The sequence below is a fragment of the Rhinolophus ferrumequinum genome, chromosome 22, assembly GCF_004115265.2.
Source record: "Rhinolophus ferrumequinum isolate MPI-CBG mRhiFer1 chromosome 22, mRhiFer1_v1.p, whole genome shotgun sequence".
Taxonomy (NCBI): domain Eukaryota; kingdom Metazoa; phylum Chordata; class Mammalia; order Chiroptera; family Rhinolophidae; genus Rhinolophus; species Rhinolophus ferrumequinum.
In genome coordinates, this window is record NC_046305.1 from 49997069 (window position 1) to 50114913 (window position 117845).

Below are 117845 nucleotides of genomic sequence, written 5' to 3' on the forward strand. Positions count from 1 at the left end.
CTCTGTAAATACTCCTTATTACGTTGTTTTTAGAAGTTTCCTTTTTTTTATATCGAGTCAAAAAGAGCTCTCACTCCTGCCCACAGGTTCTGATGGCTCCCTCTGAGATGAACTGAGTCTACTCTGTAGCTATATAGCAGTCCTTCAAATACTGTGGGGCTGATGTATCCCCCATAAGCCTCAGTCCTGAAGGTGGTCTGCCTGTGCCAAGGCTTCAGGACTTCTCTCCCTGGACCCAGTCGATTTGTCAATGTCCCTCTTAAAATCAAGGACCTTGAGGGGAAACTTTGTTTTTCTTAACCTTTTTTAAAATTTTTTCGGGGTTTTCTTTGTTGTAATGCCAGGTGAGAGAATTGTTCTATATCTTGAGTGTCGGGTGGCTCTGCAGTTCACTGTCTACAAGTACAGAATTTCACCAACCTGTACCCCTAGACTAGGTGAATTATAGTGTATGTAAATAATGCTATCATTTTTTAAATGAAGGAGCCCCAGTAGTAAAATCTATTCTTGAGCCTTCTGAAATTTAAAAAAAAAGTTGAATGACAGAAGAAAAAAATAAATAAATAGATAACCCTTACAGTGAAGCTTCCACTCCAGCCCCAGTCGAGAGGATTCTCAGACTCGCCCTCCATCCCAGCACAGATGGAACCGCCACCAGCCTTCAGACTGGACATAGAGAGGCCTTCGAAATGCAAAACACAGTGTTGATTCAAAATTACATGGAAATGAGCGATTTTTTTTAAAATGACAAAAACCCTACCCCGGTGAAACACTGAACGGAAGGCGATTTGCCCCCCCACTAAAATTTGGATTTAAAAATCTCATGCCTGTAAGTGGATTTGATCTGATTAACGCAAAGCAGAGTAAGTCTTTTTATAGATGACTCAGATCTAGACATTAAGGAGAAGGGGAAATAAGATTACCTAGCCTGGTAAATCTTCATAGCCATTATTCTGTTATAATGGGGATATCGGCTCAGCATGACCCCAGGAGACGATATCCCCATTATACAGATAAGAACACTGAAATTCATCTGACTAGTTATCGTGTCCAAGGTCATCTGGCTCAGAAAGATTCAGGAGCCTGTCCCTCTCCTTAGGCAGTGTTGTTCCACCCACCATTCAGGGAGGGAGTGTGTTTTTTTTTCCCTGGAGGTATTCAAGCAAAGGCTGAGGATCTGTGTCACGTTACAGAAGGATGTTCTGCCTTGTTAGGAATAGGGGATTTTGGGGGGTCCCTTACAATTCTAAGATTCTGTGATCCTAAATACCTTGGGTCCTAAGGCAAGCCCGTGAAGGTGGATGGTGTAAGTCCTGGTGAGGGTCTAGAAAGCATGTAAAGCTATGAGCATGGATTTTGGCATCAAACAGATAATGTATTGAATCCTAAATCTGCCATTAATAGTTTTGTAGTTTTGTGGGAATTTTTTTACTGTGAGCTCAAGTTTATTTGGGCTTTATCTCTGGGAACCCTTGGCAGGCTGGGTGGAGGGTTTTCTTTGGGTTTTGTCAGCCAGCACCTCTCTATAACCCTAGAATAATGAGAAGACACTAACACCCTGGGGCCAATTTATGTTAATTACTTGTCTTAGTGTTTCTAGATCATGCAAATAATTAATGTCAGTTACAACCCCAGCCCCCCCTAAAGGGCAGATCTGTGGTTGGAAATTTGCAGGAGAGAATTCCTTTTTTTCCCATAGTCCAGGTCAACAGATTGTTTCCTCATTATCCCTGATCTGTTTTTCCCATAAACATATCCTCTTTTATCATACTGATATATGTTTATTATTTTCTGTCTCTCCCCCACCAGAATATAAATTCCCCAGGGTCAGAGATCTGTATTTGTTTTGTCACGGTATCCCAAGTGTCTGGCATATAAGCCTAGCTTATAGTAAGCTTTCAAAAATGTTACTGAATCAATAAGTGAATAAATGAATCTCCTTTTGCCAACAGGATTGGTTTTCAGCTCATGCTTTCACTGAGAACGTAGCTTTTGAGGATTTCAGTTCTGTGGAGGGTCTCAATTCTGAGGTCTTACCTCCTGTCCCAAAGTGACCGTGTGAAAACAAACTGCTAGGTTACTGGTTTCAGCTTTCACTTCACTTCTGGACCTTATAGATTTCTTTCCTTTCTTTCAAGTTCAACTATCTATTTGGAAAAAAAAACTGTTTGATATATTTTACCCAGTTTTTCTATGAACTTTGAAGAGGGAGGGTTTTCAGATGACCTAGTCTGCCATGTTTGCGGAAGTGGTTCTACCATTTGCCTCTCAAAACTCTGGCTTTTTCTTCTGTAAAATATAGATAATACTAACAACCTCATAAGATTTCTTGGAGACTTAAGTAAGAAGACATTTTTACATCACCCAGAGCCAGGTAAATGCTCAGTACATAATCGTGTTACTAATGTTTTTGCAAGAATAAGCCTTCTTAATTTATGGGCACACATTGTACAGACAGGCTCCTGGAAATAAACAGGCTAGAAGTACAGTGGGCAACTCGGGAGCTCAGGATGTTTGGGGCATTGTGGTAGTGTTCTTGCCCACTCACAACACAGCGTTTTGTGCAAGTGGTCAGACACAGAAAACTGGAAACACTTGCCAATTCTCCCCAATATTTTCCCCACCGTGTCACACAGAGAAATTGATAATAATTGTACAGTTCACTAGGGTAAATAGCTGAGGCTTTTCAAGGCTGGAGTGACCGAAGGCCAGCTGCCGCAGGCTCTGCCCAGACCCCCCAAAGATTGAGGGGAATAGTACTTGAGCATACACTTAGAAAACTATAAAACATTGTTGAGAGCCACTCAAGAAAACTTAAGTAAATGAAGATGAGTGATACCATATCCGTGGATTGAAACTTCAACACTGTAAAGACATCAGTCCTCTCCACATTGATCTACAGATGAATGTATCGCCAATCAAACTCCCCACTGGGTTTTTTCTGTGATTTTTTTTGTTGTTGTTATTTGTTTGTTTTTTGGTGGAATTTGACAAGCTAGTTCTGAAAAGTAAGAATAAGGAAGGAGTTGCTCTGCTGGGTAACAGGACAGTAGAGTGACAGTAATTACTACAATATGGCATGGGCATGAGATAGACAAATGGACCGATGGAATAGACTAGACAGCCCCACAACAGACCCGTTCAAATAAAACGGTTGACTTCTGACAAAAAACAGAGGGAAAGGTTGGTGTTTTTTCAATAAATTGTTCTGGTGTATTCCTTTTAGGTGTGTTTTACTTCATTCAATAATTACCTTTGTGAGAGTATCCACGTTGCTGCGTGCAGTTGTTTTCATTCTGGGATTCTGTTTACATAATGTCCAAATACCAGGCAGAACTTGGGAGATGCCTGCTTAGGTGGTAACACGCTGTCCTGACTTCTGGGGTGCTGGCAAGATTCTAGCTCTTGAGCTGAGATGTGGTTACACGGGTGTTTATGACTGAGCTATGTAGTTTAGTTTTATGCCCTTTTCTGTACATATATTGTATCTGATAATTGAGGGTAATAAATATTTTAAAAGCTATGATATGTGTATAGCATACTGGGGTCAATAGAAGAAGCTCTCTGATGCTGGAAGTGACATACCTGGGGGTTTCAGCTGTGCTCAGCCCTACCTGGCTTATTCAAAATTGGAAGAGATCAATATCTTGGCACTGGCGTACCTTGGCACCCTGGTCAGGAATCTTTGATCCAGTATTTGTCTTTTTGTGACTGGCTTATTTCATTTAGCAAATGTCTTCCAGGCGCATCCATGTTGTAGCCTGTGTAAGAATTTCCTTCCTTTATAAGGCAAAATAATATTCCGTTGTATGGACACCACATTTGATTTATCCATTCATCTAGCCATGAATCGGATCCTTCCACCTTTTGGCTATTGTGAATAATGCTGCTGTGAACATGGCTGTACAATATCTGTTCGAATCCCTGCTTTCAATTCTTTGAGATATGTCCCCAGAAGTGGAATTGCTGGGGAATTCCATATGGAATTGCTGGGGAAATCCATATGGAATTCCAGTGGAATTGCATATGGTAATTTTATGTTTGGAGGGGGCTGAGGAATTTCCATACTGTTTTCTACAGAGTCTGCCCCATTTTACATTCCCACCAACAACACACAAGAGTTCCAATTTCTCCACAGCCTCACCAACACTTATTATTTTCTGTTTTGTTTTGTTTTGTTTTTATGATGGTCACCCTACTGGCTGTGAGGTGACATCTCATTGTAGTTTTGATTTGCATTTCCCTAAAGATGAATAATGTTGAGCATCTTTTCATGGGCCCGTTGACCTTTCGTATGTCTTCTTTAGCGAAATGTTTCTTCGAGTCCTTTGCCCATTTTTAAATCAGGTTGTTTGATTTTTTTGTTGTTGAGTTGTACCACCTCAATTTTTTGACTAGGAAATAAAGAACTAGAGAGGTGAAGTGACTTGGCCAGGGTCACTCAAGTTCATAGCAGAGCCATGGCTAAAACCCTGTGCCTTTACTTCCAAGGTCAGTGCCCTTTCTACTACACCAGTCTTCCAGGCTGGGTACAAGATTCCAGCCTCCACCCTTCATGTTTGACATCCCAAAATTTTTATTCCTATTTCAGATCTGATTGTCCCAGTATTACCTTGTCTTTTGAGTAGCTCATTAACTTACTTGGAGCCGGGCATTTTAAGCTCCAGTGGTTTTCTGTCCCTGTCCTGAGCCCATGTTTATGACAATTCCCCCTTTCATTCCCCATGTTGCTCTGGCCTCATCCACCACCTGAAGAAAAAGTCTGCGTGCCGTTGGAGAAATTTATTAAGCCGGGGTCCATATGCAGACCTGAGATACATGTGCTACAGCCATGCAAGGAGATGGGCATGAGAAAGGGCAAAGCCACTCTTCTCTGTTGCTTCACGAGTGTGGCCCCACATGACTGCAGAGCTAGTTTTTTTTTTTTTTTCCAAAAACGAGGTGGCAGGTCAGGGGGGCCTGAGGGCCCTTGCAGGGCTGTGAATTATTAACACTTGCAAGCTTTAGTCTCCCTCTTCGCAGCTCAGGGAGGAGAATACACAATCCTTTTCCATTAAAAACAAAAAAAACTGAGGCTTAGAGCAAGAACAGGCCATATCCTGGGTTCTGCATGTACCAAAGTCTGGGCCCTCTCAGAGAAGGGATTAGGGTCTCCATTTGCCTCTTCCTAAGAGACACAAAAACGAGGATTGTGACGTTGGGAAGATTGGACCCCATCTTAAAGAGCTAGCTTCTCAGGGCCTCCAGAGAGACCAGCTTGGGGACAGAACAGCAAGGAAAGTGTCCGGGATCTCAAGGCCACAGCCTGAGCCTGACTCCACCCCTCACAGAGGGACCATCCATCCAAGGGTGAAGGGCCAGTGAGAGAGAATCAAGACAAGGAGAAGCTAATGGGTCCAAGTTTGTGGCATGATTTAAAAGGCACCCCTATCTCAAAGTGCTGCCTCTACCAGAATGGTTCCAGGGCCCCCCAACATTCTAGTTTAGAAAGCAACCTAATCCTTGCTCACCCTGTTTTTCCCATTGCTTAGAATTCTAGTACGCCAGGGTGAAAAAAATGCAACGCTTGCCTTCGTTTTCCACTGAAGAAGGTACGTTTTCTTCTCGGAGGCCCAAGTGAGGTTGAGGACGGTCCCACAGGATCTGCCTGAAGATGGAATGTAGCCTCTGTGCTTGCCACCCGTCAGCCCGCTATAGGAATGTCTGCAATCCCGCCCTCGGTAAAGTATCCATTGATAAACTCTCCCTTCTCCCCATAGATCGTACTGAAACTATCCTGGAGGGCAAAGTGCTTGATTCCTGATTCAAAGAAGTAGGCATCCATCACTTTTAGTCTCCACAAGAGGCTAAGACTGCTCTGTGCCAGCACTTAGAGGCCTGGGCGGGGTGGGGAGGAAAGTATCTACAGACCCGGGGCAGGAGTGTCTGATGTTGCGTCATGACCCACATGATCAGAAAGCCACTTCTTTGTGGTAACAATGAAGTCAAGAAGTGAATCCTGAACGTGACTCGTGTGTGTAAGTGCATACGGAGGCTTTCATTCCCGCTTTCCTCTTGTCAGCCATCCTTCAGAACGCTCCAATTTTATGGTGTGATTTTGGTGGAATTAAATATGAACACCAAAAAAAAAAAAAAAGGCCTGGGATTCCTGCTGCTGTGGGAAGGTTGAGGAAGTGCAGAGGCCACAAAGTACAGGAGGCTCCTTCCCTCCACTCCTTTGGCCAAAGACAGAGCTTGGCAGGGTCGTTGGCAAGGAGCCAGCACTGGCGGCTCTCAGGAGGCGATAAGCAGGGGAGAATGGGGATCTGCAGCTACGGGGCCCTGTGCTGTGTGACTCTGGTGTCCAGGAAGCAGTGTGGCCTTGAGGTGGGAAGAGGAGACTTCTCCCTATTTGTTCGCACAGCACAGTGGCTTTGTGGTGGCGATGAGGGAGCATCCCAATCCAGAGGACCAACAAAGCTGCGACCACAACCCTTCCTGTCATGTCCTAGAGAAACTCAGGTTATCCCCACACAAATCAGTGTGTGGAACAGGTGACAGTGTTGAGGCTGCTGAGCCAGGGGCCCCACAGGCCTGGTTACCGCCAGCCAAGTCCTGGCTACAAAGGAGCCTGGTATCTTCTATGACCAGGAGGAGCTTGGGCAGACACATTTTCTCTGCCGCCTGTTTAGAAAGACAGAACTTAAGGAGTCATTCGCTACCGACTGGAAATGAGGATGGAGGCTGAGAGAGGCATTCTACCCAGGGCCTGCCCTGTAATCTTGATACTCAACCCCCTGAGGCAGCCACCCCATCTCCACAATAAAACAGCCCTGACTCCCTCTTCGTATACTACCAAGGACTCTGGGCAAAAGGCCAATAGGGACAGACGCTGGGAGAGGGCACTGAAACGCCTGCACAGGTTTGCTGTAAATGCCCTCTGGCCCTGAGGCTTGGTTTCCTTCCAGAAAACTGCTCACTCTGCCAGAGGGGTCAAGGTCAAGGCAGAGAAGAGTAGTCAATCCCTTTTCTTTGTCAGTCTCTGACATGCTTCGTACAGTCTGCTGGGCCACTGACCATCCCATCAGTCACGAAGCAGTTATAAGCCCCAAATCGAACCAAAGATCAGAGGTGCTCTCCCCAACTAACACCCACAAACTTACACACAGTAAGAGCCATGTGTGGATGCAGCCAGGAGAGCTTCAAGAGCAAATGTGAGCAAATAATGAAACTTCCCTATATGCAGACATGGTCTCTGGCATCTTCATTGCCTGAAAGGCCAATATGATTGAGTGAAATGTGGAAATGAGTCACGAAAGAAATGTTACTCTCATAGGCTGCAGTGAACAGATGAAGCTCTGACTATGCTGAGGCCAGTTTGTCACTTGACAAGGGAATTGGACAAACTAGACTCTTCTCAGGGAAGAGTAACAAGGATGAAAGAAATATTGAAACTGTGCCGTAAGGCAATGACTACATACCTATCAACAATCACTTTAAATGTAAATGGGTAGCTGAATGGATAAGAAAACAAGACCCATACATATGCTGTCTACAAGAGACCCACCTCAGATTGAAAGACATATACAGACTGAAAGTAAAGGGATGGAAAAAGATATCTCATGTGAATGGAAATGAAAAAAAATCTGGAGTAGCAATACTTATATCAGACAAAATAGACTTTAAAACAAAGGTTACAACAAAAGGCAAAGAAGGACATTTCATAATGATAAAGGGATCAATCCAATAAGAGGATATAATCCTTGTAAACATTTATGCACCCAACATAGGAGCACCTAAATACATAAAGCAAATATTAACCAACGTAAAGGGAAAGATTGACAGTAATACAGTTATAGTAGGGGACTTTAACATGCCACTGACATCAAGGGATAGATCTTTCAGACAGAAAATCAACAAGGAAACAGTGGCCTTAAATGATACATTAAACCAGATGGATTTAATTGACATTTTTAGAGCATTTCACCCCAAAGGAGCAGAATATACACACTTTTCAAGTGCACATGGAACACTTTCGAAAATAGACCACATGTTAGGGCAAAAAACAAATCTCAATAAATTTAAGAAGACTGAAATTATATCAAGCATCTATAATATGGCATGGGCATAAGATAAACAACAAAAAAATTTTTTTCTTGTAATTCATTTCCAGTTTCTTACCAACCACAATGGTATGAAACTAGAAATCAATTGCAAGAAAAAAACTGAAAAACACACAAACACATGGAGGCTACATAACATGCTACTAAACAATGAATGGGTTAACAATGAGACTAAGGAAGAAATCAAAAGATACCCTAAGACAAAGGAAAATGAAAATACAATGACCCAAAAATCTACAGGACACAGCAAAAGCAGTCCTAAGAGGGAAATTCATAGCAATACCGGCCTATCTCAAGAAACAAGAAAAATCTCTAATAAACAATCTACCCTTACACCTAGAGGGACTAGGAAAAAAAAAAAAAAAAACAAAGCCCAAAGGGAATAGAAGGAAAGAAATAATACAGACCAGAGCAAATATAAATGAAATAGAGTCTAAAAAAACAATACAAAAGATCAATGAAACCAAGATCTGGTTTTTTGAAAAGACAAACAAAATTGATAAAACTTTAACCAGACTCATCAGGAGAAAAGAGAGAGGACCCAAATAAATAAAATCAGAAATGAAAGAGGAGAACTGAATAACTGAAACCACAGAAATACAAAGGATTATAAGAAAATACTACGAACAATTATATGCCAACAAATGGGACAATCTGGAAAAAATGGATAAGTTCCTAGATACATACAACCTTCCAAGACTGAATCAAAAAGAAACAGAAAATCTGAACAGACTGATTACTACAAAATTGAATAAGTAATCAAAAAAACGCCCAACAAACAAAAGTTCTGGACCAGATGGCTTCACAGGTGAATTTTACCAAATATTCAAATAAGACTTAACACTTATCCGTCTCAAACTATTCCAAAATATTCAAGAAGGAGAAAGGCTGCCAAGTTCATTTTACGAGGCCACCATTAAGTGGATTCCAAAACCAGACAAAGACATTACAAAAACAAAAAACAAACAAAACAAAACTATAGGCCAGTATCCCTGATGACAGATGCAAAAATCCTCAACAAAATATTAGCAACCCGAATTCAGCAATACATTAAAAAGATCATATGCCATGATCAAGTGGGATTTATTCTTGGGATGCAAGAGTGGTTCAATATCCACAAATCAATTAATGTGATACACCACGTAAACAAGTGTGTTTATATGGAACCACAAAAGACCCCAAGTAGCCACAGCAATCTTGAGAAAGAAGAACAAAGTTGGAGGTATCACACTACTCAATATGAAACTACACTACAAGGCTATAGTAATCAAAACGGCGTGGTACTGGCATAAAAACAGACCCATAAATCAATGGAACAAAATAGAGGGCCCAGGAATAAACCCACACCTATATAGTCAATTAATCTCTGACAAAGGAGGACGCAAGAATGTACAATGGGGTAAAGACAGTCTCATTAAGAAATGGTGTTGGGAAAACTGGACAAATACATACAAAAAAATAAAATTAGACCACCTTCCTACACCATGCACAAGAATAAACTCAAAATGGATTACAGACTTAAATATAAGACCTGAAATGATAAAACTCCTAAAAGAAAACATAGGCAGGAAACTCTCTGACATTGCTCTTAGTCATATTTTTTTCTGATATATCTTTTCAGGCAAGGGAAACAAAAGAAAAAAATAAATAAATAGGACTACATCAAGCTAAAGAGTTTTTGCATCACAAAGGAAATCATCAACAAAATGAGAAGACAACCTACTGAATGAGAGAAGATATTCACCTAATGATACATCTGATAATGGGGTAATATCCAAAATTTATAAAGAACTCATACAACTCAGTACCAAAAAAAACAAACAATCCAATTAAAAAATGGGCACAGGACTTGAACAGACATTTCTCCAAAGGACCTACAGGTGGTCAGTAGACATGTGAAAAGATGACTAATGTCGCTAATAATCAGAGAAATGCAAAATAGAACCACAATGATACCTCACACCTGTCAGAATGGCTATTATCAATAAATCAACAAATAACAAGTGTTGGTGAGGATGTGGAGAAAAGAACCCTCGTGCACTGTTGGTGGGAATGCAGATTGATGCAGCCACTATGCAAAACAGTATGGAGGTTCCTCAAAAGATTAAAAATAGAGGGTGTCCGGTTAGCTCAATTGGTTAGAGCGTGGTGCTCTTATAACAAGGTTGCTGGTTCGATCCCAATATGGGCCACTGTGAGCCGTGCCCTCCATAACTAGACTGAAACAACTACTTGACTTGGAGCTGATGGGTCCTGGAAAAGCACACTTGTATAAATAAAAGTTTAAAAAACATTTAAAAAGATCTACCTTATGACCCAGCAATTCCACTTCTAAGTATTTATCCAAAAAATTCAAAACTCTAATTTGGAAAGATATATGCACCCTTATGTTCACTGCAGCGTTATTTATAGTGGCCAAGATATGGAAGCAACCGAAGCACCCATCAATAGACAACTGGATAAAGAAGAAGTGGTACATATATACAATGGAATATTACTCAGCCGTAAAAAAGAATGAAATCTTACTATTTGTGACAACATGCATGGACCTAGAAGATATTATGCTAAATGAAATAAGTCAGAGAAAGACAAATACCATATGATTTCACTTATATGTGGAATCTAAAGAACAGAATAAATGAACAAACAAAACAGAAACAGACTCATAGATACAGAGAACAAATTGATGGTTGCCAGAGGGGAGGTAGGTTGGGGGGCCAGGTGAAAAAGGTGAAGGGATTAAGAAGTACAAATTGGTAGTTACAAAACAGTCTCAGGGATGCAAAGTACAGCATAGAGAATATAGTCAGTAGTATGGTAATAACTATGCATACTGCCAGGTAGGGATTAATCCGAGGGATCACTGCATAAATTACCTAAATGTCTAACCACTATGCTGTACACCTGAAACTAATATCAAATATTGAATGTCAACTGTGATTGAAAAATAAACACATAAAAAATAAATTGGAAAAAAAAAGAAGTTGTGCCATAAGGGATAGTTGAAGGAATTGGGAATATTTAGCACAGGAAATATTAGATAGGAGGATTAAGTTTCTTCAGATATTTGATGGAGGTAAAAAGGAAAACTCAGTAATAACAGCCAGCATGTATCGAGTACTTACTATGTGCCAAGCACCATGTTAATTATTTTCCATACAGTTTCTCATTTACTCTAAACATCAGTCCTATGATGTAAGTGCTATTATTCTTCCCATTCTACAGATGAGGAAAATTCAGAAAAGTTGAGTGACTTGCCCAAGGTCACCTAAGTGGTGGATGAAGCAGGCATCCTGACTCTCGTGGCTACGACTTAACCAAGAGCCAGAGACAAATTCTGTGTGGAACCCTCTGCAGAATTAGGAGCACTGGTTGGAAGTTAAAGGGACGCAGGTGTGAAGGCAACACGAGGAAGAATGTTTCAACAGCTGGAGGTGCTCGCCAAAGAATATTGGTGGTGGTGGTGGGGGGTGTGTTTTGGGTGGTAATGAATTGCACACCACTGGAGAGGAAAGCAAAGAACACAAGAGGCATTGCATAGAACAGTTTGCAGCAGCACCTGGGAACTTGTGAGGAATACAAAGCCTTGGACCCCGCCGCAAACCTACTGAATCAGAAACTCCGTGGCTGGGCCCCACCATCTGTCTTTTCACGGTCACCTGGTGATCCTCATACACGCTCAAGTGTGAGAACGACTGGCTTAGAAGTGCCTGCACCCTGCCCGATGGCTGTTTTAGTCCTTTCCATTTCTGAGACCTCACAGTTCTACAGAAGTAAGATAAAAATGTGATTTACTATCCCACCAGATTTTCCTGTAATGGTGAGCACTTACTAGTAAGATCTTGAAAACTATGCATCAGTTGCTAAATTGTGTAATTGGACTCAGGTCCTTTAGACATCCAAAGGCTGACAGGATGGTTATTTGGGAAGCTGTAGGTGAGTGGCGGCCTCTCCAGCGCCCCCACCAGGAGGCAGACCACATGCTAGCCATCCAAGTCACTTCAGAGGTTCCCACTGAATCCAACAGGCACCAGCCCCCCAAAGTCGGACACTGGTTTCCCTGTACGTCCCTTACACTCTGTTTTTGTCGTTCCTATATCTGAAAAACACTTATTCCTGCCTTTTGAAATCCTACCTTCTTTAAAAGCTCCCTTCAAATGTCCCTTTGTCCCCTAAAGTACCTAACAGTGTCTGGCACACGGGGAGTCCCCCTTTCTTTCCTCTTGCCTTCCTCCCTCCCTTTCTGGGTTTGCTCTCACTTCTGGGGTGCGTAAACACTTAGCGCATTCCATCTCATCTCGCGGGGATGGGGCCCCCCTCAACAAAGCGTGCTCTGCCTGAGAGTTCACTCATGTCAACCCCGCACTGCCTAACATGCAACGCAGTTCAGTGAGGCTTGATCAGAAGCAGCCTTTTCAGAAAACTATATATACACCAGTTTGCAGGATGGACAGATACCACGTGACTGATACGAAGGAAGTGAGTCCTCTGTGGTTCCATTTCAAGACCTGAGGTCTTTGCAGAACTTTGAGGGTTTGCAATAACCAGTGTAAACACATGTGCGTCTGCGGGTGCTCAAGAGGCCCCATTTTCATGCACCTACAGCCCTTGTTTCGACTCCTCTTCATGTTCATAACCATCATTGCCGGATAGGCCCTGAACGAAACGCCCACAGAGCCAACCTTCCACATATCCCACACAGACAAGCATGGCCAAATCTCCATTATAGGGAACAGAGAAGTCAAAAATTTGACCGCTACAGTAGGGACAGCAAAGGATACTGGGTTATCAGATCCCAAGCCCAGCTTAGCAGTTGATATCTGTGGGGTCAGGTCTCCTGGTAGACCGGTCCTGTGACCAGGATGGTGGTGACAGACATGTAGGTGGGATGAAGCTCCCCCTTCCCAACGTGGGTTTCCATGGGCTCCTGGAATCAACTCCTTCTGTTGTGAAAGCTGAACAGGTGATGGAATAAGGAGATGTCCCTGTTGTCTGTGTCACCTGACAACACTTGCAATGATGGCTTTGGTGCAGCCACCTCCAAGGACCTCAAAGCCCACCCAGAGCACCTCACTGTCTTAAGGACCACAGAGTACAACCAAACAGGAGTTTCCTGTCCACACAAGGGTCAGAGCAATTCTAGATTAGTCACGAGAAATTTTCCCCAACCTCACTTCTTATGATACCCCTTGGGCTCCCGGGTAGCTCGGCACTGGTTGGCCATCATGACAGGTGCCTGCTCCGGAACCCGGGGGCTTCCCTGTGTGCTGGGTACCCTCTGGCACAGGGCCTGGCCTGGCCTTGCCGAGAATCAAAAGCTCTTTCCACCAACGTGCACAACCCTAGAATTTAGAAAGAAGCATTGTGGTCTCCCCAGCCATCATCAACCAAGGAGGAACAGAATAGAAATGGTAAGGAGGTCGTAGGTGGGGGAAATAAGGTAAGTCATCCATCTCTCACCCCTACGTACAGGACCATTTTGGCTGCCCCCGTTCCTCCCCTCCCCTGCCCTCCCTGCCATGGTCCGCTTCAGCCTGGAGCAGCTCCATTCTGTCCTACTCCTAAGCAAAACCTTCTCTCTGGGAAAGACTTGGCACTTTTATTTATACTTGAAGGCACTCTGTCCTTATATCTTCTTGTTATTCTATTACCAGTCTTGTCCTTACTATGAATTATGAAGTGAAAAATCTGTGTCCCACAAGGTGAAGAAAACAGTTTCAAAGGGTGGGTTTCTTTCCCTCAGCCTTCTCAGCGTCTTCGTCTATTTCTAACACAAGAAAAAGGGAAAGGAAAAGGAGAAAGCAGCAGAGGAGGCGAAGGAGAGAAAGGAGAAAAACACTCACAGTGGGTGGGGAGGAGAGAAAGGCAGGAAGACCCCTGACGGCTAGAAAAACCCATTCTGTGGTTTTCAAAGACCATATATACCCGTAGTGAAGGCAGAACAATGACGGAAGTGGGAGATGGGGTTTTCACAAGACTGAAGAACAAGTCAAGGGCTGAGAACTTCTTCAAAGTGCTGTCACCAGAGCCCCCCCGCCTAAGAGCAGGAGAGAACTACTTTCCTGAGGTAAAGAGCCCCCCTGGGGACCTGGGGTCTGGGAGCAGGGATGGAATAGTTGACGAAACTGCTCAGGCAAAGACAGGCTTCCAGGGAGGTCCCTGAGAAACCCTGTTTCTTCAAATGCCTTTACCCTCAGGAGCTTGGGAAAGAGAAGTGTCACTTGGCCAATTGGGCCAGCATGCTAGCTCTTCTCCAGCAGACTCTCAGGGATATGGGCGCCCTGACACTTTCCTCAAATGGGAAAGAAAGACACAGTGTGTTCATGGGAGGGAAATCCAGGTGAGCGCCTTGAAAGAACTGTACCTGACAGACCTTAAGTCCCTCGTGCTGTTCTAAATCCTCCAGGCTACTTTCTTTTTTTCAGTGCTCACTGGGGGACGAATGACATAGGGTCATTCTTGTCAGTAAAAAGGAGATAGTTAGTAGAGGATAGTTTCCATGCTTTGGATTGCCTTTCCTCTGGAACCCTCAGTGACTGGCCTGGGACAAGCCACTGGGCTCCATGGCACTTGGAGCTGGCCCTGGGAGGCACCTCTGAGGGCAGTTCACATCCCAGATAGATGCTGCGGGGGCAGGGGAGGGGGGTTGATGCAAACAAGGGACGCTTCAGGCCACTGGCATGTTTTTGACAGAGTAAACCTGGGAACTCCAAGGTGAAAATAATGGTTTGAAGATAGTTTTCTCCCAGGTCCAGAACCTAGGAGTCAGGAGACCTGCTTGCCTCAGTTTCCCTAGTTGTAAAATGAGGAGCCCGATCTGCAGAGATTCTTAACTGGGGGGGCCGTGTATTTATTCATGCGATTTGTGAATCTGGGGAAAACATTCCATCTTTATTTTCACCAGTCTCTAGGTGAAAATTAGCATTTGCTTCAATTATGAATGTAGGCAACAAACCACGATAGAATCTGCCATCAATAGAAATCACAGGTATTTTCAAATCTCATGACAACTTATTGTAGATTTCTCAAAATGTCACGTACGGTCACCACTACTGTGCAATTACGACAGCTCTGAGGCTCATGCTAGATCTAAAGCAGCATGTATCCCACTCCATCGGACACATTCTTCTAACGTTTGGGCAACTGTTTTGATATAATGTGATTCCTTTGTTAGCCTGTGTATTGTATGTTATTCATTTTAAATGTCACTCTGAGAAGAGGACCCGGAGACTTCAGCAGACAGCCAGAAGGGTCCGAGGCCCATTCATGTGAAGGGGCAGAGCCAGAAGCCTGAGAAAGCAGACAAGTGCTCCCAGGGCATCCGGACACTAACCCTGGTATACTTGCAGTCTGGTTCTATTTTAAAGAGTCAGGTTTGTGGCAGTTGGTGAGATCCCTTTTCTGGGCCTGGGACATCTTTTTCAGTTTTGTGGAAGATCTGAAAAGAGAGGTGTTTGTGGAGCTGAGTGTTAACCTTGCAGCTCCTCTGAGAGGCCAGATCTGGGTTTTGGTGGCAGAGAGAATGTAGCCTCTTCTTTACATTCTTGTCCCCACCAGTGACAGTCCACATTCCCCAGAAAACTCTGGGGACAGCTTCGGGTGTCATTTAATCCACACAATATTTGCATGAGAGAACTTTAAACACGAGAGGAATGTGAGGCTGAGCAAGGTTAGATACGGGCTTGAGATCACACGAAGCTTGGATGTGAACCCTGGACCCCATGTGCCTCCCACTTCCAAAGGTTGGGGAGAGGGGACATTTACTGCCAGCTGCCACCTCTCCACGCTGAGCGTCCATAGGCCCTGGGCAGCCAGCGGGGAAGCCCTGGGGAAGGCTGGAAGGTGACGATGCTAACCTAATCTGCACCCTCCTGCGCGCCCTCTCTGGTTTAGGAGACCTGCTCCTGGCACATGGCCCCACAAACTCCCCAGACTTCCCTCCCCCACTACCTCTTCCCACTATTGACGGCCAATTGCAGCTCCAGTACATGCCGTGTCATTAGGACCCACCAGACCTGATCTTGCACACACGCGCGCACGTGCACACACACACACCTCTCCACTACTGCTTTAAGTTTTCCCAGGCTAGCCTCGCAAGCCCGACTCCACGCCACGCGTGGTTCAAGGGGCCACGCGTGGCTCAAGGGGAAGTGCAGGGAGGACTGGAAGGCAGCGCCCTCTAGCGGTCAAAGTGCAGAACCAGCGGCGCCTGCTCTGCGGGACACCAAGGTCACCTATTCCAAGAGGATCCTTTCCCCATGGCCCCCAGCCCTCCTGAAAGGCCCACAACAGACTTACATGCTCTGCTCCAGCTAGGCCCTAGGCACAGAGACACGTCAGTGCCTACGACGCCATCCTGTCTGCCACTCTCTCCTTGTCTCAGTTCCTACCCCGCCTCCCTCCCATCCCGCTGCACTAGTCCCTCAGGAAACATGCCTAGAGAAGGGACTGGACCTTCTCAACATGTCACCACTAGCTAGTGCTGAGTCAGGACTCCCCAAATCTCCCCAGCTCACTCTCACCACTGTATCCATCAGGCACCAGCGCCCCAATGTCGACAAACATCACTGGGGACTAACTCCATTGCCACCTTGCAGCCTTTCCAAGACCTCGCATTCAGAATTCTCCTTCCCGACTCCTTGGTATACTTATGACCTTATTATTGTTATCACGGTCCTGGCGTTGCAGCCGTGTGAGAAGAGGGACAACGGAAACGAAACTGGGAGAGAAAGACCCGGAGAAGTTGGGAGTTAGAATCCTTGCACCCCCACTTAGAAGCTGTGATTTCAAACTAGTCACAATGCTTCTGTAAGCCTCCATATGCTTAGTACAAATGACCATTTTTAAATAACCATAATAGCTCAGTGTTCTATAAGAACTAAACATAATCATGTATGTGTCTATGCATGATTTACTTGGGACATTGTAAATTGCCTCAAATATGAGGAACCGTAAAACTCATCATGGCGAACATTTACTGAGCCCTTATTCTGCTCCAGGCACCATATGGGAAGTACTCGTATGCCATGTAAGCAGCTTCCATTGGTGGCCTCCTTTAACCCACACAACCTTGGGAACAGAGTATTATCACCATTTCATAGGTCAATAAGCTGATTTTCAGAGGTTAAGAAACTTGCCCAACATTAGACAGCTAGTACCTGTCAGAGTCAGATCACAAACCTGCCCTGACTCTAGAGGCTGCATTTATCCACTGAGATAGTCTGCCTCTGCTGTTTGCCATCTCTCTGTGCCCTCTGGTGCCTGACACGTCATCGTTGCTGGGCGTGTGCCAAAGATAGCCATTTATTAAGAGTTTAGCTTAGTTCCTGTTCCAGGAGCCTAAGAAACTTGCCCATCACACAACTAGTAAGTTTTGAGACGGGGACTTGGACACAAGCAGTCTATGCTTTTAACCACAACCCTACGCTGAGTGAGTCAACGCAACCCCTCTTTATCTTCCTCTCGACTCAGATGAGGCTCTGTAGCTAGGACAAAAGCATGTCACTCGACTTTCAATGTCTCAAGAGTCAGCAGGACATTCTGGTGGAGTCACGGTGGTGCAGCGTGAAGGTGTGACATATAACACAGGACAGGGAGCAAGAGGTCAAGGCCAGAGCAACAGCACAGGGCCCAGACCACGGGGAGGCTGCTGGGGTTTATTAGGATTGTGACAAATTTATAGCTAAATTTACAGTTGTCTCCATTTCGATTTTCTTTTATGTTCCTTAATAGCACTTTATAGTTTTTATGCGATAGGTCCTAATAGAAATCTTATTACATTTTAAATTCCTGGGCATTTTATGGGAGTATTTTTTTATTGCTATACTGAGTGGGATTTTTTTCTTCTATACTTTCTGACTAGCAATTGTATTTAGGAAAATGAATGATTTTATGTATTCATGTTATAAGTGAATGTCTTACAAAGTTTTATTTTTGTTGTATGTTTATACATTAATATATTATTTTATATAAATTATAGTTACATAATTGTCCATACTATGGAAATGTCATAATTACTCAACCATTCTCTAACCAATGGGTCTCCACTTTTTTCTAATTTTTTGGTATTCTAAACACTGCTGCAGTGAATATCCTCATACATATATATTCCAGCATACTCATGCTTTTATTTCTATAAGATAAAGCCAAAGGTACAGGATATATTTTTATTCAGAGTGAATGATTGTACATATTTGCTCAGACCCTTACCAGAATTGGATTTATCTATCTTTTTCATGTTTATTCATCTGTTGGGTGGTAATTCTGAACTCTGAATTTAAAAATTTGTACTTCCCTGACTACTAGCAAGACTGAACAACTTTTCATTGCATTTCCTTTTTTGTGAACGGCCTATTCAGATACTCTACCTTTCATTGTTTCTCAGAGTCTTAATTAATTCTCCTGGAATCTCCAGATGTAAGTTACATCATGTATAAATAACAGTAATTTTGCCTCAAGATTTCCAATATTTATATCCCTGACTTTATTCTCTAATTGTCTAAATTCAATGACTAACATTTCCAGAAAAAAAAAAAATAATAATAGAGGTAATAGGAAGTATTTTTGCCTTGCCCCCAATTTTAATAGAAATTGTATTTTACCATTAAATATGATGCTAGAATGTTCTTTGATATATATTTTTCTCTATTATGTTGAACAATATTTTTTCATTACCATTTTATTTAGGGTTTTAGTGGGAATAAATATTTGATCAGAATATTGACTTTCTTTTTTGATCTAGTAACCTATTAATTAATCCTAATATTGAATTATCCAAGAATTTCTGAAATAAATCCCACTCCATTTATCATGGTATATTTTTAATATCCTGCTGGATTAGTTTGTTCATGTTTTATTTAGGATTTTCACTTGCATATTCATGTGAGATTGGTCCGTAGTCCTCTTTATTAAGGTTTTGATATTAGTAAAAAGAAATGAGATTTCCTTCTTTTCCTACTACGCTATCAATTTGAATAGCATCAGAATATCTTGAAGAATTTACTTATAAACTGTCCAAAGCAGTTCTTTCTAGGAAAATAGTACCAAATAATTTTCTCAATTTTTTTCCATGGTTACTGGGTATTTTAGGTTTCCTCTCTTTGTCACGTTTGGTCATTTGTATTCTCATAGAAAGTTATTTATTTCAACCAGCTTTTCTAACTCTTTAGAGTAATACAAAAGCTGGTAGGTAGTAAACTTCCTCAGATCTCTGTTCTCAGTTTTATATACATGTTATAGTAGCATCATATATACATGACTTTTTCTTTATGTGTTATATTTACCTTTTAAAATATATCATTTGATATATATAAAAATAGGTAACATACATCTAAAAACATAAAGCAGAACAATGTAATTAACACAGATGAGCCCATTGCTCAACCACAGAACTAGGACACAACCAAAAACCCTTCTACCTGTGTATTCCTCCCCTGCACCATTTCACTGACAAAGTGAGAATGACAGGCAAAGATGATGCAACTCATGGAAAACAGGGTTTTAAAAATGTATCTTTTTGGTTTCGACCTGTATGCTAATTGCATTATGGCAGAGAATGTGGTCTTTATGATACTGATTCTTTGAGACTTGCTTTATTAGCTAGTAGTACATGATCAATTGAATAATTTTTCCACGTGTGTTTGAAAAGAATATGAATTCTCTAATGGTTATATGGAGAGATCTCTGTATGTCCACTGTATTAACTTGTTTATTATTATTTAAATCTTCTATATCTTGTTTGTTTGTCTGCTTGATTTATCCATAATTGAGGCAGGGGTGTGGAAACGTAGCTATTATTGTGGATCTTCTTGTGGTTTCCTACAGTTCTTTCAAATTTTGCTTCACATAGTTTGAGATTATGTTATTAAGTGCATACACAATTCTAATTGTATTTTCCTGGTGGACTGAATCTTTTTTATCACTATATAGTAACTCTTTCTATTTCTAAAAATGTTTGTCTTTTTTGTCTGACATTAATATATGCCACTTTCTTTTTTGCTCTGTTTTATATTTAACTCATATGTTTTCAGTCCTTTTCTTTCAACCTTTTTATGTCCTTGTGCTTTAAATGCTCCTTTTGCATATAGCATATGGCTACATTTCATTAAATCCTATCTTATGATCTGTCTTTTAATTGGTTAGTTTAGCCTGGTATATTTATAGAATCATTAACATATTTACATTGGGAGTATTCTTTTTCTTTCGTTTTTGAAATACGAAATAAAGAATTATCCATGAATGCAGAGGAAATTTAAAGAACCAAAAAGATTCCTATTCTCAATTCCATGAATATAAATTATGGATACAGCAGATAATTTTCTAAAAAAAAGAAGAAAAAAAAACATGCAAGAAAACTGGTTCAGTAAAGAGAGAATACTAAATAGAATAATTACCAAACAGGAAATAGAGAAAATGTATCAAGGCCTAACTTCTCCCTGCCAAAGCATTAAGCTCACAGTATCACTAGAGAATTCTACTAAATCTTTAAAAAACACATTATTTCAATGCTACTGGAAATTGTTCTGCAGCTTAAAAAAGAAAAGTTTCCATATTCTTTTTGTGAAGTAAGCATAACATTTATTCCAAAACCCAACTAAAGTAATACCAAAACTAAAAAAGAAATCAATCTTATCTGAGAATATTGGAGCAAAAATCTTAAATAAAGTACTATGAAACAGAGTCCAGCAGCATATTAAAAGGATAACATACCAAGAACAAATGGTGTTTTTGGTTTTGTTCTTTAGGAATGCATGAATGCACCAATTTCAGGAAATCTATTAACATAGACCACCATACTAATATACCTACAAATAAAAATCATATGACCATTTTACTTGACGTTTAAAAGGCAATTAATAAAGCATTTCACATTCATCCTTGATATTTTTAAAACTCCTAATAAAATAGAAATAAATGTATACTCTTTAATATAATAAAACATATTTCATTCCCAAAGCTAGCACATGCTTAATAAGAAAACAATTAAAGCATACCCATTAAACTCAGAAAAAAGACAGGGATTCATTGTCACCACTGCTACTTAATAATTTCTGGAGATTTTCATCAACACAATTAGATAGGAGAAAGAAATCAGAGATATAACAATAGAAAAGGAAGTAATTATTATTTACAAATAATATAATTGCATGACTGGAAAATCCAAGAGAATCAACTGAAAAATTATTACAAACAATTATAGAATTGAGTAAGAGAAGGTAGCTGGGTATGAAATTAACATATAATAATCAGCAGTCTTTCACATAGGAACAACAATGAAGAGTTAAAGAATATAATGAATGATATAAAAGAAAAATGACAAAGAGAAACAAAAAGATAAAATGGGAAAAAGACGACATTTTCAATAGTGGCAAAAATATAAAATATTCAGAAATAATAACAAACGGACAAGACCTTTATGAATAAAACCTAAATATGGCTGAGAGACACACACATCAAAACACAAGACTTAAAAAATGGAGTGGAATATCATGTTCTTAGATCAACAATTTCCCTATTGATGAAAATTCGGTGTTTCCTTGGAGTGGTTTTTGTTCAGTTTGGGTTGGTTCTTTTATATATATATATATATATATATATATATATATATATACACACACACACACACACACACACACACACACACACACACATTCATATATGTATATATATATGGTGTATATATATATGTATATACACACACACACATACATTCATATATGTGTGAGTGTATATATATATATATGGTGTATATATATATATGTATACACACACACACATATATATGTGTGTGTGTGTGTATATATATATATATATATATATATATATATATATAGTAATTTTTCTTAGCCAGGATTAGAAAATACAAATATAAAAGGTAAAATAATAAAAATATTGGAAGAAAATTATAACCTCAGCCTGAGGGAAACTTTCTTAATATAGGAAACAGATGATTTAAAAGATAGATTGTATTTAATTGCATACAAATGTAAATTTTCCTTATGGAAAAAAACAAAGTAAAGAGACAAACAACCCATTGGGAGGAAATATTTGTTTTAAAAAAATGGTAGAGGGGCAGCCATCTGGCTCAGTTGGTTAGAGTGTGAGCAGGGTTGCTGGTTCGATTCCCACATGGGCCAGTGAGCTGCGCGCTCCACAACTAGAGTGAAGACAACGAGCTGCCGCTGAACACCTGGAAGGGTGGCTGGATGGCTCAGTTAGTTAGAGCACGAGCTCTCAACAACAAGGTTGCCGGTTCGATTCCCGCATGGGATGGTGGGCTGCGCCCCCTGCAACTAAGATTGAAAACAGCGACTGGACTTCGAGCTGAGCTGCACCCTCCACAACTAGATTAAAGGACAACGACTTGGAGCTCATGGGCCCTGGAAATATTTCCCAATAAAATTAAAAAAAAATTTTTTTTTAAGTACTCTTAAAAGAAAATGGTAGATAGGTTAATATCTCTAATACAGAGAAAGATTCTACAAGTTAATTGAAAAAAAACATACAAAGAATATGAACAGGCAATTCGCAGAAGAGGAAATGTTAATGACCAATAAACATTAAGAGCTCTTCACCCTCACTAGTCATGGAAATGCAAAATAAAAGTGACATCTAATTTTTCATCCCTCGGGTTGGCAAAATGAAAGACAGATAAATATCCAGTACTAGCAAGCTCATGGAGAAATGTACATCATCAAGCATTCTTGTTGAACATCTTAACCTTGACCACCTTTGTAGAGAGTAATTTGATAATACATAGTGGAAAAAAAATTTTTTTTAATATTCATATTCTTTGATCCAGCAATCCAATTTAACTTAGAAAAATATCTGAAAACACAGCCTTCAGTGTCTCTGTCTCTTCTCTCTACCCCTCTCTTCTCTCCTGATTTAGTGTCTCGCTTCCCAGCCAACTGGACTCTCAGCCCTCTTCCACCTCCATCAGACTCTAGCCAACCGAAGCTAGTGCCTGGAACAGGGAGACGGTCATGGGTCCCTGGAAGACCTTGTTTAGGACTCCCCCTGTGCTTTCAGGAAAGTGAGACCAAGGACATCACAGAGCCAGTATTTGCTTCGAGTTCTTGGAGCTGCTGACGACGTGCAGGACGCTGATGGCACCTGGTAGAGGCTGCTTTGGCCTGGCCATTCTGCTGGCAATTGTGGACATCCAGCTTGGTGGTGAGGACAGCCCATCCCAGGTCCCCAGAGCAGAGACAGCCAGCAGGGAGAATCCTGCACTCATGAGGAGTCCAGTCGAGTCCCATGCTTTTTTTCTGGTGGGGAAGAAAAGGACCCACTCTTCTTGACACTAAGGAAAGGGTGGAAAATGTGGTTTTTCTTTTTTGTCAGAATACTATTGCCCACCTCATCAGACATTCTGCCTCTGCTGTGTGTTGCAAAGAGCCTAGTAATTTCGCCCTCAATCTAAGATTCCTACAAACTTTTATACACTCTAAGTTTATGAAATTCAGGTACCACAATATTTGTCAACTCTGGCAACCCATTTAACTACTCTGTGCCTCAGTTTGTTCATCTATAAAATGGGAAGAATACCTGTCTCTAGGGCTATAACGAGGATTTGTAGTTAAAGTGCTTTATAGAAGTTGCAGATGGAGAATAGAAATAAAATACAAACCATTCCTGAATAGCTGCGATTGCAGTTCACCCTCAGATATGGGTATACCTCACAGACAATTCTTCTAAAAGGGTCGTATTTAATGTCCAAGGGGTAGCCCCCATCTCTGCCTCAACATTTACACGTAAGTGAATCATTTACCATGTATACCTGACCTCCCGTGGCCAATTCTTCCTTTCCCGTTCCAGAATGCATGACCATCCACAGCTCCTTTTCCCAGGAAGGAAAGCGACTCAGCTTTATCTGTACTCTGTGGCATAAGAAAGAAGAGGCGGAGGGGGTTATCATGTTTTTTTGCAAGGACAAGTTTGGGGACTGCTCCCCTGAGAACAGCGTGGAGCAACTGAGACTGAAACGGCATCCTGGGACAGACGGTATCAGTGAAACGTCATCTCAGTTGTTGTTCACCATTGACCAGGCCATGCCGTCGGACAGTGGGACCTACCAGTGTTGTGCCAGAAGCCAGAAGCCAGATATCCGCCTCCAGGGCCATTTCATCTCCGTTTTAGTCACAGGTGAGCTCCTGATGTCCTTAATACCACTAGGCACGACATAAGCAGGGTCGACAGCTGGAGACAGCAGTTGTATGTCAGGTCCTGGATAGGCAGTTAGTTCCTTGGGGAAGTGTGCTATTACTCAATCCTATTCCATTATTCCCACTGGTAAATGCTTTCCTCAAAGCATGTATAGGAAGCTAACCTCATTTTGTCCTTAATTTTAAAAAATCTTACTGAGGTAGCCATCTCATTTTTTATTGACACTGAGTTACAAGGAGGTAAAGCAACTTGTCCAAGGTCACTCACTGACCAGTGCCAGTAAAAGCAGATAGAGGTCTGGAATTTTGGCCTCCTGATTCCCCGTTCAGAGCTCTCTGTGAAGTTTGGCTATATTTCTAAATACAGGTACTGAGCCTTCAGGCTGGGATGGAGGGATGGATTTGAGATAAAATGGATGGTTGTCTTAGGGCATTTAGTTGTAAGAAAACAGAAACCCATTCAAACTGCCATAGATTATAGGGGAAAAAATAATAAAGCAAGTATGGTGGGCCCCCAGGAGCTTGTTTCTGGAATCAGAAACCAGAAAGCCACCAGAACCCTACACAGTTACTGTCTGGGGCAGCAAAGCTTCCCTCCCACCTCCGCGTATCTCCTTCGTTTTGTGCATGCGCCCCTGCAGTTACTACTCTGGCACAGCCTACACATGGCCACTCCAGCCTCAGATTTACTTACGTGACATCCTCATATGCCCAGCAGTGGCTCTGTGTTCCTATCTGCCCAAAGGAGCAAGCCTTCAAAACTGAAAATTTTGTCCCACCCGGAATTCTGTGCCCAAACTACCAATCAAATAAATGTAAGGAGAGAATCAAGACACTGGCAGACATGCAATGACTCAAAAAAACACTTGTCTTCCATGGGATCTTTCTGAAGAAGTTACCAGAGATGTGCTTCAGCAGCACTAGAAAGTGAATCAGAGGAGTGGACAAAATGGGATCCAGGAGGCAAGGAATCTAACGGAGGAAAGGGGATAAGAAAATTCTAGAATGAAAAAGGGTCCCAAAGAGCAATTCATCTAGAGGAGAGCAGGAGAAGAGAGGCCTCTGAAAGGAAATCTCTAGGGGGTAAAAATAGAATTGATAGATCATCTTTCTGAAGATCTATGACAAATATGACAAAGGATTGAAGACATGGGTATGGAATAGTCTGCCGGTTTAAAAAAAAAAAATCAGGTAACCATTATCTCCAGGGAAAATACTAAATTTTACCAAAGAAAACACAATCATAGCACACAATGTATGTAACAAGTACATTTACAGAATCCAAATTATGTAAACGATAATTTAACTAAAATTTGTAATAACGATTTCTGAAAAGGTGCAGAGAAGGGAAGTGCCTAGAGGCTTAAGAGAACCACACCCTCGTCTTCTATAAGGGAAAGTTAGTAAATGTCTAAAGGTTATCATCAAGAAGTCGTAATATGAGCCTATTATTTGGGAATATAGTGAAACATCTCAGAGAATCGACAGTGACGGTTTCTGGGGAATGAGCTAGGAGGAAAAAAGGACACTGCTATTATCACTTTTCAAATACTATCGTACTTTTTAAGATATAAATTACACACACACACAAACTAAAAACCTGGCCTAGAGCCTTTTATTATCTCCTATGGTTAGTAGTGCACCCAAATTTTCTGCTTCAGTTTGGTTTAGATTTTCCTCTTGCTTGCTGGTGTCTGTCTTCCCATCTGACCCAGCTACAGCTTTCGCACTTCCATTCTCTCCTTTGTGAAATTCCCAACTCCATTGGCTTTTGTGACTCTGTGCGCCCCTGGTCTTTCTACCTTTCTGGCTATTCTTTTCCCTCCTTTGCCTCTACTTCCTCCAAGCAGCTCTCAACCATAATTCATTCCCCAAGACTCACTCCTCACGCCTTCCATCTTTTCTGTTTCTCCCCAGTTCTCCCCAGTTGTTGATTTAAACCTGCATCCCCTCATGACTGATCCACAAAATATCTCCTCCAGCTTTAACCTCTTTCCTAAGTTTCAGTTCAACATTTCCACTGACGACTGGACTCCAAGCTCCTGAACGCCCTACCATCTCCTCAAACCCAAACCCTGTTCATGATTTTGTCAAAACTTTGGTACCTCCTTTTCTTCCTCCCCTATCCAATCAGTTACCAGGTATTACTAGTTCTTTCCCACATTCATTCCTCTCTTTCCAAAGGTGTCCAGGTCACCATCTCACACTTATTCCAGTAGTCTCCTCACTGGCAATCTCCTCGAGATCCAACCGCATCTTACTCATTTGTCTTCCACACGTATCTCAGGGCCTGGCACTGAGCTGTTGCCTAATAAATGGTTCATTAACTCTAAAGACGGTCTCTGCTTCCTATCCATACTCCCACCAGACATCTTTCTGAAATGCTAATTTGTACATGACACACTATTATCCAGTTTTAATGTCTTTTCACCGTCTATGAGACAGTCCAAACTACTTCCTCCTGGCACTGGAGCTCCATATAAAATTTCCTATTTAATATTTTCATTCACCTAACAAATTCATATTATTGTGCACCCCAGGCAGGGTGCTAAATCTTGGAGAACAGAATGGGGGTACAACAAAGCCCTTGCTCTCTAAAATCTAGTATTCATGTCCTCCTAGTATTTCTACTTGTCGTGGTTCTCCCTAAGACACAACGCCTTTTTCGTCCTCTCAGCATATGTAAGAGTCAGCACGTAAGCACGCTCACCAAATGTGTGTCTACCAATTACTGCGTGTCAGGCATTGTGCTACGTGATATGTTATTTCATCATATCTTCATGGCCTTTTGAGAAAGCTACCACTCTTATGTGATAACTTAGGCTCAAAGGTAATTTTAACTTCAGCTAATGAATGGTGGATAAAAGTCCAGATCTAGTCCAAAGCCCAGATTTAAACAGGCTGAAACTGCTTGACCCACTCCAGAAGATGGTTTTCAAATGAGACCTGGGAACACCAAAGTCCAAGGTGACTGTTACTGTTTCTCTGGCTTGACTTTAGAGCTCCTTCTAAAGCAGGCCTCTTTGCACTCCCAGTGTGACACAGTAGATGCTATATTTACTCATTGCTGCTCAAGTACAGCATAACCCACAAATGTTAAAAAAAAATACTTATTTGGGCAATGAATTATACTGACAGGTATATTTGGAGATCAAAAGATGTTCTGAGGTGATGCAAAAGGGGATACTACTTCTGAAACCCTTCTCTGATCCAATGATTCTCTTTTGAACCAGACACAGGGAACTACACGGTGATGGGACCAAAACAAACAGGACACCACGAGTTCAGCCATAGTAAAGGTACTTTCAATTCAGGCTTCCGGCAAGAAAAGCTCTGGGTGATACCGATGACCAGCCTGGTGGCCCTTCGAGGTATGTTCGGATAAACCCTAAGCACCCCAAGCAATGCGGGTGCTATACCTGTGACATCTTGGTTATTCTCCGAGGCTGGAAAGGAGGCCGAGTGGGAGAGGGAAATGCTCCTCGAGCCCTGGCTGCCCACAGGAAACAAGTGATCCAAAGGGACTAAAGATTCCATACTAGCTAGGCAAAGATGGATGAATCACTTTCCACTGGGAAGGTCAGACCTATGAGGAAAGGCCTGTGGGAGAGGCAGGTAAATACAGCTGCCTCTACTTGTTGGATGAACAGAGGGCTACAAGTTGAGGCCATGATGTGACAATGAACAGGGCAAGACAGACTGGGTCTGATGGGTTTTGAACAATGCAGCTCTTCAGCAAAGGCTGATGGCCAGACTGAGTCTATTACACACTTCTAGCTGAGTCAGTCCTCTGACTGATGCTGATTCTTGCCTGTCCTTGGCATTCGGAATTCCATTTTATTTAGGCTTTCCTCAAATCAATAACCACCATTTGGAGTGCTACCAGAAGGTAAGCTCTATAAATGCTGGGACTTTTTCTCTTGCTTACGCCAACAAATAGCAGCAGGCACATGTAGGCTCTTCATAAATTTGTTTAAAAGAATGTGTATGATGGCTCAGGCTTTGCATATGATGGTTCGACCACCTCATACAACCCTTTCAGGCACAAGTTCCCTGATTACTTACCAGAAAACAGGTCCAAGGAGATTAAATGTTGCCCCAGTTCACGGGAATTAACGTTAGGTCCTTCTCACTCTAAAATCTGGTGTCCTCAGCAATCACCTGCTATAATCTATAAGCTTCTCTCCACCCCTTCACCACCCTCCCCATTTTGAGACAGCTTCCTCTCATCGTTCCAGCCCCTTACACTATCAAAAGAAAACAGACCCTTATCGGTGGTCCATGGCAAAGCCCTAGCAAACGTAGCCTACGCCACTTTTCAAGAGGAAACTGGTGAACATCAAGCAGTCTGACGTTTGAGACATGCTTCTTCATTGAGTCTCAATTCCCTCCGATGGTTAGACTACTGTTAGTAAAATAAATCTTATTTCTTCATATAGAATAAAAACTGCAAAAAGAGGACATTAAGCCTGGCCATACAATCTACTACCCCTGACTCCCAATTTATGCTAGAGCAAAAAAATCTCTAAGCAGCTTCCCCCTCTCCAGTCAGGTGAAGAGAATGCAATTTTGAGAATTCATTCCTTTCCTTTATTGTCCTTCCCCAACTCAAGACTTTGCAGAATTATGGAAGAGGTAGTGTTCAGCAGAAAAGTACACACATTTTCCCAGATGGGGGTCGCGTTAAATCAAGTCATCGTGCTCACAGTGGCGGAAAGGCTGGGGGAGTTTCTGGATCTGTGCCTCCCTCAGCTGATGAGTAATTTCAGTGAGTATTCTTGTCCGATCACGGTGCCAAGCATTCAGTGCTATACATGGAAAAACTACCCTGAATTTTTTATGGCATTTGTTTCTTCTTTGATTGTCCTACCTTGCAGCAAGGAGATCAAAAGTTGGCTCCTTCCCCACTTCCACCAGGATCAGTCAGATTTGCGGAAAGATTACAACTGCAACGTCAGCAGGAAGACACAGCACATACCTTGTTTCTTCCTTTTCCACGCCCTCTCTAGTCTTGAGCACCTATAAACACACATCCCAGGACCAATGATATGAGGTGTTATTGCTATTCTAAGTTGTGTGGCAGTAATACAAACTTTCCTTTTTCTTTCTACAGCTCTATAAGCCTCCTGCCAGAAGAAACTTTTTAGAAAGTTAACAGCTCGACAAACCCGACTCTCTTTAGCTTCGTATCTTTCATATTACAATATGCACAGAGCTCCACTCCGCCCCCGCCCCCGCCAAAGGACACGGGAAGAGATGCAAAATTTGCCAAGAGTCTGTGGAACATAAAGTGGGGCAAAGGTGTATTCCGTGACCTCCCCTCCTCACTACGAGAGCAATAGTGCCTTCCTTCCCAGCTCAGTCCCCAGTAAACGACTGGTGTACAGCTCTCGCTAAAACATTGGACAAGTGTGTGTGCTTGTGCCCTGAAGAACTTTTCCTGCCTCCCCTCCAACACCGTAAATCAGACAAGCAAGTCAAACAAAGTGAGAACACCAATTTTTTTTGGAAGAAATTTTTATTTAACACTGTAAAGGGGAGAGAGAGGAAACAAGCAAAGGCGTGGTGTGAAAATGAGGAAACGAAGAGACAACGTGGCGTTCGACGGCATCCACACAGCACAGCTGGAGGAAGGTGTGTGCAGATGAGGAACACCACAGACCCAGCTGTCTAGCTTCAACTCAGTACTTGTCAACGTCTCTGGTCAGATAAATGCCCAAAGCGATACTGGCAGCCTTTTTTCTCCTAAATTCACAAATCCCGTTTCTCTTTGAACAGATGACCTCTTGTCACAGTTAAGCAGAGAGGAGGGGGCAGGCTATTTCTGATAGGGAGAACTACATGAATGAAGAGGCGGGAGCGCAGACAATTTAACTGGAGCTAAATGGCAAGCCAGCGAAAGGGAACAGACACCTTACCTGTGATCCTTGGCCAGGACCTGCCAAACGTGGGAGCTAAGGTTTGTGGGAACACAGAGAGAGAAAGCTGAAAAAGATGGGTAGGACCCTTATCAGTGATGGTCTTGAACCTCAAACTCAAAGGATTTTGGATTGTGTGTCTTATGGAGTTAAAAAGAGTAGGCATGGAGTCAAAAGACCTGGATTCAAATTCTGGTTTGGCAACATACTGGCTGTGTGTCCTTGGGCAAGTGAAGTTTTGAGATATGTCTTACAAATATGTATGTACAATTCAACTGGATGTAGGTTCCAATGTGGCTAATAAACACAAACAGCTTTAAAAGCATTACTGAAATCATAGCTGCTTTTTCTTACGTATTTTTTCACCAAGATGCTAAAAATACAACTATCATCTTGTTGGGAGGAAGTCTAATAATTTTGGGATCTTAAAAACGGTACATCTGATCAGAAATGGTAAAAAACCACAAGCCGACATCCCATGATTCACAGATCCAAGTGTCCTAGTTCAAAGACTAAAGGCAGGGCCGGCCCCGTGGCTCAGGTGGTTAGAGCTCCATGCTCCTAACGCCGAAGGCTGCCGGTTCGATTCCCACATGGGCCAGTGGGCTCTCAACCACAAGGTTGTCAGCTCGAGTCCCGCAAGGGATGATGGGCAGCGCCCCCTGCAACTAAGACTAAACACGGCACCCTCCACAACCAAGATTGAAAGGACAATAACTTGACTTGGAAAAAAGTCCTGGAAGTACACACTGTTCCCCAAAACAGTCCTGTTCCCCTTCCCAATTAAATTTTTTTTTTAAAAAAAGAGTAAAGGCGACATTTAGACTCCACTCCCGTGGATACTTTCTAAATGTAATCTGGCAAAACCACGTTTGTACGTATCATGCCCATAATTCCACCTGTCTGGCAGGTATGAGAGATCAAAACCTCCATGTCCTTTGGGTCAGACAAGGGCTCTATTTTGATCCTGGCAAGTATCCCCAGTTGTACACTCTGCATTCGGATTTTAGAGCCCCGGAGCAGCCCTGTGGTTTCCAGCCTGAGTGCTGAGAAACTGGCATCATTACAATTTCCTCCCACAGGATAGCCACTTGGGATGTGTACCCCCTTAAAGCTTTCTTTCCCCCAACTGCCTGCAGCTTATGTGACACTCATTTTGGAAACTCACCAAGGGCACTCTCCTGCTAGTGGCCCAACTCCCAAATCTCCACTGGGTTATTCTTGCAAATAGCACTCTAACCCTCCCACCTCTCTACCACAGGCCAAAGAGGGTTTCCCACTAACATCCAACCATCTACTTACCAGCTCTGCTCCTTTTCCTCCCCAAATCTGTCTTCCTTCCCAGATGGCATGGCTAGCCTAGATCAGCTGTAACATCCAACTCTGACGTGGCCCTCACCTCCAAAAACCCCTGAGGCTGTTTCGTTGTTTAGAACAGACACAGACTATGATTCCCTCCTCATTAAACTGATATATTTAATTAGTATTCCTTGAGGAAACAGCACCTGGACACCAGGGAGAAAATGAAGCATGCAAGTCATGAGAGAAGTCAATTTGGTAGCAATAATTTATCAAGAAAATTGAAGGGAAAAAAAAACCAGTAATTGTATTTGAGTTCAATTTACTGTAATACAGAAGCAAAGGGTTATGAAAGCCATTTATTCTTGAAAAGCCTCAGAAATGACAAGGCTTTTTTCTCTACTGAACCCTTCACCACACCATGTACAGGGTAGCCAACTGTGTCCCGTAACCGAGAACGACAGAAACAGGGGGGCCTGAGGTATGTGCAGTGAGAACCAGACTGAGGCTACAACCCTCTGCGGTATACTACTCACGTTACCTCTGTGCCCATTCCATTCTTTCTTCCTCTAGAGTGACACGTGCATCTGTGTGCCTCTGTCAATATATACATGTACACACCCACACACACATACAAAAGTGCAATACAAAGACACAAACATGGAATTTTTCTAACAGCTACTTAAAGTGAGACTTGTTGGGGATGGGGGTGTTCCCCCAAAATCTTCCTTCTAACTTGAGAGCTAATTATTGGACCAGAGACAGTAGTGCTCAAGGAAAACATCTAACGGGCACTTGCTCAATCATTATGCAGCAATGATTTTAGTTGTAACTAAATTTCAGTTCTAACTAAAATTTAGAATAAGCTAAGGAAGCTGTTGATTTATAGCCATTTCCACATTCTCCACCTAGAATAATTCCTTTCTCTTAGAAATTAAAATATTACTGTAAGGGAAGAGTCAAGGATCTATACCAACGGGGACAAAATGTCATTCTGGATTCTCCAAGTTTCTCAACTCTTCAGAGAACTGCCAATAGGAACTTTGAGGGATAAGTAATTTTTTGTGCCAGAATGAGTCCTTCTCCCTGTTCCCAACGCATTAGCTTGGAAACTTTAAAGATGTTGGTAATCTATCAGCTAAAAGTTCCCTTCTCTGCCCTTCCTGCTCAACTGACCAGTTCTGTCCAGCCAGAACCAACCCAATGAAGATGAGTTAAGACTAACCCGCCTGGAAACTACCTGAGAAGCAAGCAAGCAGTTGCCCTGTACAACCTCGCAACTTTCAAGTCTACCAATTTCTAGAAAGCCTCTCCTATTTATGTGCTAAAGATAGTTTTCTTCCCCCTTATTTCAAATTACAACAGACAAGACAAAGAAGACATTCATGAATTAAAAAATCCGTTTAGTTCTGCATGGGACTCAAAGGGTAGGCCATTTAACATGTGAAGGCCTCAAGACTCTACCGGTCCAAGATCTGAAATTGCAACAGTTGTCTCTTCTCTTCGACAATCAGGGAGAGCTAAATCAACTCTCTTGACTCCTATGAAGGCTCCAGATTCCTGAGTCTGTAAGCCTTCCTGCTATCAAGGAATGAAACACCTGAAAAGTCCAGGTTACGTACCCCTCTGAGGCGGGCACTATATCTAAACTATGTTTTGAATCATTTAAGAGCAAGGCATTCCTAAAAATAAACTCTTAACTCCAGCCACATTCTGGTGTTAGGCCAATGAATCCGCAATGTTTCTTCCGAGAATGGGAGGCATCTCACACTTCCAGGTGAATTTAGGTTGAAGAGGAAAAAAGGTGTGATGCACAAAGCAACCTGGTCCACGTCCCATATATATTACTCCCACTGTTTAACCCTCCCAGCAAGCCAGACATTACCATACACACGCTGTTCACCTGGCAGAAAAGTGGGAGGAGGAGTATTCCGCTGTGTGCATCATTTCTAGTTTTCTTGTGATGGCTAATTTTATGTGTCAACCTGACTCGGCCATGGGATGCACAGATAGTCGGTCAAACACTATCCCTGGATGTATCCATGAGGCTATTTTTTATAAGATTACTATCTAAATCAGTGGACTGAATAGAACACATTGCCTTCCCTAATGTGGGGGGCGGGGGGCCTCATCCAATCAGTTGAGGGCCTGCACAGAATAACAAGCCAACACTCTGGCCCCGGCAAGGAGAATTTCTCCCCCTGACCACATGGGTGGGGACGTCAGTCCTTTACTGTCTCTGGACTCACACTGAAACATCAGATCCTCTTGGGTTTTGAACTTGCTGGCTTTGGGGGCTGGAGCTTACACCACCAACTTGCCTATGCTCAGGCCTTTGGAGTCAGGCTGGAACCACCCCACCGACCCCCCCCTGGCTCGCTGGCTGCAGACCTGGGGACTTCTTGGCCTCCATAATCACGTGAACCAACTTCTTGTAAGTCTCTGCTGCACTAGAGAGCCCCGACTAACACTCCTTAACCTAAATGAACCTGGAAGTCCGAGGGGCGCCAATTCCAGGAAGAAGCACCACAGCTTCCTTACGTGGCAGGGGTCTGGGAAACGGCCAAATGAGCCTCACTGTCCTCTATCAGAGCAAAAAGGGAAGATTGCAGGTAACTGAGACGGATGCTACCTGCTATTCTGTGCACTGAAAAGGTAAATCCCTACCCAGCAGTGTGTTTCATCCTTTAGTGAAGCCACTCCAATCCTTTCTAGTTCTCCAATTATGAGTAAAAACACAACTGCCTATCCTGGCACCTGCACACATTAACAGGCAGACAAATTTTTCCAGGCTGTCATAATTTTTCTGAGACAGTTGAATAGTGGCCATTAAACAGTCATAATATACCTCACCCCACCCCACCCACATCTCTTCACCCTCCTCCCCCCCACCCCGTTCAAAACCAATGTGTATTTTGGGGCTACATTTCAATAGCCTTAGTAAATAGCTCACATTCTCCAAAGAAACAATCTCTACAGAGGTATGACATGAGAGGCATATGAAAAAACAACTTTTATTCCCCCTGGGCCCAACCTAAATCATACCTTATGGTCACAACTTTTACAGGCAGGCTATTAATTCAGCAAGCCACTCTCCCACTTTCTTTCTTCCCTCCCCCACTCCTTTATCATCTATCAAAGTACAAAGATATCTCTGACCCCCTTTTCTTACCCCCCCCCCAATCAGTGTATAATGTATGATAGTCAACAAAAACTGAAAAAGACTCCTAGCCAAGAAAGAGACTGACCAAAAAGTGGCTTTCCTGTTCTGATCATTCCAAAGGGCTGATGATCAGACGGGCTGATGTGACCATATAAACGGCATTTCCTCGGTCCCCCTATTGGGTGCACCAACAGTGTTTACGTGTCTCCATCATTTCCTTTTGAGACTTTGAGGTTGCAAGGACATTTCTGATTTTCAAATGCTCCAAAGAGCACATGCATGTACACAGGACACTGTCAGGCTAAAAAAAACAAGCCATAGCTCTCGTGGGCCAAGCTGTTTTGGGCATGATTGCAATCATCAGTTTGACTCCAAGTATAGCCAGAACCAAGCCAACAGAAAGGTTTCAGAGATGATTAAAGGGCTTAAAAAATTAAAATGAGACAATGTAAAATCTCAATCCCTTAAGACCAATGAATTACTAAAAACAGTGAAATGGCTATAGAAGAAGCAGTAATAAAATAATTCTCTCTGTGAAACAAATTATTTTAAGGACAAAAGACAGTAAACAACGAGCTGGGGCGCGTTAAAAAACTTCAGAACCAAAGACTTCAAACATTTGTCTTTCTGTGCCTGTCTGCTGCTCCCCTCATTCCCAAAAGGATCCAGAATCAGATTCCTACCAACAGAAGACTCCTAAGACGTGTCACGGTGGTTTCTGACGAAACAGCATCTTGTGAAGCAGACAGTAAAAATTCAAATGAGAAAACCAAAGGGTACAATATGCCACTTTCCCCTTCCCACTGTAATTTTTCTTTGATTTGCTCTCTGACGGTTTAAGACAAAACAAAATCATTAGTTAGATTCATGAATTAACCTGACCTCAAGTCACAGCTAATGTGGCCAAGAATATATGCTTTTGTACAATTAAAACAGGAGGACTTCACATCAGCAGCACTTCAGGGCTCTAGTTCCACTGTATTTACCGAAAAACACACTAATGGACGGTCAGTGGAGGCGGGACAGGAGGTGAAAGCATCCATTACAACGTAACATGACAGATAGCAGGACCCTAGCTAGACTTAAGGAACTGATTCTATTCTGGTGGTGGGAAACCCACATAACGAAGTTTCACACTTAATAGAATTACCACTCTGAATTCAGGAACGAGAGGCATTTGGTTGTAGATACAATTCCATCTATAGATGCTAACTTTAAATTTAGAGAAGAAAAACACTCATTGCATTAATATTATGGGTTGGGGTTTCTTATACAATTCCTAAATCCACCTACTATCTTTTTGTTGTGATACAATTTACAGCTGCAGTAAGAAGACCACCACAGCCCTGGCTCAGATGCGGTCTTTAGCTTCAGAAAGTCCATCGATCATGTAGCTGGCTGTCACTGCTAAATCTGTTGCTTGCAGAGGCCTCAGAGTTCTGGGTTTGCCAAGTAGAGTCCTCACCATTTAAGCTCTTCCTACATATAGGACATGTGTCATGCTGAAACAGAAAGATATCGGTCTCCACGTCAACAACCTGACCTGAGAAGCTGGAGGTACTAAACACATCAGAAACCCTGAGAGTCAGCGGACAGAAAAACAAAAAGGGCATGATTCTCACACAGCGCACACTGGGTTCCAACGTGCAACACCAGGACGCCTCCCAAACAGAACTTTAAGCAGAACTGACAGTTCTAGGCCAGCAGCGAAACAACAGCTAACACATACACCAAACAGAACAGAATCAGTGACCTGAGATGGCCTAGAGCAGGGGTCAGCAAACTTTTTCTGTAAATAAGACAGGTAGTAAATATTTTAGGCTCTGCAGGCTCTATACCACCTGTGTCGCAACTACTCAATTCTGCTGATGTAGCACGAAAGTAGCCACGGACAGTTTGTAAACAAATGAGCATCGCTGTGTGCCAATAAAACCTCATTTACAAAAACAGATGGCAGCCCACAGTGACCCGTGGTCTGTAGTTTGCTAACCCCTTTCAGAAGTCCAAAGAGGCAGTGATCTAAAACAAAGTAATGGTGCTACAGGAGTTAGCTAGGGACTAAGATCCGATCTGCACGGCTCTCCATGAACTGTGCCCTTACTCTCAATCACTCCCCCCCGCCCCTGCCGGAAGATGTGACAGGCACAGATGCCCCACCACAGATGAGAGCTGTCCGTACTCACCAGCTCTAACCAGGGCACAATACAACTGCTGTGAAAGAAGTGGTTGCAGGGTAGCTGCCGGACTTCCTCTTCTACTGTGTAATCTTCTTTGCACACTGAACACTCTAAACCCATATCTGTTGGAGGAGGAAATGCCTTTTTGTTACTTCAAGTGGTAGCAGACGGATATGAAAAGGAGGGCTGGTGGATGGGCCTATTCTGATAAGACCTAGATGGGAAGTACAAGGCCTACTTTCCGACGTAAAGAGTCGGGAGAAATAAACCGGGGCTTAGATTATCTGTTCAATGAAACAGGAGCAGCAGCGTCCCAAATGTGTGATAGCCCTCTGGCAGCTGGCACTTAGAGACACAGTGGTAATGTTACCACAATCGAGGGCCTCACTCAGCAAGCCCACGATTTCCCACACTACCGTCCTTCGGCGCGGCTGCCTAATGCCCTCGGCACACGGCGGTAATTAAAGGCTGCACCAGGAGGTGGTGCTCCAGGACTGCAGTGCCCGGGGCAGCGCAGGCTCCGAGCCCTCCTTCTCAGAGGAAATGGCTACCAACTCCACGGGGAGTCCCCCAGATCTGGCTAATAACACGAGCTGTCCATCTCCCCAGGGGCGGGGCTGCTGCAAGCCCCCCCCCCCCCCCCCCCCCCCGCAGGCATTGCAGTAAGACTAACCATTGAAGTGGACTCACCCCTTCCTCTCCCTCCCCACCACCTCTGCCCTCATTCTAGCGGTTCACTTCTTACTTCTTACGCTGAGTCAACTTAACAGCCTCCCAGGTAGTACCCTGACGTCAGGCCTTCAACCCAACAAATACACCCTACACTTCGGGACCAGCGCCATAGAAATTCCCAGCTCACCTTCACTTGGCACCTCAAAACCGCAATCATCACCTCCTTACCCAAAGCAGGGCCTGCTCACAATCCCCTCACCTCTGATGATGGCGGCACCCTCTGTAGTTACAAAGCTGAAAAACCTGAGAATCATCTTTGACCCTCTCCCTTTCTTCATCCCAGTATGCAATCAGCGATGAAAGCCCTTCTTCAAAATGCTCTTTCCTTTCTGTTAGCACTGCCAGCATCACCTGGACCCCCCCTGGATGCTGCAGCAGCCCCTTCAATTCCTGTTCCTGCTTCCTCCCCCTTCCAATCTACTTTAGACGCCACCTCCAAACAAATTTGCTCTGAAGGCCACTGAAATGCCCTCATTCCTCCGTTTGGGAACCTACAAAACTTACCGACTACCTAAAATATCCATTCCTAACTACTCTGCCAGTGTCAACGTCCTCTAACAAAGCCCCACCCCCGCAACCCCCCCTTCCTATCCAGTCATACCTCCCATTACTCCCTAAACCAGATTCTATTTCAGGTCTAATGAGGTCACTCTCCTCATACCTGATTCAAACACTATGTCCATGCTGACATTTTTACATCGGTTCACTTTTCCTTAAATAGAATGACGGCCCATCCTGTCTTTAAAATCTTTTCTACTCTAAACTGGAATGTGTGGGGAAAGAAAACTCCCAATCCAAAAGAATGCCCTTTATCACTGAATTCCTCTAGTGCTTATAAATAAAATATCTACGTCTAATGTACTTAACTGTATCTGGCACAGAAGATGTGAAACAAATTCCCAGGCTCTCATTTTTTCCTCTTCCTCTTTCTCCCAAGTCAGTAGCATTTGCTCAACAATATTTTTTCACTGTTATCTAATCACTGGTGACTCCTGCTTCCCCTAGTAAGTTCTTCAAGAAATCAAGTCTTATGTATTTTTGTACTTTTAAATTTCCTGCATGGCATTTAGAAAAGGGACATAGTAATTGCTCAGGAAATACCTGTCGACCAACCCCAAAGAGGGGAGGTACCTTCCATAGCTGGCACCCAGGCAGGAATTTTAGGAGAGCTGTAGCTTCACTTGAAAATCCTTAGCATAGAAAGATGCTAGAATTTTGAACACAGATCAGAAGATGACAGAATAATTACGAAAATGAACCTACCAACTTGTTCCTGAGTTACTGTCACTGTTGGAAGAGACGTGATCTTTTCCTTGTCAGCTGGGGGAGGCCCTGTGTTTTCCAGTTGTCCTAAAAGCTACAAAAACAGAAAAAGAAATAGTAGACATCTCACTATTCCTGAGGAGTGAGCTGTTCCAGCTGAGAACAAAGAGTGTAGATATTAGAAATGTTTGTTGCTCTTACTTCTGCAAGGCTCTGGGAGGCACAGGTTTCACCTTTCCTGCTGCCAGAACCCTGAGAATTGCTTTATAATTTCAGAGGGACATGAGTGTAACTCTACAGACAGACCCATCATTGCAAGGTGCACCTCTGGGCATAAAGCAACTTCAGAGGCAGTAAAAGGGTTGTGATGTCATGAATAAAACTACAGCTTAACCAAACGTGATACTTAACTTGTCCCAAAACTTCACTCTGCTGGAAGGAAGAAAAGGGTGGGAGTATGGAAAATAGCATAAGGTAAGCCAAGAAATAGGTAAATTACTGCCTATAAGACTTGGATATAAACCATATGCTTTCTATTCTCAGCAATCCAAAAGAGAAATGAAAACCAATTAAATTAAAATAATAAACATAAACAAGTGGAAGCCATTACACACGTTTGGCAAGGGAATACCTTCGTCTCTGCTTCCTTCCCCTACTTTGCCCCATCTAGCAGAAATCCCTGCTTCAGCAAGTGAGACCCTCCTTTTCTGTGAAGTAGTTGTTAAAAGGATCATCACAGGACTGAATGAGAGGCCCAAACTACAAAATACTGTTTTGTCTTTCCTTCCTATGGACGCGAAGCCATCTTCTGGAAAGCCCCTCGGATCTAGAAGCTACATGGATGCCGAGCTAAACCCGTACACCGTTTATCCCTTTAGTAAAGTGCAAACCCACCAGCTCAAAACATTAGGGAAAGCAGAGTGACTCCCATTTCAGAAAGCAGCAGAAGGAGAGCAGGGAGCCTGTGGCACGAGACCCACTGACAGACACCCTCCGAAGGCAGCTCCTCACCTGGGTTACAATGGCATCGAGCCCTGTCTGACCCCAGGCATAGTCTCCCGGGTTGGAGTGCAGCATCCCGCTCCTGTACATGAAATGAGACACAGCATTAGATGGAGTGAGCAGCCCTACCTCGCAGCACAGAAAACCAACTGGCAGAGGGATCCTGTTCTCTCTCAGCCCCGGAAAAATCACTGGTTCTCTCGAATCAAGTGGCAAAGAATTTCTCAATATTTTCAAGGTCAAACAGATTACCCAGAGGTAGTCCCTCATTCTCTAGGAGTTTTTACTACACTGAATGGAAACTAAAATGTGAAGCTGCCTAAAATACATGACACACAGGAGCCAAAAGACTGACTCACTGGTTAGAAAAGTTTGTCTTCTCTGCGCCCACTGACACTGATGGATGGAACTGCTTTTTAAGGCGAGTTTTCCCTTTGTGACTGACTGCCCAGATCGAGCAGGCTTCCCTTATGCGAAGAGGCTGACATGGTCCTGGACAAACAGGACCTTTCAAGCAGAGAAGCAGCCGTGGCAGTCTCTCGGAAGCACAGCTTACAGCAATTGCAAGAGACTTGCCAGCACCTCTATTTGAGCGGCTGGTACACTGCCCTGGTTGACAGATGTCCACACTCTTTGGGGGAGAACGTGTAGAGAAACTAGAGGCTGAGAAACAGGGTAACTATGTGGATGAACTGAGGTCCTTCTGAGCAAGACGCCTTCTGGGGTAAAGTCAGAAGTGGTGAAATAATTGTCCAGAGGAAAGGCAATTCCATCTTTAACGCCCACTGTACAGAAGTGTCACTGAATTATACACGCTTTTCTTTCTTCTGACAAACCTTCTTACTTTGAATAAAGGAAGTCAAGGTATGTTTTCAATTTCAGAAATTCTTAAGGAATAAAATCTTCCCATAAAATGAGGAGAAACCTGTAAATTAGAAAGCAAGCCTGACAGAGACCATCTCATTTCACACCTCAACACAACCCAGAATCAGACACATCCAGTGCCCAGACATCCTGGGCCCTCGTGAGCCTGAACAAAAAAACAAGTTCTGATTAAGACAGGGCTCAGCAAATGGCAGTCTAATAGCCGGCCAACCACATCCATGTACTCACCTACACAGCTCTCTCTTTCTCACTATAGCATGGATACTATAGTACCTAAAATAATACTACTTCAGCAGAGTAAGACAGAAGGCAAGTAGTTACTTACCAGGAAAAAGGGTGTGGGGACCCAGGAACTGCAGAATTTGCAAAAAATCCTGCAAAGAACTGTTGTATTATTCTGTCGGAGGAGAAAAAAATTAGGTAAGACAACAAACTAATGTAAGTGTAACTATCCATAGCTGACCAATCACCAAGTCCTTCCCCAAGCCCCAGTGGTTTTTCACTGACTATTACAAAATAAGATAGCACCAGAAATCAGTCTGCTACCTGGTCCAGTGTTACTTTGCTATTATGGCTATCTTCCTGACCTGTGTTGCCTTATATATCAATAGATTTTTGTGAATTAGGCTGGAAAGGGATCTGATTGTACGGTACAGTTTTCAAACTGTGTTCTCTGGATCCCTGGCAGCAATATGAGGAGACTGAAAAGGATGCTAAGTCAGTGGGATTCTGGGCCCATCTCCCTGTCACAAGGGTAGTTCCATTTTTATGTTTCACACATTGGGTTTCTCCTTAAGATAGTATTTAATGGGCCCTTAAAGAATTTTTTTTTGAGAATTCCATAGTACAAACACCTATCAACATGTATATCAGGCGTTTCAGATACTTATAACACAAATACACACTTGAAACTTGTCGTTCTGAATGCTACAAGATGGCACACCTATCCAGTACTTCATCCTAATGAGTTTGTCTTTGTTACTCAGAGATAATGGGGTAATGTCTCAGCAAAAGAAAATCACTGAAGGAAATTTTCCCCTAGGTCTCCTGTTTTCTGAATGATATGCACTCCCCCCTACACACACACATACACACACACACACACACACCCCTTTACTGAGTTATAAATGACATGATAGGTACTTTTAACCCCCGAATTCCCACTTTTTAGGCTGATCAATGTAACAATGGCAATAGTCAATTAGACCCTCCCTATTCCTAAGGCTCACCAATAGCTAACTACACTATTTGTTTCTTTTAAAACATATCCAAAAATTATTTTACACTCCTCTCTTAAGTGTAGGCTGGACTTGGAGACTTTTTATTTTATTGAGGCGTAATTGACATACGAGTTTCAGGTCTACAACATAATGACTTCATGTTTGTATATTGCAAATGATCACCACAATACGACTAGTTACCATTCATCACCAGGTATAGTTACAAAATTTTCTTGTGATGAGAATGTTTAAGATCTACTCTTTTAGCAACTTTCACATATACGATACAGTATTATTAACTATAATACTATGATTAACTATAATAAACTATAATCTCATTGTGGTTCTGATTTGCACTTCCCTGATGATGGAGTCGCCATGCTGTACGTTACATCCCCATTATTTATTTGATAACTGGAAGTTTATACCTTTTGACCCTATTCACCCATTTTCCCCACCCGCTCTGGCAAACACTAACCTGTTCTATTAACTTGGTTTTTTGTTTAAGAATTCACATGGAGATCATCTAGTATCTGTCTCTCTGTGTCTTATTTCACTTACCATAATACCCTCAAGGTCAATCCATGTTGTCACAAATGACAAGATTTCATTTTTTATTTTTATGGCTGAATATTCCATTGTGTGTATATGCTATTTCGTTTATCCATTCATCCATGGATAAGACACTTGGGTTCTGTCCGTATCTTGGCTACTGTAAATAATGCTGCAATGAACACGGGGCGGGATGGGGGTGAGGGGGAGGCACGCATTTTTTTGAATCACTGTTTTTGTTTTCTTCAGATAAATACCCAGAAGCGGAATTGCTGGATCATATGGTAGTTCTATTTTTAATTTTTAAAATAACCTGCATACTACTTTCCATAGTGGTTGTACCAATTTACAGTTCCACCAACAATGCACAAGGGTTCATTCCCTTTTTCTCTACATCCTTGCCAACATTTATTTCCTGTATTTTTCATACAGCCATTCTGACAGGTGTGAGATGGTATCTCCTTGTGGTTTTTATTTGCATTTCCCGGACGATTAGAGATGTAGAGCATCTTTTCTATGTAACTGTTGGCCAATGCATGTCTTCTTTGGAAAATGTCTATTCAGATCTTTGCTATTGAGTTATACAAGTTCTTTCTATATTTTGGATATTAACCCTTTATCAGATACAACTTGTAAATTATTTTCTATTCAGTAGGTTGTCTTTTCATTTTGTTGATGGTTTTCTTTGGTATGCAGGAGCTTTTTAGTTTGATGTAGTCCCACTTGTTTATTTTTGCTTGTATTGCCTTTGCTTTTGGAATCTAAAAAAGTCATCACCGACACCAATGTCAAGAAGCTTACCGCCTGTTTCCTTCTATGAGCTTTATGGTTTCAGGTCTTACATTCAAGTCTTTAATCCTTTTCGGGTGAATTGTGTCTCGTTTAAGATAGGGATCCAGTTTTATTCTTTTGCACATAGCTGTCCAGTTTTCCAACACCATTTATTGAAGAGACTGTCCTTTTCCCATTGTATATTCTCAGCTTCTTTGTCATAAATCAATTGACCGTAGACGAGTATGCTCATTTCTGGGCTATTCCATGCCAATGACAAATGTGTCTGCCAATTTGTATGCCAATATCACACTGATTTGATTACTATAGCTTTGTAACATCGTTTGAAATCAGGGAACATGATGCCTCCAGCTTTGTTCTTTCTCAAGATCACTTTGACTATTAGGGGTCTTTTATGTTTCCATAAAAATTTTAGGACTGTTCATTTCTTTGAAAAATGCCACTGAAATTTTGATAGGGATTGCACTGAATTCCTCAATAAAAATCACTTATAAGCAGACACAACTGTCTTAGTTTATTTTATTAGGTAAGAATTTAATAAACATTACTTCTATTAGCAGTAACGGTGGAGCTGGAGAGTACTATACCTTCTCCAAGGCGCAGGCCGAGAAACACCAACAGTGTGGTGAGACTTTTGGCCCTTGCCAAGGCCACGGCTCTTGCAGCCTGCAGATGGCAGCCCTGCCATCTCCCTGTGCATGTGGACTGGTTTGGTGATCCACTGAGTATCAGAACTTCTTCTGAGAGCTCTGTGAAATGGATCCATGAGGGTAACCTCAAAGAATTTTTATATGAAATCTTCACCAACCCAGTAAGAAGTTAGGACTCTTCAGAGCCCGACAGTGGCATCCAGCTCACTCCTCAGCAACAGACTGAAGGCTTCGAGCACTTTCGCTGGTTAACAGCACGATAGACAGGTTTGTCACAGGTTGCATCCATCCTCAAGGAACTGGGCATTTGCGGCCCCCATGGTGCACACAAATCTGATATATGACATAACCTTGTGTCCCTGTGGAGCGCAGAGCACAGGCAGTACTGCCAGCAGCATGCCGAGAAGAACGCACATTAGATCGGACTGCTTCTTCCTCCACAGCTCCTGGATGTCCTTGGAAGCGCCCACCTTGGCTTACTCATGGCTGCTGCCAGACAGGCACTACCACATTCATAACGATTCTATACACAGAAGCCAGCCTCTGATATTTCATTTTGTCTCCCAAAATAGTCACAGCCACACATGTATAAATTAAAACACCTATTTTTCATATATTACTATCTTTTTATTTCCCCTTTATACTATATACGTGTGTGTATATGTATATGTGTATATATGTATGTATACATATATACACATATACATATACACACACACGTATATAGTTTTTAAAATGACATTTTATGGATTATATAATCAATGAATTTCAAATCAGGATAGTTAAGAGAGGGCATTGTATTTGTTATAATGGGGAGATATTGGGTCTGATATTGCCAAGAATCATCTGAGTTATATGAAACAATACATTCTAATTTTTTCAAGTTATATTAAACTGGACTCCTACTGCTTATAACCAAGAGTTCTGTCTAGTACCACCAAAACACACTAGATAAAGAAGTACTAGAGAAAATATAGCAATAAATGTTTAAATCTTGGAACAAAGAGGCTTTTTAAACATGGTGTGAAATCTAAAAGATTGAAAGATCTGATATCTTAAAAATTAAAAACATCTATACAAGTTACCAAGGACAATACAAAAGAAAGACTAGAAATTTATATTTACAGTATATACAAAAGATTAAATCTTTACTACACAGAGATGACTCCTACAATTTTTTTTAACTCTGTAATAGGAAAACTGGGCAAAAGATATTAATAACTCATAGAAGAACAAATATAAATATCCAATAGTTATATAAAAATAAGCTTAGGTCAAGGGAAAAAATCGGAGACACAGATTAAGACAAAAGATCGTGTTTTTGTCTATCAGATTAGGAAAGATAAAGACTGATAACATCTAATTTGGTAAGGATGTACAGTGCACTTTTAAATACCACAAGTGAGAATAGTTACAGCCTTTCAGAAGGGCAATTTGACAATATCAATTTTTAAATGGTAGACCCTTTCACCTAGCATCTTCTCTCTTAGAATTTCATCCTACAAAAACATTTCCACAGCTGTTCATCCTCAGGTGAGATAAAGCAGTTGACAGCAGACAAGTACCAATACCTAAAACAATTTAGAAAATTCATTTGAAGGCAGAGTAGAGCTGCTAAGGCAATGACAAGTAGAGGGGTTTAGACTCTACAGAGAGGGGATAACCTTGGAAGAAGGAACCAACTTCCGTGACTGCATTTGCTGAGGCTGGGCAAGAGCAGAGGGCTGAGAAGCCTGTGCAAAGCTTCGGTGAGGGACACAGCGAATTCACATCTTTTGGCAAAGACTCGGGAGGCCTCAAGCACAAAGCAATTTTCCCTTCAGAACATTTACCAAATCCGAGACAATACAGGGCAGCAAATAAAAAACTTAAGTGGAAACCTTTGAAAACTAGAGCCGAACTTTGCAGGATTCTCAGGAGACCAAAATGAGAGTTCAGGACCCACCGGAGGAAGGGTCCTACAGAATATATCAGGCTCTGAACTGAAACCTCCGGAGGCCAGGGATGAGTCCCAGGTAGGCCATCCTCCTCAGGGCTGCAACCCAGTCTTGACTTAACACAGTCCCTGAAAGAACCAAAGTGATCATCCACCATTCTACATGTGCAGGAAGAAAAGAGCAAACCCTCTCTAGAGAAAAGTAACATTGTCTAGAGCCTCTAGTATTTTCTTATACAATCTATAGTCAACCAAAAATCACTAGACACGCCAGATGATAAAACCAATGACCAAAAATCAAAAAGAAAAGATAGACAACAGAAATAGAATCAGGTGGTCCAGATACTGGTTACAGAAAAAGGGCTTTAGCTATACGTTCACTAAAAATGGAGCATTTCACCCAAGAATCTGAATCCATATGGCAAACAAATTGAAATTTTACAATGAAAAATATTACATCTGCAATAAAGAATTCATTCAATAGGTTTAACAAAAGATAAAAGATTAATTATACTGAAAGTGGGTCAACAGCATATACCCAAACTGAAGTAGTGAGAAAAGAATGGAAAATATGGAAACACACTTTCACAGACATACAAAAATATACAAACAAGAAGGACTGTCAGTTCAGTATGGCTTAACTTATAATGATGAAAAGAAAATATACAAGGTCCCCAATGTCCATCATTGGGGAATTATCTAAATTAATTATTCTACTATTTGTAAAATGGAATTCTAGTTTTATGTTTAAATGTGACAGATCTGGCAGCTCTGTAAGTAATGACATGGAAAGATGGACAAGATGCACTGTTACGTGAAGAAAATTAGATACTATCCCTATCCTCACAAAACTATGAGAAAAATCACAAGTACAAACAGGTACATAAACTGGATTTTTTATTTTCCATATAAACATAGCAAAAAAATTTTAGTAATTTGTACACATCTCTAATGGTTGGCTATTTTTTCCCTAAATGTGTACCTAGAATGAAAATGTTAGGGCGATGTTTTTGAAGGTAGCTGTACTACCATGAGGTGATTTTACATAATAGGGACATTTAAAAAACAAATTCAATGGTTATACATTTAATTCAAAAGCTGCCACATTTCTTACGTCAAAGTCAGAGACCGAGAACATGGTATCGCTGAGGATTTGCAGAGCTGGAGAACCCAAAGAACCTCAAAATCTCCCCACAATATTCAATGGCTGGAAGAAATTAACAGTAACTCATCCTCATTCGCCACCCCCCCACTCTTAACTCGGGCAATCACTGGAATCCAATTTAATACTACCTGGGGGACAAACTGAAAATTCCGAGCAGCAAAAGTTACATTCAAGAGAAAATGCATAAATTCACTAACATATTATATCTTTAAACTGTGGAGAATGTTTTCTTTCTCTCAGTTGGTCAGTAAATATTTCAGGATGTACTACATACCAGGTATTATGTTAGGCTCTGGAGGAATAATGGTCCCTGCCTTCTTGGAACTTACAGTTTGGTGGGGAAGAGAGAGAGACATTAAATAATCACACAAAAAATTAAACTGCTTCTGTGACTAAGGCTAAAAAGCAGTACACAGAGTTCTGTGAGGATATACTCAGGGACCAAGTAGGAGTATCAGGAAAAGCTTCCCAGAGGAGGTAATACCCAAGGAACTGATATCCAAGGGATAGGTCTGAATTAACCTAAGGAACGGGGTTGGGTCAGGTGGGGGGGGGGGGGGCAGAACATTCCAGCAACCCAGAGAAAACCAAAATGTGCAAAAGCCTGCGGATAAAGGGAACAGAGATTCCGTGGGACACTTAAAAGGCCAGTACAGTTAGAAGGGAGAGAGCAAGGGGAGAAGAGGTATGGAATAAAATTGGGAGAAGCAGGCAGGAACCTACTTTAGGAACGAAATGCAGTTCAATCTTAATTTTTTTTCAGTTTGTTTTTTAGAATTCAGTAATTTTGCTTTCAGTTTAAATGTATTTTTACGGTTACTTTCTACTAATGGCAAATGTTTTTCTGCTGACATTAACTGTAAGAATTAAAAGATGTATTCAGCTGCAAATAACAGGCATCTGACTAAAAATGACTTAAACTGCAAGGACATTTATTTACCTTAATTAACAAATAGTCTGGAGGCAAACAGTCCCAAGTTTGGTTTAGCAACTCAATGAAAGACCACTCTTTCCATCTTTCCCTTCTGCCATCCTCAGCATGTCAGCCATGTCCCCCACACATGGTTGCGAGATGGCTGCAGCAGCTCCAAGAATCACATCCTTACACAGGAAGTAAAGAGCTAGGACTGTCCTCAGGAGAAGAAAAGAGAAGAAAATTTTTCTCAGAAGTCCTTCCAGCAGACTCTTTAGGTCCCATTGGTGAGAATGGGTTACATGCCTATGGCCTACCTGTCAGAGCCTTGGAAAGTAATTCTGACAGTTTCTGATCCTAAGCAGAAGGTGGTCTCCACTTGGCAAGAAAGATGAGTGAAAAAAAACAGCTAATGAATATATAGTCAATGTTTACAAATAAGCTAAAAAACAGGTAGGTCTATTTAATAAAAACATCAAATAATATTGATAGAGAGGGAAAAATTCATCAAAATAGTACTTAATGTCTAAAACAGGGAAAACACTAATTTAGAGCCAAAATCACTGAGTTACGAACACCCCCCCAAAAAAAGGTGGGGGTGGGTGCCCATGGTTTTATAAGTGATAAGATCAAAATCCTCAGAAAATTGCTAAAACATGGTTTAATGTAAAATAAATGTTAATCCTACGTTACAATTAATCTAAAATAGCATGTCACTTATTTTCCCTATCTTTCTGCATGAGACCTTAAGGCAGGAAGTATGAGGGAAAGACCAAGAGAATCACCGAGATCCAACCCTAACCTGGTTGCAACACTGAACTAACCTGCTGCCAACTACCTAGAGACTTGTTAAGTGTAAGAAAAACATTCTTGTTGAAGCCACCATTAAATCAGGTTATATGTTACTTGCATGTTACTAAGGTAACATAAAGACGATTATCTGTAAAGGACATGTGAGAACAGGAAGCTTAATCTTTCTCCCACTCTGTTAGTCAAAGGGACAATGTAGTGATAGAGGAGACCCCAGTTTCCTATGGAATAAAAAGGCAAAGCAACCAAGGAGTACTGACTGATTCAAGCTACTATGTTCACATTGATATTTTTAGTCTGAAAGGAATTTTTGAGCAGAAGATTTTAAAATTTGACTCCTGCTTACTTTAACTGTACCCAGCTCAAGGGCTCTATTGAAAGAGTGGATATAGCCCCGTGCCTAAACAATTCTAGGCATTTGATAGATGTTAAGTTACCTTCTCCTCTTAGATTTCAGACAGGATATACGGTAAGCCTGCCCGAGGGCATTCACATTGCATTTTTAAGCATTCGTACAAGAGCAGGAACAAATTAGGGTAATTCTCCCATTCAGCAACTAAAAAAAATCTTGACAGGAAACAAGGCTGCAGAGGCTGGGAGGATTCAAAATCATGGAGGGATTTGTCTATGAAGTTTTGGACCCTGTGACAATGGACTTTAAGCAGGAAAGTGAGGATACAGATTTGAAAAACTAGGTAGACAATCCTGCAAGGGTAATGTGGGAGTAAATTTGGAAGAAAAGAGTTTAGTTTCCATCTTGGTGAGTTGGGAGTATCTGTGGACCATCCAGATGGAAATGTCTAACAAGAGGTTGTCTATTCAAGTCTTAAATTAGGGGAAAAGGTTAAAATAGAAACTTAGATCTATGAGTCTTCAGTACACAGGCAATTATTAGAACTGTGAGAGAACCTGAGAATGGCCAGACCTTACAGAGCAGGGGTTCTCAACCAGGGACAACATGTGCTCCTCAAGGGACATCTGGCAATATCTGGAGACATTTTCGGTTGTGTTACCTTGGCGGGGAGGTCAGTCTGGTGAGGAAGTGGTTACTGCATATAGCAGAGAGAGGGCCAAGGATGCCGCTAAACATCCTACAATGTACAGACAGCCCCAACAACAAAATATTACCCCAAATGTCAATAGTCCTAAAGTTAAGAACTCTGTCGTAGAATAAGGGGAAAAGCAAAATGAAGGAAACACTTTGGGAAAACAAATACTTAGGGAGAATCCACAAGAAGGAAAAGTCAGAAGAGGTGAATCAAGAAAATGTTAATGTCATGAAAGTCAGAAGTACAAAATTTCAAGAGGGAACAAAAAGACCAAAAATGTTGAATTCAGTGAACTGGACCCATACAATAAAGATTTCAAAGTATCTACTGAGTCACCGTTGATTTTAGTGACAGGAGGGCCAGGAATAATGACAGATGAGGGAGTACAGAAAGTAAACGTAGACTCCTCGTAAGAAATTTTATTGAAAAGGGAAGGAAATGAGATTGGGTAATAACTAAAGCAGTGATTCTCAACTCTGGCTACAATCAGAATAACCTCAGGGGCTTTTAAAAATTACCAATGCCTGAATCTCACACAGAATGATTAAATCAGAATGGGGCGGGGGTAATCAAGATTTTAAAAAATATCCTCAGTGATACTAATGTACACCAGAATTGATACCCACAGAACTAAAGTGGGGGGTGGGAGTAGGGATGGGGTGGGAAGGGGGAGACAAGGCAGGAGGCAGTAAAGGGAGAAAAAAAGAACAGGGAGAAGAAAATGGATGAAACGAAATCCCAGAAGAAATAGGTCAAAGAAATGGGTCAGAAACATGGGCTGATGGAGTTGCTTTAAAAAAAGAAAGAAAAAAAAAGAAAGGACACCTCATCTGAGGAGACCAGAAGAATACTGCTGTAGAGAAGCTGGGCACAGGGATTTGGGGAGTTCATACCTAAGTCCCCAATTTTCATAATGAAGAATAGAAGCCAGCTGCTGAGAATCAGTTACTGGACCGGTAATTTGGAGAGTAAAATACGGTGAAAATTCAAAATATTTCTGAGGGGAATGCAAATTTAAAAACGAATCAAGGGCCAGCCTGGTGGCTCAGGTGGTTGGAGTGCCAGGCTCCTAACGCCAGGGTCGCCAGTTCGATTCCGACCTGGGCCAGTGAGCTGCACCCTCTATAGCTAAGATTTTGAACAACAGCTCTTCCTGGAGCTGGGCTGTGTGAGCAGCCGGTCAGCGTGAGCTGCTGTCATTGCTGCGTGCTGCCAGGAGCGGCCAGTGGCCAGAGTGAGTGGCCAGCAGCCATCGTGAGAGGGAAGGCGGGCAGCCGACCGACAACTGGTGACCGACTGCCTCAGCTGGAGGGGAGCACAAGGCTCGTAACAGCAGCATGGGCCAGGGAGCTGTGTCCTACACAACTAGACTGAGAAACAACGGCTTGAACCAGAGGGCGGGGGCCAGAAGAAAGGGAATAAATAAATAAATACGAAGCAAAAGCATTGACAGTCTGATGGAGAATAAATGCGCTTTACCAGTTGCAGGGGCACCAAAGGGCTCATTTAAATGATTTTCCTCGGGCAGTACTGAGCCATGAACCCCAGGTACAGGAGCAAGGAGAAGCAGACCACAGCACTAATCCAAAACTGGCAGTACGGTGGGTGGGAGGGAAAAAAAGTGCACGGGAGGTAATAGTTTAGAAGAACCGTAGCAGAGGCGTTCAACAATCGGAGAAAGGAAAGGAATCTACAGGCGATTTAACTGGCACAGGACACAGTGGATTCACCTCTGAGCGCGCAAGTTATTAAAACGCTCTAAGATTACATTGGCTTTTGGCCTAGACAATCCCATTAAATTGGACTGCCATACCCTATAATTGTCCTAAGGAATGTCTGAAACTAACTGAAATTCACAAAACGTAAGATAAACTAATGAACAAACAGATGGATAGATATGTGACAAAACAATTAGGGTAAAATATTAATAGTAAAGTCTAGAAGGCGTGTGTGGGAGGAAGTGTAGGCATTAGAACAAAACTACCCAATAGGACTTTGAGATGAGAGAACTGTTCTATAACCTAGCTATCTCTGGCTACTGAGCCCTGGAAATGTGGCTAGTGTGACCGGAACTTTATTAACTTTATTAACTTTTATTTTATACTGATATAACTTCATGTGGCCGGTGGCTGCTCTATCGGATAATGCGGTTCTAGATTCCTATCCCTGGGCTCAAGTCCTGGGTCCCCCACCCATCCGGCTTACTTTAATTCCCTGAGTTTCAGTTTCCTCTTACATAAATGGCAATAGCAATAGCACCCACTAATTCATACGGGTGAAATGAGACAAGCAGATAAAGCATGCAGCACAACCCTATGCATAGGGCAAACACTTAGAAAAACTTGTCCATTATCCCTACTAAGTGGGATCCATGAGATCAAGGGTCACCATTGTCACCCCAGTGTCAGTACAAATGCCCTGGCATCAAAGACACTCAGTAAACAGTTGTTGCATGAATGTTTTTGCAGCCACAACAACCTTTACCCCTAACAAATTTCATGTTAAGTCCATTGCTCCAATCTATTGGGGTCTTTTTGAATCCTAATGGCACCCAATATACTTGACCATTCCCTTTCAGTATCTTCTGAATCTTGATAGATAAACATCACCTATATACTAATCTGAGACAGTAATTAAAAAACCGGAAGACCTACATCATTAGTTTTATCATCTTTTAGATTATCATCATTGGTTAACTGGCATTAGTTAAGCAGACATTCAATTTAGCTTCATTTTCATTCAGTCTATATATCTCCATCTTGTCCACAAAGTAATAAATATGAGAACCTTATAAAGACTAGATGATGCCACTGTCCTTCATTGAAATACCTTGAAAGAGACCATAAATCACTGTGCTCACCCTTCGATGGCCGGGGATCTATCGGGACGAGCACTTCCTTGAGATCTGTACCTCCGAGTCATTGGCAGCCTTGGAGGCCGACTTGGTCCCCAGAAGTCACTGTGAGTTTGGTGACCTCTCTCATTGGCTCTATTATCTTGGTCCAGTGGATTGCTACTTAGAAATGGTCTGAAATCTTGTATAATCATCGTGTGGTCCAAATTGCGCCAGAACTAGTAGAAACCAGAAACAAACCACATATTACATTTTCAAGAACAGGGGAAAGAAGAAATATTGAAAAAGAGAGGAATACAACTTAACATTTTGAAATTCAACAGCTCTAAAATATAGGTTTCCCCAATTTTATGGAGGAGAAAAAGAGAAGTCTTTCAAGTGGATGCACAAGGGAAAGAAAACCTACTAGACGGCGACACTTAGTTTCCTTCATATAGAAACAACAGGCCAATGGCTGAACCCCTTCCTTACCACTGAGCTCATATCTACCAGTTTCCCCTTTTGAAATAAAAACAGGAGCCAAAGGTGATCATGGACTTCTGTCCTAAGCATAATCAATCATTAAGATCAACATTATAACTTTGTGTTTTGTCACAAATGACATCCACATTTTCACTACCGTGTTTCCCCGAAAATAAGACCTAGCCGGACCATCAGCTCTAAGGCGCCTTTTGGAGCAAAAATTAATATAAGACCCAGTCTTATGTTATACTATATAATTCTCGATCTTATATTGTTATAAAATAAGTCTGGGTCTCATATTATACTATATAAGACTCGATCTTATATTGTAGTAAAATAAGACCGGGTCTTATATTAATTTTTGCTCCAAAAGACACATTAGAGCTGATGGTCCCGGCTAGGTCTTATTTTCGGAGAAAACACGGTATGTAATCATCTAAGATTTAAATAAAATGGATGTATTTATTATACACTTGTAAAAAAGCATCATCACCACAAAGTGCAGATGTCTAGGAAATACTTTTGATCTAGGAGCTTCATCAGAAAAGGGCAGTGTCAAACCAGTGCAGGAATGTCTGAGAAGACATTCTGATGTACATACTTTTATTTAATCACTAAAAGGGCATTGTTGGGGGTGGGGAGAAGTGGCAGTTGGTGTGTGCTTGTTGGGTTTGGCCAAGAAATCACTAAAGAGTGAATGGAAAAAATAGATTTTATTTTGCACACCGGGTATTTCAAGATAGATCTGGATATATCTACTATTGCAAGAGTAGAACACTACTCATTTCACTCCATCCAACCAAGTATATAACCCTGGTCTTCTTGTTCTGTTTTAAAGTTTCAAATGAAACAGAAACTTATTATGTATATAATAATAGGGACACAAAACAGCTCAGCACATGACCTTATGTCTTAAAACACACAGCCGCTCCCCTCCAGACTCCTCCTTTCTTCCAGAGACCCACATTAGCAAACAACCTCCTCGAGAAACACTCTGAGAAAGGGTAAGCAGCCCAGCTGCAGGTTAAGCTGAGCTGATTCCAGATCCCACTCTATTCTCGATCTACCAGCCAGTAACTTGTAAAAACAATTCTCGAAATTCAGGAGTTTGTTTACAGTTGTCAATAATGTTATTTTTTTCCCCAGTTTACAATTTGCTTCATAATTTAAGATGTTTTGTCCCTTTTTAATTAAAAATACACAATAGAATATAAAATATAAAGTGCAATAGCCTCTATTCACTCAGATGTGACCAACCCCAACCCTTACTTAATTCCACCCCCCTCCTGAGAGGTTAACTTGGTGTGATGCCAGATCTTTAAGTATCTGTGTGTATATACACACACTAGATTTTGTAACACACACACACATACTCTTTCTCTCTCATTCATTCAACAAATACTTACTGAGCATGTACTATGCTATGTCTCAAGCACTTTCTGGAAACTGCTAGGATACAGCAGTGAACAAAATGTTAGAAAACAAAACAACCTCTGCCCTACTAGATTTCATCTGCAAGTGGGAAGAGACAGACACGCGCCTCCCTCCAAGAAAAGGAAAAGGAAAGTGTGTATGTTAGACAGGGAGAGATGTTATGGAGGAAAAACGGCTTGCATTGACTTGGAACACACATAGTCATATCATTCCTTCCAACAGTAGCACAGCATGAGTGTTTTATATTTTATATAGTCATTAACATTTTTATTATAACATGTAGTATTTGATACATGCAAGTAACATAATAAATGCGGTATAAGAAAACAAATGCCCACGTAACCATCTTAGCTCACATCACCAAAGCCACTGAATCCGTGTGTCCCTCCCTCGCCTCCCCGACCCCCCGAGGTAACCATACCCTCAATTGCTTATCATTCCCTTGCCTTTCTTTACAGCGTTACTCCAAACGTATACACCCCTAAATAAAATGTGCCTGATACGTTGTGGAAGTGCCTTATGAGAGCAGCTGCTTTTTGGGCTCCACATGTAGACGCATTTATTTTCACACACACTTTATGCCACACCTTAAAAAATCTTTTCTCCTCCCAATAGACACATGGATTGTTTTTGGTTTTTGGCTATTACAAACAGCCAGTGTGAACATTCCTGTATGTCTCCCGCGCAGGCATAGAAGAGTTTCTCTATTAGTGGTCTGTACAACCTTAATGTGGTCTACACATCTTCACCTTGACCAGGTAATGCCCAAACTGTTTTCCACAGTGGTTGTACCAATTTACACATCCATCAAGAGGTGTCTACCAAATCCTGGCAAGCACTCAATAGGATTTTTTGTTTGTTTGTTCGGCTTTTACCAATCTGCTGCATAGAAAATTGTATCTCATTATAAGGTTTGGTATTGGTTTTGGTGGATAAGAATTCATAGGAGGGTTTGTTTAAAGTGTGTATTATTTGGCCCTACTCCAGAAAGTAAATTCAGTACATCTGCAGTGAGCCTAAAAGACTCCCTTCAACATTTCATTTGGCAGTCTATTAGTAACAAACTCCCTCAGCTCTTGTTTATCTGGGAGTGTTTTAATTTCTCCTTTGTTCTCGAAGGACACTTTTGCGAACTGAAAATTCTTGGTTGGCAGTTTTTTTCCTTTCAGCACTTTAAATACGTCATCCCACTGCCTTCTATCCTTTGGTATTTACCCAACCTTGAATTCTTAGAACAAATTACAATTTGGCTTATGACACATTGGTGGATTCCATTTCTAGTGTTTTTGATGAAATCCTGCATCTATATTCTTGAGTGAATTGGCCTGTAATTCTCTGTATGGTCCTTGTCTGGTTTAGGGATCAGGTTATACTAGCCCCATAAAATGTATCGGGAAGCATTCCTTCTCTTTCATAAGAACACCTTATAGTATAGAAATAGAATTACTGGATATAGCATTTTAAATTTCACTAGACAGTACCAAACTACCCTCCAAAGGGCTATACCAATTTATACTCCTACCAGTGTACAAGAGCTTAAGTCTCCCATACTTTTGACAACACTGTTCATTTTTCTTAAATTCTAATATCCAATCTGAAGAGCAAAAATAATATGCACACTAAAAACAATAAGAAGTCTCAAAATACTAGTGAGGTAAAAATAAGTAAAACTGGCACTTTTTCATTTTAACTGCCAGTTTTACTTATCAGACTCATTTCCCTTTGCTTGCTAGCGACAGCCTCCATTTGTTAGAAATTACTTTCTTCTAGCCTGAAAAGTGGTCTACAACACAGTTCTTCTTGACCTGAAATTCCAAAGTAAATACGACATTTAAAAATCCAAAACTACACTTGCCTTCAATGAGTGAGAAAGTGTGAGCAGCCCCTTCTATGTTCTCCATCATCTATTTCACTTAGGTTATAAACATAGGAAGAAAGGCTATTTATTCCCTTATGATGTCAAGTTCCACATTTGCTTCCGAAAAAGAACTCTCAAAGCAGTCATTCTTTTCATTATGTTAAAACTGAATATTTGAAAATTTTGACTAGAAGAAAAGCCAAGCACCAAGTTCATCATATCAATAATCTGTACTGATAATGACATAACTCATTATCACATCTAATGTTAAGTAAAAATTCTGAAGGAACGCAGGCTGACAAGTAGCTTCAACATCAGTATGAGGCATTTTGTTACTTGTTTAAAAACTGCAATTTAGTGCAAATGAGTATTAACAGTTCATGAATTTGTCCCAAAACAACTGCACCAGACCATAGGACACAGGATAAAAAAACACATCTCACAAATTTATACCAAATCAACATTCAGGATAAGAATAGCTTCAGGTCATTTGCCTCTGAGCAGACTTAGACAAGCATGAGAGAAAAAAATAGCTCACACAACAAAACTGGGTATTCAGGACATGACTTACATAAGTACAAACAATTAGAGAACACTATTAGCAAGTTTTGGTGGAACATTCAAAAGAATCGCAGAGACAGTTATCTGGTTAAGTTTTGTCTTGAAGAACTGAAAATGTTACTCTGAATGGAGGAATGAGACTATGCTTCTGAAAATATGTGGGCTAAAATATTTACATATTTCAATATGTAACTTGATGGACAGTATCTTCCATTTAGCAGAATATGCTATAAGCGGACCATGATCACATCAGCACCTCTTAAAATGTTATGGTTCCGCAAAAAGTTAAAATTACCATATGACCCAGCGATTTCACTCTTAGTTATACACCCAAGAGAACTGAAAACATATGTTCACACAAACATTTGCACACAAATATTCATTCAAGCATTATTCATAACAGCTAAAAAGCGTAAACAACCCAAATGTCCATCAACTGATGAGTGAATAAAAATATAGCATAACCATATAACTCCATTATATGGTTATGCTACCCTACAGCAGCCCTACAAAAGAATGAAATATATGCTACAACATGGATGAACCTTAAAAACATTACGGTAAGTAAAAGAAGTCAGTCACAAAGGTCATGTATTTTATGATTCCATTTTTATTAAATGTCCTAAACAGGCAAATCCAGACAGATAGAAAATAAATAGGGGAAACTGGAGAGGAAAAAAGGAGTCACCAATGGGTACAGGGTTTCTTTCTGGGGTGACGAAATCTAGAATTAACAGTGGTGATGCTTGTACAACTTTGTGAACATATTAAAACTGCTGAATTGTACACTTTAAAAGAGTCAATTACATGGTATGTGAATTATATCTCAAAAAAATATTATGGTCTACAAAGATGAGTCAATTCAGGAGGAATTGTTGAAAACATATCAAGAAACATACCCATCACCTCCCTCATACCCTCTCCCTGCCCCCAAGCAACCCCTGACCTTTCCATGGTTCGCATTTTTTAAAAATTTATATTTTCTAGAATTTTATGTAAAAGGAATCATATTTGTACTCTAGCTTCTTTTACTCAGCTTAATTGAGATTTATCCATATTTTTACATGTATCAATGGTGTATGCTGAGGAGTATTCCACATATTTTATACTGCTTAGTATTCCATAGTACAAATATACCATAATTTATCATCCACCTATTGATGGACATTTGGGTTGTTTCTAGTTTTGAGCTATTATAGATAAATAATATTTGGGCTATAAACATTTGTACATATATATGCATATGTGTGAATATATGCGTTCTTTTCTCCTGAGGGGAATAGCTGGATCATATGGTAGATGTATTTTTATCTTTTTAAAAAACAGCTGGCCTGTTTTCTAAATTTGTTGTACCATTTTTACATTTAATTTCAGGTGCTCCACGGCCTCATGAACAGTTAGTATGGTCATTCTTTTACATTTCAGCTATTCTAAGAGTTGTGTAGTAGTATTTCATTGAGGTTTTAATTTGCCTTTCCCTAATGACTAATGAAGTCGAGAATTTTTTTGCATGCTTATTTGCCATCTGTCCTATCTTCTTTGGTGAAGTAGATAATTCAAATCTTTTGCCATTTTCTAAAAATGGGTTGTTTTCTTACTCCATGTTAACAGTTCTTTATACAGTCTAGATACAAGTCCTGTATCAGATGATCTGAAAAAAATTTTTGTTAGTCTGTGGCTTGTCTTTTCATTCTTACGAAGAGCAGAAGTTTTAATTTTGATGAAGTCCAATTTACCAATTTTTGTTTCTATGCATCATAATTTGGTGTCTAAGATATCTTTGCGTAATCCAAGGTCACAAAGGTTTTCTCCTGTTTTCTTCCAATTTTATATAAAGTTCTACATTTAGGTCTATTATCCATCTTGAGTTAATTCCTGTATATGGTTTAAAGGACGCATCCAAGCTCATATTTTTGTACTGTGTATATCCAACTGTTTCCACACTTATTGATTTAAAATGCTATCCTTTTTTCTCCTATATTGTCTTTGTACTTTTGTCAAAATCAGTTGTCCATAGTGTGTGTGGGATCTTTTTCTAGACTCTCTTCTGTTCTCTTGATCTATCTTAATGGCAATACCAGTTTTCGTTAGTGTAGCTTTATAATAAATGTTGAAATCAGGTAGTATTAGTCCTCTTTTTTCTTTTTCAAAGTTGTTTTAACTATTCTACATATGAATTTTAGAATCTACTTATAAATTTCTGCAAAAAACCTGAGTGGGATTTTGACTGAAATTATATTGAATCTATAAATGATATCCTAACAATATTAAGTCTTCTGTTCCACAAGCAGGATATATTTCTCATTTGGGTGATCTTTAATTTCTCTAAGAAATATTTTGTAGTTCTCAAATATCTTTTCTGAAATTTAAAGTATTTATTTTTATGCTACTGTAAATGTTATTTAAAAATTTTTTAATTTGTTGCCAATATGTAGAAATACAATTGATTTTGTGTATGTTTTTCTTATATTCTGCAACCTTGCTTATATATTCATTAGTTCTATTAGCTTTTTTATAGAATCCACCAGATTTTCTACATAAAAGATAACGTCTACTGTGAACAGACAGTTTTAGTTCTCCCTTTCCAATCTGGGTGCCACTTGTATGTCTGTCTCTATCTTTTTATCTTACCTTATTACACTGGCTACAACCTCCAGTACAATGTTAAACACAAGTAGTGAGGGAGGACATCTGGTCTTGGTCCTGATCTGAACTGGAAAAAACTCAGTCTTTCACCATTAATTATGACGTTGTCAATTTTTATTGGATATTCTTTGTCTGATTAAGGCAGTTCCCAACTACTTCTAGTTTGCTGGGTTTTTATTTAAAATATTGATGTTAAATTTTGTCAAATACTTTGTTTGCATCTATTGAGATGATCATATGGTTTTTATTTTTCATGTTACTATGGTGAATTACATTAGTTGATTTTCAAATGTTGAACTAACATTGCAATGTTGAACTAACCTTGCATTCCTAGAATAAATCCCACTTATGACGTATAACCCATCATATATATTGTTGAGTTCTTATTAAAATTGTGTTTAGAATTTTCACATCTATGTTTCTAAGGGGATACTGGTCCATAGTTTTCCTTTCTTGTAATATCTGTCAGGTTTTAAGGATCTAAATTACTTTGATTTTTTGGAATTTTATTTTGAAAAGTCTTTGAACAAAATTTCTTTACAAGTCCACCAACATAATTAAACCAATTTTTTAGTCAATAAATAAATTTCTAAAACATTATATAATTTTTATTGTTTTTATTGTATCGTTCATACTCTAAGTATCCCATTTTGGAAGATGAATTATATGGCTATTATGTGGTTACCATGGCTGTAGAAGCATTATACCTTTAAACTGCCATCGGCGGCAGTTAAATGGCTAGATTAGTTGCTCCAAACACCTTTTTATCTTATTTTGATCTGCATGTGGACATAAGAGAAGAGGTAAATGGAAGATTAAATAAAACTATTACAAACCTAAAAGCTAAGAGGACAATTTAAAAGACCTGTACTTTAAAAGGTCTGTCTCTAGGAAATAGATTTGTTCAAGAAATTAAGGAAAAATTAGAATAGTTTTTTTTTAAAAGGAGTAATAAGCATTAGAATGAGTGTCCCGAACAGTGGAAAATGAAAGAAAAAGGTGCTCACCCTTAAATCAGTTCAAGGGTAGCTGGAATATAAGGCTCAAAGGCAAATGGAAATTAAGAAGTTTATAATATGCTGGTTGGGCAAGAAAGGGCCCTCAAAAGAAAATCTCAAAACTAAAGTTACCCACCATGGAAAATTCCTGAATTTTACAAAAACATAAAGCATTCAAATGCCATTCATAAAGAAATAATATGATGTGCATGCACACGTGCGCACACCCCCCCAATACTGTAAGCGCTATGCCCTGAGCAATCTCTTGAAAGGCACCTCTTCCCAAATGAGTTTAAATTTACAGGCCATGGACTCTGGGCAACTGGCACTCACTGAACAGAAAACTGGCAAAGCTGACTGACCACAAGGATATTTTCCATTTTACCCTTCCTTCTTCCTTCAGTTACCAGTGAGTTTCCCGTTATGGTCTTAGCTTCACAACAGTATTATGGCATGTGAACTTAGTGTGTACTGAATTATGGAAACATAATTATTCTTTGAATTGCTGAAGACTTCAGGAGTTTTATATGACATTTCCAAATTGATTGGATATGAAGCAGGTACTGTGAAATGAGCTCTTTTAACTCTTCATACTAAAACGTGAGACACATGGAAGATTTGGTTGAATTAATTCAACCTTTAGATTCAATCCAAGCTCCAACTACTCAAACAATCCAAACTCTACCTGGCCTCTGAGTACAAGCCCTATGGCTGAGACTGAGAAGAACAGCAAACAGGTAAAGGATGGTTTATACCTAAGGAAGGATAGTTTGAAATCTTTCACTTCTTTTTTCTAGGTTGAATCATTTAAAATTGTGATTTTCATGCGTCAAAATCGGTAGAATTTTATTTAGTTCACTTTAACTTTATATTGTTCTCGATTATTTCAGAGCTTTCTCCACCGGTCTCAGGAGTACATGCAAAGGAGCATGATTTGATATCGGAGAGGGTCTTCATGAAGGTAAAAGCAAAACTGTCCTCCCTGATTTCGGATCTCCCCCAACCACCACAGAAACTACTTCCAGGTTACTACTCCTAGCTAACTACAGGCTTAAATGACTAAACCCACAGGTGAAGAGGAGAAAAGAATCAGATCTCGCATTTCCACCTCCGCCCTCTTCATTGATCCTCATTACTCTTCCATACCAGAGAAGTGATGTTTCTGATTGGTAAGTGGCAAGAGCCTACCTTCTGCTGAATTCACATTTCTCCAATGGATTGAGTTCATGTATTAGGAAGTCGCACAAATGCCAGAGAAGTGGTTCTGAGTCAGAGCGCCGCTCTACAGCCTCTAATTCTCAGGTGGGTCATCCTGTAAAGACTTAGACTATCCATTTGGCCACAGATCAACTGTCTTGTCAAATTTCGCCGAATAAAAACTAACCTTTAATGTCCATCTGTCTGGCTTCTATATTTCTCCATATGTTCTAGACTCAGGGGTATTAGGAAGAAGTACAACCAATGGCCAACCAGCACATAAAACCAGACATGTTTAACACAGGACAATGGTTTAGTAACTATAGTACAGACATGAAAGAATTTGAAGTCATAAAATACATAATTCTTGTAAACTATGGAGACGAGAAAGAAGACCTGATATAGTTCTAAGTAAATTTTAAAAAACAGAAATACAATATGGTACACACTATGCTTGCATCTGGAAACAGTTATGCAGCATGCATGTGAGAAATGAAAAGTATTATGCAAAAAAATAAAGCTAAAATATGGTAATGATGGGAGATTTTTCATTTAAGAAAAAAATTTTCTTTATGTTGTTATAATATCTTTCAGTATCTACCCTGTGCCTCAGGACAAAACCCGAAAGAAAATTTAGGGAGAAAGGAAGAATAGTGAGACTCCAGATATTCTTTAATACCATGATAATGCTACGTTTGTACCAAAACTAATTTTATTTAAATAAATATCAATCAGACTGTTCAGAGCACCCTGCCCTTTAGTGCATATCGGGAGCTCTATTTCTAGGAAGCCATCTATCTATTTTCTGCTAATCGGAGACAGCAGACACAGCCACTCTTGTACTGAAGTGATCCTTTAGGGGAAGCTGAGACTCTCAGATCAGATGTCTCATAGGCACGACGCCACGGTCAGAAGCTCTCCAGTAATCAATGAAACCCTCGGGTAGCCATGGACTCAATTCCCCAGGTTATCATCAGGGACCTCAGTAGAGCAATGTCATCTCTCTCCACAAGCTGCTGGCAACATTTTTAGATTCACTCTCCTGTAGCCCTCACACATTAACTGGCAACCGACCTCCTCCCACCCTTCCATCTTCACACTCTTATCTCCAAAAAAAAGAAAAAATCAATACTAATTCTGTTAGGAAATGTTGCTTGGACTAAGACTCTTCTGATATATCTAGTATTTTAAGAATTCAACTATTACTAAATGCTAATTACAGAAAATAACCTCTTCACTGTACCAGTAGCTCTGGCTGAAGAAAAATAGAGCAAAATTGAGCATAAGCCCTTCGCTGAAATTACCAACCAAAAGAAAAATAACTTTGGTTTCTATATATAATTTTCTTTCTAAGCTTTCTTCCTCCAGGGACAGGAGTATAAAACCTTATTGCTTATGAGCACAATCTTGAAATAAGTTTTTTTTACTTCGTTGCTTATCTAAACTCCACCCACTATTCAAGGCTCTAGTACTCGAAGCCTTTTTCACCTTTTCCATGAAGCTTTACCCTCTCCGTGAAGTCTTCATAATGGCTAAAATGTATCAAGCATTCCTATATGTCAGGCACATTGGCCTTCACACCTGGCATATATTAACTCACCGAACCCGCACAACAACTCTATGAGGTAGGGATCATTTCCCCCCATTTACAGATGAGGAAATAGAGACACAGAGAAATTCTGAGTCATTTTGTCCAGGTTATACAGCCATTAAGTGGCAGACCCAAGATTTGAGCTCAGGCCATCTGGTTCCAGGTACATCACTCGGTCATCTGATCTCTCCCCTTGAAGACTTCAGTCTTTCCAAAGACTGCAGCCCACCTAATCTAATCTCTCCCTACAGTGGTTGTTACACAGACCCCACACTGAGTTTATTATATTCTCTGTACTCTTTGCTGTTTTCCTATTTGTTTCATATGTTTTCACTTGTTCCCTAAATAAATGATAAGTCCCCTGCAGGCAAGGCAACCATGATGTTTGTTTCCTGCCCCTACTTCTGGCAGATGCTGTGTATACTAAAGTACTCAACACAGACTACTTAGCTGACTTTTTTTTAAAACCCTGGCAACTTCTGTGTTATAAAAACAGGCAATTTTTTTCTATTTTTTAAAATAGAAAGTTTAAAAAAGAGAAAACTGAAATATTTATGCATGATGACAAGGAAATTCTATAGAGGGAAAGCTGGGCATTATCACGCCCTTGCGACAAACCCTAAAGAACATGAAGTCACAGGTATGACTCAGCAAAATTACTTTAACACCTCAAGTATGATAGCTCATGCCATCAATGTCAGATTTAGCATTGCTAAAGTTAGGAAACTGACTGCACATGTTTATTTTTCTTCTTAGTGCATCTCCTCCTGGTGAGTCATAGCTATAAAACTGACAGACCAATGTATTTCCATTTCCAAAAGGAGAACTAACACTTAAGAAAAATCAGGTGAAGCTGCTTCTGCATATGCATAATCAGTAAGTGACCATTTGTGTTATCAGGAATAGCACACACAAGGAGAAAAAAACATACTAAAATCAGAAAGACTTCCAGGCCTCACAAGCAGAATCAATTTTAAATGTTTTTCAATCCATCAAAATGAGGAAATGAAAATGGGAGCTCAAAGACGTGATCTGTCTGGACTCCCTTTTATCCACCCATGTACCAAGGCAGTTCAGAGTTAACCAAAAAACTTAATAGTGGCTATTAAGTACGTAAAAGAAAATGCCCTTAATAAAACAGGACTAGTTCCCAAAGATTTCAATTTTCTTGACCATAAATCTAACAACATACAAATCTGAGGAGCTATAGGTCTTAAGATAATTTTCAGAAGATAAAGAAGAGAGGCTTAGGGTGTTAAGAGCTTCTTAATTGAATACCACTTTTCAAATATAATGCTAAAACAGTTTTAATTTACCCACAAATAAATATCAAAATTTTGCTAGCTTAAGGCATTTGAGCTACCTCCGGAAGAGGCTCTGATCCTGAAACAACAAAAAAAAAATTGATTATGCAATTTAACTTTTTTTCCCCTTTAGCATCTCTTAACTTTCTAGAACCAAGTAAGTTCTGTGACAATAGCAGCAAAACAAACCAGTGTTTTTTGTAGGCTGAGCTGGAAGGCTAGTCTCTAAATGATTAAAAGCAAAGAGTACATAATGCCACTAAATGGTACACTTAAAAATGGTCAAAAAAACCAGGAAATTTTAAGTCAATAAATAAAGTGAAAAAAGAAAATTACTCTGAATTTAGTCTAAAATGGTATTCAAAGATGCCCACTAATGTCTTATTTTAAAATCACAGTTAAGACGCCCCCACCCCCAAATACAGATGCTGCATTATATAAAGAATTGGAAATTAATTATAGGTCCCATCTTGAGATCTGGAAGACAAGTGAATATCTTATCCTTAATCTGGCCCCCTCTAATCCCAATTATACTAAATTGCCATGCTCATTAGAGGTGATCTCTAGAAACCAGTACCTCTGGGTAAAGTTGAAGACTGTGCCTTACTGTGACTTCTAAAACAACTTCTCCTGGCCTGTCTTTTCCTTGGCTATCATGCCACTAAAGCAGAATCTGCAACACTGCTATTTAAAAAACAACACAAGCCTTTTATTTTCACAACATATACACAATAAAGAATCAGAAAACAGAATTGAAAACACCACCAGGTTTAAAACAGCACAGCCAGAGGCTATTACTCTCTCCTAATCGAGGGTTTACCAAAAGTGCTATGCCAACGCCCCAGCTACTAAAAACACAAATCTTTTTAAAGGCTACTCTTTCCCACATTTTCCTTATCCATTCTGTTGTTTTGCTGCACTGGGAAGTGAAAAATATGTCATGATTTTCACATCCACCCACTCACTAAAGCATCCCTACAGCCAAAGGAAAACTTACCTCTGCAAAATGTGTTGATGTGCTATTGTCCATCCGGCCTCCGCCACCACCTAAAAAACTAAAGAGAAAAAGGAATGAGTAGTGATTCTATTCCCAGAAGCAAGCCTCCCTCCCAGAAGCCTAAATATAGAATGGTACAATGAGAACAAAACCCAATAAGGAAAAATAACTCATCCCAATATGACACCTCCAAAGGAAATTATGAAGAACTGGCATGTGGATTAATCTATGAAAAATATTATAACAAACTACAACACAAAGGAAAAATCAAGTGAAATATTGGGGAGAGGGGTCACCCCAGAAGGAAGGACCCACGGCCAGCAATACAATTCAAATTTGACTTAGCAAAAGAAGAAAAACAAAACATTTATTCTCCAAGAGGCTAAGTAACAAAACAAGATTCTCCAAATAATGTTTCACTAAAAAAACCATTCAACTACCAGATGAACATATTTAAGACTACGATAGTTAATATTTCTTGGGAATAGTTAAATGCGGTATTGTGCGGGGACTGGTACTATATTTAGTTAGCACTTTATAAAAGGGCTCATTGCTTTTTCTTGATAGTTTATCCCATTCTTTGTTCTATACATCCTTCCGAGGCCTTCTCAAATGCTACTCCCTCCACGAAGTCTTTGCTGAACTCACCAACCAAATGAGACCCCTCCACACCCTTTGACTCTGAACTTTAACTTGTATTATAAATACCTAGAATTTTTCTCATCCATTTCTACCCCTTTCCCTCTTTCATAAATATAAATTCAGAGGGTAAAGACTATATTAATACCACAAATATATGCAGAGTGTTTATGATGTGTCAGACACTATACAGATCACTCATCACTTTTGAAAACCCTGCAATGCCATATTCTATACTGGTGCCTTGAAAATGAAAGTTGTTAAATTAATACCACATGTGTAAACAATAAAATAACTACCTATTCCCAAAGAAATGTTAGATCCCATTGTCTCCATGAAATTTGCAAAGATCTGGGGAATTCTTTGGGGAAAGGGGAATGGAAAGAATCACAAAAATTGCAAGATATCACTTTTACTTCAAGAGACACACATAAGTGCACAAACATGTAGGTACACGTTTGTGTGTGACACAAAGTCCACATACTACGACAAACAGCTTTCACTTTCAGAATTACGATCCCAGTCCAGGCACTGTGCTGAGCTCATTAAGGAAAGACACTCTGGTTAGTCTAGAACCACAAGTGAAAAAGCAAAGCTAATGCCATTCTCCATGTAATCATTCTCAGGCCTTATTCTGATTTGAAACCATTTAACATCCATATTCGTTTCAGAAGTTAAAAATGCTTTTGTAAAAAATACTTCAAATGTAGGACAAGCCCAAAAGTACAATCCATGCCAAATAAATACTAACTAAACTACCACACACCTTTAAAAAAAATAAAGTTGAGTGTCTGTGTATCCATTTTATGGCTCAAGCCTAGATAGACTCGCAGGGCCGTTAACTGCCTTTCCTACATAATTTCAGGGATTCAAATATCCTTATAATTAAAGCTATCAACTATCTTTTGGGGTTATGCACCCCATGAAAATCCCTCAGCATTTCCTTTCCTTAAAATTCCTTTGTATCTTATGAGTGACAGGGCTGATCATAGAGACGGGATAATAAAAACTACGTTGTTCTGAGAAATGTTACAAAGCTTAAGAAAGGTTATAAGGTGCCTCTCTGTATGTATGTCTAGTAGCACACAGGGCCCGTTATGAAATATTTACATGCAAGGACTTCCTCTTATTAATTTTTACTATCCACTACTCACCACTGTAATTGTTAAGCATTCAAATCAGCAAATGTTTCTTAACTTAGCAGAAGGAAATACCATGCTGCCTCTAAGACGTTAAGAAAACGATTTCTTCAACTATTTAAAATACTAATCTTTCAAAAGACATAATCTTTGCACTTGAGTATCTGCTACCAATAATACCTGTACAGGACAACCTTTGACCTACAAAGGCACAAGTAAGAGAACTGTTAATTCAAGTAGAAGCAGGATCCACAGAATTCATAGTTCTCTGCTAGAAAAGACTCATCCTGCAGTTATCCACAATCTCATTTATAACCACAGTTCATATATAGGCCTAAAGAAACCAATATTACTATTATAAAATTTAGAAGAAAAAACCAGTCCATTAATTACCCCCAACAACCAATATGCTCTTTATTTAACACATGCAGAGCCAAATTAGCATGCCATCCACACAAAAATGCTAATTTTGCTATCATGCTCATCTTACAGGTTTAGAGTTGGTACCGTGTTATTTAACACCAAGATTATTAGTGCTTATACCAAGCTAGTTTCCATGCCATATGCTGCCTCAGAAACTCCAACTCATTTATATGTAATCACCAATCATTAATAAAGTTAAACTAATAGTACATACTGTAAAATGTGTAGTTTTTCCTGGTTGTGGAAGGGACCTTCAACTTTAAATTCTGCCAACAGCAACAGTAAAGGAATTATTTACTGCCATTAAACTCCCCCAAATCAAGATTAAAAGAAGTTTCAGATTACAGATTCTTTTCATCCAGTCAGTACTTCTTCAACTGTCCAACTAATGTATAACCACATAGGCACAAAAGAACAAATGTGTCACTATGTTCAGCCAAAATAAGCCAGCCTATCAATGCGATTCTACTTTTTATTAAATGTTTAGTTTTATTCATATTAACCAATAATGTATAATCCGGTCACTTTCAGAAGTATTTCCCCTTTTTATAGGTTTTAAGACCAGTGAGAGCCAATATGAAGCATTACACACCCAAATATTAATATCACAGTAGCAAGATGGCATATGTTTGACCATGGTAATCGTAATAAAAACAAGGACCCAAGGCTTCCTCAAAGCAGAATAATGACTCAGTTTCCCTGGCTAGAAAACAGCCTGTTTATTGTATCAGATATTTTCATCAGAAGTGGCTCCCAACCCACCAAGGAGGTGTAACAGCAGTTTACCTCCAAGCAACAGTGGTCATTAAAAATCAACCAGTAATCTAGAAGAACCAATCCTGAAGTCTCAGAAAACAAATGAACACTTACCAGACTTACGAATACTCTGGTAGGGATATAGAGGTTTCCGAGGAATGTCACACACAATCAAAAACTACATCCCATCATACCCATTTGCACATCACTTGCCAAATTTTCCCGTTTTTCTTCCCCTTCCCGCCGCCACTCCCCACCGCACCAGTCTTTCTCTCAGCAGACAGGATAAGTCATAAAACAAATTCCTTTCTATTCAGTCAACGCTGAGAGAGAATAATGTTGGTAACAATGCCTGCTTTAACCATGAGCTTGTACAATACCTGGAATCATCTGTCACTTCTTCAATAAAGCCTGATTCACATCTGGGACAAATATATTCCTACAAAAGAAAGAAGAAATAAATACAAGTCTTTCATTAGAAAGCTGAGTATGTAGTTTCAGAATAACATGCAGTACACAAGCTGATGCTGTGAAATGTTGTATGTGCTTGCTCACTCCTGGAACAGTTTTTTTCTTTTATATTCTGGCAAATAAATTCCATAAGATGTTTGCAGAATAAGGTTCCCACTTCTTAAGTGGTACCCACTGAGAGTTGAAAGGGATAATGTCAAAGATTATTTTCCCCTTTAATTTGGGTTTTTTTCAAACTGGAATGAATTCACTAATTTTGTCTTCATATCTAATGAAAAAGCTCCACTAGAGATATCAGAGCAGTAAAATATTGTATCATACTGATGGGTTCAGAAACTGCTATTTTTTTTTTTTTACTATGTACATATAGGAGACATAAACTGAATCACAGCATAAATCAATTTGGAGACTAGGATTTTACAATGAAGTATTATTATGTTTCTAATCTTTTTTTTGATTACCAATGATTCCAAATAAAGGGAGTATAAGACCTCAATTAGCCAAAGAAATCTTCAAAAAGAACAAAGTAGAGGTATCATACTCCCTGATATCAAACTATACTACAAAGCTACAATAACCAAAACGGTATGGTATGCCATGAAAGCATGCATATATATATATATATATATATATATATATATATATATATATATATATATATGTCAATGGAATAGAATAGAGAGCTCAGAAATAAATCCTCACTGATATGGTCAATTAATCTATGACAAACGAGTCAAGGATACATAAAGGGGTAAAGACAGTCTCTTTAATAAGTGATGTTGACAAAACTACATATACATGCAAAAAAAAAAAAAAGGAAACTGGATCACTTTCTTAAACCACATAGAAAAATAAACTCAAAATGGATTAGACTAAAATGTTAGAACTGAAACTATAAAACTCCTAGAAGAAAACATAGGCGGGAAACTCTTTGACACTGCCCTAGCAGTATCTTTTTGGATATATATCTCCTCCAGCAAGGGAAATAAAAAAGGAAATAAAGAAATGGGACTACAAACTAAAAAGGTTTTGCACAGTAAGAAAACCAATAAAACGAAAAGACAACCTACTGAATGGGAGAAGATACTCAAAAATGATACATCCAATAAGAGGTTAATATCCAAAATATATAAAGAGTTCATATAATTTAACACCAAAAAAACACACAATTAAAAAAAAAAGGCAGAGGACCTGAATAAACATTTCTCCCAAGAGGACATAGAGATGGCCAACGGATATATGAAAAGATGCTCAATATCACTAGTCACCAGGGAAATGCAAATTAAAACCACAATGAGCTGTCACTTCACATCTGTCAGAGTGGCTATCATAAAAAAAAAAAATCGACAAATAACAAATGCTGGCAAGTATGCAGAAAAAAAGGAACCCTTGTACAGTTGGCAGGATTGTAAATCAGTGCAGCCACTAATAGAAAACAGCATGGAGATTCCTCAAAAAATTAAAGCTGCCATTCAATCCAGCCAATTTCACTTCCGGGTATTTATCGGAAGAAAACAAAATAATTTGAAAAGATACAAGCACCCCTATGTTCACTGCACTATTACTAGTAATAGCCAAGATATGGAAGCAACCTAGAAGACCATCGACAGATGAATGACAAAGTGGTGTGTGTACACACACACAATGGAATACTACTTGGCCATAAAAAAGAAGGAAATCTTACCATTTTTGCAACAACATGGGTGGACCTGGAGGGTACTATGCTAAGCGGCAAGTTAAGTCAGGGAAAGACAAATACCATATGATCTTATTTACATGTGGAATCTTAAAAAAATAAAACAACAACGAAACAGAAACAGAATATAGAGAACAAGCTGATGGTTACCAAAGGGGATGGATGAGGGGATGGGAATAAAAAAATCTGAAAAAATAGTAAATCAAAATTAATTTTAGACTGTAATAAAGAATAAAAAACATTTGAGCAAAAAGTTGCTGCAGCCAGGAAGGCACAGATTCAGGGAGCAACTTAAGTTTTGTTCCAAGGAATTAAAGCAGAGGTGCAAACGGTCCCGCCCAGGATCTCCACTAGGTCCCTCTTATGTAAATGAGGCACCCTAACCAGACAGTTCCGACTGAAGAGAGCAGGTCTCAATCTGTTGGTAGGAAGACAAACCAGGGTTTCTCCCTGCGGTTGAGTCAGACACCTAAACAAGCAGGCAGGTGTGGGAAGCTGAGTTCTGTCTGAGGTTCTTCCTGGTATAGAGTCCATGAGTAGCCCTGACAGTAAATGGCCCCTGGACTCTTATTATTTATAAAATGTGGGCCCTCGACTGGCCATGGGAGTCCATCTAGCAGATAAATTCCTTCTCAGGGTTCACGACAAATGAATTTTTCTTAGAGGGGGTCCGCAAAATAAATAAAATGTCATATCAAGTATTTTTATACAAAATTATCTTGTTCAATCATCTACTTGCATATCACCTAACTCTCCCCATTAAAAAATAATCTCCGTAAGGAAAAAACTTAACATTCACTGTTATTCTATAGAAATATTAATTCAAATAACCAAACAATTCCATTAAATCTGCTTCAGTGCTGTCAGGGAGGAAAAAATTATCCTGTACCCTTCAAGGTTCTTCTGGCTGGACAAATAAATGAACAAGACAGACTAGCAGGAGAGACACAAAGCTGAATCACACGCATACCTCCTGTGAACATGAGAGACATCCGGGAACACTGGGTAACTCCCCCAAATGACGGAGACCAACACCTTAAATACTACCCTCACAGCTAAAGACCAAAGACAGCGTTGGGGGTAGAGTCAGCCAAGGGAAGTTACCGGGAAAAACAACAAACAAGGGTTAGACTGTTATGCAGATTTAAGTCCAAGCCTTCCCCACTGTGAACGAAACACCTTTACAAATGGAGATTTCCCTTACAAATGTAAATGTCCTTTTACAAAGGGTACTTCTACTAGGTTTTCAGCTTCTTCAGTGTCTGCTGTTTCTTACAATTAACCAACCTAAAATAATCAACATCCCAAAGTGGCATATTTTGAGGTGGCAAAGTCTGCTCCCTTTCAGTACCGTAAGTCTTTTAAGAAAATAATATCAAGCTTTTGGCTGATAAGAAAGAATACATTTTAGAAACCTCCTTATCATAGTTTAAAAAAGCATATTTTAACTACCGATTAAAATAAATCTGGGAAATACATTCTTTTCATTATACTACATTGATTGAAAATAACTATGCTTTTAGAGAAAGGAACAGGAACTATAATTTGCTGTAGATTGAATGAAAAAGTTTATGGCAAGGCCAAATGAGTTGAGGCCTTGGGAAATCCAGCAGCCACTCGGCCCCCTTACAACCGTGGGTCTGAAACCTTTAATCATACAAGCTCAGAAATCTAATTTAGCAGACCAAGAAAAGACCTGTCTCTTAGAGGAAGATTCATAGATTCATATAAAAGAAAATTCAGAGGCCATACACGTAAAAAGCCCAGAAGGCCAATTTACTTAATTACAATGACAAAGAGTTACTAAGTGGCCCGTTTACTTTTACTATTCATATTCAGCCTTGTTTCTCAATAAACTAATCTACCTGAAAACGGAGGAAAGAGTTTTGGGGTTACAGACCTAAATTCCAATCTCAGGACTTCACTTATTCGATTTGAAGTCTTGGGAAGAAGTCATATCACTTTTCGAGACTCAATTTCCTCATCTGTAAAATGGAGACGCTTGCTTCACTGCAGTATTGTAAAGATTAAGATGCTTGTAAAACAGCTAATTCAGTGACTGGCACATTACACAGAAGACATTTAATAAAGACGGCTACTATAGTTATTCCAGATGATAATCCCTTGCTAAACAAGCAGAGAATCAGAGCAATAAGAGAAGTGGGTATGCGGCTTGTGTCGGCACGCTAGGCGAGCCTAATAGATCCTTCCTCAGTACGAGCGCCAACCAGACCTGGGATTCCTCTCCCCCCCGGGCGGGCACCAGGAAAAGCAGTTTATGTTTGCCTCTGACTTTCTTTTGTATTCTTACACTTCTGACCAACGACTGGCACACCTTCTAACAGATACATTCTTTCTCCCGCTAGAATATAATACTATTACTAAGCTGTTTCTTCGGAATTACAATCACAATTGAGTCCTGCCCTACACTGAGATTCCAACCAGATTGGATTTTAAGTGTTTTAGAACTTGGGTCACTTCTGAAGATGGCTAACTCTATATTTCAATTTTTCCTAATTTTTTAAACTCCAATTTGGGGGGATGTCCATGAATGAAGAATTTGTAACAGGGTGAAAACAGGAAGCAAACAGCCTCTCTCTGCCTCTACACTCCTCCCACACCCAGGCTGTGGCCTTAGTACAATCCCGATTCAGAGTTTTGAATTTTAACCATAAGGAGTTTGTGTTGGGGGGAGAGACAAGGGCAAGCCAAAGATAATAATGAATTAAACACCCACCGTATGTCTAGCACTACGAAAATCTCTCCTCTGCTGAAATATTAATACATCAAGTCTTCACACCACCCCCAAAAAATATTGCCAATGTATACAGCCCCCACAGCAACAAGGTCTTACCAAAGACATCTCCTCAAGTCACTTCTAGCGTCCCATGTATAAAACCGGAGTCTAACAAACCTAAGTCACTTATCCAGCCAGAATCAGTTGTTTCCAACAAACTAAGCTGCTTTCCCCCAGGGCCCGGTATAAAGCTACTCCGGCAGGTATACTTGAAAGAACTGCTTCAGATGTTCCAGTGCCTGTTTCATCTAAAAATACCCACAAGGAGCAGTAGTTTTCACCATTAATAGTCTGAATCAGGAACAACTCCCTAAGGACAGTTTAGCCCTGCCGCTTACCCACTGAGAACAGCAGCCCAAGGGGACGCAAAGTACTTGGAATACAGGGAAGAACGGAAAAGGGTGGTTAAGGGGACTGGAAGATTTGCCTTTTGGGGCTATTAAGCGGGTTATTAAGAAACAAAAGACTATAATAGAACGTTGACACACACACACCCCTTCCCCGCCCAATAGATTTAGACAGAAAAACTCGCTTCAGGAAAGACACATTCACCTCAGCCTAATTTGGATTAAGTAGGTATAGGTAGATGGGAAATTGCCACGCAGAGGCCTGTTTACTAGATTACCCATGTCTCGTTGTCTCTGGGTTGCCTAGCAAAAATTTACCTGCCAGGTATGTTCAGCTCTTTCTCAATTAGCTGTAAATCACCCATTCTCTGTTTTGAAATCTAAGATCCTGTTCCTTCCTTTTCTCCTTTGTCCAAAATGACACATATACCCAATTTTGCCTGTCTTTGGAATTTTCATGCTTATGTGAATTCGCCATGGATATGTATTAAAAATTAGCTTTTCTCCTGTTAATCTGTGCTAATTTGATTATTTCCCCACCTAGATGAATTTAGAAGGTGGGAGGAAAACTATTCTTTTATAGCCCCCACATGATTTTAATGGAGTCTTCTCTTTCTTATACTCCAAGAGATCAATTATCACAAAATGTGAGATTCTGGCAGGACCTTGAGCTATAAACCAGGACCTATTTCTATTAAGTCCCACTGTGAAATTTATATACCCTTGAACTTTATGCAAAGTTGTATCCAATATTTATTCAGTATATAAAATACAAGAGAAAGGCTACTTCCTAATTCCACAACGTTGTTTTTCTACCTGTTCACCATCAGTGTCTTAAGTGATTTTTATTTTATCAAAAACAAGTCTTTTTTCTATGTCTTCTGACAGTCAAAAATCTAAGATCACAATATTGTTAGTCATATTCTCTTACTCGTATTCTCTGCGTATCACATGGCAAAAAACTGTCCAGGAACTCTTCATTAGACGGCTGAGGAACACAAACTGAAATGCATCACAGCTCCTAGGCCAGAAGCCGCCACACCCTGAATGTCATGCCAACTCACCATCTCTCCGCCAGAGACCCTTTTTTCTAGAGCCTTTTCCCATAAAGCCGTATAATTATCCCTTTTCAAGCCAGGTTACACTTCTTCCCCTTTCAAAAGCATCAGGTGAACCCCAAAACAAAGACAACAGAACTCTGAGTTCTGTTCCCAGTTCCACCATTACTTTCATGATCTTTGGGCAGAACTGCTTTTTCATCAGTAAAACTAGAACACAGACGCTGTCCTTATTTATTTGTCTCCCTCACTCTCCTTCAGGAAAACAAAATCATCCCGCTCATTCATGCGGCCCACCCCCTTAAAAGAAAAATTTCCATTTTAAGCGTTTTGAATTAGTTCTCTGAACTCAAGAAATCTTACGCAATGAATTGTTCCCCTGCCTATTAATCAAGAATAAAGCCAGTTTACAAATAAAGAAAACATCAGGCCACAAAGATACCTATGACTGTTTGAAGAACTGTGATTCAGTTCCAGGCCGATAAAACTGCCTTGATATTTATGGTCTCCCTCCCTTAGAATAGTAACATTCACAATCTTCATCATTTTGTTCCTTCATTCCAGGCCATGACTGGACATCGACATTATCAGGGAGCCCAAACAGGAGCATAGAATCAACCAACCTTCTTTAGCTCATTGTGTAGCAAGTCAGAAAATCAGGTCACGGGACAAAGCGTTACTTGATATAAGCTTGATCAGATGGACAGGCAGCCAAATTTTCTAAGAAAAAAAAAGACTAAACTACAAGAATGATCAGAGAAAAAGTTAACCTCACACAACACTACGTAGTCAGGAAAGATTTAGTCACAGTGTTCTTTGCTGCCTCCCACTAAAGGTAGCAAGAAGGGGAACCACCCAGTGACACAGGTTGACACAAAATAGTAAATGAGTCAAAACGTTTGCCATCAGCGCTTGACATGAAAAAACTTCTGAGATGTTCTAAATTAAATGACAGAGGCCAGAGAGTGAGAGAGAGAGACAGGAGAGTTAGTCTGTTAACAGCTATGGACCGGCTGACAAAAGACAGCTCACATTCACGTCTGTCGAACTCCAGATTAACTTCCACGTGGCTATTTCCACTATTATCCAGAAGACAGAAGAGAACAGGCAGGCGCCACAGGCTCCCAGGGGCCTCCGCTTCTTGTTTATAGGAATGACACGCTTGTGGTTTCCACCTAGCCATGCTCCTAGTGGTTTACACTTCGCACCTTAAGACTGGTCTTTTTCGGCTAGCATTTTGGCTCAATAAAACCTTTCTTTAAGAAAAACTTTCAGCCATCCAAATTCTTTAACACTCTCAGATATACCACCCGAGTTTGGAGGGAAATTTCATCTTACATTCAGTTTCAGCTGATAGAATCTTCTTACACAAACTGACAACATTCATGTACTCAGCAAATATATTCTAAGCTCTACATTCCAAGCACTGTGTTGAAAGAAAAACATTCTTGATGGGGAAAATAACCTGGGATTAAAAGGCACTGAAATCATGTACAATGTGCATGTTTTAATAAAATCACACTTAGGGAAATAAAGGCGCCTAAAACAAACCTCTGAATATCCTAATCTTAAGTATTAGCCTCAAAATAAGGACTGAGCAATGCTTCCGAACAGCCTGAGTGGTTAATAGGAATAAACCTGAAGATAAACAAAACGGGACTGGAAACACTGAATAACAAACCAGCTGCATGACGTTGGGCAAGTCATTTCATCAATGAAATAGTGCCTGGAACATGTGAAGTTTTCAACAAATTGTAGATTCTAATAAATTCCTCTGAACAGTTTGAATGTGGAGCATTTCTCAAAACCATGCTCCATAAGGTATTAATCAGTGGTCTGTTAAGAAAGCAAAACAAAATAAATTTGGGAAAGGCTGGATTAAACAATAGTACTGAGCACGTTGCTTTACTGAATGAATTTCAGAACGATTAATATGCTCTTCTGTGTAGGGGAAGTAGAGGGACAGAGGCAGGAAGATTCAGTGTGCAGCATTTTACCAAGCTTCTGAACTCCTGGCACACGGTTTGAGAAACACGGATTTAGACTACTGATCTCCAGACTTTTAGTTTCCACAAAGCAGTTTTATTTTAAAATTTAAAAATTAGGAACCCACACAGGACTGTTAACTTCTTTATTTTGACAAGCAAAAACATTTTTTTTAATCACCACCGATTATCACTGTCATTTCACGTTAAAAGTATCAGCTTACACCAAAAAAATAGGAATAAAGAACAGACCTTTAGATGAGATTAAACAACTGATTTTTAAACAAAATAATTTAGTGCTGTCCTCCTTTCTCCCATGTGCCCATGGAGCAATCCCAGAACCTCTGATACGGACCTTTTCATCAAAATACAAATAATACTTGGAATTCTAGTATAGACTTTCTACCAGTGAGATAAGAAAACGTTACAAGTATGATCTCATTTACTTCAGGAACATTCAGGTCAGGAAAGATCTCGTACAAACTGAGCCGATGAAAGTAGCCACTGACCATTACAAAGTAAGAAAAGAAGGAGTTAACTGAATAGAACTTTAAGAATAAAAGGAACAAAGAGAGATATTTATAAAATAGTTCTGAAAAGGAAATTATCCCAGGCCAAAGTTCTCTGTCACTGAATCCCAAGTCTTCAAAAAAAAAAATGAGATTTGAATTTATTCAATCAACGTTACCAGCATTAAGAATGTGTTGCTTTGCTTCATTTAACAAAGGAAAATCTTGCTATTTCTTTGCTTTATGATGTGCCCTATCCTAACATTTTCAAGACTGTTCATTATAAAATTAAAAAGAGTCTGTACTCATGAAGGAGATTCACTTCAGAAGGAAAATTTAAATCCCAGTAAGGATAATTCGGTGGATAGCACATGATCTTCTCTGTGAAAAAACTATAGAACAAAATTCTCTTACTCAAAATCCAAAAATACCCCAAAGCTCAAATCACTAAAGCATAGATAGTAATAAACATGAGTGTTTCATTTTACAGAAAAGGAAAACTAAGGCCCTTGAAAGAGTCAATAATTTGTTTAGATTAAAATAAAACTTTTTTCCCCCAAAGTGCTATAGTACCATTTATATATAATTAATAAAATCAATAAAACCACTATAGAAAAGGCTGGTAACAGCTGCAAAATGAGGGCTATTAAATCTACAGCTTGCAGCCAGTTTATTCTGAAAGCCCTTTCCTACCATTTCTAAACATAGCTCAGACCCAAAATGGGCAAAAAGGCATTCACTCTCATCTTGAGATAGCTACATTACCTTAATGTTTAAACAGAAAGTGAAAAGGAGAAAATGTTTAAATCTTAATTTCACTACTCATTTTACGAATTTCTTTACTTCTTCCCACACATAGCCGGAGTACTAGAACGGTTCCTGGAAGAGAGTAAGCACCAGCAAAATTATTGAATGGATGCAAATAGACTATTGATATTACTGCATGATCTAGTGCCTATTACGTTAATGCTATTATCAAACACAGATTTCCAAGTGCTATACTTCACAGAGTGTTTGTGTGTGTCCCCAAAGAAATATCCAGACTCAGACTCGATTACATTCAGGAATAGAAACAGATATACCCTTTTATAGTACTAGTGTTGGAGGGTGACACAGACCTATGTTACACTGATAACCTGATTAAACATCTTGGGAACTCTGAATCTCCTCATCTATTATCCACTGTATGTTACAACAGAATGCTAATGTAACATTAAAACAAGTCTCCCTCATTGAAACAGCAAACTACACTTGGCACAGAATAATAAACCAATAATTTTAGTGATGAGTAAAATAAGACTGAAAAATTTAGGGAATTAAATACTTACATGATTCTCACTTATTAATATTACTTTCAACCATTTTTTAATGTAAAACATACAAATTAAGACTAGCAGTGAAAGCTAACTTGCTTAATTTTCCTTTTACATATTATTAAACAAAAAGTAAATGTAGCGTCTAGTTTTCACACTACATCAGCAATCAAAAGAGTTTTTCAAACCAACAAGGTCAAGGTACAAAATTTCCCTTCCTCAACCTAACTTGTCTTTAACTAGGTACATTAATGCCTCTAAACATTCGCAGTGACCATATTACAAGATCAGAACTTAATGACTGGCACTATAAATTACAATCAAGGAAACAACAGCTTACTAAATCTGTCTGAGAATAAAGTACTTCAGACTACCACTTAAATTACAAGCAGCAGTTAAATTCCATTCAACAAATTCAGTGACAAACCATGACTGAAATAACTTTGCTTAAAAAGCCAATCAGCTGTTCATCTGGAAGGCTGGTGACTATGGGAAGCGCCTCCATTTATAAACTGTCAGAGAAACAAAGTCATATTCAAAGCAAGAGGCTCCAACTCTGCATGCCACTAACGATCAGTGGTCCATCAGACCATTTCTGGGAGCCCACCTTTCTTTTTTACTCGTTAACCTACAGGTCTGTGCTTTGTTTTATGAACATGAATATGCCCATGATTTTCAACATGTATAAAAGCAGAAAGTGGCAAGAAGAAAAAGCCTACAATTACAATTCCTTCCTTCAACAAATACTTATTGAATGTACCTGGCACTGTTCTAAATAATGACTGGAAAAGAAGTAGCAATAATAAGAGTGATGAGGAAATGGGAAATTTAAAGGCATATAAGAACTTTAAAGGAAAAGAAAAGCAAATCTAAAGGACAAAGGCTGCATCTCAAAATACATGAAAAGTACTGCACGAACGTGGTGAATAACAAGCAAGAGAAAAGAAGGGTGAATAATAAAACGGGAAAATGTGTTCCTGTCTGACTAGCAGGCATTCTCAATGAGGACAATACAATCATCTAGGGGACATTTTGGACATCTATTGAAGTGTTTTCGTTTTCAGAGTGTAGAAGCCAGGAAAGCATAGGAAACTCCAGCACAAAGAAATGTCTCTATTCTCAAACTTCAGACGGACAGTTAAGTAGATAAAAAAAATCTTTATAATTGTCAAAGCCTAGGACCTAGCTCCATTCTACATATAAATGCCAAGGCTTTCTGCATAATTTTAATAGGCACTAAATGCCCAGAAAAACAACTACTGAATAAAGTGAGAGAAAACTGCACTTTATTTGTAATTTTACCAAGAATTGTTCACCATTCTGGTTTGCCTCTCATGGTATTTAAGCTGCAAATATCCTTATAGCACTCTACTCGGGTAGCTGTTTAATTTTATGCTTGTTGCCAACTTCTACTACAATACAAATATCGTTCTGTGACAGACAACTTGAGTATTGACTCTGAAAAAGGCAGAAGAGGGCATGTAACTATGGGATTTTTTTCTTTCTTTTGAGAATGTGAATTCTAAGCGTGGTAAAAGTAAACATAATGAAACTTTTACTGGAAGGTGGTTCTCTAGGTTTATTCAAATCTGCACATCAGAAGCAAGGAGATGGAGATAGCCTTGTCTAGGAAGAACTTCCCTGTGACACTTGTTGAAATCATCAAGGAGAGAGATTACCCATCTTAACAAATTTTCAAGGAAAACAAAACATACTGCCTATTTTGGGAAAAGGGGCTGGACAATCTATTTAACAGACAAGAAAAGTGTGCCCAGTTTAAAATCACCAGAGCCAACTAACTAACTTCTGTTTGATACACACTCATCTGGACACCTCTAAGGAACTTTGAACTGATAACAAGAGTTTAAAAATCTTTCAGAATCTAACCTAAACTTCTGCATGGGAAACTATAAGAACTATCTAAAATGTTTCTACTAGGTCCTAAGGCCCTATTTCTCTACAAACAAAGACTGCTCATTCCTACACTAGGTTAAATCAAAGATGACAGAGCTCCATTTCTCTGAGTGCTCATTCAAGCTTCCAATAAGGGCACCTGAGTGTCATTTTACAGTGAGATATACAAAGGAAAACTGAGAGGGTCAGATGACGTGGCACCAGTCACATGAAGAATTAGTATTAGCACAAGGATTGATAACTTCAATTCACCCTCTCCACCATCAGTTGGAAGAAACTAAGTTTAAGCACAGAATTTCCTGAGCTCATGAAACTGAAGAGCTATAAGAGAAACACAGAAAGTGAAACGTGATTGATGAGCTATAGAAAAACTACAAGTTAGGCTTGTCTGCTTTTTGTTTTATTTTTAAACTAAAATTTCCAGTTGTCTTAGTAAGTTACACACAATGTTACTACCTAAATTACTTCCCAACTGACAAAAAATTTGGATACCTTTCTTTTAGAAGTTACCCTACAGTGTGTAACTTGAGAGGTGTGATCCAATTCCCCTGGTCTCAGTAACCACAAAGAAAGTGACCCCAGCACTTTCTTTGTGGTTACTGCTATAATGTTAAAGTTACTGCTATAATGGAACAGCAGCCATTAACCACTATTCTAAACAATCCTCCCCATCAGGGCTTTGGCTAAAATTATATGGTCTCTATTTTACTGAAAACTCTCAGGATCCCCAAATCGGAAATCAAAACTATATTAGGACAAAACCTTAAGCATCCTTGACTTAAGAAGGCAATGCCTGGCGGCCGGATGGCTCAGTTGGTCAGAACGCGAGCTCTGGTTGCCAGTTCGATTCCCACATGGGCCAGTAAGCTGCGCCCTCCACAACTAGATTGAGGGACAACGACTTGGAGCTGATGGGCCCTGGAGAAACACACTGTTCCTCAATATTCCCCAATAAAATTTATTAAAAAAAAAACAACAAAAAACAATGACTATGCTTTTATCCTTCTACACCAGGGTTCCTCAATCTCAGCTCTCTTGATATTTTGGGCCCCATAATTCTTGGTTGGGGGGGCGGGCGGCAGGGAGGGCTGTCCTGCGCATTGTAGCATGTTTAGCAGCATTCCTCCACCCACTAGATGCCTGAATCAATCCTCCAGCTCCCCCCAGTTGTGACAACCAAAACTGTCTACAGACACTGCCAAATGTCTCCTAGGGACAAAACTGTCCTTGGTTGAGAACCACTATTCTAAGCTGTCTCCTTTACTGCTCATTGTTAAGCTGTGGAGAGATGAACAAGAAGTCAGCATATCACAGGCTCATTCTTAGGCCCCTTCTAATGTGACGATAGAGAATAAGAAGCAATCCACACCTTTCCTCTTTTAATAAAATGGCTGTCTAAAAGACCTTAGCATCCTCTCCCTGAACATAAGTAAAGGTCATAAAAAGCCAACTAAACATAAAGAAACATGAAGTGTTAGCATCCAATCAGTACTTCCCCCCAAAACACAAGGCATTTCACCCGCAGTGAGTTTAAATTTTTATTCTTCCCCATACTGAAAAAGTCCCACAGATTTCCCCAGTATGTACATGTCTATTTATCAGGAGAATTTCAAGACTAGAACTAGCTTTCTACCCATAAGAATACGTATTTCTTATTTCTAGCTTCTTGCACGTAAGCTATTGCTATTGCTATATCACGTTATATTAAGCGATTGCTCTATTGCTATATTACATTAGGTAAACTATTCCTATTGCTATTTACTGACAGTGCATGTTCAAATTTCATGTGATAGATAGAACCTGCATTTTGTATCACTAAAGCCTGTTAAAGATCTCACAATACTAAAGCCACTACTTTTTAAATAGAATTATTGGGTATATTCAACTCATCGTATCACTTATTCATTCAAGAAATATTTAATGAGCAAGTGCCATGTAGAATCAGACCGATGCTAGATAACCAAGTAGACTTTTTAAGCTGCTAAGTCACCAATAGCAGAATTTAAGTTAACCTAATAATTAAAACCTCTCAAACCCAGCTCAAATCACTAAATTCCTTCCCCCAGTTCAACAACACTACCAATTTACTCAGACGCAGCTCTGGGACCTAAGAATCATGCAACTTAAAAAGCAAGGCCAGTGAGCTTAGAGTTTTAAGAGTCACAAAGTCTTTAAGAAATCTACTTTTTAGCTACTCTTATCAGAGAGTGGTTAGAAAGTTCTCCTGTATTAGATGCATTACAAGTACCTACTGGCACAATGATAATGACTTGTGGAGCACCAGGTCAAAAGCCAAACTAAATAACATTACTTATGAATAAGAATGACATTTTACTAGATCAAAGAAGGTGATATAATAAAGAGATGGGAGAGGGAGAGAGCACCTGCTAATTCCTTCGGGCAGCGCCTCAGAGGTGAGCAATACTCTGGCAGTCCTTAGCCGGGTCTCTTGTCTCGATTTGGATACTCTGATCTCCATAAAACACTTAAGATGTCATCAATACCAAAAGTGGTTTACTCTGCATACGATTTCTCTCACCTGTTTAATGATGACTACCAGATTCAATCTCATAAGGTAATATTCCCTGGCCCTGATTTAAAAGGGGCGGGGGGTTAGTACAGGGATGGAATGACACCTTTACATCCTGTGACACAGCCCTCGATGTAGCATAGTCACTCCATCACTGTGACTTTACACTGTCTCTCAATAGGATAGGCAGGTGAGGTAGAAGGTTCTGTTGTTTTGAAAATAATTTTAAGTTACTTAAATATTTCCTCTGTCAGCTGACGATCAAAAAAGTACACAATACCATTTTACTCCATCACATATAAAGTTGAAACCCTGGAGTTTCAGACCATATAACCAAAATCTCTTGTTTTAAAATCCAAGTTTAGTACTCACTAAATTTTATTGACATGAATTGATTTCTTACTGTTAATCATTAGGGTGCTTCCAGTATATCAGTATTCTAAAGAGAACTATAGTTTTCACCGTAAACAGGAAAACACTCTTAAAGAGAAAGAGATTTCCAAATCAATATTCACTTCTAGAACGTAGACTCTTTTGAAGCCTAACAGATAACAGCAGCACTGATCATTTTCATTGTAAAATTCCCTTCATGGTTTCCCCACATTTCCTATCTTCTTTCTAAATGAAACTTTTGTTCTCTTATCTGGGAGGATCCAAACCAGACACACGAAGCTAAAATGGATAGATTAGGATCAGCAGTAAGGAGTTACTTCACCAAATTCATTCAACCGAATGTGGCTTAACCTGTATAGCTTTAGGCATATTCCAATTTCTCCCTGAAGTTATAGCCAAAACTATTTCTTCTAACATAGACACTAATATAGAGTAGAACTGACAAGAAAAATGATAAAAACCTAAGGTAGTTTCAGGGCAAACGTTAGGTAAGCTATTGCTATTGCCTACACACACTTCCAAATGTATCAAGAAGAGCTGTATCCTAGAGACTGCAGAAGGGAAAAGTAAAAGTTGTCAAAACCTCGCAGCCTAGTCCCACTAACACAATTATGACTCTGCTATGCAGTGAATAAACGGGCAAGACGTGAGATGGCTGTGACGCAGTCTTTCCCACTGATTGGGAGAAGAAACTTACCTACGAAGCTACAGCTCATTAAAAGCTGATGTAAAACTCAGTACTCAGCCTCAGGTGTTCAGAGGACAGCACTCATGGGTGATGGTTCCCGTGATCCAACTTGCACAAAAGTACCCCCTTGAAATGCAAAATAAGTCAAGACAAAGAAAAACTTTATTCGTGTTAAGTTGGGTCTAGCTCTCTTCAAAAAGACATGCAGATTTCCCGAAACTTTCATCCAACTGAAGAAACAATGCATGCCTAATATATGCTGAGTCCTTACAGCGAGGGAATCTCAAGTTTATACAAAAAATTATTTTAAAAATCTTTTCAGCGTGTCCTATACATATGAACAGTCATACTACTGACTTAACAGTGTTTGAGTTAGCGTTTAGCTAGCAACAGAGACAGATTCGTACTGAATCAGCCACTTACTGACCTGTCATTCTTCCAACCAACATTTTCCAGATGACAGTCTGGGTTCAGGAGATAGAAACGGTCATGAAACAAGATGAAGCTCACTGGCTGATCTGCGCATCAAAACTCTACCTCTGACATCACTGCACCTTTTCTTAAAAATGTGTAACAGTGACTTCCTAAATGTTTCTCTCTTCTCCCTCAACTCACTCTTCCTTTCCTCCCTTAGTCTATGCTATTCTCCGCAATCGGAATTCTACCTAGCCTGCAGAACTCAATTTAAAACCCATCTCTCACTCTTTCTTTGGCCTCGCCAATGCTATCATCCGGGATCTCCCTCCCTCTGAATTCTAAAGCACTTCTTACCTATCCCCATTCACCTTATATTGTTAACTATTCCAGTTTGTCTAGTCTTTCTGAGGTCCCTAAGGGCAGGAATGAATTCTAAAGCACTTCTTATCTATCCCCATTCACCTACTATTGTTAACTATTCCAGTTAGTCTTGTCTTTTTGAGGTCCCTAAGGGCAGGAACCACACATAGTCCTAGGTACTGCCTTGAGGACATCTAGCAGAGAACCTAGAACCTTGTGGTATGCAGAAGTAGTCCTGTTAAATTCAATTGTGTTAGGCCTCAATTTACAAACCTGGCATCAGAGATAATAAATCAGACTAAAAAGATCAATAACTTCACCTCTGGGCATCAAACTAAGATTTAGAAAAACACCTGCCGTCTTTCAAATTATCACTTTTCAAGAGCACTTTACAGTGAGGCCTTCAGGTGATTTTAAAAAATAAAAAAAGTTGCGGAAAATTAGACTGTTTTCTAGCTCTTAAAGGCAAATAAGTAAACAACGATTAAAAAGACCAGAAGAAAGAACTAAGGTCACGATGTTCAACAAAGCATCACATTCAACATGTCACTGGTCACACACATACTGGACAAATCCCAGGCTCCATCTTTGTTGACAGCGAGATTTCTGGGGGCTCTGATGTCCCCTGGGAAAAAAACAAGGCACCTGCTCTTCCCCGCACTGAAACATGGCACAAAGCACAGGTGCATGCACACACAAATCCGCAAGCAAACTAAGTAACAAGTACACTGACAAGAAGAAAATTCTGCGATGTTTTAAATTAAAATTACAGAGGCCAGAGTGACAGACAGAACAGTTAGCCTGTTAATAGCTGTGGACCAGCTCTGACAAAAGATTGCTCACATTCCTTCCATTGCCTGAAGGAATTTCGGATTAATTTCCAGGTGGCTATTTCCGCAGATTATTCCAGCCAAGCACCACTGACCTCCAGGAGCCTCCGCTTCTTGTTTACACGTGGGCTTTCCGGACTGCTGCCCACAGCCAATCCACAGGAGGGGACATTTCTTCTTGTGGACTCTGAGCCTATCCCAGAGCTGGCCCCACTTCCCACCCCTTGCCTATAGCTAATGGAATGTAAATTCTCTCAGACAGTTTACACCTTTCTTCCCCCTTCCTGCTACCTGATGTACAAAAACAAAACAAAAAACACTTGCAAACTCCGCAGGTGATGGACATGTCTTCTTTCCTACCAAGCTGGTGGTTTAGACTCGATGCCCCAAGACAGTCTTTTCTTTTGCCTGGCAATAGCCTAATAAACCCTTTCCATTACAAAGACTTGAGACCTAGGCCAATGAAGTTCAAATTTTGTGTTTCACAAGATGAATCTATGAAGTTGGGGCAAACAGAAAGGAAAGAAAATGCCATAAAAGCCTTTAAAAAAAAAAAAGTACAACTTTTAGGTGAAAAGGTTAAAATCCCTTTAGGAGCTTATTCACAGGACTCCATTCGTGTGTCCAAGAAATAAGACACAGACATACTTTAATTCAGTAGGCTTTCTCATAGGTTGTATCAGAGACACTATAGAATTAAGTTGTTAGGGAGACACCCTGGCTTAAGACTGAACCTGGATACTTCCAAGGAAAAGAACCCTAACTAATTCCAAAGATGGGTGGCCAAGAGATTACTATTCACCCAGGTGTGTCTCCCTGAAGAAACTAGGACCCAACCCAAACAGCTTCTGGGGTTGGCCAGCACGCTGCAGAAGCGCTGTCTTCACTACCGCTCTAGGGACGCACTGACCGTCTGGCAGAAACGGGTGAAAACCAATTTATGTCAGAGGACGCGGTCCCCAGCATTCTGTCCTGGATCTTTTCACGAAGAGACAGAATGGGACAGGGGCGGGGCAGGTGGGTGGTGCTCAAGACCCTGGCAGGCCAACAACGACAATACCCAAGTTGAAACAACATGTCCTGCCTTCTTCCTAAAGCCATTTCCTTCAATAGTGAGAGGGAGGACAGTCTGCGAGTCGTTAGTACACTGCTGTTTTCACTTTCACAACAACGCTGGAAACCACTGAAGAGCGAAATCCCCCTCCGCCCCAGTTACCTTCCAACCCTCTTCTTCCCGTGCTTCATTCCCTAGAGACAACCGAATAGAGGCCATCCTCATCGATCCGCTATTTGGCTTCATTAAGGGTAGGGTGTGGGGGGAGGCAAAGGGGAAAAGGAAACAGAGGAAGGCGAGAAGCTGCAGCAGCAGAAAGAGTCTCGACAGGGGCGAGGTCACTGTGGGAAGGACACAAGGTGAGGAAGAGTGCAAGGAAAGTAAGGCGAGTTGTCAGGGGAGAGGACTTGCTAAGGAAGAAAAAAGGTGGAGGGGGGCAGGTCAAGAAAGGAGAGGGCGTGAGGGGCAGGTGGAGCGTCCGAGGGGGGATAAAAGGCGGGGCGGGAGTTCAGGAGCAGCCAGGATCGGGACGCCCGGGGTCTGGGGTCAGCGACCAGAGACAGTGGGCAGCAGCATCTGGGAGACCGATTTCAAGGGTGTAGAGGGGAGCTGAAGACCCATTCCGGGACTCCGGGGCGAGGAATCCACGCCAACGCCAAACGCAGGGGACACTGGGCTCTTACCGGTAGTTTGGGGCTGACCTCGCCCTTGCAGAAGTGGCAGAAAAACCGATGCGCGGCGACGGTGGCGCCTGAGCCCGCCCCGGCCGCCGAGGCCTCCGCCATTTTTCTCTTCCGCCGCGGCGGTCCGAGAGGGCAGCCGGCCCGTCCCTCGCCAGGCCGCTACCTCCCGGGTGCAGTCGATTCCGCTGCCGCCTCGGTCGCCGCTTCCTCACTCTGGCCGGCAGCTCCAGCGCCCAGGTCAGTCACGTGAGGCGGCGGGGCGTCGGCGCGGACTGCGACCCCAAGGCCCGCCTCCAGCACTAAAGAGGCACAGGAAGGAGAGTCCGCCCGCCGGCTCCTCCGACAGCCTTTCGCCTGTCCTCCAACCTACCAGCGAGAAGAGAGAAAGAGCGTCTCCAGAAACCACTGAGACTCTGGGGTAGAGCGGCCCAGGTTTTACCCCTTTCCGGGTCCTCCGCGGTGCCGGTCCTCCTGCGAGAAAGGGCCGAGGGCTCCCCCTGCCATAGCGGTAGCGGGAGCCGCGCGAAGTCGCCGCAGGGAACTCGGCGGCGTTAGATTGCCTTGACCCAGAGGTTAGTGGAAAATGCTGCCTGAACGAGGCGGCCGGCTCTCTGGACCGAGGCACCAAGCCCCGAACGGGAACCTGCGTGAAGGGAGTAAAGAGCCAGGAGCCAAGATCCTTGCAAATCCTTTGCGAGGATGGCAAAGGGTGTGGGGATGCTTCCGCAGAGACGTGTGGACGGGGATACTGAGGCCGAGAGGCAAAGACTTGCTTCTGAGGAATTGGGAGAAATAAATGAACGCACTAATGTTTGGTAGCACTTGGGATAATAAGAAAGTAATTATATAGTCAACTACGTCTATTTCTGTATCTACTTTGTCAAGAAGTAGAAATTTCAGACTATGGCCCTGAAGACAACATACCCCATTTCCTATTTGAAACACCGTGTTGCGAAGCTCTCCTTTACCTCTTAATCTCTTCTAAGTTGTCATTTCCTTTATAGACTGGGAATGACACTGCCTGTTCACTCCCAATGGGCTGTGGTCTTAATTCTTCCAAACAACGAAGTATAGAATCTAAATAAAGTCTGTGACATTGCAAAACCATCTAATCCTATCTTTAAAGAAAATTAGAATTACACACAATCCCATAAAGATCAATGTGATGTATAGTCTTCCAGTCTTGATATGCATACATGACTTTTTATTATTGAATATTTCTCTATATTTTGGGTTGTAGTCTGCTTCTTTCACTTAATGAACAATTTTCGACGCTAGTATATATTATACATCATTTTAAATGTTGAAGTAGTATTCCATTGTGTGGGTATACCATAATTTATTGAATTGATTTCTTATTGTTAATCATTAGGTTGTTTCCAGTATAGCAGTATTCTAAAGAGAACTACAGTGATATCCTTTTATGATTTCCTTAGAGCAGAGTATCCAAAACAAAGTTATTAGGTCAAAGGCTTTTGATATGTAATGTCAGATTGCCCTCCAGAAAGTCCATGAATTTATACTCAGCAGCTCTACTCCCAACATAAAAACTTCCCATCATATAGTCTTTTTTATTTCTTCCTAGCTCCGAGTCCCCTCAGTACAATGACTCAAGCAGAAATTAAACTGTGCTCTTTGTTGTTGCAAGAGCATTTTGGAGAGATTGTGGAAAAAATTGGAGTCCACCTCATCAGAACTGGCAGCCAGCCACTAAGAGTAATTGCCCATGACACAGGAACATCCCTGGATCAGGTATGTTTGGATGATATTAATTTGCTTTCATTTCATTAATTTCTGTTACCTACCTTTGAATATTGTTACTCCCTACCTCACGAAATGGAAAGGGGGAAATCCTGCTCTCGGATCAGACCAGTGTTATTTGGGGGCAAAGGATCCTGGCTCCTCGTGGCTCTTAGGCAAATCTTTGCTCTTCCTTTGCCATATCTCATTTACTGACGTTGAGCCTATTAATCTCAGTAATGCTTTTAAGGAATGAGAATAATAGAGGAGAAATTAATTGTCCTTTGAACGATACAGATCAAAGTATGAGCATCACAACAAGGAATCTTCCTGGTTTCTTCCATTGACATGTGATTTTTATTAGCTATTCCAACGGAGGGAAGAAAGCGCAGAAATTATCTGGTCCTCTCCTGATGCTTAGTACACTGTTGAACAAAAATTGCCAACAATAACGAGCTGTCTCCAGATCTTTTCCCTCTTTCTTTTGGGTCTTATCTAGGTAAAAAAAGCCCTTTGTGTCCTCATCCAACATAACCTGGTGATATATCAAGTACATAAACGCGGTGTAGTGGAGTATGAAGCCCAGTGCAGCCGGGTGTTGAGAATCCTCAGGTACCCCCGCTATATCTATACTGCCAAAACACTGTATAATGACACTGGAGAGCTGATTGTTGAGGAGCTGCTGCTGAATGGCAAAATGACAATGTCAGCTGTCGTGAAGAAAGTGGCAGACCGGCTCACAGAGACTATGGAGGGTTAGTACTGTATCCATAGCTGTTAGCAAAAGCATACATTAGCTGGCTGCAGGAGCGGACCCTCAGCTATCTTCAGCCCTCTCACCTGCTTCTTCCTCCTGTTGTACAGACGGCAAGACCATGGACTACGCTGAGGTAGCAAACACATTTGTGCGACTAGCAGACACACATTTTGTACAGCGTTGCCCTTTGGTGCCTGCCGCTGAGAATTCAGACGCTGGGCCACCACCACCTGCCCCCACTCTTGTCATCAATGAAAAGGACATGTACCTGGTTCCTAAACTGAGCTTGATAGGTAAGGAATTTGAACCCCTGGACTTGTGACTTGCCTTAATTGTAGATTCTTTCTCAATGATTGTTAAATGAATGAATGAAGGAATCGAGCAAATACTTTCTTAGTGATTGTTGAATGAGTGAGTGACTAAATGAATCGAGCAATTACTCTGTGCCAGATACTTTGGTCTAAAATGATGAAAAACCATCAGGGTCCCTACCCTTTCAGGGCGTAAGTCTACTGTATGCAACTTACATTAATCAAATAACCATATAGATGCATAACTAACAAACTGTGATAAATACTGTGAAGGAAAAGCATGAAGTGTTATGCAAATATATAACAGGGGACTGGACTTACTTCGGGACTTGGGGCACATGCTCCTTTGAAAAAGTGGCATTTAAGCTCAGATTTGAAGCAGGAAGTAGAAGCCAACCAGTGAGGTAAGGTATGAAGGGGTACAGAAGATAAACATTTTTGGCAAAAGGAACAGTATACTGAGAAAAGAATAGGGTATTTGAGGAAGCAAAAGCAGGTAAGTTAATTAACGCATGGTGAACAAAGGAAAGCGAACCGTGAGATAAGGTTAGAGATATAGGCAGGGGTTAGACATGCAAGACCTCATAGACTATCTGTTCTTTATCCTAAGAGCAGAGGAAAACCATGAAAGGATTTTAAGTGGGGAAGTGACATAATCTAATTTGCATTCTGTATGCAGAAAGGATAGGGCAAAGGTAAATCTAGACAAACCAGTGAAAAATTAGATCTAGAAGGGGTGAGGGAGACAGAGGTATCAAGAACGACGTCAGTGTGTCTGACTTGGACACGTGGCAGGATGATGGTACCACTCACTGTGAAAGGAAACACTGGAGCAGGAACAGTTTGAGGGAAAAAGAGTATGAATTTCTTTTAGAGCATGTAGCGTTTCAGATGACTTCATCCTTTACTTGACTCTCTTTTAGCTACTCCGCCTCAGCAACTCACACCTAGAGCCAGCTACAGATGTCCTCGGGATGGAGAGACACCGGCTCTCATGTTTGGTCATTTCCTGTCATCCTCGGAGATGTGGCCTAACTGTTCAACTATTTTATTTGGCAGGGAAAGGTAAAAGGAGGAGATCATCTGAGGAGGATGCTACAGGGGAGCCCAAGGCCAAGAGACCAAAACACACCCCAGATAACAAAGAGGTAATGGGACTTCTTGATTAGAGTCCTCACCCCGACGCAACCCAGAAAGAGTACTGAGATAAGCCCCAAGAGACTTTAAAGGTTCCTAGGCTGAGAAGTCGTAGGATTAAGAGTTTCATCAACTATTGCCAGGAATACCCTAACCAACATGAACTCTATTGCTGAATCCCTCCTGAGGCTTAACTTACTTCAATCATTGGACAGAGGTAGCAGCTTAATGCAAAAAAAAACAAAAAAAAAAACAAACAGGTGCGGGGCTAGAAAAGGTTTATAGTATTTGGTATGGCTGGAACATAGAGACCCAGGAGAGCCAGTGGTGAGAGATGAGTCTAGGAAGATATATATATAGGCCTGAGCTCTTATATTTAAATACCTTCTCAGCATCTCTATAAAGATGTCCAGTAAGCATCTCAAAATGCCTATGGCTGAAACAGAGTAATTGTTTTCCCCCACCCAAATATCTACTCCTTCCTCAGCTGTCCTCATCTTAGTAAAAGACACACCACCTCGGCCGACCACCTACAACACCACCATTTGCTTAGGCCCAAATCCTGGGAACCATCCAATCTCACAGTAAATCCTGTCAGCCCAATTTCCAAAATTACCTCAACTCCAACCATTTCTCACCATTTCCACTGCTATTACCTTCGTCCAAACCACTAGCATCTCTAATCAAGACTTTGCTAACACTTTCTGAAATGGTCTCTCTACCTGCCTTCTTACCTACAGAGGGTGCCAAAAAAATGTACACACATTTCAAGAAAGGAAAACGGTATTAAAATTGTAATACTCGATATATACCGATAACAAAAGATGAATACAAGTCACTTTTGACTTCTGCAATTACAAGAGGTGCTCAAAGCGGTTACCATCAGCGTCCAGACACTTCTGATGACGGCAAACTACTGATTGAACAACGTTGACCAAAGTATCCACTTGAATACATTTTTTTGGTGCCCCCAGCATGTAAGAGCCAACATGACTTTCTAAGTTTCCTTTTGTTTTTTTTTAATCCTAATACAGATTCCTTTAATAGCTTCTCATTGAAAAAATACAAATCTTAACTATGGATAATGAAGAAGCCTTACATGAGCTGGATCTTTGCATGATCTGCTGGGGATAAGGCTCTCTAACCTCAGCCATTCCACTCTTCCTCTTATTGTGTTCCAGCTTCTTTCTTTCCATTCCTCAAACATGTCAAACTCTTTCCAGTTTTTAGGCTTTTGTCCCTAGTATTCCTTCTGCTTCAAATGCTTTTTCCACAGATTTTCATGTAGCTGCCTCTTTTTCATCGTTCAGAAGTCCGCTCAAACGCTATTTTCTTAGAGCTCAAACACCACTGCCCACCCTCTACTCCAGTCACTACCACATTTTTCCATTTCATCTTCACAGCATTTGTAAATAGGTGAAATTATTTATTACTCCCAGTAGACTATAAACTCCTTAAGGGTAGTATCTTGACCCTGCAGCCTGGAACACTAGTAAGACATCAATAAATATTTCTTGGTTGACTAACAGAGTTTTGGACCTTATATGGAAGGCCAGGGGGAGCCATTGATGATTTTAAGTAGGAGAATGAAATGGCTAGATTGGTACTTTAGAAAGATTACTATAGTACAATGGCTCATCACTTGTACGACTCCATGGATGGATTTCAGAGAGTCCACCTGTACTTGTATATGTGTGCATTTTTCTGTAGAACACTCCATACCTTATTCTTCAAGGGAATTGTGACCCCTAAAAGGTAAAAAAAAAAAAAAAAACTATGAGAAATAGGGAAGACGATGCAAAGGACAAGATTAAAAGCAAAAGACCCAGTTGTCCTTTTTATAGCATCCACTATGTTAAAAAGAAAAAGAAAAAAACAGGAAGCTATTGTAGGGATCCAGATGAGCCACGATTAGAGCCTGAAATAAGGTAATGATAGTCAGGATGAAGATAAATAGACATCTGATAATGTAAAGAGCAGATGGAACTTTTTAATTGGATGGTAGATGTGGGAGAGCCAAGGGGTGAGGGATGATACTCAAGTTTCTAGCTTAAGAAATTGGGTTGGTTGTAGTCTAGTTAGCTGAAAACTTTGAAAAAGAACAGTTTTGGGGACCAGGTGCAAGTGTCAAATTGACAGTTGAGTCTAAGCATCTGGAGCTTCATAGAGAGTTCTAGAGTTAATAGATTTGGAAGTGCATCAATAGTTGAAGCCTTGAGAGCAGATAAAATCACCTCAGTAGAATGTGTAGAGTAAAAAGAAAAGAGGGCTATGGACAGAATCCTGAGGAACACCAGTGTGTATAGGTGGGTTTTGGAAAAGGAGTCTGTGGAGACTAAGGAAGAGTAGCCAAGAAAGAATGGAGCACCAAGAATGGTGTCATAAAATCCAAGGGGTCCATAGAGTTAAGAAGGAAAAAATGTCCATCTGTGTTGAATGCTTCAGAAAGATCAAATAGGATCAGGAGTGGACAGTATTCTTGGAACTCAGCAGCAGAAAGGTCCTCGGGGACCTGGGCATTTCGGTGAAATAGTGGAAATAGGTTGAGTACATCTGTGAATGGGGATACATCTGGGATGGCCAACTCTTTTGAGAAGCTTGGCCGTGACAAAAATGAAAAGGAGGGAAGGCATAGTGTTGAAGAAGAATTCTTTTAGTGTAGAAGAGATTTGGACAAGGTGAAGGCTGATGGGAAGAAGACAGTAAAGAAAGAGGCTGAAGATGTAAAGGAAAGGAGGGAAAACTGATTGAGCTGGGTGCCTGAGAACGGAGAGGGAGGTTTAGCAGACTAGCATGGGCATTACCCTTAGGTAAAAGAAGGGACAATTTTCCACTGTGATGAAAATGGGTAAAAATACAAATAAAAAAAAAAAAGAAAGAAAAATGTGGGAACGTGTGCGCAAAGTTGAATGGCTTCTATTTTCTCTCTAAAATAAGAGACAAGGTCATCTGCCGAGAGTGAGGAGGGTGAGGTAAATGGGAGATTTGCAGATACTGGAGAAGAGTTAATTAAAATATGAAATAGAGAAAGATTGGAGGTGGGCTTAGAGTATCTGTGTGAAGTGGAGATTGTGACTGGATGATTTCTCTGCAGCCAGTTTGTTGCTGCTGTATGGGGAAAGAAATGGTGACCAGTTAAACCCCAGCTCCTCACCAGAAAACTCTTCGCTTCATCTGGATGTTTCTCTCTAATCCTTTTCTCCTCCTTAGCCCATTCCAGATGATGGGATTTACTGGCAGGCCAACCTTGACAGATTCCACCAGCACTTCCGAGACCAAGCCATTGTCAGCGCAGTTGCCAACAGGATGGACCAGGTGATCTCTTAAGTGGGTGGGATGGTGGCCATCAGGGACATTCCCTTATTTGCCAGATGTGGCCACTGGCATTTAGCCAGAGCCAGTGCAGCAGAGTGAATTCTGAATTCCAGTTCACTTTTCAAACCCAGACCAGCAGCGAGATTGTAAGGACCATGCTGCGGGTGAGTGAGATCACCACCCCCTCGAGTGCCCCCTTCACCCAGCCACTGTCTTCCAACGAGGTGAGTTTCCTGTTCTGAGACTGCTTTTCTGACAGACGTAATTATGATCCATACAGCCTGGGATTAGGTTGAGGCCTGAGCCTCGAAAGAGTCTTTGTTGTTTGAGGCGAAGCGGAGAGTGTCTTCAGGTTGACAGGCACTGGAATATTTGGTCACTTGGGATCCAGCCTTTAAAAATCTAAACCGTTCTCTTAGTCGAAGTACAAGCTATTCCTCTTCTGAGCATGCACCATTTGGAATCTGAGAGCCTTGGTGCTAAGGACATGATTTGGTCCCTTATATTTGGGTTTTTCAATATATTAATTTTGCGTATTTTAAATTTGTTTTTAATACAGCTGTTTCTTAAAATAGTAACATTTAATTTATCGAATGTTTATTTATATTCTATGAATTTCATAATTATATTTACCCATATAAAATATATTACTATAGCTTTATATTATTTATTTAGAATTTCAAAAATTTAAATATTTTTTTCTGATGACAAACGTAATTAATTATATGACCTACATTCAAACAGCATAGAAATGTATAATTTTTTTAAAATTGTAGTTTCTCAAACTTTTAGGAATGCTGGACATGTTCTATATCTTATTGTGAGTGGTAGTTACATGGATACGTACAATTGTCAACACTCATCAAATTGAACCCCTAAGATGTGTGCTTCTTAGCATATGTAACATGCCTCAATTTAAACATGTATGTATATATATAGTTTTGCCTAATCCCAGCCCCAGAGATCCTTGTTAATAATTCGGTGTGTATCTTTATTCAGAACTTTTTTTAAATGTATCGTTTCATATATATGTAGGTATATATATTTTTTTTAACCAAAAAAAAAAAAAGGGATTATACTCTATATACTGTTCTCAACTTGGATCTTTCATGACAGTATAATGTAAATCTTCTTTTCATCCCAGTATTTATAAATCTAGTTTATTCTGTATAATATCTATATTATATTCCACTTAATGGCTACATTGTACTTGATTTTAAACAGTTTCTTATTATCAGACATTTCAATTGTTTCTGGATTTTCACTCTTACAAACAATGCTGCTGTATTTTTGCACATTTTTATACTTGTGATAGCTTTTTATACTTGTGATAAAATTAAAATACCTTTGTTGTAATAATGTCAGCAATCCTAAGATCCCAAACCCATTTTCACTGTCCCTTTTTGCTCCATAGATTGTCAGATCCCTACCTGTTGGCTACAACATCTCTAAGCAAGTTCTTGATCAGTACCTCACTCTTCTGGCAGATGATCCAGTGAGTCTGTTTTTGTTTTTGTGGGTTTGTTTCTGTTTTCTGCTCTTTATGGTGTTTCTGCCCCCAACACCTGGTGTCATCTCATTCTCTAGCTAGCCAACTCCGACAATTTCTCTACCATCATTTGATCCGAGAGTTACCTGCTGCAAACCCTTGGCCACATTTTACTCCTTTGGAAACAGAATCATGGGACTTTCCATTCAGTCAACTAACTTGCTCTCTCTCTCTTTTTTAACAGCTAGAGTTTGTTGGAAAGTCTGGCGACAGTGGAGGAGGAATGTATGTCATCAGTATCCTTACTAGTTATTTCCTCACAGTCAGGCAGCTGGACTATGAAACAGAATGGTGACTTAATGAAAGAAAAGATTTGACATATTTAGCATACTAAATAAGTCAGAAAATTGAACTAATACATTGATGATAAAAGAGGTAAATAGGACTTTTAGTTAACCAAATTTTAGTTAAGGAAAATCCTGACTTAAACACCTTATTTCATTAAAGTTTTGAAATATTTATATACCATAAATGAGACCAATGTGAAAAACAAAATAACATTTAAATTTTAAATTAGAGACTTAGGAACAAAACTAAGATTACAGTGACCAGGCCAGGACATTGCTGAGTGACCTTAACCCTCTACATAAAGACCTCCATAAGGTTCTAGGATCCCTCGCCACAGCCACTCTGGAATCGGTCGTACAGGAGAGGTAAGGAGGACACCGTGCCTGGGGATGGGGCAGACACTTACTTCCTCTCCATGCCCCATTTGAATGAGTAATTTGATCATTATGTAAGCAACCAACATTGGCACACCTTGGCACATCTTGCCCCATTTTCCCCCTGGACTACTTTGGATCCCATCTATTACTACTCTTCACCCTAAATATCCTGCTTAATTCTCAGTGATGTCAGTTAACCAGCTTTCCTAAAGCTTGTACTTACCAACGCAGGAACTGAGGCACTCGCGTGTCAGCAGTTGGTGATGGCTTCATGATTAGCGGTACCATCTTAAGTCTGGAGCTGTGAGAGAATTCTCCGGTCGCTGATTCTGCCACCATCTGTGACTGGGAACTAAAGCTAATTTGTGTCAGCATGCCATTTGCTTTCTTCATTCCTTTCCAGATTTGGGTCTCGCTGTGCCAGAATATTCCGTCTAGTTTTGCAAAAGAAACACCTGGAGCAGAAGCAGGTAGAAGACTTTGCAATGATTCCAGCAAAGGAGGCAAAGGATATGCTTTATAAGATGCTCTCAGAAAATTTCATATCGCTCCAGGTAACCAATAGTATAATAATCACCAAAGAGCAGAGCTGGCATAACATGAGAGAAACTCCTCAGGCAAACATCCTGAACCCCAGGCAAACTCTTTATCCAGCTTTGAGACAGAGAAAAAATGGTTAACAAAGACATAACAAGCACTTGAAAGATAATTGTGGTGCTCTAACTAACCTAGTAAAAAAGAGGCACAGCCAAGAAATCACCGCAGAACCACCCTACCCTTTTTCTGTAGCTCCTAGTCTCTGTGAGTTGTCCTTTCCTCAAGCCTTAAGTTTATTACAGATTAAATCCATCAACAGCATCTACAAGGAAATAGGTAGAATGGATTTTGGAGTCAAAATTCACAGCTCTACCTCTTACCCAGTTACACTGAGCAAATTACCCACCGCCATTTTTCCCATCTGAAATGGTGATGGATGGTGGTGATAAAAATACCCTGTAAAGCGGTGATGGATGGTGGTAATAAAAATAATCTGGTTTGTTGTAAACATTAAATACAGTCTGCCTGGCAAACACGAGTTGCTCAGTAAATGCTAGTTGCCTTCTCTTTCTTCCCCACTCAAGATGTTGACCATCAAATGGGAAAAAAAGGGTAACCCAACTCGCTGTGTGGCTGATTAGGCCATAAACACAGACGCTGAATGGCTGGGGAAGAGGAAAATATACGTGAAAGGAGGGCTGAGTAGCTCTAGATGCGACAGGTTTTTACTATACTGAAGAACAGTATAATTTCTCTTATTTTTCTTTCCATGGACAAATAGGAAATTCCCAAAACACCAGATCACGCCCCATCCAGGACCTTCTATTTATATACTGTGAACATCCTGTCAGCTGCCCGAATGCTGCTGCACAGGTGCTACAAGGTAACTCCTGGCCCTTCTCCCCACTCCCTCCACACAGACAAGTCTCACACTGTGCCCCCTTCAGCCATTTTACCTGAGCTACTTAAACAGAACTATGCGCATTTCTTGTCTTTCTTCTCTCCCCTCAGAGCATAGCCAACTTGATAGAAAGGAGGCAATTTGAAACCAAAGAGAACAAGTGAGTAGCATTTTTAGTTGAGTAATTATTTTTCAAGGTCAAAGGCTTGGTGGGAAAATTTCCTCTAGAAATGGAAACCCGTAGAGACAATAACCAGTCTAGTTGCATTGAATGATTCGGTGTAAGTCACGCATTATTCTACACTTTTCTAATATACTCCCATTGAACTAATTCTGTAGATTAAATTGATGAGAAATGTATAATCTGGCACCAAACTTAAGGTGCAAATGAGAGACAGTAAGAGCTTCAGGAGCGAAGTCACATTTCTAACGAAGTTTGTAGAAAATGTCCTTGGAGGGTGGCACTATTACTTTGACCAGGAACGTGTAAAAGGGGAGTTATGCTCTAGGGCTACAGGGTAAGAGAATCTCCAAGGCTAGGGGCGAAGCCTCAAAGTTGTGTTTGTCTGGCAGGCGTCTACTAGAAAAGTCTCAGAGGGTAGAAGCCATCATTGCATCTATGCAGGCTACAGGGGCAGAGGAGGCACAGCTGCAAGAAATAGAGGAGATGATCACAGCCCCCGAACGCCAGCAGCTAGAAACCCTGAAGCGTAATGTCAACAAGTAAGCATCACACACTTAAACCTGTTTCAAAATACCTTCCAGACAAATCCACCTCAATATCCTGCAACCCCTCCAACTTAACACGAGCAAACCTAAACTCACTCTCTTCTTTTCCAGCTCAGTAACAGAATTTAATCCACCTATCTGCCTAAGCTAAAATCTCTGAAAACATCCTCAGCTTCTCCCTCACCGCACACCCTATCTTGTCCACCAAGGCTGTTGATTGAACTTTAGTAATATGTCTCAAATCTGGCCTTTCATCTTGGTCCCCATGCAGGCCTTAATCACTTCTGTCATGCAGGTCTCAGATCCCGCACAAGAACGCAGGATATGGTGAGGCCAAAAAGGAACACCCACGGAGCCATAGATAGGGGAGTCATACCACTATATTCTCGATGGCGGCTGGTTGAGACACAAAAGCAAACACCCGCCAGTTCCCCAACAGGGAGTCTTCCTGCACCCCAGTCTCGCTGGCAGCCGGCTGAGATACAGGAAGTAGGATTTACACGATCCACGCTTGCTAACCCCACTTGCTAGCTGCAATCCCCCGTCCACTTCTCTGCCAACCAACCAACCCCCTAGCCTAGCCACGGCAGTTATATTAGTGGCTAATGGTTAACCGGTAACAGCTGATAGCCACCCAGCCACAGCGGATGGCCATCTCATAACCGAGCCAGCACCCCTCCACGTGAGGCCAAGAGACTGGACACTGCTCTCTGGGACGCTGTCCCCACAACCTCTTTCCTAGATCTTGACAATCACGTCCCTCTTCCAACTAACTCTTAGCATGCTCTCTAATTTATTATCTTTAAAAGGATTGATAATATCACTGTCCTACTTTCAATGCTTTGTTAACTCTTGTATTTACAATATCAAGACCAGGCTCCTTGGCGTGACACAGGGCCTTTTACAGTTTCAGAGCGGCCTATCCCTCCATCTTCAGTTCCTTTTCCGCCTCGCAGTTCACCTTAAGCGGGACTGCTTTGCATCTGTAGCTCACTTTGGGCAGGATTGCCATCTTAACCGTGTTAAATCTTCCAACCCCTGAACATGGGAGGCCTTGCCATTTATTCAGGTCTTCTTTAATGTCTTCAATGTTTTTTCATTTTCAATATTCAAGTCTTGCACCTCTTTTGATAAATTTATTCCTAAATACTTTATTTTTTGATGCAATTATAGTATTTTCTTAATTTCATTTTTGAATTGTTCATTGCTAGTGTATAGAAATAGAACGAATTTTTGTTTTGATTTTATATCCTGCAACTTTCAGAAATTTGTTTATTGGCCCTAGTCGGGTTTTTTTGCAGATGCTTTGAGACTTTTCAATATGTAGGATTAAGTAAATAGAAATAGCTTTGCATCTTCCCTTTCGACCTGGATGCCTTTTATTTAAGTACCTAATTGCCCTGACTAGAACCTCCAGGAAAAGTTTGAATGGAAGTGAAAAGCAGACATCCTTGTCTTGTTCCTGATCTTAGGGAGAAAGCTTTCAATCTTTCACCATTAAGTGTGACATTAGCTGTGGGGTTTTCCTAGATGACTTAAATCAGGTTGAAGAAGTTCCCTTCTATTCCTAATCACTACTCACTTTAGCCTCAGCCACTCGCAGCTTCTATTTTAAAACACACTAGGTCCTTTTACACCTGTGCTCTTACAGGCGCTATTCTCTCTCCTGGTTGCAAGTTAGACTGTAACGTCTCTCAGGACAGTGCCTGGCATATAAGAGATGATAGTAAAAGGGAAAGTGATTTATTGGTTGTCCTGCTTTCTACCCATTACTCTCAGGGGCAGCCAAGCAATGCCCCATAGCCATACCCAGCCCAGCCTCTAATCATAAATATGCTAATGGTGATGCAGTCTGGGCAAATGCTTTCATGTTGTCACTCAGGTTGGATGCCAGTGAGATCCAGGTGGATGAAACCATCTTCCTGCTGGAGTCATACATCGAGAGCACCGTGAAGAGATAGTGACCCAGAAGAAGAGTCTTCCTCAAAAGATCTGGGAGGACAGGAAGGAAAAATAAAGGAGGTGCCTGGATGCATTCTTTGCAATGGGATAAGTTAGATTCTTGTACGGAGACCCTCTATCCCTACCATCTAAAATACACCAAAAAGAGTTTGGCCTTTTTCTTTCAAGTTTCTAATCCTGTCTTCAACCCATCACTATACTCGTATTCTCCCATCCTCAAATCTTGGCAGGAGAAAGAAACTTAAAATCAACTAGATTAACCATCTATCAGATGCATCAGTTCCCACCAAGAAGTCAGCCCAGCCTGTGTTTGAACTTCCCCAGCAATGGAAGAAACTTCTTCTAAGCAGGTTATTCCATTTTCAAAAGATTACCCTTATTTGGCTGTGCTATAATCTTAAACACACATACGCTATGTAGGGAACGTGAAAGACGACCACCAAGACGGGGTGAAAAACTACTTTCAGGACTCAGATGGCTTGGCTCAAGCAGTCACCCAGGAATCTGGACGGAAGCCACATTTGCCAGCTCCATGCTTCTAGCACATCTGAAATTGTGTGTGTGAAACAGCACAATGCCCGGCATCTGCTAAGTACTCAGTAAACCATTGCCTCCCTCTTCTCCATGGTCCCTTAAAAGCGGCAATGCTAAATTTTCTCTCAGTACCGTGATTAATATAGTTGATGTAATGTCACAGCCCCTTCAGTTCATTTAAAGCAGTTAAGTGTTGCCTTATAATCTCTTCAGTTTCCTCTTACCAATGCTAGTTCTAATTCATTCAACATTTGAGTGCCAATTAATTGCTAGCCACTATGCTAGATATAATACACAAAGGTACATAAGATACAAAGGTACATCTCTGCCTTCAAGCCACTCACCATCATTTACTGAGCACCTATTATGTATGTGGCCAGTTCTGGGCCAGGCCTTAGGGATCCAAAGATGACTAAGCCTTGAGCATACAGCCTAGTAAGGTGAGACAAATAAGGACAAAGAAGTATTGGGGGCTATAATGGAAAGTATGTACAGAGGCCACAGGGACAAGGGGCAGGCAGGCAGGGCGTAGAGAAAGTGACCATCTGTAGTTTGACAGATGAGGATTTGCCAGATGGGAGGGGGAAAGCAGAGCCTGATTCTTGTGGGAACTGCAAACAGGATATGACTAGAAAATCGGGCATGAGTCCTGCCAGAACTGAGGCTGGAGGGGCAAGGACTGGTGAGGCCTTCCTACACTGCCAAGTAGCTTACATCCTGAAAGCGATGGGAAACAAAATGGTAAGAGGGGTGTTTTAGAAAAATCACTGACAGCACTGCAGAGAACCAGTTGGTGGGGGCAGGGCTATTTGGAGAGTTGCAATGATACCTCAGGCAGAATACGAGGAAGGCGTGAAGTAGGGCTGGAGGATGGAGGGACGCCTGGCCTCGAGCAAGTTGAAGGAGGCAGAATCTGCTGCACTCGCATTTGGTTGAGAAGGGGAGATGTCAACATGTTCTCTGGGTGTCTGGTTAGGAGACAATGTAATTAATTCGAGGCGATACCTGCAGTAGCGTGCTGTGGAGGGGTGCTCAGAGTTAGCCCATGGCTGGCGGGAGGTGATAAGTGAGTCCAGAAGTCTTTCAGTCTGGGGTCATGGTCCTAAACAGAAGAGGCGGTTAGAAAAGGGACCTGAGGATTTAGAGGTGGTCTCCTTTGTCGCGCATTAACATTACACCCAGGGATCATCCCCAAGGGTCACGCCCAAATTTCCCCGACGTTGGGGAAGCTGGCTTCCTTTCACCCCGCGGACCCAGGGGACGCGCCGCTGGGCCAGCAGAGGGCGCCGAGCGGGCCGCCGCGACCCGGAGCCACGTAATGGCCGCGGCGCGGGTGCTGCTGCTCCTGTCCGGGCGCCCGGAGTCGGTGAGCTTCGCACAGAGTGTGTGTGGCCTCCTGGGCGCCGGGCCCGAGCTCGGGCCGTGGCCCACGCACTGCGGCCTGCAGCGAGGGCAGCTGCTCCTGTCGGCCAGGCCGTTCCCAGGCGCGTCGGCCAGGCTCCCGCTCCAGGTCAGGAGGAGGGCCGCCGCGGGGCGGGTGAGGGCCGCAGGCACGGCCTGGGAGCGGTGGGCCGGCGGCGAGACCCGGGCCGGCCCATCGCCCCGACTCAGTCCCGGTCACAGGGTGTCTCCCAATTTTGAAAGCCCCGCCCTCCCTCTGAAGCCCCTCCTTCCCGTCGCGCTGTGTCCCCCCGTTTTAAAAAGCCCCGCCCCGCCTCTGAAGCTTTAACCCACACGGCTCCCTCCCGCCAGCGACCCCCTTTCTGCCCTTTTGCGGCCCTGAACCAGCAGCCCAGCCCACCGGGGGCTGAGCTGCCCACGAATCGAGGCGTGGATCTGGGTGTGGCCATCATTCTGCAGTCCAGCGACCAGACTGTCTTGTTGACCCGAAGGACACGCACCCTCAGAGTTTCCCCCAACCTCTGGGTTCCCCCAGGTGAGCGCCCTGAAGACAAAGCCCCAAGTCCTCGGAAGAAACTTGACCTTCACCCAGCAATGCTATTCCTTGTCTCAGACCAGAATATATTGAGTAGGCCCAGAAATGTGGTCTGTGCCATAATCACAAGAGGCTGCAAGTGCATCTGTGCCCACTGGAGGGGGGCAGTGTCAACAGTGATTGCGGGCTCCTGGCCAGGAACACCACCATTCACCTATTGGGCCCACTATTGTTGCAGGTGGGCACGTGGAACTTGATGAAGAGGTAACCAATCAGCTGACCCCATCTGGACCAGAAGACCTGTCTGGCACCACCTTGGGTGCGGGCTGAGGTGGGGCAAAGGCCTTGGAGGTCAGGCATTGGCCTCTGACCTGCCCTCTCTCACTGCCAGCTGTTGGATGGAGGGCTTCGAGAGCTTTGGGAGGAGAGTGGACTACAGCTACCCCAGGGCCAGTTCTCTTGGGTCCCTCTGGGGTTATGGGAGGTAAGACAGGGACCTGAGAGAGGTCCCTCCTTATCTAACAAAGAACCTCAACAACTCCTGAGCCACCAAAACCCATAGAACAGCCCTACCTGCCTTGGCCGCAGGGTTAACGATGGAATGGGTGGTCTAGAGTCCCTGAACCCACAATCCTCACCCGTGTCCCTCCTGTACCATCTCTACCCTCCACTTCCTCAGCTGTATTTACAAAGTCTCAGAAAGAGCCAGGAAGTTCACACGTGCACTGTTTTCTTCTCTTAGTCTGCCTACCCTCCTAGGCTGAGCTGGGGTCTCCCCAGATACCATCACATCGTTCTCTATCTACTTGTGGTCTCTCAGGAGTCACAGCAGCAGCTGCAGGTAAGGTTGCCAGTGAAGGAAGGAAATGGGGGCGCAGGAGGCCCAGGAACACTGTTCTGACTATTCCTAAGGTGGGGAAGGGGGAAAGTCAGCGATAACCAAGAAATCCAGTGGCCTCTATCCCAAGTTTCTCCCCACTCCACCTGTGGGCAGGCTGTGATCACAACAGGCCTCCCAAGAGAGGCCATGATAAAGGGATCAACGTGTCTGGCTCCAGGCCCGGATCCAACCAAACCCAAGTGAGGTGAGCGCCTTTATGTGGCTGGGACCAGAAGTGGCAGCTGCAGTAGCTGCCACAGAGGATGGGACAGAGACACCCAGACATCTCTCCCAGGGCCTACCACCCTCTGTACTGTAAGTAAGAGCTTATCCCTGAGCCCCCAACACACAACACGTTGAGAAGTTAAGCTTCTAGCTCCTCCTTGGCATGGGGGAGGGGAATTCTGTGCAGTGGGAAGCATTTAGAGGGTGAGTAAATGAAGAGAGCACGAGACCAAAGACACTGCCCATCCAACTGCAGGCGTACCTGCTCCGACTAGAGTGCGCTGAAGATCTGGGTTTGTGCCCCTCTCCCATAGGGGCCAGTCATTTAACCCTCCTCGAATCTGTTTCCTTTCTGTAAAACGTTAACACGCACCAACCCCTCCTGCCGTGGCTGGGGGCATGACTTGGATATGGAAGTGGGCTAAGCCACAGGCACAGGCCAGACAGGCTGTCATTATGCAGTGCGGTGGAACTAGAGCATGATGGAGGAGCTCGACCTCTGGCCTTGCCCGTGTCCACACTGCTCCGGACGACCCCAACCACCACAGAAGGCGAAGAGAGGGTCAGCACTGGAACCAAGTTTGCCCTCAGGCTCTGGCTGCAACATCTGAGCAGGCAAGGGTGAGGAAGGGCCGGCGAGGGTGAGGAAGGGCTGGACGGCTCCATGGCATTGGGCTGAATGCGCTAGTCTTTTTGTGGGCATGGGGGAGAGGACGAAGGAAAAAACAACTGCTCTTGGAAATCCTCAGTGTGACACCCCGACCGTGTGCAAGTGGAGCTCATGTGGACCCAGGGCCCGCAAAGGAAGAACAGAACGTGGACCCCCTCCCCCCAAACCAGGGATCTGGAAAGCCAAGTGCATAATCCCCTCCCCAGCCCACCTCCGTGACACTCACAGAACATTCACAACCTTTATTATGGGTAAGAACTTTGCTACACCTTTGGGAATCAAAAGTAAAATTACAACAGAGGTCCCAGGCCCTGGGGGAGCCGAAAAAGGAGATTGGGGAGAGCACAAGTGTCCTCCTATCTCCCAGGAAAGGTGCAGAATGAGCCAGACCTACCCACAGGGCCATGGGCCTTTAGAAGCTCAGGCCCTGGGCTGGTCGGCCTAAGAAACGTGGTGAACTTAAATATATAAATAGAGAGAGCCCCAGGCAACAGGCCAGGCCCTGCTCCCAAACCCCTGGGGACCAGGGCTAAGGCCTTATCTCCTCCTCAGTCATACTGGGAAGTAGGAGGCAGGGGAAGTCATCTTTGGATGTATTTTGGTTTTTCTTCTTTATGTACAAAAAATCTGCAACCCAAAATAGAGTTCTCTGTCCATGTGTCTGCCTATCTGTTTCTCCACCTGTCTGTTTGGCCAAAGAAAATGGAATGGACACGAAGAAACAATGGCTGTGGGGAAGGAACCGAGCCGTGCGTTGGGGGAATGGGAAGAGAGGGCATCTGGGGGACAAGGGAGGGGCCCCTTCCCCACGAGGTTCTAGACAGTCAAAGCTGAGGATTCAGCCCTTCCCCCAACTCACATCCCACCCCATCTGCCTCTCACTGCCGGGGTTAACATCCCCAAAGGAATGTGCCAGCCATCTAAAGACCATTTCCAAAAATAGACCCCAAATGTCCTTAAAAAGAGGTTAAATATTAGTCCTTTGGGTGCTGGCCTCGTCAGGCAGAGATGAGGCCAAAAACAAGTGTCCATGAAGGTCTTCCTGGCTTTGGCCAAAGCCCCCCCAAGAAGACAGAGTGGCCAGGGGTCCGGACGCCGCAGCATACTTGCTCAGCACTGGGAGACAGCAAAGGTTCCACAATCCAGGGGACTCAGTCCAGGGAAATGATGTCTGACCGGCAGCCAGTCAAAGAGGGACCTGAGGGCAGGGGTCCTCCGTGCCCCTCCCTCAAGGCCCCCCCAGGAGCCACAATACTACTGACACGGCCAGGAGGGGGTGCTGGAGTGGTGCTGCGGTGCGAGCTCCCCAGTGTGGGGGCCAGTGGGCCCAGGAAGTGGGAAGGGGTCCCTCGGTACTGGAAGAAATGGCCAAGGGCATCCTGTTCATCTAGCGAGGTGATGACGGAGGGACCATAGTGCTGGGAGGAATGAAGGGCACAGGTTAGGGCTGTATCCTGACAACACGCCTTCCCATCTCTCACCTCAGGAATAGCACCTGGGGTAAACAAGCCCTCTGGATCCCAAGGTGTTCTCTGAGAAGCAGGACAGCCTCTCGCTGACCCTTTCCCTACTCCCCTACACCGCCCCCCGACTCCCTGCCTGGAGACAGCCCCTCCACCCTGCTAGGTTCTTGGCCTCGTGGGCGTCTGAAATGTGAGGAATGTCCGGTTGGGGCAGGCCTGGTACTCAAGTGCGCATGGCGTGGGGGTGAGCAGGCAGCGGCAGGATGATACCAAAATCTCTACACAGAACAGTAACCGGGGACCCAGGAACGCGTGAGAAGCTGAGGAGGTACCAGTGGGGCCTCGGAAGGAAATAAACAGCCTGCACCCTCCCCCCTCCCTCACAGAGCAGCAGGGTTAGGACTCCAGGGAAAAGGAGAGGGAGGGTGCCCATCAGGGCCCAGAAAGGAAGCCTCAGAGATCTGACATCTCCATGGGAAGATCAGGGCCACTTACCTGACTCTCAGTCTGAAGGAAAGAAAATAAATCTAAACCTGGTAGGAAAAAAAAATGAAAATCAACCTCCTGTCTGACCCCTTCACCGCCAAAGAAACACCAAAGAAGTTCATGGATTGTGGCCCTTTGCAAAGACAGCCAGAAGGCTTGAAGAGGAGCAGGGGTTCCGATCTGGTTCTGGGGAGGATGCGGCAGTGTGGGGCCCCGCCCTGTGATCAGTGTCCTACCTTGGATGTCGGCCCCCAGTGGGAAGGCAGGTGGGTACTCGTGTAGGGGCAGACTGGACAGGAAGTCCCCGCCCAGCGTGCCCATAGCAGGGCTCCGTAGCACCGAAGATGGCTGGTGACCAGATGTCAGTACTCTGAGGAGAGAGGAGGAGCTGGGGTAGCCAGTGACCCGCAGATGCCCTGACCCAGCTCAGCCTCCCACATGCCCTCTCCACCCCAGGGTTGGCACACTGGCCAGAAAGCTTCGCACTTCTTCCTTGGTCCCTTCTGCTATAGACTCAGCCTGCTTCCTCATACCCTTTGCTTCCAGGTAGGGCCGGGATGGCAGCTGAAGTGACAGGGCAGTGCTTCTTGGTCGGGGGCAGGTCCTCCTCGTCTGACGAGCTTTCTATTGTCAAGTCGATAACTTCAACCTTCTTCTTATTCTCTGACGGATTGCCCTCTTGGACTGGGCTGTACTGGAGGCCTGTGGGTGGTAAGAAGACTGTGTCTCAGAGAAGAGGCCACCCCAGACTTAGCTGTGCTGGGGGACAGGGGGTCACTCACCATCCAGCCCATACCCTGGCGGGGGGCAAACCTCAGATGCCTCCTTCTTGGGTTTCATTGGGCACCAGGAGCCATCTTCCATGAACTGGATCTCATCACAATCCGAACAGGAATTAAGAATCTCCATGAATAAACTGGGGGGTTGGGGGGAGAAAAGGGAATTCATGGGCTGGGAGATGGCTGGGACAGTCCCCAGGGAATTCTGGGACTCCCTTTCCTGAACCTCAGCTTGCTCATCTATAAAACGTGGGTATTACCTACCCTACTGACCTCTTTGAGTTGTTATTCGAATCAAACAAAGCATGTAAAAGAGCTTTGCAAACTTTAAATGCTAAGCTTTAAAACAAACACATTTTCAGCACCTATTTTGTGTAGTACTAGTTTCAAGACAAAGGGAAGAAGGATGCCGAACTCCATAAACCATCTGAAAAAGGGCACTGGGCACAAGAACCATAGTGTGGGCTCGGGAAGGGGGTCGGAACTAGCTCGATCAGCACACGCTTCAGAAGCACTTGCCTGCTACGCTCAGGGAGAGCTCGGCAGGCGAACATTGTAACAGTGTGGTCCACTGGCTGTGCCACTTAACAACAGAACTGAGCAAAAGACTCAATCTCTCTAGGGCTGTTTCTTCACCTGTCACGCCAGTACCCGTCATGGGGTTATTAGGAGGATTCAGGGAGAGAAGGCCTGCAAAGTGCTCAGCACCACGTTTAGCGTACAGTAAGTCCTCACGGCTGGAAATCCCCAGTAACAGGCATAGATGTGGGGGAGGGGCCCGTGGCCGCCCTCGGTGAGAACCCGGAATGCAGAATGGCCCTACCCATCAATGATAAGAGATTCGTAAGGAGCCTTCTTGTCGCACACAGGACATGTCCACGTTGGCTTCTTCTCATTCATCTGTAGATAAAGGGCAGCATCGAAGCTCTGCAGGTGGGCACAGGTGAGGGCACGACAAGGGACCGTCAGGCGCATCTTCCCCAGCTGAGGAGAAAAAGTTCTCTGGTCAGAGTCCCCACACCTCCTCTAAGAGCCCAGGAACCATCCTCTGAGTCCGGAGGCTTAACCCAACCCTCCTCCCGCTTCTCTTCTCTCTTGTACCCACCGGACACATGAGTGACACCCGGAGACTTGTAGTGGCCACCTCACTGTCTGGGTCAGCGGTCAGTTTCTCCTTGACTGAAACAAGAGTGAGGCCAGAGCCATGGGGTCAGCAAGGCTAGTGAGGGAGCCAGGAAGGAGGCAAGGCCAGAAGCAGATGGCTCTGGCTGACAGACAGCTGGGGAGAGGCTTTGGAGGCCAGTGGGATGTCACATGGACTTATGAAGGCTGGGTGGAGGACAGAGATTTCATCATCCCTGAAGATGCTTAAATACAGCTGGGTGACACTTTGGCAGACATGACCTAGGGGGAATTGAAGCACCACGAGACAGTTAGATTGGACGATCCTTAAGATTCTTCCCAGTCTGGAGAAGCCATATTCCAGGGGGGCCAGAGTTAGGGTGTGGGAGGTGCAAAGCAGATGGATAACTGGGAATACAAGAGTGTCACTCAGCACGTGGGAGTGGTCTGACTTCACAACCACGAAATTGGTAAGGGAGATAAGGGGAGGCGTGGGCTTAAGGTGAGAGGTGAGATACATTGTCCTAAGAGGGGTATGGGTTTGATTGTCAAGGATGGAGGGCCAGGGAGACTTGGATCCAGATGAGAGAGGGGAAGGGAGCGGGACGCTACTCACTCAGTGCCCGGGAGTGGTCTGGGTTCCGGATGCCCTTTGCCCTGAGTTTTTGTAGAAGGGTCCCTGCAGTCAACTGCCTCACCAGGTACACAGACAAGGAGTAATTCTACTTGGAGGTGGGGGAGAGAATTAGCTTCTGCTCTGTGGGGGAGACAATTAGCTTCTACCACCCCCCTACCCTTTGTCCCATGAGGACCAGAGACAGCGGGTTAAGGCAAAGAGCCCCATAAAGAGGAAGATGCTTCCCGAACCCAGGACACTGGGGGATTCCCATCACTCCCTGCAGGCTTCTCAGCCTCTCTGCCTCAGCCATGCTCACCCGTCCAAACTCTGATGACCAGTTGACCACGATGGTGTTGGGAACAGTGGCCGAGAGTCGAGCCAGGGGGGTGATGTTGACGGGGCGGCTGGGCCGCTTGGGCTCAGCCCCGTTCTTGGTCGGGGGAAGGTAACCCTGGGGAAGGGAGGGCCTGGTCAAGACATCTTGTCTCGGGTTCCTCACTTCCCGGAGGGAAGACTAGCTCAGTCAATTTTGTGACTCACAAAAGTGGGGCACTATCGAAGGGTTGTGGGTGGGGTTCATTCCTGGGGGAAAAGGAGTTTCTTCATTGACCAAGGAAACAGGAACCCACTCACTGAGTTCCGGAGGAGGAAAAATAGGGCCGCCCCATTTCGTCCGACTCTCAGCTCTGGGTGTCATCGCTTCTGAAGAACCTTTGGGTGGAACTAACACCCCTCCTCTGAGTTCTGACAAAACCCTTGTTCAGCGCTATCTTAATACTTTCTAGATCATAGTGATTCGGTCAGTAAACTGAGCACCTACTATGTGCCAGGCACTGTACTAGGCATGTCTCTTTCACAACAAGTTTGTAGTTAATATTTAGGAACTGAAACAGGGAAGGGGTTACTGCCAGAAGAAGGAAAAGAGCATTTACCGGCAGGGGGCACAGTTTCCCATTGACCTTGACAAAGAGGTTGGGGGGAAAATAATCCTCCTGGGGGCAGCTGGTCTCACAGAGACAGAACCTGGGAAGAGATGAGAGAAGATGAAAGGGCAAGAGGCAGTTTCTTGAGCAGAATCTGGCAGAGAGGAAGGGAACCTCAGAAAATCAGTGGTAGGTATCCGTAGGCCGCAGCACCCAAAAGAGACCCAGGGCCAGTGGACACAGCAGAGTGGGGACATCTCCTAGGAGTACCTGTCATGCCCTTATTTCATTCCCACCCCCAACGGGAGCCTGGCAGGGAGGAAGGGAGGGAGGGAGGGAGGGTCCACTCACCTGAGCTGCACCTGTATGGTATAATCGCATTTGGCTCCTGGCAGAACCTCTCTGTAATAGAGAGGGAGAGGTGTCAGTATGCAGCCCTTGGAGGGCAGAGGTGAACAGAGACACAGAACTTAGATATGCAGAGGATAGTGAAGAGATGAGACATACAAGAGAACGAGCAGCAAAGCGAGTGCAGAAGGACGGACAGGGAGGAGAGCAGGGCAGAGAGAAGAGAGAGCAGGGGCCAGGGATAACCGCCCGAGGATGAGGCAGAAGGACTGAAGGATGATTCACCTGGATGTGAGAATCTGCTGCACTTGCTGGGGAGTGAGGGCAAAGGTAAAGTGCGCTTCCTCAAACCGCTGGCTAGAGTTGGATGCTGAGGACACAAAGGGCAGTTACTCCCAAGCCTGTGCACAGGCAGCCGCAGAAGTCGCCCCATCCCAGGCTGCTGATCCCACAAGAATAAAGCCTACGAGAGGCTTGGAGACATGGAGTCGGGAAGGCTGAGGGACCACAAAGAGCCATACCGAGGGTGGTGGGCCGGATGAGCTCCCCATAGACTTCATAGAAGGGCAATGGCTTCATGGTGACATCAGGGTGCACAGGCTGGGGCAGAGGGGGGTGCACGTCCACTTCACGCTTGGGGCCCAGCAGCGTGCCAGGGGCCAAGAGGGCTGGGGGGATGGGAGCTAGAGGACCAGGGGAGCCTACAGGAGGGGTGCCAGGGGGCAGAGAGAGCAGGGAGAGATCTGAGGGCCCCAGGGTCTTCCGGGGGAAGCGGCGGCGGTAAAGCTCTTTGATCTTCATTTGGACGCTGGGGGCGCAGCTGGACTTGAGGAGGTGTAGGGCCTTAGCCAGGAGCTCGTGCTTCCGTCCACTCTTGTTCCGGCCAGCAAAGCCGAGGAGCACCTGGAGCTCAGACACCCGGAAACTCATCACCATGTGCTGTGGGCAACAGAGAAGCTTGAGAATCCTATCTTCCATGGGCCTGTCCTGCCGAGGAGCCTGGGGCAGAGCTACCAGGGAGGTCAATGCCTCTTTCCCTCCAGCACTGATCATAAAGATGCTTTGCTGCCAGTGAATTACTGTCAGACACCCAACCTGGCCAAAGGGACATCTCAGTCCCATTGTAGCAACCCTCAGTCAACCTCACCACCGCCCCCACCCCCACCGCCCCCCCCAGAGCTTGAGCAACCCTATCTCCCTTTGCCTGGAAGCTGACCTGGTGGGGGCACGAGAGACAGCAAGCCATCCTCAGGCACACCTGAGTCCACTACAGGCTCCTAACCTCCATCCCCGCCTCAAACCTGGACGCTCCTTTAAGCTGCTTATCTCCTCTCCTGCTCTTTCTCAGACCTTCAGATCCATCCCAGCCTCTTGGGAAGAGGATAGGACACGGGGAGAAGGAGGGGGAGAAGAGGTTTTAGGCCAGACGCCCCACGGAGAAGAAGGGGGCCAGGTGGCTGGAGGACTGTGTCCCCCGCCCACCTCTCCAGACACTTCAGTCCACCTCAGCTATATTCCCCAAGCCAGGGTTTTCAGGTCAGGGTTCAATGCTCACAACTCCCCCAAATCCTTTCTCAGTGTATTTACTTAACCACCCCTCCCTCAGTCCTATTTTTCTGGGAGGGAAACAAGACCAAACCTTGGGGCGACGTGGCTAACGGTGAATCCCCAAGTCCAGGTATCCTGCCTGTTTACTCCATCTGTCAGGAGCAAATATCCTGCTAGTCTCCTTCATAGAGAAAAATGAGTGATTGCCCCCACCTCCCCACCTCCATAGAGGAAGAGGAGAGGGCATGACTCTAAATAGAGGCCCTGGGAGACTGAGGAGAAGGCAGGTGGCCCCGGAGAGGAATCACAAGCTCTCCCAAAGGCAGCTGGGCCCAGTGACTAGACCTCAGGCCTGCCCAGGGCTATGGCTCCATTTCAAAGGGCAGAACAAAGCCGGGAGGCAAGGGGATGAACCCAAAGGGTTTTTAAGGTTCTGTGAGATGGCCTCGGACATGGTTACTCTCAAGACTGCATGGCAGTGGGAGAACCCAAGAAGCTCTCTCCTTAAAGGACTCCCTTCTGTGAATCTTGAGGAGTGTGATGAAAAAAACTTGCTCCTATACCTTTTTGCCCATCCTTATTTCCTCTGTCCTGTGCTTATGTCCCCATTAGCTTTGACAAGAACTCCCCCCTTTCTATCCCATAGTTTCAGCCTCCTCTGTCTCTGCCCAAAGGTACCAAACTCAGTGAGGCTCCAGGACCTGCCTCCCGGGCTCCAGGATGCTTCTGCCCCACCCCTCCATCTAGCGCCTGCACAGCCCCGCCCCCTAGATCAGCCGCCCACTGGTACTTCCCAAGGCTGGGATCCCAAAAGCAGCCCCAAAGCCTCTACCTCTCAGCTGCATTTCCCAGAGGAGCCTCGAGTACGCCTGACCCCCAGTCCCACCCCTACATCTGCCCCTACTGTCGCATCTCTTGGCTTTGATCAACCTGCCCCCTGTGCCTCTACAGCAGCTTCTCCCCCTGACCCTACCCCTACATCTGCCCCCACCACCAAATCCCACTCCTACCCCGCGTCCCCGCCCCCTGCGCATCGGCCCCCAACAGCTGCAATTCCCCTCGGCCCCACCCCTCCATCTGCCCCTCGGCCCCGCCCCCGGAGCTCCGCCGCAGCCCCTTCCTCGCCACAGCCACTTCTCTCCCATCCCCAGCAGCCAGTTCCCGCCACGTCTCCAGCCCCCACCCGAGCCGTCAGCACCCAGTCTCGGTCGCTCCCCCGACTCGGCGGACCGCCGGGCTCAGTCCAGATGGGGATGGGGGAGGGGGCCGGTACCTTTAATTCGCCCAGCTCCGCCATCTTGAGACATCGCAGGCGCCCGAGCCCGAGCCCGAGCTCAGGCCCAGGGACCGGCGCACAACTCTCCACCCCGGCGCCGGCCGCAAATGCCGCCTGCTCCGCCCCGTCCGGCCCCTACACCTCCCCTTCCCGGCCCCGCCCGCCTGGCTCCGGACAAGCCCCAGCCTCAGCCCCTCCCACCACTCCGGACCCAGCCCCGGCACGTCTTTGGCCGGGATGCGAAACGGGTGGACACCGAGGGAGTGTACAGCCCGATCGCGGGGTTCCGGGGGGTAAAGGAGAGGAGGCGGGACAGAGGTGCCTGGGGGAGGAGGTTTTGCCACGCCGGAGTTAGGAGGGAATGAGCTTTTAGGAAACCAGCGTCTTGAAATACCGAGGGAAAGTATCGAGAACTGCTAAAACTTACAGAAATGGGGGATGGGGGAGCGAAGTTCCAAAATACCCTCCTCTTCCTCTTTACAAGTTTAAGCCGCTAAAATCATGAGTTCTGCCAACTCGGGAAATGGGTGAGATCCGACCCATTTGAGGGAAGCAATGGAGTCGTGAATAGCTCATTTCACGACGGCTATTCTCAATCCTTCAAACCTCCCCCACACACACCGCCCGCCAACCACCACCACCAACTACAATGTGGCTGGAGGTCCGGCCGCAGGACTCAGACTTGGCAGCAGAAAAGTTTGGTGCGAGAGCGTGACTTACCAGCTCGGTAGCGGGGAGCGGGGAGGGCGCTCAGAGGGTGGGCTGGGGAGGTGGGGGAGGGGGCCCGGCGCGGCTCCCGCAGGCTGCACGGCTGGAGGTCGGTCAGGCAGCTGGACGCTGCAGCCGCAGCTCCGCCCGAGCGGGAGCTCCGCCCGGCCCAGCGCTCCGGCTGGGGCCGCCCCCTCCCGGGTAAGCCGGCCTGGACTGCCGGCTGGCGGGGAGGGGGCGGAGTCTGAGGCGGGAGAGGGAGGGACTCGGAGTCAGGCTCCGGAGACTTTAACTCCTCGGAGTCAGCCGGCGGGGAGAGTGGACGTTCTCGGAGCTCAGCTTTTTCACCACCGCTCTGACCCCTTGCTCTGGTGTGCGGGCTTGAGGTGGAGGCATGCTGGAAATGAGACGGCCTGGACCAGGGATCTGACCGCATAAAGAGGTTCTGGGCTGCTAGAATCCAAAGTGTACCTGAACCCTAACTCTACCTGTGGTCTCCCACGCCCTACCCCAAATACACGGGCAGACACCAGAGACCCCACACCTTTGGTGTAGCTGAAGGTGAACAGAGGGGAGGTTTTCTTGCCCAAATATGGCATTTTTCTGCCCCTTTCTCAACTACTTCCCTTCTTCCAAAGCCTTGGACCTTCCAGAGGCCCCATCCTCTGCCAAGCTAATCCCTTACATGCACGTCTCCTGAAAGCACCAACTTCAGGGCAGTTTACCCAAACGAGTTACTCACAACAAACATAGCATTTTATAGTTGTTAGCTGGGACCTAAATGCTAATGTGTTTGTTCAATAAATAGTTGAATGCTGTTCAGACATTGTTAGGTGCTTGGGATATAAAAGCCTTGCAGGAGTTCTCAGTCTAGCAGCAGTGACAAGACACTTAATCAGCATACTATAATCAGCATACAAAAAGAGTGCTTTAGTAAATAATAATAATTCTCTCATCTAGTTTAAACCTTCAGTGTAATCCTCCCCCATGAGACCCCACCCAAGCCTTAGGCCTGAAGGTGCCAGCCTACCAATATCCCATGTACCTTCTAAACTGCACTATGCCCAACTACTTAGTGGATTTTTGTCCTTAGGGAAGATGTCCTCTTTCACCTGACACTCAGGTTCTTTCCTTGCTGCTTTGCTGCGAGCAATGGTGGGACCTCAAGCTAATCTGAATCTCAAGTATTTGGTCCCTAATCCCAACCATTGTCTCCAACACTTGAGTCTTCATCAGGCCCTGAGCTCATTGTTTTTCCTATTCATTCCTGTAGATCAAAAGTTATTATGAGCAGTTGTCTGCTCTATCTAGACTCTGCCCCTGGTGGCTTCTCTGTCGGCGCTTTTCTTCTTCAACAAACTTTCTAACTTCAAAAAAAAAAAAAAAAGTGACTATGGACTATTTTGTATCTTCTAGAATTTTCAGTGATTTCGAGGGAAGGAGGATAGAGAGGATTTAAAAAGAGAGAGAGACGACGGAACTCTTTGGGAATGATGGATGTTCATGATCTTTATGGTGAGATGGTTTCATGGGTATATACACATGTCAGAACTTAAACTGTACACTGTAAGTTCATACAGTTTATTGTATGTCAATTATACCTCATTAAAGCTGTAAAAATATAAAAGAAAGTCAACCTCAGCTTGGTTCCTAGTGATTTCATAAAGGAGGCATCTCCGTTAATAGTTCATTTGAGTTCTAAGTTCGGCATCCCTACAAGATGCTCGAAAACTAGGAACCCTGCAGGGCACCTGAATCTGATCCTGCGTGCAAGCAAGCTCCATGAGGACAAGAACCTTCTCGGTGCTGTCCACTCTCTATCCCCAGGGCCTGGCACGTAGTAGACTCTTTAAATATCAGTGTAATAAATTAATGTTACCAGACAAAGGAGGGAATCTGCAAATCAGGACCAAGTTCCAGATTGAGGACATTCAAAGACAGAATCTGAACCCCATCATGGCCCACCAAGCTTTACCCATAAACCCCTACATCTGAAGGCTGGGGAGCGACGGGAAAGTGAAACAGGAGTAGTAAACCGCTACCAAAGTCCCATGAAACGGACAGCCCAGGAGGGATGGGGGGACATTAGGACTACGGTTACTTTGGGAGAGACTTATTTATGAAATCAAGGAGAATTTCAGGGCTTGGGTTGTTGGGGTCACAGTTTATGGGGTTGTATAGATGGAGATTGTTTGGGAAGACCAAAGGCTGGGGAAGCTTCCACTCCTGCGTTAATCTTAACATCACTGACCATTCCCACAGCTCAGCCATCCTGGGATCAGCTTCCAGGAGTCTGGAGGGAGCCCGAGGCCTGGCTGCCATTACCAAAGCTATTTCCTGACTCATACTTGAACTTAGCCAAATGATCTCCCCCCGTCTCTGGACCCTTCTCTTGGCAGTTTCTGCATTCTTCCCACCCTATACTCCATGTAAGAAGGAATGTAACAGTCAGGCCTTTTATATTTTCTGGTAACTCTAAGAGCAGGAAAGAAAAGAGAGGTTCATTCCTCTTAATAGAAATGACTAGGACCTTTTTGAGGCTCTTCTGGCAGTTGTACCCCTTCTCCCTTTCTCCATCAATCCCTGTGTCTCTATTCTCCCAGCCTTAAAGCAGTCCTGTACCCATCCACACACACCCCAAAGCTGACTCTCATCTTCTCCTAGGACCTCATTCACACAACTGCTCTTTTCTGGCCAAACCCTGGAGCCAGACTCTGCAGCCCTGGTGTGGCCCCCTGTCTTCCACGACAACCTCTCCCCACTCTTCTCTCAACCCACTTCAGTCTCTGTACTGCCAAACCACGGCTGGCTGACCCAGCTTAACCCAGCAGGGGGCGGGCTAAGAGAAGAAATGGGGAGGGATCAAAGTGTGGGCCACCAAACCAAAACTCCAGATGTTGGAGGACTTCACTGCTTCTTTCTCACCTAAAGGTCTAGTTGTTGGACGCACAGAAAGGGGAGGAGACCCATGGGAAGAAACCAAGAGAGATAGATTTTTTCAGTCTGAGAACAGAACTGGAGGGAAGA

General features: G+C 42.5%; 5 protein-coding genes across 13 annotated transcripts; 3 read left to right on the forward strand and 2 right to left on the reverse strand.

Annotated features, from left to right (window-relative positions):
- The first annotated feature begins 14063 nt into the window (after nt 1-14063).
- CD160 (CD160 molecule) lies at nt 14064-30817 on the forward strand. 3 transcript variants are annotated; one of them, XM_033094177.1, is made up of 4 exons: nt 14064-14169; nt 23133-23276; nt 23922-24248; nt 27502-29370. In XM_033094177.1, the coding sequence occupies exons 2-4, from the start codon at nt 23210-23212 to the stop codon at nt 27651-27653; spliced, it is 546 nt and encodes a 181-aa protein (XP_032950068.1). In that variant the 5' UTR covers nt 14064-14169; nt 23133-23209; the 3' UTR covers nt 27654-29370. The 3 variants fall into 3 exon arrangements, with proteins under 3 accessions (XP_032950068.1, XP_032950069.1, XP_032950067.1); XM_033094178.1 differs by lacking the exon at nt 14064-14169 and adding an exon at nt 29382-30817 and having other exon boundaries at nt 22609-23276; nt 27502-27639; XM_033094176.1 differs by lacking the exon at nt 14064-14169 and having other exon boundaries at nt 22609-23276.
- A 3664-nt stretch (nt 30818-34481) lies between these two features.
- Nucleotides 34482-88004, reverse strand: RNF115 (ring finger protein 115). The gene is made up of 9 exons (XM_033093076.1): nt 87699-88004; nt 69034-69092; nt 65697-65754; nt 52655-52866; nt 41033-41104; nt 39832-39904; nt 38821-38914; nt 36832-36947; nt 34482-36150 (listed from the first exon to the last, which is right to left on the reverse strand). The coding sequence occupies exons 1-9, from the start codon at nt 87798-87800 to the stop codon at nt 36019-36021; spliced, it is 918 nt and encodes a 305-aa protein (XP_032948967.1). The 5' UTR covers nt 87801-88004; the 3' UTR covers nt 34482-36018.
- Nucleotides 88005-88118: 114 nt separating this feature from the next.
- POLR3C (RNA polymerase III subunit C) lies at nt 88119-101437 on the forward strand. 2 transcript variants are annotated; one of them, XM_033093071.1, is made up of 15 exons: nt 88119-88270; nt 89284-89450; nt 89938-90193; nt 90303-90488; nt 91566-91654; nt 94854-94958; nt 95090-95182; nt 96373-96453; nt 96692-96743; nt 97100-97160; nt 97576-97726; nt 98491-98592; nt 98721-98770; nt 99184-99333; nt 101222-101437. In XM_033093071.1, the coding sequence occupies exons 2-15, from the start codon at nt 89304-89306 to the stop codon at nt 101298-101300; spliced, it is 1602 nt and encodes a 533-aa protein (XP_032948962.1). In that variant the 5' UTR covers nt 88119-88270; nt 89284-89303; the 3' UTR covers nt 101301-101437. The 2 variants fall into 2 exon arrangements, with proteins under 2 accessions (XP_032948962.1, XP_032948963.1); XM_033093072.1 differs by lacking the exon at nt 88119-88270 and adding an exon at nt 88361-88536.
- A 1058-nt stretch (nt 101438-102495) lies between these two features.
- NUDT17 (nudix hydrolase 17) lies at nt 102496-106204 on the forward strand. Of its 3 annotated transcripts, none has more exons than XM_033093073.1 (9): nt 102496-102576; nt 103032-103345; nt 103588-103771; nt 104010-104035; nt 104163-104255; nt 104514-104612; nt 104830-104966; nt 105339-105497; nt 105626-106204. In XM_033093073.1, exons 2-9 carry the CDS (start codon nt 103154-103156, stop codon nt 105738-105740), a joined length of 1005 nt encoding a protein of 334 aa, XP_032948964.1. In that variant the 5' UTR covers nt 102496-102576; nt 103032-103153; the 3' UTR covers nt 105741-106204. The 3 variants fall into 3 exon arrangements, with proteins under 3 accessions (XP_032948964.1, XP_032948966.1, XP_032948965.1); XM_033093075.1 differs by having other exon boundaries at nt 103627-103771; XM_033093074.1 differs by lacking the exon at nt 102496-102576 and having other exon boundaries at nt 103014-103345.
- Nucleotides 105774-114964, reverse strand: PIAS3 (protein inhibitor of activated STAT 3). 4 transcript variants are annotated; one of them, XM_033093070.1, is made up of 15 exons: nt 114108-114196; nt 112926-112986; nt 111808-112225; nt 111572-111656; nt 111290-111340; nt 110948-111038; nt 110332-110466; nt 110013-110118; nt 109380-109453; nt 109098-109258; nt 108278-108411; nt 108029-108197; nt 107732-107865; nt 107505-107542; nt 106353-106964 (listed from the first exon to the last, which is right to left on the reverse strand). In XM_033093070.1, the coding sequence occupies exons 3-15, from the start codon at nt 112220-112222 to the stop codon at nt 106698-106700; spliced, it is 1860 nt and encodes a 619-aa protein (XP_032948961.1). In that variant the 5' UTR covers nt 112223-112225; nt 112926-112986; nt 114108-114196; the 3' UTR covers nt 106353-106697. The 4 variants fall into 4 exon arrangements, with proteins under 4 accessions (XP_032948959.1, XP_032948961.1, XP_032948960.1 ...); XM_033093068.1 differs by lacking the exon at nt 112926-112986 and having other exon boundaries at nt 105774-106964; nt 114108-114233; XM_033093069.1 differs by lacking the exons at nt 112926-112986; nt 114108-114196 and adding an exon at nt 114831-114964.
- Between the last annotated feature and the right edge of the window lie 2881 nt (nt 114965-117845).

Coding starts and splice junctions, on each gene's coding strand:
- CD160 (XM_033094177.1), top strand. CDS start 23,210: ATGGCACCTGGTAGAGGCTGCTTTGGCCTGGCCATTCTGCTGGCAATT. Junction 23,277..23,921: donor TGTGGACATCCAGCTTGGTG/GTGAGGACAGCC, acceptor TTCCCGTTCCAG/AATGCATGACCATCCACAGC. Junction 24,249..27,501: donor CATCTCCGTTTTAGTCACAG/GTGAGCTCCTGA, acceptor CTTTTGAACCAG/ACACAGGGAACTACACGGTG.
- RNF115 (XM_033093076.1), bottom strand. CDS start 87,800: ATGGCGGAGGCCTCGGCGGCCGGGGCGGGCTCAGGCGCCACCGTCGCC. Junction 69,093..87,698: donor AGGTCAGCCCCAAACTACCG/GTAAGAGCCCAG, acceptor TTTCTTTTGTAG/GAATATATTTGTCCCAGATG. Junction 38,915..39,831: donor TCGATGCCATTGTAACCCAG/GTGAGGAGCTGC, acceptor CTGTTTTTGTAG/CTTTTAGGACAACTGGAAAA.
- POLR3C (XM_033093071.1), top strand. CDS start 89,304: ATGACTCAAGCAGAAATTAAACTGTGCTCTTTGTTGTTGCAAGAGCAT. Junction 96,454..96,691: donor CTCTTCTGGCAGATGATCCA/GTGAGTCTGTTT, acceptor CTTTTTTAACAG/CTAGAGTTTGTTGGAAAGTC. Junction 97,727..98,490: donor AAAATTTCATATCGCTCCAG/GTAACCAATAGT, acceptor ATGGACAAATAG/GAAATTCCCAAAACACCAGA.
- NUDT17 (XM_033093073.1), top strand. CDS start 103,154: ATGGCCGCGGCGCGGGTGCTGCTGCTCCTGTCCGGGCGCCCGGAGTCG. Junction 103,346..103,587: donor CGGCCAGGCTCCCGCTCCAG/GTCAGGAGGAGG, acceptor CCCTCCCGCCAG/CGACCCCCTTTCTGCCCTTT. Junction 104,036..104,162: donor ACGTGGAACTTGATGAAGAG/GTAACCAATCAG, acceptor TCTCACTGCCAG/CTGTTGGATGGAGGGCTTCG.
- PIAS3 (XM_033093067.1), bottom strand. CDS start 112,532: ATGGCTTGCTGTCTCTCGTGCCCCCACCAG. Junction 111,341..111,571: donor CAGCAGATTCTCACATCCAG/GTGAATCATCCT, acceptor TCTCTATTACAG/AGAGGTTCTGCCAGGAGCCA. Junction 109,454..110,012: donor AGACCACTCCCGGGCACTGA/GTGAGTAGCGTC, acceptor CTCTTGTTTCAG/TCAAGGAGAAACTGACCGCT.